Source organism: Salmo salar, chromosome ssa10 (assembly GCF_905237065.1).
Source record: "Salmo salar chromosome ssa10, Ssal_v3.1, whole genome shotgun sequence".
Lineage (NCBI taxonomy): Eukaryota > Metazoa > Chordata > Actinopteri > Salmoniformes > Salmonidae > Salmo > Salmo salar.
This window is the reverse complement of record NC_059451.1, coordinates 9,583,368-9,727,546: the sequence shown is the minus strand read 5'-3', so window position 1 is coordinate 9,727,546 and position 144,179 is coordinate 9,583,368. Positions and strand designations below refer to the sequence as shown.

General features: G+C 42.1%; 2 protein-coding genes and 1 long non-coding RNA gene across 4 annotated transcripts; 2 read left to right on the top strand and 1 right to left on the bottom strand.

The window, feature by feature from the left end:
* The first annotated feature begins 57,675 nt into the window (after positions 1–57,675).
* On the top strand, positions 57,676–126,828 carry LOC106613485 (TSC22 domain family protein 2). Of its 2 annotated transcripts, XM_014215765.2 has the most exons (3): positions 57,676–60,054; positions 122,383–122,434; positions 124,123–126,828. In XM_014215765.2, exons 1-3 carry the CDS (start codon positions 58,406–58,408, stop codon positions 124,408–124,410), a joined length of 1,989 nt encoding a protein of 662 aa, XP_014071240.1. In that variant the 5' UTR covers positions 57,676–58,405; the 3' UTR covers positions 124,411–126,828. The 2 variants fall into 2 exon arrangements, with proteins under 2 accessions (XP_014071240.1, XP_014071242.1); XM_014215767.2 differs by lacking the exons at positions 122,383–122,434; positions 124,123–126,828 and adding an exon at positions 63,231–63,949.
* LOC106613486 (uncharacterized) lies at positions 76,087–76,918 on the bottom strand. Its single transcript, XR_001330490.2, has 2 exons — positions 76,680–76,918; positions 76,087–76,584 (listed from the first exon to the last, which is right to left on the bottom strand). It is a non-coding gene; the product is annotated as an uncharacterized lncRNA (long non-coding RNA).
* A 4,021-nt stretch (positions 126,829–130,849) lies between the features above and the next one.
* On the top strand, positions 130,850–139,005 carry k0226 (K0226 protein). The gene is given in 4 exon segments (NM_001141377.1): positions 130,850–131,054; positions 134,751–134,904; positions 136,778–136,953; positions 138,366–139,005. Coding segments are annotated over 4 exon segments (426 nt in total). The 5' UTR covers positions 130,850–131,016; the 3' UTR covers positions 138,424–139,005.
* Positions 139,006–144,179: the final 5,174 nt, after the last annotated feature.

Below are 144,179 nucleotides of genomic sequence, written 5' to 3'. Positions count from 1 at the left end.
AAATCCGCGATGAGGCCTGGGTCCTGGATGTCCTTGGCGGGGACCCAGCACCTCTCCTCCGGGCCATCACCCCGTGGGCTGATACCCCAGGGAACACTCAAATGTTGCGGGCGTAATCCACCCACACCACCTGCTGGCTCCAGGCAGCAAAGGCTGGTGTCGAGGTCCTGGTTGGCTCGCACCGACTGGCTGTTAGACTGGGGGTGGAACCTGGAGGACAGGCTGGCCGATGACCCAATGAGGGCGCAGAACGCCTTCCAGAACCGGGACGAGAACTGAGGGCCGTGGTCGGAGACCATGTCCACGGGCAGTCCATGGATCCGGAAGACATGCTGCACCATAAGTTGGGCTGTCTCCTTGGCAGAGGGTAACTTGGAGAAAGGAATGAAGGGGTGGCCTTGGAAAAGTGATCCACCACGGTCAGGATGGCGGTGTTGCCATCAGACGGGGGGAGACCCGTGTCCAGGGAGATGTGAGACCAGGCGCAATGAGGGACGGGCAGAGGTTGGAGGCCAACCGGAGCTTGTCGAGGGGTCTTGTTCCGTACACAGACCGTGCAGGCGGCACAAAGGCACCGACGTCCGGAACCATAGCAGGCCACCAAAAGCATTGTCGCATGAAGGCCAGGGCCTGCTGGGAGCCCGGGTGACAGGCAAGCCTGGAGAAATGGGCCCACTCCAGGACCACATAGCGGACAGCGTCAGGCACAAACATCCGGTTATCTGGGCCCCCCCCGGGAATTGGCTGGGACCGCTGCGCCTTCCGGACCTGTTTCCTGATACCTCAGCTGAGTGCCGTCGCCAGGCATGAGGTGGGAAGGATGGTCTCGGGCTCCGGGGTGGTAGCCGTGGGGTTATAGCGGCAAGACAGGGCATCCGGCTTGACGGTTTTGGACCCCAGCTGGTAGGAGAGTGAAAAGTTGAACCGGGTAAACAGCAGGGCCCATCTCGCCTGCCTGGAGTTGAGGCACACGGCGGTGCGGAGATACTAAAGGTTTTTGTGGTCGGTCCACACAATGGATGTTCCTTCCCTTCAAGCCAATGCCTCCATTCCTCCAAAGCCATCTTCACCGTCTGAAGCTCCCGATTCCCCACATCGTAATTCCTCTCCGTGGCGGTGAGGTGGTGGGAGAAGAAGGAGCAGGGATGCAGCTTAAGGGCTAGGTGGCACCAAATCGTCCCACCTACGTAACAGCCAGTGCAATCCCGTGGCGCGTTATTCAAAAACCTTAGAAATGCAAAACCTTCAATTTTTCAAACATATGACTATTTTACACCATTTTAAAGATAAGACTCTCGTTAATCTAACCACACTGTCCGATTTCAAAAAGGCTTTACAACGAAAGCAAAACATTAGATTATGTCAGCAGAGTACCCAGGCAGAAATAATCAGACACCCATTTTTCAAGCTAGCATATAATGTCACATAAACCCAAACCACAGCTAAATGTAGCACTAACCTTTGATGATCTTCATCAGATGACAACCCTAGGACATTATGTTATACAATACATGCATGTTTTGTTCAATCAAGTTCATATTTATATCAAAAACCAGCTTTTTACATTAGCATGTGACTAGCATTCCCACCGAACACTGCCAGTGAATTTACTAAATTACTAACGATAAACGTTCACGAAAAGCATAACAATTATTTTAAGAATTATAGATACAGAACTCCTCTATGCACTCGATATGTCCGATTTTAAAATAGCTTTTCGGTGAAAGCACATTTTGCAATATTCTCAGTAGATAGCCCGGCATCACAGGGCTAGCTATTTAGACACCCAGCAAGTTTAGCACTCATCAAAGTCAGATTTACTATAAGAAAAATGTTATTACCTTTGCTGTCTTCGTCAGAATGCACTCCCAGGACTTCTACTTCAATAACAAATGTTGGTTTGGTCCAAAATAATCCATCGTTATATCCAAACAGGGGCGTTTTGTTCGTGCGTTCAAGAACTATCCGAAAGGGTAAATAAGGGTTACGAGCATGGCGCAATTCGTGACAAAAAAATGCTAAATATTCCATTACCGTACTTCGAAGCATGTCAACCGCTGTTTAAAATCCATTTTTATGCCATTTTTCTCGTAAAAAAGCGATAATATTCCGACCGGGAATCTGCATTTAGGTAAACAGACTAAAAAAAATAAAGCATTCGGTCGACTCGGGCACGCGCCTAAGCCCACAGTACTCTGAGCGGCCACTTGCCAAACGCGATAAAGTGTTTCAGCCAGAGCCTGCCTCGATATCATTCAGCTTTTTCCCGGGCTCTGAGAGCCTATGGGAGCTGTAGGAAGTGTCACGTTAGAGCAAAGATCCTAAATCTTCAATAAAAACAGCCTAGATGAAACACATCTTGTCAGACAGGCCACTTCCTGTAAGGAATCTTCTCAGGTTTTTGCCTGCCATATGAGTTCTGTTATACTAACAGACACCATTCAAACAGTTTTAGAAACTTTAGGGTGTTTTCTATCCAAAGCCAATAATTATATGCATATTCTAGTTACTGGGCAGGAGTAGTACCCAGATTAAATCGGGTACGTTTTTTATCCGGCTGTGTCAATACTGCCCCCTAGCCCTAACAGGTTAACCCTTTCAGACGTACCATCACACAGGTGTGATTATTCTATAGTGGTCCCTGAAGCGTACGATCACACCCGTGTGATTAGAATGCTTATTTAGAACGGCCTGTTTCGAATGACGCAACAATCAGCATTTGAGCTGGCCACACTTTTTTTCAGAAACAATTAACACAGTCCTTACAAAGTTATGTCCAGAATGTGAGCAGTTTATTTTTGGATGCAATGTTCAGATATTCACAGAAGTATCTATAGCATAACACAATCATCCTGACCGGAAAAATGTAGGCTACATTTTTCCTAGCACTAACTGAGGAAAGATTGACTCAACACAAGTGGTCATATTTTCCAACTCTCGGGTGACATAAACTACAATATGAATTAGCTAATAGCAATTACTATGTATAATTTATCACATCACGGGTGAGCTCACCGTTGATCAAAATAATTGAGTAAAACACTTTATAGAAATCGAAAGTAATCCGACAATGATTAGTTTCAGCGCGCAGCCATGCTTTTTTCCTCACAGAAACCAAAGATAAGAGAAGACAAAATGAGTTTGGTCTGTTTATAGTATGCACTCAGAAATCATTACATGTGCTTGCTGAAGGCAAAGCACAATTCTAGATTTCTCTAACGGTCTTATTAGGTATGCTTGCAAGGCAAAGCACAGCTCTAGATTTCTTACATAGTCTTATATTTATTCTGCCCGCTTTAGAGCTTAAATGATTCAAGCTATTAAAATCAAACCACCTTCCAAATGTCCCAACTGCCCCAATTTAGGAATATTGTTGTTGCAATTCAAAATGGTCCTGTTCCTTGGTCAATTAAGCTACAAGACCAACGTTAAAATGTTCACGGTATCCTAACTTCAAATTGTACAAAACTTTTATAAAGTATAACTATAATTTGAATAGATTAGCATAAGACAACTCACCAACAGTAATTCTTGAACCGCTGAATCTAGAGACACCTAACCAACTTTCACATGTTCAGTCTATTCTAACTTCAAATTCTTTCAAATCTTAATGAACTACAACTATGTAAATGCGCATACATTTGCATAAATTAACTCACCAACAGTAACTCTGGAACCATTCAAGATAGAGACACAAACAAACATTCACATGTTCAGGCGATCCTATCTTATCATATCAATCAACCAATCAACTTATGAATCAATAAATAAATCATTCAATCAATCTATAATATGAAACAAAGATCAATGATATAAAGATTTACAGTAAAAATCTTTGGAGCACTTTAAATTACATTTTGGGCAAAAAGGCCAACTCAGCTCCATCATTCATTGACTCAGATAGCTCATTCATCACAAAACCCACTGATACTACTTTAAGGATTTTTTAATTTGCAAGAAGATCAGCAAACTTAGGCATGACATCCCAGCGACAAACACTGACCCTACACATCCAAGTGTAACTGATCAAATTATGAAAGACATGCATTGTCATTTTGAATTCGATAAAGTGAGTGAGGAAGAGGTGAAAAATGATTGCCTATCAACAATGACCTGGGTCTGACAACTTGGATGGAAAATTACTGAGGATAATAGAGGACGATATTGCCACTCCTATTTTCTATATCTTCAGTCTAAGCCTACAATAAAGTAAACTCAGCAAAAAAAATCCCTTTTTCAGGACCCTGTCTTTAAAAAATTAGTCTTAAAAATCAAAATAACTTCACAGATCTTCATTGTAAAGGGTTTAAACACTGTTTCCCATGCTTGTTCAATGAACCATAAACAATTAATGAACATGCACCTGTGGAACGGTCATTAAGACACTAACAGCTTACAGATGGTAGGCAATTAAGGTCACAGTTATGAAAACTTAGGACACTAAAGAGGCCTTTCTACTGAATCTGAAAAACACCAAAAGAAAGATGCCCAGGGTCCCTGCTCATCTGCGTGAACGTGCCTTAGGCATGCTGCAAGGAGGCATTAGGACTGCAGAGCAATAAATTGCAATGTCCGTACTGTGAGACGCCTAAGACAGCGCTACAGGGAGACAGGACGGACAGCTGACCACGTGTAACAACACCTGCACAGGATCGGTACATCCGGACATCACACCTGCAGGACAGGTACAGGATGGCAGCAACAACTGCCCGAGTTACACCAGAAACACACAATCCCTCCATCAGTGCTCAGACTGTACGCAATTGGCTGAGAGAGGCTGGACTGAAGGCTTGTAGGCCTGTTGTAAGTCAGGTATGTTAGGGTTCTGCCATGGCCAGTGTAGAGCCCGGATCTCAATCCCATTGAGCACGTCTGGGACCTGTTGGATCGGAGGGTGAGGGCTAGGGCCATTCCCCACAGTCTGGGAACTTGCAGATGCCTTGGTGGAAGAGTGGGGTAACATCTTACAGCAAGAACTTGCAAATCTGGTGCAGTCCATGAGGAGAAGTTGCACTGCAGTACTTAATGCAGCTGTTGGCCACACCAGATACTGACTGTTACTTTTGATTTTGACCCTCCCTTTGTTCAGGGACACATTATTCCATTTCTGTTAGTCACATGTCTGTGGAACTTGTTCAGTTTATGTCACAGTTGTTGAATCTTCTTATGTTCATACAAATATGTACACATGTTAAGTTTTCTGAAAATAAACGCAGTTGACAGTGAGAGGACGTTTTTTTGTTGTTGCTGAGTTTATGTGCCCTCAGGCCTCGAGGGAAGCAAAAGTAATTTTGGGCGGCAGGTAGCCTAGTGGTTAGAGTGTTGGAGTAGTAACCAAAAGGTTGCAAGATCAAATCCCTGAGCTGATAAGGTAAAAATCTGATATTCTGCCCCTGAACAAGGCAGTTAACCCACTGTTCCTCAAAATAGGGCAGCACGGTTGGCCCTTAAATGCACACGGAGAGCTAACATTAATAATATGCATTTCAATCTCTCATAGTAGAGGAGAGATTGACTTCATCACCACTTGTTTTTGCAAGAAGTATTGACATGTTGAATGCACCAAGCTGCCTATTTAAACTACTAGCACACAGCTCGGACACCCATGCATACCCCACAAGAAATGCCACCAGAGGTTTCTTCACCATCCCCAAGTTCAGAACAGACTATGGGAGATGCACAGTACTACATAGACCCATGGCTACATGGACCTCTATTCCACATCAGGTAACTGATGTAAGCAGTAGAATCAGATAAAAAAAACAGATGAAAATACACCTTATGGAATAGTGGGGACTGTGAAGAGAGAGACATACACACAGGCACAGACACATGCGTACACATACATACACACACACATGCTAACACACACACTCTACATACACATACACATGGATTTTGTATTGTAGATATGTGGTAGTAGAGTAGTTGCCTTAGGACACACACTTAATGTGTTGTGAAAAGTGTTATGAAATGTCATGTCATGTAATATTATTAATTGTATATAACTACCTTAATGTTGCTAGACGCCAGTTAGAGTAGCTGCTGACTTTCCATCTACCTACTTTTTAAAATATAACCAGTCACTACTGCAGTCACTACCACTACTAGAACAACGGCGACGTTGTTTTGGGTCGGCCTCTGGGATTAGATCCAATGACCTGGGTGGAGGTCCGAACAAAGGATCCGATTCGGGAAAGTCATATTCCTGGTCGTAATGTTGGTAAGTTGATGTCGCTCTTATATCCAATAGTTATTCCCAGCTGTATGTAATAACACAATATTTTCTGGGCTAACAATATAAGAAATAATACATAAAAAAACTAAATACTGCATAGTTTCCTAAGGACTCAAAGCGAGGCGACCATCTCTGTTGGCACCATCTTGCTATTAGTACGGGGAGCTCATGACTGCAACGTTTGGGTATCACACAGGCACACACAGAGGCACACACACATGCATTCACGGCACGCATGCACGAACGACATGGCTGCTCCAAGGCCTTGGGACTCACTTGTAGCATGATGGGCTCAAACCATGTGTTCCTGCCAGAACAAAGCCAACCCTTCTCACCCCCACATCAGGCCAGGGCAAACCGAGGGGGGGGCTATGTGCTCTACCACTTCCGCTCATCTGCAGCCATAAACCAGTCCAGAGGATAGCTGCGGCCGACTGTGCCCCTAAGAGTCAGCCCCCCTCCCTTGGACCGTACTCACAGAATCCTCCTTTCACACCCTCTCCAGGGAGACCCTCCTCCTTCCAAGTTCCAGCCACCATGCAACTGATGTTCACTGTCTTTTAACCAGCGGCAAGCCACTAACAGACCATTAACTCATGCAGAACAACCATTCAGTTATAGATATCAGTCACCACATAACTTAGATGGAGATAGATAGATAGATAGATAGATAGATAGATAGATAGATAGATAGATAGATAGATAGATAGATAGATAGATAGATAGATAGATAGATAGATAGATAGATAGATAGATAGATAGATAGATAGATAGATAGATAGATAGATAGATAGATAGATAGATAGATAGATAGATAGATAGATAGATAGATAGATAGATAGATAGATAGATAGATAGATAGATAGATAGATAGATAGATAGATAGATACACTCATTGGCTTTGTAGAAGGATGGTATGAATTTATTACACACCATACTGATATACATAGTCTTTCTACATGGAACGATGGTCTTATAATGTACAGTCTGGTGTAATCTTCTACTGTTCTGTTGACTGAATGGAAGTGATTCATTTGAAGGAGAACTGGAGTCCTGTCCTTGGAAAGACGCATTTGCATTTGGAGTAATATATTCAGAACAGCCTTGGGCCTGGTGGGGATTGCGAAAGGAGGCTCTTGTAGATCCTCGTTATAGGTGGGGACCTGTAGAGATCTTCGTAGAGCTATAGAGGCCAGGGTAAACCCACTTATGGATATTCAGAGTTAATCTTTTAAAGGATTCCATCCTAACTAAACCAAGGAGTTTATCATTGGTTTCATTAGTGAATGATAGTCTTCTTATTGGATAGATCTCCAGCACCAGGATTGAGAGGGCAACCATGTTCTATATTTGTTTGTGTGAGTACAAGGTTGAAAGCTATGTTTTCGATTCACTCCAATGAAGCATCACTGAGTACATGATCTGTTAAGTCCGAGTTGTGTCACTACCTGGTACAACAACTACAACAGAGCAAAGGTTGTCCTTCCAAAAAAGCCACCAGTTGTTTGCAAGTCAAATGAACAATAAATAGTAACCTGTGCGCACGACTGTTCTACTCCACTCTGCTCCAGTCCACTGCAGCAAATAACCACATACAGCATATCAGCATAATAGAGGCCTTGTCTGGTGCAGAGAGAAAAAGAGAGGGGCATTCTGAGGTCAGAACCCAGCTAACACATTTGGTTCCTTGTAAGTTGTGGGAACGTACATTTTTGGTTTCCCATTAGTTCTAGGAACGAAGCCATATGTTTCCTGACAGGTAAAATTGAACTTTTTCTGAATATTCTATGAACGAAAGTGAACATTTCCCCTGTTCTGGATACGTTAATTGTTATGTTGCAGGGAGGTTCTGAGAACGTTTTACTATGGTTCTCTGAAGGTTTTCCTGGGACATTTTATTAACATTCTGAGAATGGAAATGATAGATTATTTGGAGGTTTTTGAATAACGTCCTTAAAACTTTCACTGCATGTTTCAATAAGACTTTTAAACAACACTGCTAGATTAGGTTAACTGTTTTGAACTCCAAGCACAGATAAGACACATGGAAATTAATTTGCTTAGGCACAAATCCTGTAAACAAATACATTTTTTTTAGTGTGATACATCAGTGAGATTCAAACCTATAATCTTCTGTTCTCTATCCATGTAATTTGTCCACTGCGCCACCAGAATGAAGCTGGTATGCCATGTTTTTTTTAAACTCATACAAAGCTGTTCATTTTAGTTTATTCAAACAGACCTTGTTTCAAAGGAAACAAGCACTCATTAAGATCAGGTGTCTTGCCATTTTGAGCCTGTAATCGAACCCACAAATGCTGATGCTCCAGATACTCAACTAGTCTAAAGAAGGCCAGTTTTATTGCTTCTTTAATGAGAACAGTTTTCAGCTGTGCTAACATAATTGCAAAAGGGTTTTCTAATTAGCCTTTTCAAGTGATAAACTTGGATTAGCTAACACAACGTGCCATTGGAACACAGGAGTGATGGTTGCTGATAATAAGCCTCTGTACACCTATGTAGATATTCCATAAAAAAATCTGCCATTTTCAGCTAGAATAGTCATTTACAACATAAACAATGTCTACACTGTATTTCTGATAAATTTGATGTTATTTTAATGGACAAAACGGTGCTTTTCTTTCAAAAACAAGGACAGTTCTAAGTGACCCCAAACTTTTGAACGGTAGTGTAAACATTAGGACAAGCAATGTCAGAGTGGCATTGACTAAAATACAGTAGAATAGAACAGTATATACATATAAAATGAGTAAAGCAGTATGTAAACATTATTAAAGTGACTAATGTTCCTCACTGAGTTCACTGAATTCCTATCGGATCTTGTAGTCATAGCAGATAATATTCTAATTTTTGGTGACTTTAACATTCACATGGAAAAGTCCACAGACCCACTCCAAAAGGCTTTCGGAGCCATCATCGACTCAGTGAGTTTTGTCCAACATGTCTCTGGACCTACTCACTGCCACAGTCATACTCTGGACCTAGTTTTGTCCCATGGAATAAATGTTGTGGATCTTAATGTTTTTCCTCATAATCCTGGATTATCGGACCACCATTTTATTGCGTTTGCAATCGCAACAAATAATCTGCTCAGACCCCAACCAAGGAGCATTAAAAGTCGTGCTATAAATTCTCAGACAACCCAAAGATTCCTTGATGCCCTTCCAGACTCCCTCTGCCTACCCAAGGACGTCAGAGGACAAAAATCAGTTAACCACCTAACCGAGGAACTCAATTTAACCTTGCGCAATACCCTAGATGCAGTTGCACCCCTAAAAATTAAAAACATCTGTCATAAGAAACTAGCTCCCTGGTATACAGAAAATACACGAGCTCTGAAGCAAGCTTCCAGAAAATTGGAACGGAAATGGCGCCACACCAAACTGGAAGTCTTCCGACTAGCTTGGAAAGACAGTACCGTGCAGTATCGAAGAGCCCTCACTGCTGCTCGATCATCCTATTTTTCCAACTTAATTGAGGAAAATAAGAACAATCCGAAATTTCTTTTTGATACTGTCGCAAAGCTAACTAAAAAGCAGCCTTCGCAAATGGAGGATGGCTTTCACTTCAGCAGTAATAAATTTATGAACTTCTTTGAGGAAAAGATCACGATCATTAGAAAGCAAATTACGGACTCCTCTTTAAATCTGGGTATTCCTCCAAAGCTCCATTGTCCTGAGTCTACACAACTCTGCCAGGACCTAGGATCAAGGGAGATACTAAAGTGTTTTAGTACTATATCTCTTGACACAATGATGAAAATAATCATGGTCTCCAAACCCTCAAGCTGCATACTGGACCCTATTCCAACTAAACTACTGAAAGAGCTGCTTCCTGTGCTTGCCCCTCCTATGTTGAACATAATAAACGGCTCTCTATCCACCGGATGTGTACCAAGCTCACTAAAAGTGGCAGTAATAAAGCCTCTCTTGAAAAAGCCAAATCTTGACCCAGAAATTATAAAAAACTATCGGCTTATATCGAATCTTCCATTCCTCTCAAACATTTTAGAAAAAGCTGTTGCACAGCAACTCACTGCCTTCCTGAAGACAAACAATGTATACGAAACGCTTCAGTCTGGTTTTAGACCCCATCATAGCACTGAGACTGCACTTGTGAAGGTGGTAAATGACCTTTTAATGACGTCAGACCGAGGCTCTCTATCTGTCCTCGTGCTCCTAGATCTTAGTGCCGCTTTTGATACCATCGATCACCACATTCTTTTGGAGAGATTGGAAACCCAAATTGGTCTACATGGACAAGTTCTGGCCTGGTTTAGATCTTATCTGTCGGAAAGATATCAGTTTGTCTCTGTGAATGGTTTGTCCTCTGACAAATCAATTGTAAATTTCGATGTTCCTCAAGGTTCCGTTCTAGGACCACTATTGTTTTCACTATATATTTTACCTCTTGGGGATGTCATTCGAAAACATAATGTTAAATTTCACTGCTATGTGGACGACACACAGCTGTACATTTCAATGAAACATGGTGAAGCCCCAAAATTGCCCTCGCTAGAAGCCTGTGTTTCAGACATAAAGAAGTGGATGGCTGCAAACTTTCTACTTTTAAACTCGGACAAAACAGAAATGCTTGTTCTAGGTCCCAAGGAACAAAGAGATCTTCTGTTGAATCTGACAATTAATCTGGATGGTTGTACAGTCGTCTCAAATAAAACTGTGAAGGACCTCGGCATTACTCTGGACCCTGATCTCTCTTTTGAAGAACATATCAAGACTGTTTCAAGGACAGCTTTTTTCCATCTACGTAACATTGCAAAAATCAGAAACTTTCTGTCCAAAAATGATGCAGAAAAATGAATCCATGCTTTTGTTACTTCTAGGCTGGACTACTGCAATGCTCTACTTTCCGGCTACCCGGATAAAGCACTAAACAAACTTCAGTTAGTGCTAAATACGGCTGCTAGAATCCTGACTAGAACCCAAAAATTTGATCATATTACTCCAGTGCTAGCCTCCCTACACTGGCTTCCTGTTAAGGCAAGGGCTGATTTCAAGGTTTTACTGCTAACCTACAAAGCATTACATGGGCTTGCTCCTACCTATCTTTCCTATTTGGTCCTGCCGTACATACCTACACGTACGCTACGGTCACAAGACGCAGGCCTCCTAATTGTCCCTAGAATTTCTAAGCAAACGGCTGGAGGTAGGGCTTTCTCCTATAGAGCTCCATTTTTATGGAATGGTCTGCCTACCAATGTGAGAGACGCAGACTCGGTCTCAACCTTTAAGTCTTTACTGAAGACTTATCTCTTCAGTAGGTCCTATGATTAAGTATAGTCTGGCCCAGGAGTGTGAAGGTGAACGGAAAGGCTGGAGCAACGAACCGCCCTTGCTGTCGCTGCCTTGCCGGTTCCCCTCTTTCCACTGGGATTCTCTGCCTCTAACCCTTTTACAGGGGCTGAGTCACTGGCTTACTGGTGTTCTTCCATACCGTCCATGGGAGGGGTGCGTCACTTGAGTGGGTTGAGTCACTGACGTGGTCTTCCTGTCTGGGTTGGCGCCCCCCCTTGGGTTGTGCCATGGCGGAGATCGTTGTGGGCTATACTCGGCCTTGTCTTAGGACGGTAAGTTGGTGGTTGGAGACATCCCTCTAGTGGTGTGGGGGCTGTGCTTTGGCAAAGTGGGTGGGGTTATGTCCTGCCTGTTTGGCCCTGGCCGGGGGTATCATCGGATGGGGCCACAGTGTCTTCTGATCCCTCCTGTCTCAGCCTCCAGTATTTATGCTGCAGTAGTTTATGTGCCGGGGGGCTAGGGTCAGTCTGTTACATCTGGAGTATTTCTCTTGTCTTATCCGGTGTCCTGTGTGAATTTAAATATGCTCTCTCTAATTCTCTCTTTCTCTCTTTCTGTCTTTCTCTCGGAGGACCTGAGCCCTAGGACCATGCCTCAGGACTACCTGGTGTCATGACGTTGGCCTGTGGGTAAGGTTTATGACCCCCCCCCCATAAATACCTTTCTCCCTTCCCCTCTCTGACCCTACTGAAGGACTGCTGTCCTGTTAAATATAGAGAGTCTGGGAACATCAAACAAATGGGAAAAGGAACCATATTTTGGTAATAAAACCAGTTGGAAATATGCTTGATAACGTAATGAGTATGTACGTCAGTTCGCTTGTCATCTGAGACATTATGACTGATGACAGGATGACATAAACGGTACCTGAGAAAGTATACACTCTGTAGTTATCAGAGTAACATGGAATTGTTATTCAATTGAAATGTTTGATATTGAAATTGTTTGTTAGGAGATTAAATGTAATTTTAGCTTCCAAATGAGAGAATTGGGTTTTCATAAGGAAAGTGCCCTGCTTGATCAGTGGCCCAACCCTGTGAAGAGACAGGGGTTATAAACGATGAAACACATCCACCCCCTCTCCACTATATAAGCCTTTGACGAAAAGATAACCAGGTGGTTCCAGTACGTGAGGTCTGCAGCCTCTACGTTAGAAGGACACACAGGTAAAGTACAGAACTAAGCCAACCTCGGCGTGAGCTTTGGTGGCGAATGGTATGAACTTTGAGCTTATTCACTACAGAAGTGATACTTCCTAGCCGTTGAGTTAGCAGCGGCCGCTGTAGACGTGGGCTAGGAAAGGACGGACGACGGATCCAGTCTAACAGACGGACGAAGATACCACCACGTATCCAATTTACCACCAGAGACATTCTTCCGAGGACAGGAGAATCTGTTGGCCAACACGGCCAGCATCTACGACCAACCTACCGAAGCGCAGCTCAGAGTAAATATTTATTGCATTTTCCTTTTCCAAATGGGCGGTAATTTAGTAATGCATAAGATAATGTATTTACGATAGCATAGCTGCTGTTTCTTTGTTCCTAAATCTTCCCGCTCTTTCATTCAAGCCCAACCCCCTTTCCTTTGTGTAACCAGCCATGATACAGGTTCCGTCCACCAGGACGTTTTTGTATGACATCATATGTATTCGGTGTATTTGTAATTCTGTGTGATAAGTTTAGGTATTTAGTAAATAAATAATTAAACCCAATTTTGTATTGCTGATTCAACTTGTTAGCCAGGGTTCGTGAAGATAGCCAAGAATTTACAACTTTCATTATGAGACTGAAAATAAGATAAGGGTTAATATTGACTGCTATCGATGTAAAATATTACTAAGTATTTTAAGAGTTTATTCGGAAGATAACGGCTCTATAAACGTTCTTCCGTGGTGCCCCGACTTTCTAGTTAATTACATTTACATGATTAGCTTAATCAGGTAATATTAATTAGAGAAAGAATTTTATAGGTTAGCATGTCATATCACTTAATCCGGCATAGCCAAAGACACGACACTGGTATGATGACTCCTTGCTGTCCACAGTCCACCTGGCCGTGCTGCTGCTCCAGTTTCAACTGTTCTGCCTGCGGCTATGGAACCCTGACCTGTTCACCGGACGTGCTTGTTGCACCCTCGACAACTACTATGATTATTATTATTTGACCATGCTGGTCATTTATGAACATTTTAACATCTTGACCATGTTCTGTTATAATATCCACCCTGCACAGCCAGAAGAGGACTGGCCACCCCTCATAGCCTGGTTCCTCTCTAGGTTTCTTCCTAGGTTTTTGGCCTTTCTAGGGAGTTTTTCCTAGGGAGTTTTTCCTAGCCACCGTGCTTCTTTCATATGCATTGCTTGCTGTTTGGGGTTTTAGGCTGGGTTTCTGTACAGCACTTTGAGATATCAGCTGATGTACGAAGGGCTATATAAATACATTTGATTTGATTTGATTAATGTTCCATTATTAAAGTGACCAGTGATTTCATGTCGATGTATATAGGGCAGCAGCTACTAAGGTGCAGGGTTGAGTAACTGGGTGGTAGCCGGCTGGCTAGTCATGGCTATTTAACAGTCTGAAGGTCTTGAGATTGAAACAATTGAAAAACATCTTCAAACGTTCTCTGACTATTTTGAGAACATGACTTTATATAGAATCATGAGGAAACCTGTGGAAAACGTTAGGCTGAAGTACAGAAATTCCCACAGAAGGACATTGTTTCTTAAAGTTCTCTGAATATTTTGAGAACATGACTTTAAATAGAACCATGAGGACCTGTAGCAAACGTGATGCTGAAGTACTGAAATTCCCACCTAAGAAACATATGGTTCTCAGAACGTTATGTGCAAGCTTTGTATCCTGCACCATTCCTAGAACATTATGGGAAGGTTGTATGCAAAATAACCACGGGACATCCACACTCTCACCAAGCTCTAAGAAGCATATGATTCTCAGGACATTATATGCTAGCTGGGAGGGAACTTGATGTGAACTGACAAGGTCATAGAGACCACCATGTGAATCGCATGACTATGAGCCAAGTGGCCATATTTAGACAAGATCCATTACACACAACTTGTATTTAGAGTGAAAGTTCAGATTCACCATTACAGCAGGGAAGGAGTGCAGGTACTTTCCAATCCAAACTATTACAGGTAGAGATGACAAAAATCATACTGGGTTTAATTAATTGAGCTTAATGTGAAGCTATGGAATCTGATTGACTGATAAAGATGAATGAATGTGATCTATATGTGCTTATGCCCATAAATCTATACTGAACAAAAATATAAATTTAACATGCAACAATTTCAATGATTTTACTGAGTTACAGTTCATATAACGAAATCAGTAATTTGACATAAATTAATTGGGCCCTAATCTATGGATTTCACATGACTGGGCAGGGGCCCACCCACTTGGGAGCCAGGCCCAACCAATCAGAATAAGTTTCTCCCCACAAAAGGACTTTATTACAAACATAAATACTCCTCAGTTTCATCAGCTGTCCTGGTGGCTTGTCTTAGACGGTCCCGCAGGTGAAGTAGCTAGATGTAGACTGAAGCTGTCTTGGGATGGCGTGGTTACACATGTTCTGCGGTTGTGATGCTTGTTGGACGTACTGCCAAATTCTCTAAAATGATGTTGGAGGTGGTTTATGGTAGAGAAATGAACAGTAAATTCTCTGGCAAAAGCTCTAGTGGATATTCCTGCATTCAGCATGCCAATTGCACATTATGACATAGTGTGACAAAACTGTGTGGCTTTTTATTGTCCCCAGCACAAGGTGCACCTGTGTAATGACCATGCTGTTTAATCAGCTTGTTGATATGCCACACCTGTCAGTTGCATGGATTATTTTGACAAAGAAGAAATGCTTACTTACAGGAATGTAAACACATTTCTGCACAACATTTGAGAGAAATAAGCTTTTGTGAGTCTGTGATGTTTCATTTCAGCTCATGAAACACGGGACCAATACTTTACATGTTGCGTTTATATTTATGTTCAGAATATTTTGTCAGCTTATAAGACTGATGAAAGCCTGGTGGCTAAAACCTGTCCTTATGACTGCTGCTCTAAAAAATTTAAAGAAATAACCTGTGATTTGATCACGTTTGATTACTTTATTTGCGTTTTCATATTGATTTATTACTTTATTTGCGTTATGAATACATTTGGTTACTCCTGGGCTACAACACCCAAAATATCGTTGTAAGAGTTGGGCCAGCCAAATGTTTCATTTGAAGCCTTGAAGCCACTGCCTTATGCTAACTTTATTTGCATTATTATGAAATTACCAGACTGATTTATATGTTTGTCAGTTTTGAATATGAATACACTTATCTTTGAAAACAGACGCTGTGACTAATACACATGGCGCAAAGCCAGTATTCAAATAATGGTAAGAATGAAAAGGTTTTAGATATAATCATTTTAGAATGAATCATTTGGCATGAGGCTAGACTTGGAAACTTTTTACATTCACATTTACATTTACGTCATTTAGCAGACGCTCTTATCCAGAGCGACTTGCAAATTGGTGCATTCACCTTATGATATCTAATATACTTACTTATATCCCCAGAATGAAGTTTGAATTTGAAACAAAGGGGATTGTTTTGCCAATAATAGCTGCCTTTGTTTACAATAATGCATTTTGTTCAAATTACACCAAAGTATTGATTTATATTTGGACACCTCTGCTTAGCCTGGTCCCAGATCTGTTTGTGCAATTGACATTGACCATAGGAAATGGCAAGACAGCACAAAAGCAGATCTGGGACCAGGCTTAAGAGTCTGCTAGCCCCATGCTCTTAAAAATAAAGGTGCAAGTTGGAACCAAATAAGGTTATTGAGGGCGATGCCATACGAGAAGCATACAGTGCATTCAGAAAGTATTCAGACCCTTTCCCCTTTTCCACATTTTGTTACGTTACAGCCTTATTCTAAAATGGATTAAATAAGAAATGTTGATCATCAATTTACACACAATACCCCCATAATGACAAAGCAAAAACTGTTTTTTAAGAATTTTAGCAAATTTATAAAACAAAACCAGAAATACCTTATTTACATAAGTATTTAGACCCTTTGCCATGAGACTTGAAATTGAGCTCAGGTGCATCCTGTTTCCATTGATCATCCTTGAGATGTTTCTACAACTTGATTGGAGTCCACCTGTTGTAAATTCAATTGATTGGACATGATTTGGAAAGGCACACAGTTGTCTATATAAGGATTCACGGTTCACAGTGCATGTCAGATCAAACAAGACAGAGACAGCGTCAGAACCGGGTATACAAAGACAAACTGACATTAATCCTGAAGCAGGGAACAGAGCTTGGGAACAGACAGATTTAGGGGAGGTAATGACACAAGTGAGTCCAATAATTGCTGATGCGCGTGATGGGAGTGGGAGCAGGCGTGACAGCATGTTTGTGTGCGTTCATGTGTGCGTGCTTTCTTGCATACGTTCGTGTGTAATACAGTTCAGCCCCTTAAAGGTACAATCTTTAGATTGTTATCGCTGCAGTTTGGCCCACCTGTTGCGACAAGTGGCTCTGTTTCTGAGAAACAGATTTGCATAGAGAGAGAAAACATCGCGAACCAAACCCACCTCATAACCTGCTAGTGACTTAAAGTGGTGTGTGTGTCTGTCTTTCTGTCTGTGTATTTCTGGTTTCTGTGTGCAGGTGTTTGTATGTGGTGCCAATGTATGTGTATTTGAGATAGTTTGTTTAGTTGGCTTTTTTTTGCACTTCTCACTTAATTAACTCTGAGGCCAAGTTATTGTAGCTATGAGGACAGCTGTCACATCTGTCGTCAGGAATGGACCAAGGCGCAGCGAGTTGCGTGCTCATCATTGTTATTTATTAGAGAACACGAAAAAAAAACTAAGAAACACGACAGTACAACAGTCTTGCAGGCTATACTAAAAGCAATGCAAAAACAACTACCCACAAAACCCAAACCAAACACACACCTAATTATAGGACTCTCAATCAGAGGCAACTAGAAACACCTGCCTCCAATTGAGAGTCCAACACCCAAACCTAAACATAGAAAAACTAAACTAGACAGAACATAGAAATACATACAAAAACACAAACCCTCTGCCACATCCTGACCAAAACTAATACAATTACTCCCTCTGCTGGTCACGATGTGTCAACAGCTACAATACCTCTAGTGACATTTTCCCTCAGACATCTTTGTATGAGCGATAGAACAGTAAAATAAGTCCTGCAATTTGTTTTATAATGCTACCCCGTTCATCAACAAAACAAAAATAATACAAAGGTGCTGGGGTGAACAATGGCACTGTGTACCCGAATACAGATTCCATATTTAAACAATCAATGGCTATTTAAAAGTTAAAAAAATGTATTTACCAATCCCGGATTGCCCCTTTAAAGGACAACTCCGCCACTTTTGCTTCTCTGTGAGGTTTTCAAGAACGATCCCTGAGATGACCTATACACACATTATGGTTGTCTTTGTCTAATAACATCTGTAAATATTTAAAATAGACACTCAAAAACCTATAGAATGATATTTATAGTCGGCTTACTCCAATATTTTTCTATTTGGCTCAAACTCCAATGATTCCATTCGGCAAAACCACTCCCACCATCACCGACCAAAGTTGCAACTCCAGCAGCCTTGGTGCCCTTTCCAAATAGCCTATGTTTTCGTATTGAATTACTTGTAAACGTCCTATTTTTTTATTAGTGTTGTTGGATGGTTGCTTGGATAGTCGCTGTGGCGATTTGTCTGTTATCGCTGAAAAAACTTCATTCAGATGCAGCAGGTTTAGTGTTACGTGAATCAAGTTATCAATGTTCTTAAACTGAACTTCAGTTAAACTACTCAGTCTGCCCCCCAGAGTGTGTAAGATTCTGGTTGAATGGAGAAGACGGATAGCCAGCCCATCCTTACAATGTACAAAGCCTTTTATATTAACACACACACACACACACACACACACACACACACACACACACACACACACACACACACACACACACACACACACACACACACACACACACACACACACCAGTAGAGAACTCCACCCAGCTTTAGGCGGCTGTATTTTTCCACAATACCCAGACCACCTGTCTCCTTATCTTTTGCCAGCCTAGCTGTTCCCAGGCCGTTGTTTCTCTCCCTAATTTAGGGAGACCTTTTCTCCTGTTCCTTTCCCAAGGTCGTCTTATCAACTCTGCCTTGCTCATTTTTTGAAGTGGTTACAGTGTCTTACTCACACACAGTGTTGGAATATAGTTTTGAACCCATTATTATAGCCTTATTTCGAATACATTTCAACAGGTTATAGGGTTTCTGAGTGAAATCATTTAGTCAAACCTTTAATCATATAATTTCCATTACATTTAGCTACTTAGCTAGCTAGCATTGCTAATGTTAGCACTAAAAATACAGGCTGAGAGATTAGGATTCCATACTGATTTGCCTATAAATTTGATAATAAATGTTATGTTGTTCTAACAGGCCTACATGTTGTTTGAACTATTGTGTAAGATGAAACTCGGCTGTTATTGTTGCAAACACTATGATTTTGAATGTAGCAGTCGAGATTGCTAGGAGATACAGACCCTACCTTTACGCTTGTTTACACTGAGTTGCACTGAAGTCGGAACGCAATCATGGTTACATTAATTAAGACAATCATGGTTACGTTAAGACACCGTGGAGCAGGCGCGAGATATGGATCGGAAAATGTACCTCAATTCAGGGATGGGATATGCCACTGTACTCCAAATTTGACATTTATCCACACTGCTCCATCGAGAAGATTGAAATACTGTTCGTTTTCCCGGAAAACTGGCCTTTTCGTCCTCATGCTAGCTATCGGTAGCCACTGCAGCCATTTTGGAATGGCAGTGTCAGCCAATCAGCTCCTTTGTTGTCCAATGCGACATTCCATTCCATAACAGCTGTTATGGCTACAGCTAGCTAGCATAAGGACAAAAAGGGCAGTTTTTCTTCTCGATGGAGCAGGGTGGATAAAGGTATGGAGCACAATGGCATATTCCATCTCTGCACTGAGGTATACTTTCCGACCCATATCCAGGGTTGCCATGTCTGTGGTTTTCCTGAAAATTGGGCAACTTTTAAAACAATTAAAATGTATAGGTTATTTTTTTAAATATGAATAATTTCACTGTGATCTGCTACTGCTGACTATCAGGCAATGAGGCAGGCTGTTGCTGAGTGAATGAGTCAGTGAGTGGTGGGGGAGGGCAGGAGGGGTGTGTGTGTGTGTGTGTGTGTGTGTGTGTGTGTGTGTGTGTGTGTGTGTGTGTGTGTGTGTGTGTGTGTGTGTTGAGCACAGTCATTGAGAGAGCACTGCAGCTGGCGGTCAATGACAAGTGATTTGAGAACAACAAACGAATTAACTAGCACTAGCTAGCTACGTACTTCTCCCTCATAATATTCTTTTGTCTTGTTTGTTGTATCCTGAATGCCCCCAGTCCTACAAATCATTAACCTACTAGAGCAAACACAGCAAAGGACGGAAACTGAAAAATAATCATCCAACAGTTTCAGAGAGAGGCAGAGAGGATCAAACAATGTGCTTTCTCTCTGGAAATGTATCCAGGGCTTGAAATTAAAAGCGTTTTGTCATCTCGGGAACGATATAAAAAAAAATGTCATACAACTACTATACATCCATAAAATGTAAAAGCAATGAGGCTAATGCAACAGATCAGAACGTTTAGCTTAAAATGTTGATAAACTATTATTTCTTCACATTATAAGCACAGCAATGCGCATGCAGCAGTAGTCTACGCGTGAATGTTCCAAAATGCAATTAGCGGTAACACACCATTCTAAAAAGCACACAGCACATGTGAGCGGTTTCATGTGACAGAAATGAAAATATCTGTTCGAAATGTAGAAAAGGGGGAGATCAAATGATGCAACAACATGCATGCATTGCTAATACAGTATTACTAGGATTGTGTCGTTGCCTGCAGGACAATGAAAGGAAGTTGACTTGAAAACCAATAGAACAATGGAAATAGGTTTCAATGGCATAACCGTGAGATTTTAAATAATTAAGTTCATGGTTAAATAGTTTCAAAATGCTGACTGCCTCCATTCAGATTGCAAGGTGGGTGATGTGTGCTGTACCCAACAGGCACTGGCCTTTCTCTCCACTCTTGTGACCATTTGATCTGAATGAACCCTGCCTCGAGGATGTCAGCAGAATCAAGCCTTAAGATGTTAATGTTAATTATCCTACATTATAACTGTCAAACATTACCGGTGTTTAGCCTATGGTGTGGACATAAGGGGCTGTAGTCAATATGCATATAACCTAGACTACACTTTTAAATGTAGGCTAAATATTTATGTACATTTATGCAAAATATTATTCAAATGTTGGCTGTTTTAGTGATAATTTTTTAAATGTGAATTTCTGGCTCAGTTGACAGCCCCATTTAACTATTTCAGTAGTAGGCTACTCTTATTAGCCTTTTAAATCAAAGTTTAATTTTCATTTCGGGACGATTCTGAGATGGTGAAGGAGAAGTTATTCTCGAAGAAATCCGCATCAAAATCCATAAATTTAAGCTAATAGATACACTATATATACAAAAGTATGTGGACACCCTTGAAATTAGTGGATTCAGCTATTTCAGCCACACCCGTTGCTGACAGGTGTATAAAATTGAGCACACCGCCATGCAATCTCCATAGACAAACATTGACAGTAGAATGGCTTTATTGAAGAGCTCAGTGACTTTCAACATGGCATTGTCATAGGATGCCAACTTTCCAACAAATTTCTGCCCGGCTAGAGCTGCCGCGGTCAACTGTAAGTGCTGTTATTGTGAAGTGGAAATGTCTAGGAGCAACAATGGCTCAGCCCCGAAGTGGTAGGCCACACAAGCTCACAGAATGGGACAGCCAAGTGCTGAAGTGCTTAGTGCGTAAAAAACGCCTGTCCTCATTTGCAACACTCACGACCAAGTTCATAACTGCCTCTGGAAGCAACGTCAGCACAACAACTGGTCGGGAGCTTCATGAAATGGGTTTCCATGGCCAAACAGCCGCACACAAGCCTAAGATCACCATCTGAAATGCCAAGCGTTGGCTGGAGTGGTGTAAAGCTCGCAGCCACTGGGCTCTGGAGCAGAGGAAATGCGTTCTCCGGAGTCACACTTCACCAAGTCTGATGGACGAATCTGGGTTTGTCAGATGCCAGGAGAACCGCTACCTGCCCCAATGCATAGTGCCAACTGTAAAGTTTGGTGGAGGAGGAATAATGGTCTGGGGCTGTTTTTCATGGTTTGGGCTAGGCCCCTTACTTCCAGTGAATGGAAATCTTAACGCTACACCATAAAATTACATTCTAGATGATTCTGTGCTTTCAACTTTGTGGCAACAGTTTTGGGAAAGCCTTATCCTGTTTCATAATGACAATGCCCCCGTGCACAAAGCGAGGTCCATACAGAAATGGTTTGTTGAGATCGGTGCAGAAGAACTTGACTGGACTACACAGAGCCCTGACCTCAACACTATCGAAAACCTTTGGGATGAATTGAAACGCCGACTGCGTGCCAGGCCTAATAGCCAAACATCAGTGCCGACCTCACTAATGCTCTTGTGCCTGAATGGAAGCAAGTCCCCGCAGCAATGTTCCGACATCTAGTGGAAAGCCTTTCCAGAAGAGTGGAGGCTGTTATAGCAGCAAAGGGGGTAGCAACTCCATATTAATGCCCATGATTTTGGAATGAGATGTTTGACAAGCAGGTGTCCACAAAGTTTTGGTCATGTAGTGTATCTGTTTTTTGCATGGGCTGTATATCAATCCGCAGCGTTCGCCTATGTCGGCTTTCCGCATCTGCGGTGGAAGGTAGCCGAGCTACAGCGGTTTGTCAGACCATGAGACATCACGAAAGTCAGTCTTCTCACGAAAACGTCTGTAGCATCCGAACGGTTTGGCCTACAAAACTAATATGACTCTCACGAACACGATGGCGCTCTCTGTTTTGCTCACGGGATTCATCTGAAGGTAACCCATCCAAATTAATGGAAGTATGGAGGTAGTTTTGTGGCAACGAAAATAAGGGGTTAAATGTGTCCAAAAACGAATGAATGCATTTCTATGGGCTATAGTAGTAAAGGCCAAATTCAAAAAACATTTGTGACAAAACCATCAGTTGGCCTAGAGTTGAAAATGTGATGAAACCCATTTCCCTTGTATTGAATTTCGCCTCAAAAGTTATTTTTAGACACCCTAAAGACACTGGTAAGTGCGCTAATTTAGTGTCACTTTGATTATGCATTCACATCATGGTTCACCAGCAGCCACAAACACCTAAAGAAAAAGCTACAGACTAGGGATGAATATTTCCCTGATATTTTACAAATGTTCCATCCCGAGAATAATCACTTTTCTCCCAGGTAACCCGGTATTTCCCGCCAAAACCAGTAGTGTCATTCTAAAGCGGCAGGTAGCCTAGTGGTTAGAGCGTTGGGCCAGTAACCAAAAGGTTGCTAGATCGAATCCCTGAGCTGATGAGGTAAAAATCTGTCATTCTGTGCAATGCAGTTGGTTTGCTGAGATCGGTGCAGAAGAACTTGACTGGCCTACACAGAGCCCTGACCTCAACACTGTTGAACACCTTTGGGATGAATTGAAATGCCGACTGCGTGCCAGGCCTAATAGCCAAACATCAGTGCCGACCTCACTAATGCTCTTGTGCCTGAATGGAAGCAAGTCCCCGCAGCAATGTTCCGACATCTAGTGGAAAGCCTTTCCAGAAGAGTGGAGGCTGTTATAGCAGCAAAGGGGGTAGCAACTCCATATTAATGCCCATGATTTTGGAATGAGATGTTTGACAAGCAGGTGTCCACAAAGTTTTGGTCATGTAGTGTATCTGTTTTTTTGTATGGGCTGCATATCAATCCGCAGTGTTCCTAGGCTGTCATTGTAAATAAGAATTTGTTCTTAACTAACTTGCCTAGTAAAATAAAATAAAAAATACATTACGCAACTTTACTTGTCATACAAATGTATGTTTTTGTTTTTAATGCATTCTAAGGCTGCATGATGCAACTCCAATGATGATTTGAAAAAAGTTGCATGAAAGGCATGAGATCTGCTTTGTTTTTTTTGCGCAGGCTGCACACACTTCATCAGTCTCTCATTCACAATTTGACAAGCACTTGACAATGCATAACATTTCCTGGTGGCATCCCCCTTGTGTGGCCATAATGCCCCCTAAAAAATCCATGTCTTTTGCGGCCAGTGGCCGTTGTGCCATTGGGCTGAATAAAATAATTATACTGTAATTCCCTTTTCCCGGCTGCGTGCTCCGAAGCACCTCCCACTCACATGGCTCTCTCAGATATCTCAATTATTAGCCAATGCCTGTCACTTCGGGCCCTTCTCACATCTCAACTCTGAAGTAGCTACAAGTGAAGACAGACACATCGAGGGACGCAACTGCATGAGTCCTTTTTATGGAATTCCGAGGAGCATATTGAAGATGTTGGAAGAACTTTCCACATGTACTTTTCGTCAAGCCAACAAAATTAGTAGGCCTAACGAACAGCAAAAGCACTAGCCTATGTTGAGCTATTCTATTGGTCAACTTGTCCTTCTGCGTGAGAAGAAAATATTCCAAACATAGTCTGTGACATTTGTGGGATGGGATAGATCAGAAAGTTTAGCTTAAAATGTTGCTAAACTATTAGGCTATTTCTTCCCATTATAAGTGCATTAATGCGCAGACGTCAGTAGAATATAAGCGCAAATTTTCCAAAATGCAATCAATTAGCGGGAAAAGACCATTCTCAAAAGTAACCGCAAATGCAATTATGCATGTAGGCCTAATGCTTTATCATAAAGCATAAAGCATCATAAAGCAATCTTCCCCAAACTTGAAACTCACATGCCGCCTATGTATGCTAGTTAGGCTTTACACCGGTCGTTAAGCGGATTAATGTGCTTAATTTTAAGACATTATTTGGCCACTTTAGTTGTAATACAAACATTATCAAAATGTATAGTCATATGAGCTAGGCTACATGTGGTGCGCGACTAAAATTTGAAAAAGTTGCAAAAAAAGGTATGCATTGTTTCTTGCCTTACTGCACATAAGCTAAGCATCATTCACAAGTGATAGGCTAATATTGTCACACATCAGACTATTCTTGATTTAATCTTGTCTTTACATATACTAAATAATATATGTGTGAAATTTGTTTTGATTTAGAATGGACCATTATCATGCACCTGTCTCGAAACAGGGGCAGGGGAATAAAATATGCGTAATCTATGCACTTAAATAGCGATTGGAGGACGCTTTTCCCGTGGTTCATTTTAATGCCAGCCAGGTAGGCTATACTCCTGTTGTAAGGAGAAGCAATGTGCTTAATATTAGGAAAGTTGACAAATAAATATAGTAGGCCATGAAAACTGATGGGATCCTCCTCTTTTTAATAGAGGCCATCAAAACTCTGTTTCCTAACTCAATTGAAATGTTGCACAACATGAGCTCATGGGCTCTCGTTAAGTGTTTGATTGAGTGTTTTCGATTACATTTCCATTGATGTCAGAATGATTAGAGGGACAATAGAATGCTGAGTACCAGGCAGTTAGCAAGTTTGGCAGGCTACTAATGACCATCAGCAGCATCAGAGCTTGGAGAAGTCTACTTACCGTGACAAAACTGACTTATGACCTGTGTGACGGTAATATGCTCAACGTAACAGCCCAATGCTGGACCAAATGGTGAGTGGGTTGAGTGCAGCCCTAGGACAGGTTGCATATTCCTGGGTTAGCGTAGACTGTCATGTGACTACTAGACACTCAAGGAAGATTTCAGGGCTATTTTACCATGGGAATATCCCTGATGCTGAAGATCTCTGAAGGAGTCTAGGGTTTGTTTTACCTAAAACCCTGGCACGTTTTAGCCTCATCATTAGCTTAACATTTGGCATCTAAGCGCACACAAATACACTCTCTACCCGAGGGAACCAACAACTCAAGAGACCCACTTTCACAGGTGTAAACGCCACAGAAGGACAAATTAGGGAAAACTCTCTTTGAGTTTAAAATTCCTAACTAGCCCTGGTACTTGGTGTCATTAAGGGCTTTATAAATAAATGTTATTGATTGATTACTGCTAATGGAGTGAGCCTATGGCCATATGCAGTGTTTGTTGGAACAGTAGTGGAGGTGTGAAAGGGTTGGAGTGTCAACAATACAATAGTATAATATCTCATTGCTGAAATATGGTAGTGGACGAAGATTCTATCCCCTGGGCACAGACTTCAGTTCAATTGGATTGGATTTAGGTTAGAAGTTGGGTGAAAAAAATAAATAAATAATCAAAATTCCTGTACATTGATGACATTTTGCAAATCCAATCAGTTTTCCACGTTGATTCAACATCATCACATTGAATTATGTTGAAATTATGTGTAAACAACTTAGATTCAACCAGTTTGTGCCCAGTGGGATATTACCCCAAAAACCACTGTAGAAGACTTGAGAACCTACTGTACATGTAACCGGTGTGAATTGGCTAGCTACAGTGTGGGAAAAAAAGTATTTGATCCCCTGCTGATTTTGTACGTTTGCCCACTGACAAAGAAATGATCAGTCTATAATTTTAATGGTAGGTTTATTTGAACAGTGAGAGACAGAATAACAACAAAAAAATCCAGAAAAACCCATGTCAAAAATGTTATATATTGATTTGCATTTTAATGAGGGAAATAAGTATTTGACTCCTCTGCAAAAAATGACTTACTACTTGGTCTGACTGGCTAGGCCACTGGCTAGGCCACTCCAGGAATTTAATGTGCTTCTTCTTGAGCCACTCCTTTGTTGCCTTGGCCGTGTGTTTTGGGTCATTGTCATGCTGGAATACCCATCCACGACCCATTTTCAATGCCCTGGCTGAGAAAAGGAGGTTCTCACCCAAGATTTGATGGTACATGGCCCCGTCCATCGTCCCTTTGATGCGGTGAAGTTGTCCTGTCCCCTTATCAGAAAAACACCCCCAAAGCATAATGTTTCCACCTCCATGTTTGACGGTGGGGATAGTGTTCTTGGGGTCATAGGCAGCATTCCTCCTCCTCCAAACACGGCGAGTTGAGTTGATGCCAAAGAGCTCCATTTTGGTCTCATCTGACCACAACACTTTCACCCAGTTGTCCTCTGAATCATTCAGATGTTCATTGGCAAACTTCAGACGGGCATGTATATGTGCTTTCTTGAGCAGGGGGACCTTGCGGGCGCTGCATTATTTCAGTCCTTCACGGCGTAGTGTGTTACCAATTGTTTTCTTGGTGACTATGGTCCCAGCTGCCTTGAGATCATTGACAAGATCCTCCCGTGTAGTTCTGGGCTGATTCCTCACCGTTCTCATGATCATTGCAACTCCACGAGGTGAGATCTTGCATGGAGCCCCAGGCCGAGGGAGATTGACAGTTCTTTTGTGTTTCTTCCATTTGCGAATAATCGCACCAACTGTTGTCACCTTGTCACCAAGCTGCTTGGCGATGGTCTTGTAGCCCATTCCAGCCTTGTGTAGGTCTACAATCTTGACCCTGACATCCTTGGAGAGCTCTTTGGTCTAGGCCATGGTGGAGAGTTTGGAATCTGATTGATTGCTTCTGTGGACAGGTGTCTTTTATACAGGTAACAAGCTGAGATTAGGAGCACTCCCTTTAAGAGTGTGCCCCTAATCTAGGTCAATTATATTTTCATATTTTTATTTGCCCAGCGTGTGCATGAATCATAACATTTAGTGGCAGACAATATAACTATCCTGACTGTACTGGACCCAATCTGTGTTTAGTTACCCACATTGTTACATTGTAATTAGCTCACAGGGATCATTTGATTCAAGTCAGTCACTATTTTTTTTGGGGCGCATATAATTGACCGCTCTCTAGAGTTCCTCCCAGAAATATGTGAAGTGACCAATTCATTCTCAAGCAGTCCTTGTGCTCCATCTATGTTGCATTCTGCTCATAACACCAAATAACTTTTCCTGAAAAGAAATTAAACTGCAGTAACAGGCTCTGGACACTGTGTGTCTTCATTGAGCAGAGACATGTTCAACAGAGAGGAGATACCTGCTCAAGATGACCGTGTTCGAGAGCATCAAAACTGCTATGTATCATGGTTAAGTTGGGACTGACTGACTTATAGACCATTTATATTTGTTTATAAGTAGTTATTTATGATGCAAGGTGATTTGTAGAGCAATGTCGAACGCCACCAATGTTTGGTTTAGTCCTAATAGATAGAAAGCATGATACTGTATATGCAAAGGTGAGAAATAAAAACTTTTTTGTTGAAGAGCATAATACTTCTATTATTTTAAATAGCACAAAAGTATATTTTTGTATTTGTTTCATTAGTTCATTGCTGATATAGTTCCAAAATCTTTTTCATGTCAGCAATCAAGTTTCCACAATATTTAACTTTCAAAATACAAAAATACAGCCTGTATGATGCATTTAGGATGTGATGCTGTGTTTTGCATCATACTGGAATGTTCATTTAATTTATACATTTTCAAAACTGTCAATAATATAAGCAATGAGTCTTAAAATGTAATATCAGTAGCAATATTGCACAGTTATTATATAATATGATAATAATGACATAATAAAGTGAATATAAGGTGACAGAACTGGGTTGACTTAAGGCTTTAGCAGACCAAGCACACCAAGACTTGTTACTTTTATTTCTTATTCTTATCTGTATTTTCTAAACTGCATTGTTGGTTAGGGGCTCGTAAGTAAGCATTTCACTGTAACGTTTACACCTGTTGTATTCGGCGCATGTGACTATTTTATTTTATTTGACTACATTTGATTATAAATAAAAGAAACAGTATGATATGTACAAAAGTGACAAAGGCATGCCTCAAACATGTAAGGGTAACTTCATAATAACATATTAAATATGTGTTCATAAATTACTTATTAACTATTAATAAAACATTTATTTCATTATTTACTATTTTAACCCCAAAGGTTTTTCTCAAGCTAGAGGTAATTTGTGCAGGCAGCTTTCCTTTCTCACAATAGCTATCCAAACACCCCATAATGCTCTTTCAGCTCATACTTACGGGTTAATCTGAAATCAATACTAGATTTTAAAAAGCAAATATTTTTCAGTTTTCTGGTCAAAAAATAATTTCTAATCAAAGCATCAGCCATGCGCAAAGACCACATGCGTATTATTTATTATTTACCTTTTTCAGATATGACCTGAACACAGAGAGCCTTTTTATTCTCTATTTTGGTTAGGTCGGGGTGTGATTGGGGGGGGGGGGTTTCTATCTAGGTGTTTTATTTCTATGTTGTCTCTGATTGGGGATCATATTAAGGCAGCCATTTTCCCACTGTGTTTTGTGGGATCTTGTTTTGAGTTAGTGCATGGAGCACTGCTGATGTTACGGTTAGTTGTTTGTTTCCTTTTGTTTTGTAAGTTTCACTAAATAAAATATGTGGAGCTCAGAGCACGCTGTGCCTTGGTCCGTCTCTCCACACAACTGTGACAACCTGGGATGACTCTTCGTACCCTTTTGGAGCCTACCATTTTAGAATGTGTGGGCCGAACATTTTAGAATGCGCTGAGTGATCTTTGGTCAATTATGTTTGTTTACTGTGCTCTCCCAGCCCACAGTGTGTGGCTAGAGGTCAGAGGTGACCATGGCCAGGACCGCTCTCCTGAAAAAGCTGGCCACACAATACCTGACTTGTTACCACTGGCGCACTCTGAAAGTGGGCCCAAACCGTAACACAGTTCTCAGTCACTGGCAAGAGTCAACCCTCAGACCAGCACAAATAAACATGACCAGCTATACAAACTGTTGGGCCTATTTGGAAGAGCCTACACACAAGTTCTTAGGGTCCGTTTCTAAGTAAAGTCCTATGGGAAAGTATATGTAAACGTGTAATATAATAGTCAGTCAAGCCAAAACTGATGTAAACAAACTTGGTTCTTTGCTCTTTAGCAGTCTATTAAAGGACACTCTAAATATTGGTGAAAACAACACTGATTTGATTGCCATCCCATAAAAATGTTGCTGTACATCACAAAAGAAATGCTTAATTCTTTAGAGTGTAAGACGTTTGGGGACGGGGGGTGCTAAGCTGACATATGGAATTGTATTAAGATGGTCATAGTATGGATCATGTAGGACCCCTTGAGGTATCAAATAAAAAATATATAAAAATTTGATAAAGATTTGATAAAATATTGCTGTAGGTATCCTGGAGGGCAGGTAGTTTGCCCCCAGTGATGCGTTGGGCAAACCGTACCACCCTCTGGAGAGCCCTGCGGTTGCGGGCGGTGCAGTTGCCATACGAGGCTGTGATACAGCCCGACAGGATGCTCTCAATTGTGCATCTGTAAAAGTTTGTGAGGGTTTTAGCTGCCAAGCGAAATTTCTTCAGCCACATGAGGTTGAAGAGGCGCTGTTTCGCCTTCTTCACCACACTGTCTGTGTGGGTGGACCATTTCAGTTTGTTGGTGATGTGTATGCCGAGGAGCTTTCCACCTTCTCCACTGCGGTCCTGTCGATGTGGATAAGGGGGTGCTCCCTCTGCTGTTTCCTGAAGTCCATGATCAGCTCCTTTGATTTGTTGATGTTGAGTGAGAGGTAATTTTCCTGGCACCACACTACCAGGGCCCTCATTCTCCCTGTAGGCTGTTTTTTCATTGTTGGTAATCAGGCCTACTACTGTTGTGTCGTCTGCGAACTTGATGACTGAGTTTGAGGAGTGTGTGGCCACGCAGTCATGGGTGAACAGGGAGGAAAGGAGGGGGCTGAGCACGCACCCTTGTGGGGACCCTGTGTGGAGGATCAGCAAAGTGGAGATGTTGTTTCCTACCTTCACCACCTGGGGGCGGCCCGTCAGGAATTTCAGGACCCAGTGGCACAGGGCGGGGTTCAGACCCAGGGCCCCAAGCTTAATGGTGAGCTTGGAGGGTACTATAGTGTTGAATGCTGAGCTAATATCAATTAACAGCATTCTTACATAGGTATTCCTCTTGTCCAGATGGGATAGGACAGTGTGCAGTGCGATGGCGATTGCATCGTCTGTGGATCTATAGGGGCGGCAAGCAATTTGAAGTGGGTCTAGGGTGTCAGGTAAGGTAGAGGCAATATGATACTTGACTAGTCTCTCAAAGCACTTCCTGTAGCTGACTGCTACAGGCCGATAGTCATTTAGTTCAGTTACCTTTGCTTTCTTGGGTACAGGAACAATGGTGGACATCTTGAAGCATGTGGGGATAGCAGACTGGGATACGGAGAGATTGAATAGGTCCGTAAACACTCCAGCCAGCTGGTCTGTGCATGCTCTGAGGATGCGGCTAGGGATGGCGTCTGGGCCGGCAGCCTTGCGAAGGTTAACACGCTTAAATGTCTTACTCACGTCAGCCACGGTGAAGGAGACCCCACAGTCCTTGGTAGCTGGCCATGTCAGTGGCACTGTGTTATCCTCAAAGCGGGTGAATAAGGTGTTTAACTTACCCAGAAGCAAGACGTTGCTGTCTGCGGCGTGGCTGGTTTCCCCTTTGCAGTCTGTGATTGTCTGTAGACCCTGACACATACGTCTCATGTCTGAGCCGTTGAACATTTCCTGAAAACTCAGTCACCATATCCCTGTATTTGTCGATGTTATTCTCAGAGGCTACCCGGAACATATCACAGTCCGCGTGATCAAAACAATCTTGAAGCATGGATTCCGATTGGTCAGACCAGCATTGAATAGTCCGTAGCACGGGTACTTCCTGTTTGAGTTTCTGCCTATAGGAAAGGAGGAGCAAAATGAAGTCGTGATCAGATTTGCAGAAGGGAGGGCGGGGGAGGGCCTTGTAGGCATTTCGAAAAGCTGAGTAGCAGAGGTACACTGTTTTTTAGAGCGAGTACTACAGCCAATTGTGCTGGTAGAACTTCAGTATCATTTTCCACTGTCACGACTGATTTGGACTGGTGTAAAGGCGGAATCAGATGCAGGAGACAGAGGTGCTGGAGGTGAGTGTCTTTTAATGAAATGACACACACAAAGGCCGTAAAGCACAGGGCGCTACACAAAGTTTGCCTGGGAAAAACACATTCCCACAAAACACAAAAAGGTATATATTCCACGGCACAAAAGGCAAGGAGCGCAGCCCGGTAGATCTTTTGACAAAACTGTCGGAAACACAACGTACAAAAATACGTCCCACCGTCCTGAGTGGACAATAAACAATCCCGCACAAAACCCCACTAATGACAGACACAAAACAGGTGCGGAACAGACAGACAAAACTAAAAGACACAGAAACAACGATCGGTGGCAGCTAATAGGCCGGTGACGACGACCGCCGAGCGCCGCCCGACCGAGGAGGGGCGCCACTTTCGTTGGATCCTGTGACATCCACAGATTAGCTTTGTTTATAAGGGCACAAGGCGAGACCCAAATGCAGACACAGGAGGCAGATGGTTGAGTTCCGATATTTATTATAACAAAGGGAGTTGGCAAAAGCAGGTCGGGGACAGGTGAGAGTTCATCAACCAGGTCAGAGTCCAAACAGTACCAGGCGATAGGCAGTCTCGAGGTCAGGCCAGGCAGGGGTCAGAAACCAGGAGGACTAGAAACAAACAGAGACTGGGAAAAATAGAAGCAAGGAAAAACGCTGGTTGACTTGGCAAACAAGACGAACTGGCACAGAGAGACAGGAAACACAGGGATAAATACATTGGGGATAATAAGCGACACCTGGAGGGGGTGGAGACAATCACAAGGATAGGTGAACCAGATCAGGGTGAGACATTATTAAAATCCCTGGCTAGAATAAATGAAGCCTGAGGATACATGGTTTCCAGTTTGCATAGTCCAGTGTAGTTCTTTGAGGGCCGTCGTGGTATCGGCTTGAGGAGGAAAATACACAGCTGTGACTATAACCGAAGAGAAATTGGTAGGTAACACAGTCGGCATTTGATTGTGAGGTATTCTAGGTCGCGTGAACAAAAGGACTTGTGTTCATGTATGTTATCACAATCACATCATGTGTAGTTAATCATGAAACATACACCCACTCCCTTCTTCTTCCCGGAGAGATCTTTATTCCTGTCTGTGCGATGAACTGAAAACCCAATTGGCTGTACGGACTCAGACAGTATTATCCGAGAGAGCCACGTTTCCGTGAAACAGAGTATATTACAATCCCTGATGTCACGACGCTCCAAAGATACGGTACGGTATTTTATTCGGTGTGGTGGAATTACAGTACCGTTTGAAATACAACAATTTTCCCACAATGCACCATCATTTACAGTATGCTGCAGTAAAACGTTTCAGAGTTTTTTTTTACTGATGATAATACCAAAAATACTGTAAACGTATACCATTTTCCATTACAGTGTGCTTGTGAAGAGCCATCAAATCAAATCAAATTGATTTATATAGCCCTTCTTAGATCAGCTGCTATCTCAAAGTGCTGTACAGAAACCCAGCCTAAAACTCCGAACAGCAAGCAATGCAGGTGTAGAAGCACGGTGGCTAGGAAAAACTCCCTAGAAAGGCCAAAACCTAGGAAGAAACCTAGAGAGGAACCAGGCTATGAAGGGTGGCCAGTCCTCTTCTGGCTGTGCCGGGTGGAAATTATAACAGAACATGGCCAAGATGTTCAAATGTTCATAAATGACCAGCATGGTCAAATAATAATAACAGTAGTTGTCGAGGGTGCAACAGGTCAGCACCTCAGGAGTAAATGTCAGCTGGCTTTTCATAGCCGATCATTCAGAGTATCTCTACCGCTCCTGCTGTCTCTAGAGAGTTTAAAACAGCAGGTCTGGGACAGGTAGCACGTCCGGTGAACAGGTCAGGGTTCCATAGCCACAGGCAGAACAGTTGAAACTGGAGCAGCAGCATGGCCAGGTGGACTGGGGACAGCAAGGAGTCTTCATGACAGGTAGTCCTGAGGCATGGTCCTAGGGCTCAGGTCCTCCGAGAGAGAGAAAGAACGAATGCGAGAAAGATAGAATTAGAGAGCATATTTCAATTCGCACAGGACACCAGATAAGACAGGAGAAATACTCCAGATATAACAGACTGACCCTAGCCCCCAACACATAAACTACTGCAGCCCGAAATACTGGAGGCTGAGACAGGAGGGTCAGGAGACACTGTGGCCCCATCCGATGATACCCCAGACAGGGCCAAACAGGCAGGATATAACCCACTCCACTTTGCCAAAGCACAGCCCCCACAACACTAGAGGTATATCTTCAACCATCAACTTACCATCCTGAGACAAGGCCGAGTATAGCCCACAAAGATCTCCTCGACGGCACAACCCAAGGGGGGGCGCCAACCCAGACAGGAAGACCACGTCAGTGACTCAACCCACTCAAGTGACACTCCTGGGCCAGACTACACTCAATCATAGGACCTACTGAAGAGATGAGTCTTCAATAAAGACTTAAAGGTTGAGACCGAGTCTGTGTCTCTCACATGAGTAGGCAGACCATTCCATAAAAATGGAGCTCTATAGCAGAAAGACCTGCCTCCAGCTGTTTACTTAGAAATTCTAGGGACAATTAGGAGGCCTGCGTCTTGTGACCGTAGCGTACGTGTAGGTCTGTACAGCAGGACCAAATTGGAAAGATAGGTAGGAGCAAGCCCATGTAATGCTCTGTAGGTTAGCAGTAAAACCTTGAAATCAGCCCTTGCCTTAACAGGAAGCCAGTGTAGGGAGGCTTGCACTGGAGTAATATGATCCAATTTTTGGTTCTAGTCAGAATTCTAGCAGCCGTATTTAGCACTAACTGAAGTTTATTTAGTGCTTTATCCGGTTAGCCGGAAAGTAGAGCATTGCAGTAGTCTAACCTAGAAGTAACAAAAGCAGGGATTAATTTTTCTGCATAATTTTTGGACAGAAAGTTTCTGATTTTTGCATTATTACGTAGATGGAAAAAAGCTGTCCTTGAAACAGTCTTGATATGTTCGTCAAAAGAGAGATCGGGGTCCAGAGTAACGCCGAGGTCCTTCACAGTTTTATTTCAGACGACTGTACAACCATCAAGATTAATTGTCAGATTCAACAGAATATCTCTTTGTTTCTTGGGACCTAGAACAAGCATCTCTGTTTTGTCCGAGTTTAAAAGTAGAAAGTTTGCAGCCATCCACTTCCTTATGTCTGAAACACAGGCTTCCAGCGAGGGCAATTTTGGGGCTTCACCATGTTTCATTGAAATGTACAGCTGTGTGTCATCCGCATAGCAGTGAAAGTTAACGTTATGTTTTTGAATGACATCCCCAAGAGGTAAAATATATAGTGAAAACAATAGTGGTCCTAAAACGGAACCTTGAGGAACACCGAAATTTACAGTTGATTTGTCAGAGGACAAACCATCCACAGAGACAAACTGATATCTTTCCGACAGATAAGATCTAAACCAGGCCAGAACTTGACCAATTTGGGTTTCCAATTTCTCCAAAAGAATGTGGTGATCGATGGTATCAAAAGCTGCACTAAGGTCTAGGAGCACGAGGACAGATGCAGAGTCTCGGTCTGACGCCATTTAAAGGTAATTTACCACCTTCACAAGTGCAGTCTCAGTGCTATGATGGGGTCTAAAACCAGACTGAAGCATTTCGTATACATTGGTTGTCTTCAGGAAGGCAGTAAGTTGCTGCGCAAACGCTTTTTCAAAAATATTTGAGAGGAATGGGAGATTCGATATAGGCCGATAGTTTTTTATATTTTCTGGGTCATGGTTTGGCTTTTTCAAGAGAGGCTTTATTACTGCCACTTTTAGTGAGTTTGGTACACATCCGGTGGATAGAGAGACATTTATTATGTTCAACATAGGAGGGCCAAGCACAGGAAGCAGCACTTTCAGTAGTTTAGTTGGAATAGGGTCCAGTATGCAGCTTGAAGGTTTAGAGGCCATGATTATTTTCATCATTGTGTCAAGAGATACAGTACTAAAACACTTGAGTGTCTCCCTTGATCCTAGGTCCTGGCAGAGTTGTGCAGACTCAGGACAACTGAGCTTTGGAGGAATACACAGATTTAAAGAGGAGTCCGTAATTTGATTTCTAATGATCATGATCTTTTCCTCAAAGAATTTCATAAATGTATTACTGCTGAAGTGAAAGCCATCCTCTCTTGGGGAATGCTGCTTTTTGTTAGCTTTGCGACAGCAGTGAGGGCTCTTCGATACTGCACGGTTCTTACTGTCTTTCCAAGCTAGTTGAAAGACTTCCAGTTTGGTGTGGTGCCATTTCCGTTCCAATTTTCTGGAAGCTTGCTTCAGAGCCTGGGTATTTTCTGTATACCAGGGGGCTAGTTTCTTATGACAAATGTTTTTAGTTTTTAGGGGTGCAACTGCATCGAGGGTATTGCACAACATTAAATTGAGTTCCTCAGTTAGGTGGTTAACTGATTTTTGTCCTCTGACGTCCTTGGGTAGGCAGAGGGAGTCTGGAAGGGCATCAAGGAATCTTTGGGTTGTCTGAGAATTTATAGCACGACTTTTGATGATCCTTGGTTGGGGTCTGAGCAGATTATTTGTTGCGATTGCAAATGTAATAAAATGGTGGTCCGATAGTCCAGGATTATGAGGAAAAACATTAAGATCCACAACATTTATTCCATGGGACAAAAATAGGTCCAGAGTATGACTGTGGCAGTGAGTAGGTCCGGAGACATGTTGGACAAAACCCACTGAGTCGATGATGGCTCCGAAAGCCTTTTGGAGTGGGTCTGTGGACTTTTCCATGTGAATATTAAAGTCACCAAAAATGTGAATATTATCGGTTATGACTACAAGGTCCGATAGGAATTCAGGGAACTCAGTGAGGAACGCTGTATATGGCCCAGGAGGCCTGTAAACAGTAGCTATAAAAAGTGATTGAGTAGGCTGCATAGATTTCATGACTAGAAGCTCAAAAGACGAAAACGTCGTTTTTTTTGTTGTACATTGAAATTTGCTATCGTAAATGTTAGCAACACCTCCGCCTTTGCGGGATGCGCGGGGGATATGGTCACTAGTGTAACCAGGAGCTGAGGCCTCATTTAACACAGTAAATTCATCAGGCTTAAGCCATGTTTCAGTCAGGCTAATCACATCAAGATTATGATCAGTGATTAGTTCATTGACTATAACTGCCTTGAAAGTGGGGGATCTAACATTAAGTAGCCCTATTTTGAGATGTGAGGTATCACAAACTCTTTCAATAATGGCAGGAATGGAGGAGGTCTTTATTCTAGTGAGATTGCCAAGGCGAACACGGCCATGTTTACTTTTGCCCAACCTAGGTCGAGGCACAGACACGGTCTCAATGGGGATAGCTGAGCTGACTACACTGACTGTGCTAGTGGCAGACTCCACTAATCTGGCAGGCTGGCTAACAGCCTGCTGCCTGGCCTGCACCCTATTTCATTGTGGAGCTAGGAGAGTTAGAGCCCTGTCTATGTTTGTAGATAAGATGAGAGCACCCCTCCATCCTGTTCTTTACCCCTCCACCATTCTATCCCTTTAAGCAATGAAATAAACTCAGCAAAAAAAAGAAACGTCCTCTCAATGTCAACTGTGTTTATTTTCAGCAAACTTAACGTGTAAATATTTGTATGAACATAACAAGATTCAACAACTGCGACATAAACTGAACAAGTTCCACAGACATGTGACTAACAGACATGGAATAATGTGTCCCTGAACAAAGGGGGAGTCAAAATCAAAAGTAACAGTCAGTATCTGGTGTGGCCACCAGCTGCATTAAGTACTGCAGTGCATCTCCTCCTCATGGACTGCACCAGATTTGCCAGTTCTTGCTGTAAGATGTTACCCCACTCTTCCACCAAGGCATCTGCAAGTTCCCAGACATTTCTGGGGGGAATGGCCCTAGCCCTCACCCTCCGATCCAACAGGTCCCAGACGTGCTCAATGGGATTGAGACCCGTACTCTTTGCTGGCATGGCAGAACACTGGCATTCCTGTCTTGCAGGAAATCACGCACAGAACGAGCAGTATGGCTGGTGGCATTGTCATGCTGGAGGGTCATGTCAGGATGAGCCTGCAGGAAGCGTACCACATGAGGGAGGTGGATGTCTACCCTGTAACGCAGCATTGAGATTGGCTCCAATGACAACAAGCTCAGTCTGATGATGCTATGACACACCACCTCAGACCATGACGGACCCTCCACCTCCAAATCGATCTCGCTCCAGAGTACAGGCCTCGGTGTAACGCTCATTCCTTTGACGATAAACGCGAATCCGACTATCACCCCTGGTGAGACAAAACCGCGACTCATCAGTGAAGAGCACTTTTTGCCAGTCCTGTCTGGTCCAGTGATGGTGGGTTTGTGCCCATAGGCGACGTTGTTGCCGGTGATGTCTGGTGAGGACCTGCCTTACAACAGGCCTACAAGCCCTCAGTCCAGCCTCTCTCAGCCTATTGCGGACAGTCTGAGCACTGATGGAGGGATTGTGCATTCCTGGTGTAACTCGGGCAGTTGTTGTTGCCATCCTGTACTTGTCCCGCAGGTGTGATGTTCGGATGTACCGATCCTGTGCAGGTGTTGTTACACGTGGTCAGCAAGGACGATCAGCTGTCTGTTCTGTCTCCCTGTAGCGCTGTCTTAGGCGTCCCACAGTACGGACATTGCAATTTATTGCCCTGGCCACATCTGCAGTCCTCATGCCTCCTTGCAGCATGCCTAAGGCACGTTCACGCAGATGAGCAGGGACTCTGGGCATCTTTCTTTTGGTGTTTTTCAGAGTCAGTAGAAAGGCCTCTTCAGTGTCCTAAGTTTTCTTAACTGTGACCTTAATTTCCTACCGTCTGTAAGCTGTTAGTGTCTTAACGACCGTTCCACAGGTGCATGTTCATTAATTGTTTATGGTTCATTGAACAAGCATGGGAAACAGTGTTTTAAACCCTTTACAATGAAGATCTGTGAAGTTATTTGGATTTTTACGAATTATCTTTGAAAGACAGGGTCCTGAAAAAGGGACGTTTCTTTTTTTGCTGAGTTTACTACACTGTTAAAAAGTTCCTGTAATTTTACAGTACACTACAGGCTACTAGTTGCAGTGAAAGTAATGTCAACAACAAGTATTACAGTGTTATAGCTGTAAAAGGACATCATGTTGCTGAATGCTGCTTGAGACAAAGATGGTGCCGTACGGTATGGCTGCTATTTTGCAAACGCCGACCCAACTTTGCGATTGTTTTGGCGTTTATCTTAACTTTATTTTCACAAAATATATTCAATATCATTTCTAATAACCGACAATAACTTTTGAACATTCAGATAGGCAGTTATTTATCTCAATTCCAGCTACAACTTCGACTCATCTGCCCTAGGCTTTTTCTGTATTTCCAACGCAATTTCCGGGTATCCAAGAGAAAATGTTGTCGTTACAGAGGCAAGAGAGTGGGAGTTCTGGCAGATTAAGGTGAAGGGAAAACCGGCCACCTCTTCCCTCCATTCTATTGGTCAATGTACAGTCACTTGAGGCCTCCTGAGTGGCGCAGTGGTCTAAGGCTGTGCCACTAGATATTCTGGACTCGAGTCTAGGCTCTGTCGCAGCCGGCCACGACCGGGAGACCCATGAGGCGTCCCACAATTGGCCCAGCGCCATCCTGGTTAGGGGAGGGTTTGGCCGGCAGGGATGCCCTTGTCCCATCGCACACTAGCAACTCCTGTGGCGGGCCGGCGCAGTGCACCCTGACACGGTCGCCAGGTGCACGGTGTTTCCACCGACACATTGATGCGGCCGGCTTCTGGGTTCAGTGTGTATTGTGTCAAGAAGCAGTACGGCTTGGTTGGGTTGTGTTTCGGAGGACGCACAGCTCTCGACCTTCGCCTCTCCCGAGTCTGTACGGGAGTTGCGGCGATGAGACAAGACTGTAACTACCAATTGGATACCACGAAATTGGGGAAAAAATACACAAAAAATAATAATGTACAGTCACATGATAATAAGATGGATGACTTCCAATAATGGATTTGCTACCAACGGGACTCTCGTAACTGTAATATTCTCTGCTTTTCTGAAACATGGCTTTCAGACAAGATACCCCCATGGCTATCCAACTCAATGGATTCTCCATTCATCGAGTGGACAGGACAGTGGAGTCAGGAAAATTGAGAGGGGGAAGGGTTTACCTCTTCATCAACAATAAATTGTGTGCTGACTCGAGCGCAGTGGAAGTCTCGACCCATTGTTCACCCGTCTTGGAATGATGGTCAAATGCCAACCCTTCGACCTCCTGAGGGAGTTATCTTGACTGTTGTATACATTACACCTCAGGACAATAAAAATAACAAGCTGGAAAACCTTCATTGTTGCCGGCGATTTAAATTAAGACATTTGATGCCCAACTTACATTAACACGTCTCCTTCGCCATTAGGGGCGATAAAATCCTGACCACTGTTACTCTGCCCACAAGCAAGCATACAAGGCCCTCCCTCGTCCCCCATTCGGCAAATCAGATCATGACTCCATACTCCTGCTTCCTGTTTAAAAGCAGAAGCTAATACAGGAAATACCTGTGACTCGCGCCGTTGAGAAATTGTAATCAGAGTATATGATACAGGACTGCTTTGCTAATGCTGATTGGAATATGTTCTGAGACTCCGCCGATAACTTTGAGGAGCTAACCACCTCCGTCAATGGCTTCATTAGGAAATGCATTGGCGACATTGTCCCCATAGTGATGGTTTGCTGCTTCCCCAATCAAAGCCCTGGATTAATACCGAAGTTTGTGATAAGATAAAGGACAGGGCTATTGCAAACAGGGCTATCACAGAAACCCTGAGGCTATGACTGAGGGCAGGAACAAGTACAAGATGTCCCGCTATGATCTCTGCATAGTCATCCAACGAGCAAAAGAACAATATAGGAATAAGGTGTAGTCATATTACACAACCTCTGATGCCTGATGCGTGAGGCATACAGTCCATGATGGATTACAAAGGAAGACCAAGCCATGATCTGCCCAAAGATGCCTTTCTACCAGACGAACTCAATGCATTTTATGCACACTCAGACAATAACAACACCATGTCGTGCATGAGGGCACCCAACGACCCAGAGGACCGGGTGATCATGCCCTCTGTGTCACGTCCTGACCAGTAAAGGGGTTATTTGTTATTATAGTTTGGTCAGGACGTGGCAGGGGGTATTTGTTTTATATGGTTCGGGGTGTGTGTGTATGTAGAGGGGTGTTTGATTTATGTATTCTGGGGTTTTGGTCAATGTTCTATGTTTGTATATTTCTATGTCTGTTCTAGGGTGTTTAGATCTGTGTTTAGGTATTGAGTTTGGGCCTTCAATTGGAGGCAGCTGTCTATCGTTGCCTCTGATTGAAGGTCCTATAATTAGGAATGTGTTTGTCATGGGAATTGTGGGAGGTTGTTCTTTGCATAGCTGTGTGTTGCCTGCAAGACTGTTTGTCGTCCGTTCATTGTTTTATTTTGTAAAATAAACATGAGCATTCACGTACCCGCTGCGCCTTGGTCCACTTACTACGACGGCCGTTACACTCTGAGGCTAGAGTGAGTAAGGTCTTTAATCAGGTCAACTTTGCATCAAGGCTGGATGGTATTCCAAGGTGCGTTCTCAGAGCATGTGCAGAACAGCTGGCAGGCATAATCACAGTCATTTTCAACCTCATGCCACAATGACTACAACCCTATAGCACTCACATCTGTAATCATGAAGTGCTTTGAAAGGCTGGTTATGGCACACAAAAACGCCATCATCCCAGACACCCTAGACCCACTCCAATTTGCAAACTGCCTCAACAGATCCATAGACGACGCAATCTCAATTGCACTCCGCACTGCCCTCACCCACCTAGCGTTAGAACACCAATATCCCCTCCAAGCTCATCACCAAGCTTGGGACCATGGGACTGAACACCTTTCTCTGCAACTGGATCCTGGACATTATGACGGGCCGACCGATCATCATCAAGTTTGCTGACGACATGACGGTGGTAAGCCTGATCACCGGTGACTATGAGATAGCCTACAGGGAGGAGGTCAGTGACTTGGCAGTGTGGTGCCGGGACAACAACCTCTCCCTCAACGTTAGTAAGACCAAGGAGCTGATTGTGGACTACAGGAAACAGGGGGGGCAAACACGCCCCCATCCACATCGACGGGACTGCAGTTGAGCAGGTTGAGAGCTTCAAGTTCTTCGGTATCCAAATAACTAAGGAGTTAAAATTGTCCATACCCACGCGGACAGTCGTGAAGAAGACGTGACAGTGCCTCTCCCCCTAAGGAGGTTGAAAAGGTTTGGATTGGGCCCTCAAATCCTCTAAAATGTATACAGCTGCACCATTGAGAGCATCTTGACTGGCTGCATCACTGCTTGGTATGGCAACAGCACCACCCTCGATTGCATGGCTCTACAGCACATCACTGGGACCGAGCTCCCCGCAATCCAGGACCTCTATATCAGGTGGTGTGAAAGGAAGGCATAGAAAATCTCCAGCCACCCAAGCCATAGATTATTCTCTCTACCGGTGCATGAAGTCTGACACCAACAGGGTCCTGAACAGCTTCTATCCCCAAGCCATAAGACTGCTAAATAGCTAACAAAACGGCTACACAGACTATCTGAGTTTATTTTGCAATTCACACTCACAGGACTTTACATAGTCACGTACACTGACACTCCAACACACACACACACACACACACGTAGGCTGCTGGCAGGCACTTCTGGTATCTAGCTAAAGCTACACCAATCATAGCATGTAGTGAAGCAAAACTTGAGTGGTCAAAACCATTCATCGTGGGGCGAAGGGGGGAGCGGTTTTGCAAAATGCTATCATATCATGCAATTATACAATTTATAAAATGTTCATATACAGTACCAGTCAAAAGTTTGGACACACCTACTCATTCAAGGGTTTTTCTTTATTTTTACTATTTCCTACATTGTAGAATAATAATGAAGGCATCAAACTATGAAATAACACATATGGAATAATGTAGTGACCAAAAAAAGTGTTTAACAAATATAAATATATTTTCTTTTCTTCAATGTAGCCACCATTGCCTTGATGCCAGTTTTGCACACTCTTGGCATTCTCTCAGCCAGCTTCACCTGGAATGCTTTTCCAACAGTCTTGAAGGAGTTCACACATATGCTGAGCACTTGTTAGCTGCTTTTCTTGACAGAATGCCAAGAGTGTGCAAAGCTGTCATCAAGGCTACTTTGAAGAATCTCAAATATAAAAGTAACCAAAAAACTGTTAAACAAATCAAAATATATTTTAGATTTGAGAATCTTCAAAGTAGCCACCCTTTGCCTTGATGTAAGCTTTACACACTCTTGGCATTCTCACAACCAGCTTCACCTGGAATGCTTTTCCAACAGTCTTGAAGGAGTTCCTACATATGCTGAGCACTTGTTGGCTGCTTTTCCTTCACTCTGCGGTCCAACTCATCCCGAACCATCTCAGTTGGATTGAGGTCAGGGGATTGTGGAGGCCAGGTCATCTGATGCAGCACTCCATCACTCTCCTTCTTGGTCAAATAGCATGCAATTGGCATGGTAACTATCAAGGAACAAGGCAAGACCCTGATGCAGACACAAGAGGCAGAAGGTTGGAGTCTTACAATGTTTAATAATCCAAAGGGGTAGGCAGGAGAATGGTCTTGGACAGGCAAAAGGTCAAAACCAGATCAGAGTCTGGGAGGTACAGAGTGGCAGACTGGCTCGTGGTCAAGGCAAGCATTATGGTCAGGCAGGCGGGTACAGAGTCCAGAAACAGGAAAGAGTAAAAACCAGGAGGACTAGAAAAAGGAGAATAGCAAAAGGAGTACGGGGGGAAAAAAGCTGGTTGACTTGACTAAAGATGAACTGGCACAGAGAGACAGGAAACACAGGGATAAATATACTGGGTGTCACAACTTCCGCCGAAGTCGGTCCCTCTTCTTGTTCGGGCGGCTTCGGCGGTCGACGTCACCGGCCTTCTAGCCATCGCCGATCCACTTTTCATTTTCCATTTGTTTTGTCTTTGTTTTACACACCTGGTTTCAATTCCCCAATTACATGTTCATTATTTAACCCTCTGTTTTCCCCATGGTTTTTGTGAGTGATTGTTTTATTGTAGTTCGGTCCGATGTTTGTGGGCTTGGTATTACTTCATGTATTTGGAAATTTTGAGTAAAGTTCATTGTGTTACTCATCTCTGCTGTCCTGTGCCTGACTCCTCTGCCCCAGCTACACCCAGAACCTTACAATGGGGAAAATAAGCAACACCTGGAGGGGGTGGAGACAATCACAGGAACAGGTGAAACAGATCAGGGCATGACAGGTAACTGCAGGAACATCCACCAGAGTTATTGCCAGAGAATTGCATGTTCTTTTCTCTAGCATAAGCTGCCTCCAACGTTGTTTTAGAGAATTTGGAGTACGTCCAACCGGCCTCACAACCGCAGACCAATGGAATCATGTCAGCCCAGGACCTCCGAATCCGGCTTTTTCACCTGTGGGATCGTCTGAGGGGGGCTGTAGAAATTTGGCTGGTCACCTAAAACACTCATATCACCGCCTGGTACGGCAACTGTATCGCCCACAACCACAGGGCTCTCCAGAAGGTAGTGCGGTCTGCCCAACGCATCACCGGGGGCAAACTACATTCCCTCCAGGGCTCCTACAGCACCCAATGTCACAGGACGGCCAAAAAGATCATCAAGGACAACCCACCCAAGCCACTGCCTGTTCACCTCGCTATCGTTCAGAAGGCGAAGTCAGTACAGGTGCATCAAAGCTGGGACCGAGAGCCAGCTTCTATCTCAAGGCCATCAGACTCTTAAATAGCCATCATAAGCACATTAGAGGCTGCTGCCCTATGTACATAGACTTGAAATCATCACTGGCTACTTTAATAATGGAACAATAGTCACTTTAATAATGTTTACATATTTTGCATTACTCATCTCATATGTATATACTGTATTCTATCCTATTCTACTGTATCTTAGTCTATGCCACTCTGACATTGCTCGCCCAAATATAAATACATTCTATTTATTTGTTGAAATTGTTAGATAATACTTGTTAGATATTACTGCACTGTTGGAGCTAGAAACACAAGCATTTCACTACACCCGTAATAACATCTGCTTTACATGTGTATGTGACAAATAAAATTCGCCAGAGTTTTTTTTCTGGTAAACAATTCTCTCGAGATTCTATTTTAATCTGTGGCAAGCCTGTGGCAACAATATTTATTGCCACTACGAGTGAACAGTTTACCAGAATTTGTTTATGGGGAACATATAACTTCCAAGACCAGTAACCAGGGGCGCAACTTTCACTAGGGACGAGGGGGACATGTCCCCCCCACATTCTGAATCTGCATTTTTGTCCCGCCCAGTTTTATCATTGGAATGTGATACAAAATGAGGCAATGGTGTAATTTAGGACCATGCGTATGCCTCCGAGAGGTCGGGTAGGCTGTTTGGAGTGTTTATCCGACTGGATAATAAAATGAATAAATAAATAATTATGCCCCTCCCCCACTTCTAAAACCAAAGTTGCGCCCCTGCCAGTAGTTGAGGGTAGCAGAAAAATCAGTTGCAAATGGAAACCAAGCAATCGACCTACCATAGTTGACTGGTAAGTGTGTACAGTAACTAATTGACTAATTAAACATCCTAATAAACTTTCAAATGTGTTAGCTAATTGATGCCTGGTTTGCAGTGTCATGTTTTATGGGATAGAGTGAAACACATTTTGTTGCTATATCAGTTTCAATCTGTCAGCACCACTGACAGGCTAGCTAGCTAGTTGGTGCTTAGCCAGCTAATGTTTACTATCATATTTTTTGTGATAGCTAGCTAACTAATGATTTGCCGGATATTTTAAACACTTATATTTTTAGGTGAAGACGTTGCTGACTTTTAAAACCTACAGTGCCTTCAAAAAGTATTTAGACCAATAGATTTTTTCCACATTTTGTTATGTTACAGCTTTATTCAAAATGTATAAAATATTTTTTTCTCAGCAATCTAAACACAATACCTCAATGTCCAAGCAAAACTGTTTTGGGGGAATTTTTTGCAAATGTATTAAAAATGTAAAACAAAAAATAGCTTATTTACATAAGTATTCAGACCCTTTGCTATGATACTCGAAACTGAGCTCAGGTGCATCCTGTTTTCATTGATCATCCTTGAGATGTTTCTACAACTTGATTGGAGTCCACCTGTGGTAAATTCAATTGATTGTACATGATTTGGAAAGGCACACACTATATACGACTATATAAGTTCCCATGGTTGACAGTGCATGTCAGAGCAAAAACCAAGCAATGATGTCAAAGAAATGTTGGTATTTTGGTATTTTATTAGGATCCCCATTAGCTGTTGCAAAAGCAGCAGCTACTCTTCCTGGGGTCCACACAAAACATGAAACATAATACAGAATTACATAATACAGAACATCAACAGACAAGAATAGCTCAAAGACAGAACTACATAAAAAAAATAAAGGCACACGTAGCCTACATATCAATGCATACACACCTACTATCTAGGTCAAATAGGGGAGAGGCGTTGTGCCGCGAGGTGTTGCTTTATCTGTTTTTTGAAACCAGGTTTGCTGTTTACTTAAGCAATATGAGATGGAAGGTTGTTCCCTGCAATTAGGCCTCTATATGCTGTATGCTTTCTTGAATTTGTTCTGGATTTGGGGACTGTGAAAAGACCTCTGGTGGCATGTCTGGTGGGATAAGTGTGTGTGTCAGAGCTGTGTGTAAGTTGACTATGCAAACAATTTGGGATTTTCAACACATTAATGTTTCTTATAAAAAGAAAAGTGATGCAGTCAGTCTCTCCTAAACTCTTAGACAAGAGAGACTGGCATGCATAGAATTTATGTCAGCCCTCAGATTACAATTAAGAGCAAAACGTGCCACTCTGTTCTGGGTCAGATGCAGCTTAACTAGGTCTTTCCTTGCAGCATTCTCCACAGAGGTTCGAGACCAGATTGTGTCGAGACAAAGATCTGGGGAAGTGTACCAAAAAATATCTGCAGCATTGAAGGTCCCCAAGAACACAGTGGGCTCCATCATTCTCTAGAAGAAGTTTGAAACCACCAAGACTCTTCCAAACTGAGCAATTGGGGGAGAATGGCCTTGGTCAGGGAGGAGACCAAGAACCCGATGGTCACTCTGACAGAGCTCCAGAGTTCCTCTGTGAACCTTCCAGAAGGACATCCATACCTGCAGCACTACACAAATCAGGCCTCTATGGTAGAGTGGCCAGACGGAAGCCACTCCTCAGTACAAGGCACATGACAGCCTGCTTGGAGTTTGCCAAAATGCACCTAAAGACTCTCAGACCATGAGAAACAAGATTCTCTGGTCTGATGAAACCTAGATTGAACTCTTTGGCCTGAATGCCAAGCTTCACGTCTGGAGGAAACCTGGCACCATCCTTACGGTGAAGAATGGTGGTGGCAGCATCATGCTGTGGGGATGTTTTTCAGATGCAGGGACTGGGAGACTAGTCAGGATCGAGGCAAAGATGAATGGAGCAAAGAACAGAGATCCTTGATGAAAACCTGCTCCAGAGCGCTCAGGACCTCAGACTGGGGGCGAAGGTTGACCCTAAGCACACAGCCATGACAATGCAGGAGTGGCTTCGGGACAAGTCTTTGAATGTGCTTGAGTGGCCCAGCCAGAGCCCGGACTTGAACCCAATCGGATATCTCTGGAGAGACATGAAAGTAGCTGTGCAGCAACGCTCACCTTCCAACCTAACAGAGCTTGAGATGGTCTGCAGAGAGGAATGGGATAAATTCCCCAAAGACAGGTGTCGAGCTTGTAGCGTCATACCTAAAAAGATTTCAGTCTGTAATCGTTGTCAAAGGTGCTTCAACAAAGTAAACTGAGTAAACGGTCTGAATACCTATGTAAATGTGATATTTCAGTTTTTAATTTTTAATACATTTGCAAAAATATGTAAACCTGATTTTGCTTTGTCATTATGGGGTATTGTGTGTACATTTTTGAGGGAAAAAAACTATTGAATACATTTTAGAATTTGGCTGTAATGTAACAAAAAGTTGAAAAAGTCAAGGAGTCTGAATACTTTCCGATTACACGGTATACGCATGTCAATATGATAGCGTCACTGTTCAGTATCATGTTAGCTACAGTGAGGGAAAAAAGTATTTGATCCCCTGCTGATTGTGTACGTTTGCCCACTGACAAAGAAATGATCAGTCTATAATTTTAATGTTAGGTTTATTTGAACAGTGAGAGACAGAATAACAACAAAAAAATCCAGAAAAACGCATGTGAAAAATGTTATAAATTGATTTGCATTTTAATGAGGGAAATAAGTATTAATAGAGATGAACGTACTTCGGTGCGAACAGTGCAAATCAATCACAGAACAACAGCAAAGGACCTTCTGAAGATGCAGGAGGAAACAGGTACAAAAGTATCTATATCCACAGTAAAACGAGTCCTATATCAACATAACCTGAATGGCCGCTCTGCAAGGAAGAAGCTACTGCTCCAAAACCGCCATTAAAAAAGCCAGACTACGGTTTGCAACTGCACATGGGGACAAAGATCGTACTTTTTGGTGAAATGTCCTCTGGTCATATGAAACAACAATTGAACTGTTTGGCGAAAATGACCATTGTTATGTTTGGAGGAAAAAGGGGGAGTCTTGCAAGCCGAAGAACACAATCCCAACCGTGAAGAACGGGGGTGGCAGCATCATGTTGTGGGGGTGCTTTGCTGTAGGAGGGACTGGTGTACTTCACAAAATAGATGGCATAAAATTATGTGGATATATTGAAGAAACATCTCAAGACATCTGTCAGGAAGTTAAAGCTTGGTCGCAAATGGATCTTCCAAATGGACAATGACCCCAAGCATACTTCCAAAGTTGTGGTAAAATGACTTAAGGACAACAAAGTCAAGGTTTTGGAGTGGCCATCACAAAGCCCTGACCTCAACCTATAGAAAATATGTGGGCAGAACTGAAAAAGCATGTGTGAGTACGGAGGCCTACAAACCTGACTCAGTTACACCAGCTCTGTCAGGAGAAATGGGCCAAAATTCACCCAACTTATTTTGGGAAGCTTGTGGAAGGCTACCCGAAATGTTTGACACAGGTTAAAGACTTTAATAGCAATGCTACCAAATACTAATTGAGTGTATGTAAACTTCTGAACCACTGGGAATGTGATGAAAGAAATAAAAGCTTAAATAAATCATTCTCTCTACTATTATTCTGACATTTCACATTCTTTAAACAAAGTGGTGATCCTAACTGACCTAAGACAGTGAATTTTTAATAGGATTAAATGTCAGGAATTGTGAAAAACTGAGTTTAAATGTATTTGGCAAAGGTGTATGTAAACTTCCGACTTCAACTATATATTTACGCATAGCTGTCCTTGATCGTCGTCTCTTTGTTGAACCACTTTCTAAAAAAGGGTTTGAGTTTCCCATCCCACTTTGGTGTGAGACTCGGCTGGTCTTGGAGTGTTCGTTGGAATAGATACTTCAGATGTACCAATGATATTTTGAGATGGGGATTCTTCCTTCCAACCTAGTGTCTTTAGTCAAAGTTCTAGGACCACTTACATGCACAGTTGCAGACTGTGAATGTTCTGGTCTAGTCTTCATCTTCTTCACTTGGGTTGAGAGTTTCACAGTTTCTAGCCATTTCAACATGTAGCCACCGCTCCACACTTTCTGGTCTGGTAGTTTCAAGAATTTGTAATGTCCAGCTCACCGTCCCTCTACTTAGTCTAATGTAAATATCGTTACCAAGGCTCAGGTAAAAAGGGGGCGTTCCATCACTCCGACACAATGACTGTGCTCAGTTGGGCGTGGTTACTGACTGGAAGAAATTGTCTAATTTAGAAGGCTAAAATCACATTGCTATCTTCACAAAAGTACTCTCATATTTAATCATATATTTTATACAACATCTCGATTTAAAGTTGATACATAGAATGCGTACACTTTACGGTTACTTTGTTATGCCATCCTTAATGACATCACAAAATAATAAACAATATGACAGGATTATTCTTTAGATCCCCACGACCATTCTTAACATTCCTATTTTAAGAATATTGTTCCAAAGTTCATTCTCTTGGAGAAAAAAGGTTTTGGTGGCAAAAGTCTCTGGACAAAGAGGTTTCAGTCTTCCCATACCTGACTGACGTGCCCAAAGTAAAGTGGCTGTTGCTCGGGCCCTGAAGCCAGGATATGCATATAAATGGTACCATTGGAAAGAAAACACTTTGAAGTTTGTAGAAATGTTAAAATAATGTAGGAGACAATAACACAATAGATATGGTAGGAGAAAATCCAAAGAAAAACCAACCGGAATTTTAATTCTTTTGAGAGCCCATGCTCTAACAATGGAAAGTATAGGGGCAAACTGAATTCTAGCTCCCAGGATGCAATTCCTATGGCTTCCACAGGGTGTCAGCAGTCTATGTTCAAGGTTTCAGGCTTGTAACTTCCAAAATGAATAAGAAATATGAGTTTCAGTACAAGGACACAGTGTTGGAAATTCGTGTTTGGGTGCACGATGACGACAAGACGCACCTGCTAAAATCGGTTTCCTATTGAACACACTTCTTTCAATAAGAAATGTTATAGTTTGATTACATTTTAGGGTATCTGAGGAGTCAATAGAAACATATTTTGACTTGTTGAAACAAAGTTTAGCGGTAGATCTTCGGATTCCTTTCTCTGCATGTTGAACGAGTGGATTACTTAAATCAATGGCTCCAACTAAACTTTTTGGGATATAAAGAAAGATTTTATGTAACAAATCGACACTACATGTTATAGCTGGGACCCTTTGGATGACAAATCAGAGGAAGATTTTCAAAAAGTATATGAATATTTCATCGCTATTTGTGAATTTATGAAGCCTGTGCCAGTGGAAAAATATTTTGATGTGGGGCGCCGTCCTCAAACAATCGCGTGGCATGCTTTCTCTGTAATGGCTACTGTAAATCAGACAGTGCAGTTAGATTAACAAGAATTTAAGCTTTCAACCGATATAAGACACTTATATGTACCTAAATGTTTAATATTCATAATTTGTATGATTATTTATTTGAATTGCGCGCCCTCCAGTTTCACCGGAAGTTGTCCCGCTAGCGGAACACCTAGCCCTATTAAGAGTAAAGATGGTGATTTGGCACCTTTGATCCTCACCAAGGAGAGAGAGTCATGACAACTAGTAGACACCTGTTTCTTAATGATGAAGTCCTCAGTCTAGATTCAAGATCATAGTTAGTTGATTCATTTAAATCAATTGTGTTGATGCTTGGCTTGAGAAAAATCTTGTTTACAATTTCAACTAACTGTAGAGGCTGGTGGGAGGAGCTATAAGAGGATGGGCTCATTGCTCAGTTATCACTTGGCTTACGTAAATTCTGTAGTTGCTCATTTAAACATAAGGTTAACGTCCCCATAGTGTTCACATTTCTCTCATGTAAGTGTTGTAGATACATAAAAAGATTAAATAAACAGTTTATCTGGGAAATATTTAGTCTTTGCTCTTGTCTTCATTAGCATTCTGATTTCAAGGTTAATATTGCGGCCCCTGGCATAATGTTTTCATTGTGAAATAGATAAGAAAGGTGTGTTGGGTTTATTTTTTGATCTGTTAAGACATTGAATACATGTTGCTTAGTATATTTTGTACATTTAGTATGTTTAATTTTCTCCGTGAGAAGCAAGTTCATTTAAAGTTATATGTGATTTGGTTTAATTAGAAGACATTTCAATGTTGTTATACACAAAGTAAGCAAAAACCTGATCTAATTTGCATATTCATAATGAGTTTTCAGCAAATTTGTAGCAAACAGTAGAATGTTTGCCGCGAGTTTCCCAGAGTTCACAAGTTGCCTCTAAGTTGCTGCAACAGTTTGTTACAAAACTCATTTGCATGTGAAAATATATGCTTGCCCCAAATTTACTCAAGATTTGCCACAAATGTTTGCCAGAAGCCAATTTTTTTCTGTAAGGGCGGGTGCTTTCACTAATCTTGGGCTAGGCAACACCCTGGACATATAATTTATTTAATCTTTCAATCAGTGATTAATTGATTGAATTAAAAATATAGAGGCATAATGTTCTTATTGGCAAGCTGAGAGACAGAAAGACCGTACTAGATGCAGACATACTGGTTATAGCTCTGATTCAGAGGGGTTGAGTTAAATGCGGAAGACACATTTCAGTTGAAGGCATTCAGTTGTATAACTGACTAGGTATCCCCCTTTCCCTTTCCCTTTCCCTTGCTGCATTGAGCTTTGGTAGAATTATCTGTCAGCAAATGGATCGTTCCATGAAATGAGTCCTTTTTGGGTAGTGTCACGAAGAGCATGTTTTATAATCTCAAGAGGTTAAATTAAAAAAATAGTATACTAAGTGCCTTTTAAAGGATTGGTTCACTATTTTTGAACCAAATCTCTATTTTTGATGTAAATGGCATGTTATAGAAGGGTCCAGACACTTTTTTAGCGATTTCACCTGGTTTTGAGAAACTTACCCCAACCGCAATAAACTTCTTCATTGTGCATTCTGCAGTATGTGGGCTATGGAAAAGGCTCCAAAAACATCAGAATATGTCATTTTAGAAACATTCATAATCATACACTACATGACCAAAAGTATGTGGACGGACACCTGCTCGTCAAACATCTCATTCCAAAATGATGGGCATTAATATGGAGTTGGTCCCCGTTTGCAGCTATAACAGCCTCCACTCTTCTGGGAAGGCTTTCCTCTAGACGTTAGAACATTGCTGTGGGTACTTGCTTCCATTCAGCCACAAGAGCATTAGTGAAGTTGGGAACTGATTTTGGGCGATTAGGTCTGGCTCGCAGTCGGCGTTCCAATTCATCCCAAAGGTGTCGGATGGGGTTGAGGTCAGGGTTCTGTTCAGTCTGCTTTCCACCAGACACTGGGAGAGGAATTCACCTTTCAGCAGGCCAAATCTACAATGGGGCTGTTTACCAAGACAGTGAATGTTCCTGAGTGGCCGAGTTACAGTTTTAACTTAAACCTGCTTGAAAATCTGTGGCAAGACCTGAAAATGGTTGTCTAGCAATGATCAGCAACCAATTTAACAGAGCTTGAAGAATTTAGAAAATAATTGTGTCGATTGTCGTAAGGAGTGGACCAAAGCGCAGCGTGGTAAGTGCTCATGATATTTCTTTATTTAACTCAGAACACTAAAACAAAACAATAAACAACGGAAAACGAATGTCACGTTCTGCAGGCTAACTGAGCTGTACAAAAACAAGATCCCACAACTGAAAGTGGGGAAAAAAGGGCTGCCTAAGTATGATTCCCAATCAGAGACAACGATAGACAGCTGTCTCTGATTGGAAACCATACTAGGCCAATAAAGAAAAAGACAACATCGAAATATAACACATAGACTTCACACCCTGACCTAACAAAATAGAGAAATAAAACATCCCAGGTGGCCTCTCCACTCAGACACAGCTAGGGGCCGGGTCCCGCGGGGCCTCCCTGGCCCCCCACTTGTCAATCACGAGGGCAGCTTGTCAATGACGAGGTAAGCGCCGGGGCTTCCTGTTTTAGCCCGAGTTCTGTGACACATCCTGGCAGGGGGCGGCTGGTGTCAGCTTGTCACCTGGAGGGGGGCTGTTGCAGCACACACACGCACAAACATATACATGCACACATACTCTCTCCCTTTCGGATGTCCTCTGCTCTCTAAGGCTGGTGACTCCGCAGCAGAGGCAGGGCCCTACCTACCTGCAGGCTGCCGTTAGTGCAGTCGGTGCTGCCGTCTCAGAGGTCGCATGAGCCACAATCCGACCTCATTAAGAGCCGGGGGAAAGAACATACAATTGCCTATCACCAGATAACTCACTGCTGAGTGTGAAGGTAGCCATTTTTCATACGCAGCCATATTTAAGACTCAAACGCACCCCTGTGACCTCAGGGTTTCAACAGCGATTCAAACTGGCTTTAGCGGCTTTTGTGTCACACCAGCTTGCGAGCAGGGCTCACGCTCCCTACTGTATCTCCCTATCCCACACTATGTCAACGGACATACGCATGCATCGCACACACACACACACACACACACACACACACACACACACACACACACACACACACACACACACACACACACACACACACACACACACACACACACACACACACACATCTACGCCCGTCTTCAAAGAAGAGGTCAGGCTGTGTGTGTATATTTGCTGTAGCTAAATGAACTAACTGTATCAAACAAACTGTAGCTAAATTAGATATCTCTAGCTAACAAACTGTAGCTAAATGAAGTAAAGAACTATTGCTAAATGAACCAACTGTAGCTAAATGAACTAACTGTAGTTAAGTTTTACTTTGAAAGGTAAAGTGTGAGCATGGGTGACAAGGAACATTCCAACAATTGTCTTGTCTCTGTCAGGCCCTGTCTATTGTAGATATGTCCTAAGAAATGATGAACGAACGCCACTGTAAGGTTATTTTCTATACTAAAACATCTAGCCGTAGGGACAACAACCAAAAACAGAAATCCGTTGAGGTGAAGTGCAGATAGTCACATTTCTCACCCTTAATTAAACCACTGTAGCGAGGGCCATTGTTTAACTCCAGAAATTGTCATTGTATTAAAAGTGTTGCTGTCTTTTGTTCTGGCGATGTATGCTGCTGTCAGTGGTCCTGTCGTTAATGTGCCATCACCACGCCTCCTATCCTCAATAGACACCGCCATTATTATTTCCTCTGTCTGTTTGTGTGTGTGTGTGTGTGTGTGTGTGTGTGTGTGTGTGTGTGTGTGTGTGTGTGTGTGTGTGTGTGTCTTCTCTCTCTCTCTCTGTCCTACATATCCCTTGGCAGGAGAGGAAGAGTGGAAGAGCAATATGGTGCGAGACAGTGATGTCATCCAACATCTGAGAGACCTGGGGCTCTGTCACACACACACACACACACACACACACACACACACACACACACACACACACACACACACACACACACACACACACACACACACACACACACACACACACACACACACGTTGTATACACATACAGGACAAACAATAATAGGACTATATTATATAATATTGTATCGCGTTACTACAGTTGGATTCCTACCTTTTTCTGTGAATGAGCAGTCTTTTTCCTTTTTGATTTGGGTGTGGCACTATACAGCATAGTGACTAACATGTCCTGGAGCCTACAATGCTTCAGTGAATGGGTGTTGGCCAGGCAGATAGTATGACAGACAGGAAAGGATCATCCAAGTGTCACCCACACAATTACCACTTAGTGTCCACAAGGTAGGAATATAGTGCCTTCAGAAAGCATTCACACCTCTTGAATGTTACAGCCTGAATTTTAAATGGATTGAATTGAGTTTTGCTTGTCCCTGGCCAACACACAATACCCTATAATGTCAAATTGGATTTATGTTTTTCAATATTCTTACAAATTAATAAAAAATGAAAAGCTGAACTGTCTTGAATCAATAAGTCTTCAACTGCTTTGTTATGGCAAGCCTAAATAAGTTCAGGACTACAAACTTGCTTGTCAAGTCACATAATAAGTTGCATGGACTGTTTAACATGACTATCTCATCTTTGTAACCCACACATACAATTATATGTAAGGTCCCTCGGTCGAGCAGTGTATTTCACACACAGATTCAACTACAAAGACCAGGAAAGTTTTCCAGTGCCTCGCAAAGAAGTGCACCGATTGGTAGATTGGTAAATAAAAAGCATACATTGAATATCCCTTTGAGCGTGGTGAAGTTAATAATTACACTTTGGATGGTGTATCAATACACCAACTCACTACAAAGATACAGGTGTCCTTCCTAACTCAGTTGCCGGAGAGGAAGGTACCTGCTGAGGGACTTCACCATAAGGCCAAAAAACTATACAACAGTTAGAGTTTAATGGCTGTAATAGGAGAAAACTGAGGATGGATCAACAACATTCTAGTTACGCCACAATACTAACCTAATTGACAGAATGAAAAGAAGGAAGCCTGTACATAATAGAAATATTCCAAAACATCCATCCTGTTTGCAATAAGGCACTAAAGTAAAACTGTAAAAAATGAGGCAAAGAAACGTACTTTATGTCCTGAATACAAAGTGTTAGGTCTGAGGCAAATCCAACACAACACATCACTGAGTACCACTCTTCATATTTTCAAGCATGGTGGTGGGTGCATCATGTTATGGGTATGCTTGTCATCGGCAAGGACTAGGTATTTTGGGGGGATAAATTAAACAGAATTTTTTACTTTTTTATTTCACCTTTATTTAAGCAGGTAGGCCAGGTGAGAAAAAGTTCTCATTTACAACTGCGACCTGGCCAAAATAAAGCAAAGCAGGGCGACAAAAACAACAACATAGAGTTACACATGAGATAAACAAACGTACAGTCAATAACACAATAGAAAAATCTATGTACAGTGTGTGCAAATGTAGTAAGATTAGGGAGGTAAGGCAATAAATAGGCCATAGAGGCGAAATAATTACAATTTATCATTAACACTGGAGTGATAGATGTGCAGATGATGATGTGCGAGTAGAGATACTGGGGTGCAAAAGAGCAAACATGTTTTATAAATAACAATATGGGGATGAGGTAGTTGGGTGTGCTTCTTACAGATGGGCTGTGTACACGTACAGTGATTGGTAAGCTGCTCTGACAGCTGATGGGAATGTAGCTGGATATATTATTTCTATGATAAACATTATAAATGATGGCCATGCATCGTTTTTGAAAAAAAATCCTTATTTTTCATTGTAAGCTCATTTCCTTGTGTGGCTGCCATCCAAATAGCATTGCATTTCTTTTGTCATCTGATAAAGATGAAGCTATTTTCTGCAGAATCTGTTGCACTAATATATTTTCTGTGAAGGAAAACAATGGTTGCAAGTCCCTGATCCCTCTGTTGAAGTAAAAAAACAAAACACTGTTGACTTTCAATATAAAACACAACCCCTGTCAATACACAGCTGGACTCACCAGCTCCTGCTTTCACCCATTGTGCTATTTTCAAACAAACCCTTGTCTGGCTCAACCATTCTCGGTAACTATGGTAAGCTCATAAAGTAAAATAATGTGACAGGTTAAATGAAGAACTTGATCTGGTTTATCTCCTAACGTATTTCACAAGTTGACTACAGGTATTTACTTAAAAAGTAGCCACAAATATACACATGTATTGATAAAACTTTCCAAATACCCCTGTATAAGGTATATACCGTATACCACCTAAGCATAAAACCAACACTTGCAAAGCATGCTGGTTATTATTCTAACGAGCTCCGCCCCCAAACAAGTACACAGTTGGTCTGTCAGGACCAGACCAAATCTGAACGAATCATAGACCTCTAGGCTGTTTCACAAGTTTGAACAGCACAGGACATTAGTTTTATTCAGTAGAGTACATTACAGTATAGTACAGTACGGTACAGTACAGAAGAGTTTAATTCAGTAGAGTACAGTTTAATTCAGTAGAGTACAGTACAGTTAAATTCAGCAGAACATATTAGAGTAAAGTAGGGTACAATATAGTACATTATACTGTGCTGTACTCTACTGTACTGAACTACACTTTACTCTACTGCGCTCTATTGTACTGTGCTGCACTGTCCAAACTTGTGAAACATAGATGTCAATGATTTGTTTAGATTTATTCCGGTAGGACCTATTATTTGTTCAGATAATCTAGACATTTTTGGGAGAAATTAAGGCCGTCTATGTGGACGTTGAAATCAAGGCTGATCTGTATCTGACCCAATATTAACCAAACACAGATGTCTATGTTGGCAGAAATTTCACACGTGTCTGGGGATATTTGGGGATATGAAATGTGTTTTAGATACCGTATTCTTTCAGAATATTAGCAAATCATCGTATCCCCTCCGAATTATTCAATTCTCAAATGATTTATGCACGCCAATCACAGACAGGACGCCAATGCGCAACTCTCCCAGAGTGCTGTGCGTTTTTTTTTGCCATCTTGTCGAGTGGTAGAGAATGAGCAGAGCCATACTTGAGCTAGCCTGCTAGTAAGTGAATTTCAGTCACAGTAGGAGTTCTAAAGAGTGAGAGAACCCGAGGACGGGGAAGCTGAACTTTCTTCAATTCAGGAATTTATGTCTACTGTAGGAGGATATAGATTCCATGTGACGAGTTGAAGAAGGATATGGACTTGTTTATATGATGTCGTGCAGGCTGGTTCCTGTGTAAGGAGAGAACTAACGATAGCTATTTGGCTAGCTAGCTAGTTCGCTTTTAGCTACATTAGCTGGCTGGCTAGCTAAAAGGGAGAGTGGTGAAAAACGAGGCCCGCCAGTCAGACTGAAGTATCGGTAGCTGCCGGTGAGCAGTAACTGCGACAGCGGCCTGCTTGCAACTCCGGGCCGTAAAAATACCTCACACGGGAGGCCAGGTCTGGAGGAGCCGGAGGAGAGGAGACGGTGGTATCGGGAGACTTGTCACTTTTAGTGCTGACGGAGACTAGCTTGCTAGTTACCTTGTCCGAGTTCAGAGGAAATTTGTTTGTTCGTTTTTATACTCAGACACACTCTGCAACAGGAGAGGGGAGCAAGGAAGATGTCGCATACTTGTCTCTCGTTATAAACTGTGAGTTCTTTAGATGGATAAGTTAGAAGACTACCTAACTAATTGAGCTCATACTTAACACTTTAATCTGTAAATAGAGAGCTGGAGTGACTAACATATTAAATATGTCAAAAATGCCAGCAAAGAAGAAGAGCTGTTTTCAAATCACAAGTGTGACACAGGCTCAGGTGGCGGCCAGTAGCATCACGGATGACACCGAGAGTCTGGACGACCCTGACGAATCCAGAACCGAGGATGTGTCATCAGAAATATTCGACTTGTCACGGGCCGATATTGACACGGGGGTATGTGACAGAAGTTCATCCGAGGAAACCTTAAACAACGTAGGGGAAGTGGAGGCTGCAACAGGTCATTTTAACGGGGGGCACGCTTTTAGAAGTACAGGCAGAAGTCATGTCAATCAAAACCTTTTAGGGGGTAGTGTGCCTGTACCAGCCGCGAGTAAGCCCTCCATTCCAACCTTGGCAACTCAGCAGCTGACAACAGTCAATGCTGTCCCTGCTGCGAATGTCTCCCCAACAAGTGTGGCTCAAACGCCCCCAGCTGCGCCTAGCACTACAACCACTGTAAGCTATAGTTCACGTTTCAGGGTCATTAAACTTGACCATGGTACAGGGGAGCCCTTCAGACGGGGCAGATGGACATGTACAGAGTTCTATGAGAGAGATTCTGAGGGCTCTGGCATGAGCAGGACTGTGGATAGCATAAAACACACTGTCACCCTTGACCACAATGCAGACAGGGACACTGGGCTTGGGGCCACAGGAGACTCTGTGGTTGCTTCTAGTACCCTGTCCACAGAGGCTCAAGAGTCCACAGGTGATAGTGGCTACTCCACTATCCATCATGGCCATCCTCCGGAGCCTCAGCAGCAAGGCTACGGCCTAGCGCCCCAAATAGGGAACGGGGGGAGTTCCTTCCAGCCCATGGGTTACTCAGCAGTGGTATCCCAGGCCCAGGTCAACGTCCAGCCCGCTGTCCCCCAAACACTTCACCCTACTGGCCTCAACGGGGCGCCCCAAGGCGGCATGCTGAAAAAATTTCCCCATATGCCTCTTGCCACGCAAGCCCAGCAGTTTGCCTACTCTGCTCATCCCTCTGGCACGCACCCCAGTCAGCTGGACTACTTACCCCCTCACCAGCCTCAGAGCTCCAGCACTCAAACCCTCCCTATGGCCTCCCTCACTGTGGGGCCTCCTGCGAGCCAGGGCCCCTCGCCTGTCATCACCCCAGCCGGCCCCAGTGCTCAGGTGCTGGGGTTGTTGGCTCAGGCCGGGGAGCTGACAGGGTCTCTGCACAGCGGTCCATTAGCCTCAGTCCCGGGGATGTTACTGCAGGTGGGCAGCGGTGCAGTGATGGCCCCTCTCCTGCCCGGGGGTGCCATACAGCACCCTGTGAGTCAGCCCCTGCCTTCAGGTGGAGTGGGCAGTGTCCTCGCACCTTCCACAGCCTCCGTTGTCCAGAACGTGCCTGCCACAGTGCCCAGCGCCACCAACACCCCCCCAGGCCCAGGAGGACTCTCCCAGGCCCAGGTAGTTTGCAGTGGGGCCACGTCGGGATCTGCTGGGCAGGGCCTTCCCGCAGCCAGCCAAGAGGATGACAGCCGCAGGAGGTCAGACAACCTTCCTCAGCCCAACGCCACCCTGGGAAAAGATTTCATGAGGCCTTTTATCCCAGAGAGCCTGCAGCTGGCCAATCCCACCGTCAACAGTCTGTTCGGGATAGCCATTCCCATGGATGGGGATGAGGATGGGTAAGAAAGATGACTGTTTCAATTTCATTTAAAATGCCAGTGGCCACTCCCTATCTCAATGTTCAACCTCATTGTATTCTTTAGTGTACACACAAGGTGTTTATACATTCACACTCAACAGGTGTCAATGGGCATCATGTTAAGATAAACAAAAAAAAACGTAATCATGTTTTACATCACATTCTGCAGCAATGCAGTCATACTCGACATTGTGTAGTGAACACCTCCCCTTGCCAAGGCTGGTGTGAGGTATGCTATTCCTGGAATTGTTTAGTTGTATGTAAAAACATGTCTTGCAGTTGTGTTCAGAGAGTAAATTTGGAGTTTGGCAGGCGGGAGTGCGGCTGGCAGGGAGGAGCATTGCGCCAGAGAGAACTATCGTAAAGTTTTGGTGTTTTTCTTTTGTGCCCACAAACAGGAGGCACAAAATACTTGAGGATAGCTGGTGGGGGGGTTGGATATATGACCCTGTTCGAGAATTGAATTTCTTAAAGACCTGAAACATATAATAATTTATGCTTAATTCTAATATAAAAATGTCCATTCTGCATATCTAAGCATACCTCTTGAGCCGTCTGTATCCTACTTGACTAGTGGTTCTATTTTTAAAGAAACTAAATATGCATCTCTTGCGAAAATCTGGGTAAAAGATTTAAAGGAGAGTCTTATGTGAGTTTTATTCTTTACATTTAGTTATTGCTTGGTTTTCTAAAGTCTACCAACCTTGCCAGCAGGCATGCCAGCTAAGATCGTTAGAGACACAGGTGGCGCGTGAGTTGTTTTAAGTTTGGGGAAGATCATTTTCACCATAACAATGCACCTTTATAATAAAGCATTCTGTGCATTATCGCATTTGCAGACTTTTATGTAAGATGGTATACTATTCCTAATGTCATGAGTAGATTGCATAGTCCTAATTTGGGCTAATAACATAACTCAATCTTTTTATAAACATATTTCATGCTAATCTACTACACTTTATATGACTGGAAGGTGGAGACATTAGCAGAATCTTTTATAATATGACAAAAATGACAGGGTAGCCTACTTTGCTGACACTGACAAACAGATCAATAAAAATTGTCTGATCCATCTCATAGTCCTACGAGAAGATTGATGAGGGGTACTTATGGTCGTTGTCCTGTTGGAAGGTGAACCTTCGCCCTCAGTCTGAGGTCCTGAGCGCTCTGGAGAAGGTTTTCATCAAGGATCTCTCTGTAATTTGCTCTGTTCATTCAGGCCAAAGAGTTCAATCTTGCTTTCATCAGACCAGAGAATCTCGTTTCTCGTGGTCAGAGTCCTTTAGGTGCCTTTTGGCAAGCTCCAAGCGGGCTGTCATGTGCCTTTTACTGAGGACTGGCTTCCGTCTGGCCACTAGACCATAAAGGCCTGATTGGTTGAGTGCTGTAGAGATGGTTGTCCTTCTGGAAGGTTCTCCCATCTCCACAGATGAACTCTGGAGCTCTGTCAGAGTGACCATCAGGTTCTAGGTCACATCCCTGACCAAGGCCCTTCTCCCCCGATTTCTCAGTTTGGCCGGGTAGCTAGCTCTAGGAAGGGTCTTGGTGGTTCCAAACTTCTTCCATTTAAGAATGATGGCGGCAACTGTGTTCTTTGGGACCTTCAATGCTGCAGCCATTTTTTGGTACCCTTCCCCCGATCTGAGCTCTACGTACAATTTCTTTCGACCTCATGGCTTGGTTTTTGCACTGACATGCACTGTCAACTGTGGGACCTTATATAGCCGTGTGTGTCTTTCCAAATCATGTCCAATTAATTGAATTTACCACAGGTGGACAAGTTATAGAAACATCTCAAGGATGGTTAATGGAACTAGGATGCACCTGAGCTCAACCTGTTTTTGCTTTGTCATTATGGAGTATAGTGTGTAGATTGATGAGGGGGGGAAACTATTTAATACATTTCAGAATAAGTCTAAGGTAACAAAATCTGGAAAACGTCAAGGGGTCTGAGTACTTTCCAAATGCACTGTATTTGTTATTTCTCAGCTCTCAGTTTTGAGCTCAATAGCAACTATTTTACAACTAAGATATTTAATATGGCTTTGATACAAATACAATTTGACATCCATCTAACCTGGAGGAGGAAATTGTCTAAAAACAAACTTTCAAGTGGCACTGACCCACCAATGATGGAGTGAGTATACGAACTCACCGGGAATATGATCGATACTCTCAACTGGTGCCAATAATATAGGCTATAATGTTAGCTCAATTAAGTTGAGAATTTCTTTGTCTTCTCTTTACAGCAATAGTCATTTGCTTTCCAAACTACGTTTTCCCGCGATTGTGTTTAGAAATATAGCGATATGCCTGGCTGGGCCTCTACTTTTCACTGACAGTCGCAACTCAATAATAATCTATTTGGTGTTTGCCGCTCATGCTGCCGAAATGGCATGCCCTTCCGACTGTAGACAATGCGATTTAAAACAATACATTTTTAAAGAAGCTAATGATCCTCTGTGGCTCAACCATACTTTCTGGTGTAGTAGCCTATTTTGAATGATTTAATTTATTTCTGTATTGATAGGAGTAGGCAAAATAATTTTGGTAATTTAATTCAGTTTATATTAGGGTAGGCTGAGTCTTATGGACGTCCCACCTATGGCTTGACAAGCTAGCTACTCTAACTTTATTGATAGCCTGAAATGGCTTCTTGGTAGCTAGCTATGAGGCTGGGAGATGGCTATCCCAGATTGGGAAACTAAAGCCGACTTGATAAAGTTGCTAGTAGTATACAGAGAAACAACAAAAACATTTTTACAGGACAAATCTGAGGGGGCACATGCCTGTGTGCCCCCTATAGGCATGATGCCTCCGCCCACAAAAACTGGATAATAACCCACTTCGTTATAGACAATCAGTACCCCTTATTTACCACCTCTCCTTTTTGAGTTGAGGGCTCTCAAATAAATTACACTAAAAGTAATTGTTTTGCAGCTGACACTTTAACTGAAATGAATACGCTCCTAGCATGTAGCTCTGTGTTTTGTTCTCAAAATGGTGTCGAATGTCTCCTTGCTCTCGTCCTAGCATGCCACCTCATCAATACCCACTTTTCAATTGTCTCTAGTATAGCGGGGTGTGTGTGAAATGAGGTCTGATTGTATTGTCCCGATGCTTTTTTTCCTGAAACTAATCATTGTTTGCCGACAGACTTTGTTCCAGGCCAGCATCACAGAGTTGTTGATGTGCATGATAGGGGAGAGAAGGAGGAATGGTGGTGGACAGAGCGAGTTGTTGCCAGTGTGATGTCATCGGGGAACAGCCGTGCCCATTTGCTAATCGTTCTCGTATGTCGGCCATGACATCAGGGGAGCCCTGTGTAACCGGCACTGCTTTTGACCAGAGCCCTACAGGGTGCCATTTGGGACGCAGCCCAGGACAGGCTGTGTCGGAGGTTGAGTGGACAGAGGGGACAGGTGGCGATGATAGCCAATGGATCTGGGGCCCAGTTAGCTATGAGATAACATGGCTCGATTGAGTCACCAGGCCTCGCCTCTGTCAACTGCCTCGATCGGTCCTGACCTGGGGTGGTTGATGTTGGGCTTTTTTCTGTCCTTAATCTATCATTGTTCAGGCTGACTCTTGTTGGCTTTTACTCTCACTGTTTATAGACTCTTGGGGGGGGATCTCCAGAGGGTTCCTATAGATGCGCACCAGAACACGTGTGTAGAATGTTCCTGTGCTGAAGTTTGGTTAACCTTGGAGTGTGTATGCTGGTAGGCTAGCCTATATTTGTTTATTTGGATCCCCATGAACTTTTGCAGAAGCAGCAGCTACTCTTCCTGGGGTCCACAAAAAAAGTTTCAAAACACTAATACACTGATGCCAAGAGTGTGCAAAGCTGTTATCAAGGCAAAGGGTGGCTATTTTGAAGAATCTAAAATATATTTTAACTCTATTTTATTGTATTATTATTTTTTGGTTACTACATGATTCCATATGTGTTATTTCATCGTTTTGATGTTTTCACTATTATTCTACAATGTAGAAAGTAGTAAAAATAAATAATCTCTTGTGGTACTGTATATACATTGCATTCGGAAAGTATTCCGAGCCCTTCCCTTTTTCCACATGTTATGTTACAGCCTTATTCTAAAATTGATTAAAATGTTTTTTTCTGTCTGTCTACACACAATACCCCATAATGACAAAGTAAAAACAGGTTTTTATACATTTTTGCTCATTTATAAAAAACTGACATTACATTTACAGAAATATTAAGACCTTTTACTAAGTACTTTGTTGACAGGGATTAGTCTCGAGTCTTCGGTATGACGCCACAAGCTTGGCACACATTTATTTGGGGAGTTTCTCTCATTCTTCTCCGCAGATCCTCTCAAGTGCGGTCTGGTTGGATGGGGAGCGTCGCTGCACAGCTATTTTCAAGTCTCTCCAGAGATGTTCGATCGGGTTCAAGTCCGAGCTCTGGCTGGGCCACTCAAGGACATTGAGACTTGTCCCTAAGCCACTCCTGTGTTGTCTTGGATGTGTACTGACGGTCGTTGTCCTGTTTGAAGGTGAACCTTCGCCCCCCAGTCTGAGGCCCTGAGCGCTCTGGAGCAGGTTTTCATCAAGGATCTCTCTGTACTTTGCTCTGTTCATTCAGGACAAAGAGTTCAATCTTGCTTTCATCAGACCAGAGAATCTCGTTTCTCGTGGTCAGAGTCCTTTAGGTGCCTTTTGGCAAGCTCCAAGCGGGCTGTCATGTGCCTTTTACTGAGGACTGGCTTCCGTCTGGCCACTCTACCATAAAGGCCTGATTGGTTGAGTGCTGCAGAGATGGTTGTCCTTCTGGAAGGTTCTCCCATCTCCACAGATGAACTCTGGAGCTCTGTCAGAGTGACCATCAGGTTCTAGGTCACCTCGCTGACCAAGGCCCTTCTCCCCCGATTTCTCAGTTTGGCCGGGTAGCTAGCTCTAGGAAGGGTCTTGGTGGTTCCAAACTTCTTCCATTTAAGAATGATGGAGGCCACTGTGTTCTTGGAAACCTTCAATGCTGCAGCCATTTTTTGGTACCCTTCCCCCGATCTGAGCTCTATGTACAATTTCTTTCGACCTCATGGCTTGGTTTTTGCACTGACATGCACTGTCAACTGTGGGACCTTATATAGCTGTGTGTGCCTTTCCAAATCATGTCCAATTAATTGAATTTACCACAGGTGGACAAGTTATAGAAACATCTCAAGGATGGTTAATGGAACTAGGATGCGCACTATACTCATTATGGAGTATAGTGTGTAGATTGATGAGGGGGGGATACTATTTAATACATTTCAGAATAAGTCTAAGGTAACAAAATCTGGAAAACGTCAAGGGGTCTGAATACTTTCCAAATCCACTGTATTTGTTATTTCTCAGCTCTCAGTTTTGAGCTCAATAGCAACTATTTTACAACTAAGATATTTAATATGGCTTTGATATGCAGTGCATGCGAAATACGCATTGGCCATTGCATTGGGCGCTAGGCTACAACTGCAACTTTTTTGGGGACATTAAACATATCTTAGATTAATACAAGGCTACTAGCAGTGGGTATTATATTTAGAGTTTGATCTAGCTAATATGTTTTTTCGTTTCCACTTACGTAGGTGGTGAGTTAGCCCCAAATAAATTAGCCTATGATATTAGTGCACTTAAAGATGCAGCCAAATTGAGAGAGAGAAAAAAAAAACCGAAACGTTCTGTAACCCTATTTTAACATTCAAATATAACAAATACAGTTCATTTAATTTTCATGCTTTATCTGATCAACTTTTTGTAGGAAATGACTTGACAGTCCATGTTCATGACAAACAACTGTAGATATGTTATCTTATAAAAACAACACTGAAAATAACTACAATAAAAATAGTGCTTCTTTGAAATTGTAACACTAACCCTGTTTTACAAAATGACCTCAAACGCTGTGTTTCCTAGAATAATGTTGATGACTATTTTAGAATGTGCTTTTAAATAGTGTGTGATCTGTGACTACTAAGCAGACATGGTAACCTTTTCACTTTGCAACTACACACTTGTATCTAACTTATTATAACGGCATCAGACATTTTTACTGTGGAATTTTAAGGTTATTGATACTGCAAATGGCCCCTTCAAAATGTTAAATTCATCCTCATGGAATGACCCCTGACCTCTGTGTAAAATAGGAAGACCTAATAGTAGACGTGCTTTGGATCTGGGAACTAGTCCCAAGTTCAAAATGTTCATTTTAAATGGCCGTTTTCCATATTATTAACCTTATAAAAATGTCTGACACTGTTAAGTTATGTAAATACAAGTGTGTATTTCAGCTTCCACAGACAAGGGTCCCTCCTCTAAGAAAAACAACTCTGAAACAAGAACATTGTTGTTTTGCCTTCAGAGTCCATACTAACCCAGTTTACATTTGGAATTGAATCAGCCCCATAGTGTGTCACAGGCAGTTCCCAGAATGTTGACCATGTACAAACAACTGTGCATGTTGGCCAGGCATCTCTCTTGCTGTCTCCCCCTGGCATTTTATCGCTCTCTTGCTTTCTCTCACTCTTCCTTACACACCATTTTTTTCATAGTGGTTACAGTATGTGAAGTATCTCTGGGCTTCATTTCAAAGGGAAGTCTCAAGACCAAAGAGAAATTGTCAAAACCTTATCGTTCTCGGCCCACTACCCAAGTAGACGACTGTTCTCCTGGTGATGACAATGACTAATGGACCCCTTCAGATTCTTAGAAATGTTCAATGAGTCCTTTGGGTGGGCTCTCTGACCTGTACTAGCCTATGTCCTGGGCTGCTTGTTTTTTTGTAGGTTACATCAGATGACTTGACCGAGTCTCATAAGTTCACCTACATATTTCAGAAATGTAACTTGTATTTCATTACATTGGTTACGATCATGGCTCGAGACTTAACTTTTTCCATCAGTCCCAGAATTTTCCCAAAATGCAATTTAAGCCATCCCAAACTGAACATGAACTGTCCCAAATTAAAAATATATACCTGCCAGCCTACCTGCCTACCGACCTACCGACCTACCTACATACACACTAACGTTCAAAAGTTTGGGGTCATTTAGAAATGTCATTGCTTTTGAAAGAAAAGCAAAAAAAAATGGTCCATTTAAAATAACATCAAATTGATCAGAATCATTGTTAATGTTGTAAATGACTATTGTAGCTGTAAACTGCAGATTTCTTTTGTGGAATATCTACATAGGTGTACAGAGGCCCATTATCAGCAGCCATCGCTCCTGTGTTCCAATGGCACATGTTGTGTTAGCTAATCCAAGTTTATCATTTTAAAGGCTAATTGATCATTAGAGAACCATTTTGCAATTGTTAGCACAGCTGAAAACTGTTGTGTTGATTAAAGAAACAATAAAACTGTCCTTCTTTAGACTAGTTGAGTATCTGGAGCATCAGCATTTGTGGGTTCGATTACAGGCTCAAAAGGGCCAGAAACAACTTTCTTCTGCAACTCGTCAGTCTAATCTTGTTCTGAGAAATGAAGGCTATTCCATGCGTGAACTTGCCATGAAACTGAAGATCTCGTACAACGCTGTGTACTACTCCCTTCACAGAACAGCGCAAACTGTCTCTAACAAGAATAGAAAGTGGGAGCCCCGGTGCACAACTGAGCAAGAGGACAAGTATATTAGTGTCTAGTTTGAGAAACAGACGCCTCACAAGTCCTCAACTGGCAGCTTCATTAAATAGTACCCGCAAAACACCAGTCTCAACGTCAACAGTGAAGAGGTGACTCCGGGATGCTGGCCTTCTAGGCAGAGTTCCTCTGTCCAGTGTCTGTTCTTTTGCCCATCTTAATCTTTTCTTCTTATTGGCCAGTTTGAGATATCTTTTTCCTTTTGCAAATCTGCCTAGAAGGCCAGCATCCCGGAGTTGCCTCTTCACCCTTCTCCCCCGATTGCTCAGTTTGGCCGGGCGGCCAGCTCTATGAAGAGTCTTTAGTTGTTCCATACTTTTTCCATTTAAGAATGTTTTCTTGGGTATCTTCAATGCTGCAGACCTTCAATGTTGCAGATCTGTGTCTCGACACAATCCTGTCTTGGAGCTCTAAGGGCAATTCCTTTGACCTCATGGTTTGGTTTTTGCTCTCACATGCACTGTTGACTGTGGGACATTTTTATATAGACAGGTGTGTGTGCTTTCCAAATCATGTCCAATCAATTGAATTTACCACAGGTGGACTCCAGTCAAGTTGTAGAAACATCTCAAGGATGATCAATGGAAACAGGATTCACCTGAGCTCAATTTCGAGTCTCATAGCAAAGGGTCTGAATACTTATGTAAATGAGGTATTTCTGTTTTATTTTTAATAAATGTACAAAAAGTTTTAAACTTGTTATTATGGGGTATTGTGTGTGTGTGTGTGTGTGTGTGTGTGTATTGATGAGGGAAAAATTAATACGTTTTAGAATAAGGCTGTAACTTAACAAAATGTGTAAAGTAGTCAAAAGGTCTGAATGCTTTCCGAATGCACTGTAAGTCCCAAATGGAAGGCAAACAAATTGTTTGTCACCTATAGCACTGTAGACTCCAATGATCAGCCAAAACAAGCTCAATATCACAGTGCATGCAACACAATCCCTTTTTAATATATATTCAGCTGTATTGTGAGTAGGCCTATGCCATCTTAATTTACCCAGTTTGTCAAGAGATTTACCAAAAAAATCGGTATTGGCCCTAAAAAAATACCATATTGGTCATTCGACACTTCCTACGTTCTTTGAGAACGGCAGCTTGTGAGTCACTCAGGGCCACTGATGGGACTCTCCTCCATGCAATTCCATGTCTCTGAGATTACTGATATGAAGAGCGGCCCTCTGAGATTATTTGGATGGTCTCGTATTTTACAGAGCGTCGCTCTGATCCGCCAATGTTCCACCTCCATGAGGTGTCTTCAATAGACTGGTTTAATGGTAGGCCTTGTTGTGTTAGGGCCCTCCATATGTTCTGAGGATCAGGGCTTGGATGTTGAGCCAGGTAGGCTGCTTCAGAGAGCTGCTGTGGTTGTCTGGATAATCTCTTCTATGGTGTTGAACGCTGAGCTGTAGTCAATGAATAACATTCTCACATAAGTGTTCCTTTTGTCCAGGTGGGAAAGGGCAGTGTGGAGTGCAATAGGGATTGCACCATCTGTGGATCTGTTTGGGCGGTATGCAAATTGGAGTGGGTCTAGGGTTCCTGGGATAATGGTGTTGATGTGAGCCATTACTAACCTTTCAAAGCACTTCATGGCTATGGACATGAATGCTACGGTCTGTAGTCATTTAGGCAGGTTGCCTTTGTGTTCTTGGGCACAGGGACTATGGTGGTCTGCTTGAAACATGTTGGTGTTACAGACTCAATCAGGGACATGTTGAAAATGTCAGTGAAGACACCTGCCAGTTGGTCAGCACATGCCCGGAGCACACATCCTGGTAATCCGTCTGGCCCTGCAGCCTTATGTATGTTGACCTGTTTAAAGGTCTTACTCACGTCGGCTACCGAGAGCGTGATCACACAGTCGTCCAGAACAGCTGATGCTCTAATGCATGCCTCAATGTTGCTTGCCTCGAAGCGAGCGTTGAAGTGATTTAGCTCGTCAGGTAGGCTCGTGTCACTGGGCAGCTCGCAGCTGTGCTTCCCTTTGTAGTCTGTAATAGTTTGCAAGCCCTGCCACATAAGACGAGCGTCGGAGCCGGTGTAGTATGATTCAGTCTTAGCCATGTATTGACGCTTTGCCTGTTTGATGGTTCGGTGCAGGGCATAGCAGGATTTCTTGCAAGCTTCCGGGTTAGAGTCCCACATCTTGAAAGCGGCAGCTCGACCCTTTAGCTCAGTGCGAATGTTGCCTGTAATCCATGGCTTCTGGTTGTGGTATGTACGTACAGTCACTGTGGGGACGACATCCTCGATGCACTTATTGATAAAGCCAGTGACTGATGTGTACTCCTCAATGCCATCGGAAGAATCCCGGAACATGTTCCAGTCTGTGATAACAAAACAGTCCTGTAGTATAGCATCTGCTTCATCTGACCACTTTTTTTATAGACCGAGTCACTGGTGCTTCCTGCTTTAATTTTTGCTTGTAAGCTGGAATCGGGAGGATAGAGTTGTGGTTGGATTTACCAAATGGAGGGCGAGGGAGAGCTTTGTACGCGTCTCTGTGTGGGGAGTACAGGTGATCTAGAATTTTTTTTTCTCGCACTAGTTGTACATTTAACATGTTGATAGAAATTTGGTAGAGCTGATTTAAGTTTCCCTGCATTAAAGTCTCCGGCCACTAGGGGCGCTGCCTCTGGGTAATTGCTTTCCTGTTTGCTTATTTCCTTATACAGCTGACAGTGCGGTCTTAGTGCCAGCATCTGTCTGTGGTGGTAAATTAACAGCCACGAAAAGTATAGCTGAAAATGCTCTCGGCAAGTAGTGTGGCCTGCAATTTATCACAATATACTCTACTTCAGGCGAGAAATCTAGAGACTTCCTTAGATTTCGTGCACTAGCTGTTGTTTACAAATATGCACAGACCACCCTCCCTCGTCTTACCGGAGTGTGCTGTTCTATCTTGCCGTTGCAGCGTATATCCCGCTTGCTGAATATCCATGTCGTCATTCAGCCACGATTTCATGAAACATAGGATGTTACAGTTTTTGATATCCCGTTGGTGGGATATTTGTGATCGTACCTCGTCTAATTTATTGTCCAATCATTGCACGTTGGCGAGTAGTATTGACGGTAACGGCCGTTTTCCCACTCGCCTTCTCCAGGTCCTGACCAGGCATCCGGCTCTTTGTCCTCTGTACCTGTGTCGCTTCCTCTTGCAAATAACAGGATGTCGGCCCTGTGGGGTGTTTGGAGGATGTCTTGTGCGTCCTCCTTGTTATAGAAAAGCTAGCTAGCTGCAATCCGAGTGGCTACTCCTGGCTAACGTGTCTGTCCCGAAGCAAGCACCAATTAGCCTGGAGCTAGGCCCATCTCCCGGCTAGCTGAAGAGGTCCATCAGCCACTGCTGGGCTACAATACCTATTTTGCCAACTGGCCTGGACCCCTTTTACTGCCGGTACGGAGCCCTACCGATCCTTCACGACTGGACTACCGACGTAATCTGCTCGAGGGGGGTTACTCAACTGGCTCCTATGTCGCGACGTCCCCTGAATGCCCATCTGCTAACCGTGGCCCGCTAGCTGTCTAGAGCATATTGGACTGTTAGCTGAATAGATCCATCGGCCACTTTCTTGGGCCACTATACCTACTTTGCCAATTGGACTGGACCCCTTTGCTACACGGAACCCTACTAATACATCATGACTGGTCTACCGAAGTAACCGCACAAGGAGGCTATAACAGACTTCCTCCGTCGCGACGTCCCTCTAGCACCGGCCTGCTAGCTGTCTGAATCGCTGTCTCTCCAGCCAACCTAATCTACTCACTGGACCCCTATGATCACTCGGCTACGCATGCCTCTCCCTAATGTCAATATGCCTTGTCCATTGCTGTTCTGGTTAGTGATTATCGTCTTATTTCACTGTAGAGCCTCTAGCCTTGCTCAATATGCCTTATCCAACCATTTTAGTTCCATCTCCCACACATGCGGTGACATCACCTGGTTTAAATGTGTCGAGAGACAATATCTCTCATCACTCAATGCCTTGGTTTACCTCCCCTGTACTCACATCCTACCATACCCTTGTCTGTACATTATGCCTTGAATCTATTCTATCGCGCCCAGAAACCTGCTCCTTTTACTCTCTGTTCTGAACGTACTAGACGACCAGTTCTTATAGCCTTAAGCCGTACCCTCATCATACTCCTCCTCTGTTCCTCTGGTGATGTAGAGGTTAATCCAGGACCTGCAGTGCCTAGCTCCACTCCTTTTCCCCAGGTGCTCTCATTTGTTGACTTCTGTCACGGTAAAAGCCTTTGGTTTCATGCATGTTAACATTAGAAGCATCCTCCCTAAGTTTGTTTTATCCACTGCTTTAGCACACTCTGCCAACCCAGATGTCTTAGCCGTGTCTGAATCCTGGCTTAGGAAGACCACCGAAAACCCTGACATTTCCATCCCTAACTATAACATTTTACAACCAGATAGAACTGCCAAAGGGGGCGGAGTTGCAATCTATTGCAGAGAGAGCCTGCAGAGTTCTGTCATACTATCCAGGTCTGTACCCAAACAATTCGAGCTTCTACTTTTAACCTCTCTAGGGTAGGTGGGACGAAATCGTCCCACCTACGTAACAGCCAGTGTAATCCCGTGGCGCGTTATTCAAAAACCTCAAAAATCCCAAAACTTCAATTTTTCAAACATATGACTATTTTTCACCATTTTAAAGACAAGACTCTCGTTAATCTAACCACACTGTCCGATTTCAAAAAGGCTTTACAACGAAAGCAAAACATTAGACTATGTCAGCAGAGTACCCAGCCAGAAATAATCAGACACCCATTTTTCAAGCTAGCATATAATGTCACATAAACCCAAACCACAGCTAAATGCAGCACTAACCTTTGATGATCTTCATAAGATGACAACCCTAGGACATTATGTTATACAATACATGCATGTTTTGTTCAATCAAGTTCATATTTATATCAAAAACCAGCTTTTTACATTAGCATGTGACGTTCAGAACTAGCATACCCCCCGCAAACTTCCGGGGAATTCGCTAACATTTTACTAAATTACTCACGATAAACGTTCACAAAAAGCATAACAATTATTTTAAGAATTATAGATACAGACCTCCTCTATGCACTCGATATGTCCGATTTTAAAATGGCTTTTTGGTGAAAGCACATTTTGCAATATTCTAAGTACATAGCCCAGGCATCACAGGCTAGCTATTTAGACACCCGGCAAGTTTAGCACTCACCATAATCATATTTACTATTATAAAAGTTTGATTACCTTTTGTTGTCTTCGTCAGAATGCACTCCCAGGACTGCTACTTCAATAACAAATGTTGGTTTGGTCCAAAATAATCCATCGTTATATCCGAATAGCGGCGTTTTGTTCGTGCGTTCCAGACACTATCCGAAATGGTAAAGAAGGGTTACGCGCATGGCGCAATTCGTGACAAAAAAATTCTAAATATTCCATTACCGTACTTCGAAGCATGTCAACCGCTGTTTAAAATCAATTTTTACGCCATTTTTCTCGTAGAAAAGCGATAATATTCCGACAGGGAATCTCCTTTTCGGCAAACAGAGGAAAAAATCACAAAGGCGGGGGCGGTCGGGTCACGCGCCTAAGCCCAGAGTCCCTTGATCGGCCACTTGAGAAAGGCGGTAATGTGTTTCAGCCTGGGGCTGGGATGACGACATTCAGGTTTTTCCCGGGCTCTGAGCGCACGACGTAGGAAGTGTCACGTTAGAGCAGAGATCCTTAGTAAAAGATAGAGATGGAAAAGAAGTTCAAGAAATGGTCAGACAGGCCACTTCCTGTAAAGGAATCTCTCAGGTTTTGACCTGCCATTTGAGTTCTGTTATACTCACAGACACCATTAAAACAGTTTTAGAAACTTTAGGGTGTTTTCTATCCATATGTAATAAGTATATGCATATTCTAGTTACTGGGTAGGAGTGGTAACCAGATTAAATCGGGTATGTTTTTTTTTATCCAGCCATGTCAATACTGCCCCCTAGCCCTAACAGGTTAAAATAGCTTTTCGGTGAAAGCACATTTTGCAATATTCTCAGTAGATAGCCCGGCATCACAGGGCTAGCTATTTAGACACCCAGCAAGTTTAGCACTCATCAAAGTCAGATTTACTATAAGAAAAATGTTATTACCTTTGCTGTCTTCGTCAGAATGCACTCCCAGGACTTCTACTTCAATAACAAATGTTGGTTTGGTTCAAGATAATCCATAGTTATGTCCAAACAGCGGCGTTTTGTTTGTGCGTTCAAGACACTATCCGAAAGGGTAAATAAGGGTGACGAGCATGGCGCAATTCGTGACCAAAAAATTCTAAATATTCCATTACCGTACTTCGAAGCATGTCAACCGCTGTTTAAAATCCATTTTTATGCCATTTTTCTCATAAAAAAGCGATAATATTCCGACCGGGAATCTGCGTTTAGGTAAACAGACGAAAGAAAATAAAGCATGGGTTCGACTCGGGCACGCGCCTAAGCCCATAGTACTCTGATCGGCCACTTGCCAAAAGCGATAATGTGTTTCAGCCAGAGGCTGCCTCGATATCGTTCAGCTTTTTCCCGGGCTCTGAGAGCCTATGGGAGCCGTAGGAAGTGTCACGTTAGAGCAAAGATCCTCAGTCTTCAATAAAAAGAGCCAAGATGAAACACTACTTGTCAGACAGGCCACTTCCTGCATGGAATCTTCTCAGGTTTTGGCCTGCCATTTGAGTTCTGTTATACACAGACACCATTCAAACAGTTTTAGAAACGTTTGGGTGTTTTCTATCCAAAGCCAATAATTATATGCATATTCTAGTTACTGGGCAGGAGTAGTAACCAGATTAAATCGGGTACGTTTTTTTATCCGGCCGTGTCAATACTGCCCCCTAGCCCTAACAGGTTAAAAATACACCTTTCTAGAAACAAGTCTCTCACTGTTGCCACTTGCTATAGACCACCCTCTGCCCCCAGTTGTGCCCTGGACTCCATATGTGAATTGATTGCCCCCCCATCTATCTTCAGAGCTCGTGCTGCTAGGTGACCTAAACTGGGACATGCTTAACCCCCCGGCCATCCTGCAATCTAAGCTAGATGCCCTCAATCTCACACAAATTATCAAGGAACCTACCAGGTACAACCCCAAATCCGTAAACACGGGCACCAGGTACAACTCCAAATCCGTAAACACTGTCAAACGCTCCCTAAAACACTTCAGCGAGCAGGCCTTTCTAATCGACCTGACCCGGGTATCCTGGAAGGATATTGACCTCATCCCGTCAGTAGAGGATGCCTGGTTATTCTTTAAAAGTACCTTCCTCATCATCATAAATAAGCATGACCCATTCAATTTTTTTTTATACCAGGAACAGATATAGCCCTTGGTTCAATCCAGACCTGACTGCCCTTGACCAGCACAAAAACATCCTGTGGCGTACTGCATTAGCATCGAATAGCCCCCGTGATATGCAACTTTTCAGGGAAGTTAGGAACCAATATACACAGGCAGTTAGTAAAACTAAGGCTAGCTTTTTCAACCAGAAATTTGCATCCTGTAGCACAAACTCAAAAAAGTGTTGGGACACTGTAAAGTCCATGGAGAATAAGAGCACTTCCTCCCAGCTGCCCACTGCACTGATGCTAGGAAACACTGTCACCACCGATAAATCCACTATAATTGAGAATTTCAAGAAGCATTTTTCTACGGCTGGCCATGCTTTCCACCTGGCTCTCCCTAACCCGGTCAACACTTTGCACTTCCAGAGCAACTCGCACAAGCCTCCCCCATTTCTCCTTCACCCAAATCCAGATAGCCGATGTTCTGAAAGAGCTACAAAATCTGGACCCCTACAAATCAGCCGGGCTGGACAATCTCTATCCTACCCTGCCTTTCTAAGGTCTTCGAAAGACAACTTAACAAACAGGTTACTAACAATTTCGAATACCACCGTACCTTCTCCGCTAGGCAATCTGGTTTCGGAGCTGGTCATGGGTGCACCTCAGCCACGCTCAAGGTCCTAAACGATATCATAACCGTCATCGATAAGAGGAAAGGGATTAGATAGAAAAACTACAACCCTCAGATTTCCCACTTCCTGGTTGGATGTTTCTCAGGTTTTTGCCTGCCATATGAGTTATGTTATACTCCCAGACATCATTCAAACAGTTTTAGAAACGTCGGAGTGTTTTCTATCCAAATCTACTAATAATATGCAAATATTTGACTCTGGCCCCGAGGAGCAGGCAGTGTACTCTGGGCACGCTTTTCATCCGAACGTGAAAATACTGCCCCCTATCCCTAACAGGTTTTAAATGTTTTTTGAAGCATGTTTGTAATTGTTTCCATAAAGTACTCCTTGCGTTTGCTTATAAATCACAATAAAAATGGACATAGATTCAAATGTAATATTTTAATGTTTTTGAATGAATTCTACACATTGCAGTGTTTTGAAATGTGGGCTTTTATTTTGAATACTAGTCAGAATAGTGTTTTTGAGAGCTAAAGAAAACCATTGTGATGGCCTTAAAATATACTATTTGGTTTGTTGTTGAACACAGCATCATTTGTCCTTGTCTTTAACTTGTCTCGAATTGTCCCTTATCCCGTCTTTCACATCCTTTACTAAAGAATCCCGAAGTCTTCCGGCTTTTCTCCCCATCTCCCCGACGTTTTTAGGCAGTCCCGAAGCCTCATGTTGTATCTGACGAACTGTTTTGAACTTCAGCAGTTTGGTTGTCGCATCTTTTCCGGCAATTCTTGCCTTCATCCAGGCATAAGCGGTGAGCTGTGCGGCCCGTCGTATAGGTCGCAACTCGGCCAGTTTTTCCACCACTTGCGCTTTGTTGAGCAGAGCGGATAGAAGACGACTCAACACCATGTTACAACGATCTGTTTGGGAACAATACAATAACCTGACTTTATAATGTATGCAATCGGTAGGTATAGAGGAATGTGAAATGAGGATACATGTAAATGCAAGCTACCTTAGCTGTCCCGTTCTGGACTCTGCATTGCTTCTTCTTCGATAGCCCATCTATATGGAATGTGAAAGGTTTTTTAGGTCCGTGTCGCCATCTTGTGTCACGGAGGTCCTGAAACATTTCTGAAAAACTCATAAGGATCGTTCCACTAATTCGGTGCCTTTTGGAGTTGTGGAGAAAAAAAAACACTTATTTCACCTAATTTTAACATTGCCAAAAAGAGCACACGTTCAACTTAAAAAAAAAAAAAACACACATCCCATCTCGAGGTTAAATAAAAAAGACCTATATTAAGTACCAAAAAAAGTATCAGGGTTGACGGTTTCATCTTAATTCAGACATAAACCCCCCTGTGACAGGGGAAATGGAAGCTCAGGTAACCGGGTAGAAGTGTTATGCTCGACCCACTCAGTTTTCCACCACAAAACACCAGAAAAGGCCCCAAAAGTGCAGAACCAGCTCACCTTCCTTTACACTATGATTTGACTATTACATAGATGGTCAATGTTTTCTTTTTGATATTTATTTTATTAAGGAATAGTTTCTCCATATTAAGACGAGAGTTCAGTTCACGTAACACGGTTGACCTTAACACAAGGGACAGATTTTTTTTCTTTACCTTTAAAATTAATCACTTTAATCAAATGAAATTAATAATCAGAAATGACTGTCAAAGCAACAAAATAACGAGGGTTTTTACAGTGATGGTGAGGGTTAAAGGTAAGAGGTCGATACAATCGGTCGTGTGTCCTCCTTAACACAATTTTTTTACACCCCCTCCCCAATTTTCCTTTAGTTGGTCACTGTCCAGTAACTTTGACATACTCACTGTGTCTGCTGATCTACAGTGAGGCTCAAAAAGTATTTGGACAGACACATTTTTTGTTGTTGTTTTGGCTGCAAAAAAATACTTTGTTGTAGCTGCACAATGTGAAGCAAAAAAAGACGTGGGTTAAGCCCGTCAGTGGTGACTCGACGAAAGCTTTCTGTACTTTATGCGTCGGGAATTCTCAATTGGCCATGGAGGGGAGAATGACCTAACTCAGCATGCATCCACAGAAATGCGCTAGGCCACGCGAGCTAAAGGTGCTAGTAATATCGGTGCATTCTTCTTGACGTATACTGCGGAAACACCTCTCCGTTTACCAGTTATTGAGCAGTGCCAACAATCGCATTTTGAAAGCTAATTGCCCAGCTCACATAGCTCATAATGCCTGCAAGCACGCCTGCTATCAGCTGTCAGTGGATATTGAGACAATTGTTTTACAGATCTACAGCCACTTATCAGTATCTGCTTCCCGAAGAGAGGAACTGCGTGCATTTTTTTGCCTTTGTTGACATTGAGTGGCGTGAAATTTTGTGACATGTTTGCACACGATGGCTCTGTCTTCATCCAGCTGTCGATCGTCTCCTGCAAAGCTGGCCAGCTCATACTTCAGGTCCCTTGGGGAGACCTGTCCCGTGAGTATATTTGAGTATGAAGAAAAAACAGAATCTGCCGAGATTTATCTGTGCTTTTTCCACAACGTGGGTGTGTTTTTGACCAACTCGTAAAAAGCTGGAGGAAACAACGCTCTGCATCACAGATGTTTACGAGGAAGTCCAAAAGTTCAAAATGAAGATGCTTCAGCTGAAACAGGACCGTTTTTTTTTGGTACCAGACCAAGCAGCTGATGGACAAACAATTGTCAGCACAAAGGTCCAAGCAGCAACAGGACTTTGAAGTTATATGACACTGTCATTACATACATTGACAGGTGGTTTTGATTTCTCACCAGAACATGTAATGGTGAAACTGATCAGCCTCTATGAGGAGCTCTCCTTCACTGACCTGGAGCAGGTGGTGGTTGCCCTCAAAATGACAGTCAGTATGGACCAACTCTATGAAGAGTTTTGTGCTAGCCTGGAGGAAATACAGAAAGCCAGACAGGAAAACAGTGAAAACAGAATATGGGTGGGAGGGGGAAACGGAAAGTTGTGAGGGCAGTCGGTAGATAAAGCTGCAGAAACAGACAGAGAAGAAGACAATGAGGAAGAAAAGAAAACCGTGTGAAGAGAATGACGACTGAGAATCGTGTTTTCACGACATACCCAACTCTGAGTGGTGTAAACACAATGGTTCTCTGACACTACATACCCCACGCAAGAACAACCAATAGACACCATTTTTGTTGTTAGCCAAATGGAAAATTAAACTGTTTTCAAATGTCTTGCACATTGGTCAGTCGGTGCATTACTAGTGTGCAATATGGATTAGTTGAGAAGCTCCCGTATAGTTTGAATAGCGTGCCTTCTTTTGGTTTTAGCTAGTAACAGTATGCCACACTCATGAAGAATGAATGTGGCTTTGGCCACATCACATCCAAGGCTAACGTAAGTCTATTCCGTTTTAGAAAACCCTCTTGTAGTTAAAGCAGAACTAGGAACCACGCTACTGTAGATGAACCCAATGAGGGCAGAGAAGAAGAGAATCATGTGACCAGAAAACAAATGAAAAGGAGGAACAGAAAACAAACGAAAAGGAGGAACAGAAAAGAAGTGGATTAAAAGCAATGGTTCTGAAACTAAACGAGGACAGTGAAACAGAATGTTGTTTTTAGAGCTTCTACCCAGTCCTATCTATCCAAGAGGACAGCGAAACAGAACGTTGTTTTTAGAGCTTCTACCCAGTCCTATCTATCCAAGAGGACAGTGAAACAGAACGTTGTTTTGAGAGCCTTCCCTGTGGCTCAGTTGGTAGAGCATGGTGTGTGCAACGCCAGGGTTGTGGGTTCGATTCCCACGGGGGGCCAGTACAAAAAAAAAGAAAAATGTATGCATTCACTACTGTAAGTCGCTCTGGATAAGAGCGTCTGCTAAATGACTAAAATGTAAATGTAAATGTAAGAGACAATTCTGTGCATCTGTTTTCATTGACCTGGCCAAGGCTTTCGACTCTGTCAATCACCACATTCTTATCGGCAGACTCAACAGCCTTGGTTTCTCAAATGACTGCCTCGCCTGGTTCACCAACTACTTCTCAGATAGAGTTCAGTGTGTCAAATCAGAGGGCCTGGCAGTCTCTATGGGGTGCCACAGGGTTCAATTCTCGGGCTGACTCTCTTCTCTGTATACATTAATGATGTCGCTCTTGCTGCTGGTGATTCTCTGATCCACCTCTATGCAGATGACACCATTCTGTATTCTTCTGGCCCTTCTTTGGACACTGTTAACTAACCTCTAGATGAGCTTCAATGCCATGCTACTCTCCTTCCGTGGCCTCCAACTGCTCTTAAATGCAAGTAAAACTAAATGCTCTTCAACCGATTGCTGCCTGTCCAGCATCACTACTGTGGACGGTTCTGACTTAGAATGTGTGGACAACTACAAATACCTAGGTGTCTGGTTAGACTGTAAACTCTTCTTCCAGTCTCACATTAAGCATCTCCAATCCAAAATTAAATCTAGAATCGGCTTTCTATTTCGCAACAAAGCCTCTTTCACTCATGCTGCCAAACATACCCTCGTAAAACTGACCATCCTTCGGATCCTCAACTTCGGCAATGTCATTTACAAAATAGCCTCCAACACTCTACTCAACAAATTGGATGCAGTCTATCACAGTGCCATCTGTTTTGTCACCTATGCCCCATATACTAACCAATACTGTGACCTATATGCTCTAATTTGCTGGCCCTCGCTTCATATTCGTCGCCAAACCCACTGGCTCCAGGTCATCTATAAGTCTTTGCTAGGTTAAGCCCCTCATTCTCAGCTCACTGGTCACCATAGAAGCACCCACCCGTAGCACGCGCTCCAGCAGGTATATCTCACTGGTCACCCCCAAAGCCAATTCCTTCTTTGGCCGCCTTTCCTTCCAGTTCTCTGCTGCCAATGACTGGAACGAACTGCAAAAATTACTGAAGCTGGAGACTCATATCTCCCTCACTAGCTTTAAGCACCAGCTGTCAGAGCAGCTTACAGATCACTGCACCTGTACATAGCCCATCTGTAAATAGCCCGTCCAACTACATTATCCCCTTACTGTATTTATTTATTTATCTTGCTCTTTTGCACCCCAGTATCTCCACTTGCACATCAATCACTCCAGTGTTGGTTTATTGTAATTACTTCGCCACCATGGCCTATTTATTGCCTTACCTCATTTGCACTCACTGTATATAGACTTTTCCTACTATATTATTGACTGTAGGTTTGTTTTACTCCATGTGTAACTCTGTTGTCGTATCAGTCGAACTGCTTTGCTTTATCTTGGCCAGGTCGCAATTGTAAATGAGAACTTGTTCTCAACTTGCCTACCTGGTTCAATAAAGGTGAAATAAATAAATAAAAATCGACAAAAATGTAGTGGAAATTCAATACTCAGAGATGTTAATTTCTCCAAACAATCATCTTCATTTAATATCGATTAATTTTTGCAATAATGAGGCTGGTCGACCCCCACCCTTGAGTGTTGGACCGAGTAACCTAAACTTTACTCAAATGCGGAGTACTATATATAGCTCACACTAACAATGGTCAGTCATGGTTGGTTCAACCCCCCTCATGCAGACCAAGGAGCATCATAAACCACACTGGGTTCATCCTGTCGTTATCTGTATGTGGGTGTTGTCTTAACCCCTCCCTGGCTTAGTTTCCCAGGTGCAAGGAGGATTTGGGAGACATTGAGGAATTTTTAGCTATCTCGTTTACACCCACCACATCTTGCCTATGTAATGCAGTCTTTAACTCATTTGTCAGCTCAAGCCATCTCTGGTGACCATACGCCCAGATTAGCTGCAGGGAACTGGAGTGGAGACTATTTAAAAACACTAACAGGACAGAAATATCCTCCTATTTGTTTAAATTGCTTCAATTGCTAACTATTAATATCACATTTCTCTATCACGTGTGTCTTTCAGAACCCCTCCTAAAACCCCACCTGTTTCGTTTTGGTTGTTGGTCAGTGACTCTCTTTTGTTAGTTCTCCCTTCTGTTTAAGTCACATTTTTGGGTTTTCTTGCTGGGGAACGTACGTTTTTATATATTTTATATCGTCTGACCTGATCGTTGCATGAGTTCACCTAGATTACATGTTGGCGCTGAATTCCTCCTGCCCCCCCGTACACGTTTAGAATTTTGCCCTAGCACCCGATTCAAAGCTTTGATAATTTGAATCAGCTGTGTCGTTACGGCAAAAAACTAAACGTGGACCCTTTGGGGTCCCGAGGACAGAGTTTGGGAAAAGCTGTGATGGGGAGAAGGTGAGTGTGGGGACAAGTAATATAATTAGATTCACTCTGTTGCAGAGAGATTTCTTATGTGAAAACTAATCTTGGAAACCCAGAACTAAAATCTTGCGTAATTGTTAGATTCAGTGATGGAAAACCAAAGCACAGGAACTACTGTTGCTCATTAGTCATTGCATCCAACAGTATTTTGACAGACATTACGATACCATTTGTTACATAGTCTGTCCACAAGAGATTAGGCCTATACAGTCAGCCAACATGCAATAAAATAAATGATGAAGCAAAAACTATTTAAAAAAATCTACCTGCCTCTATAAATGGCTCCCTCTTGTTTACTGCTTCAGATGTTGCAATGAATGCTAGGCGTGTTGCTGTGGCCTCACCCTGCCTTTCTGTCCATTCCCATTGACTCTGACATAAAAAGCTAGCCGATCTAGCCCCTTCAGAAACTATAGGGCTGTGTGTTGCAGCCAGTCGACTCACAGGGGGAGTGAGGCTTAACAAGGAGGTTTCTGTGCAAATGGTCTCCTCAGAGCTGGAATGAGACTGAATAGTGAGTAATGAGGATGTGTGGAAAGCATGGCAGACAGCTGGGTCTGAGTCATCAATCCGCTCTGTACTCTCTCTTTCTGGGTGTCGGTAAGGGATAAGGCTTTAATCTCTGTGTTAGGCCCGTCTCTCTGGGAGTGTATTTGTGTGAGAAAGTTGGAGAGAGAATGATCAGTTGGTTAATTTCCCTTACTGTGAGTGTTCGGCTGTTTAGGCTATGATATCAATCCTTCTCTGAACTGCTCTGGCTGTCTCTTTCCCTCACTCTGTGAGTGATATGGGCTGGGGGATTTACAAAACTCTGGAAGCCAGAAAATATACAGTGTGTCAAATCACTGTAGTGATGATGTGCAGCAGATTAAAAACCACACTATGTAACAGAAGAACAGTGAGGTTGCATCAGCCATGTAGGGGAGTCACCCTCTGATGCTTTTTAGGTTCACATTGAGTGGATATAGTGAGTGAAACATATAGATGCCATCTGATGTCTTTTCTCTGCAGTTGAAATCTGACAATGCAAATTCTTCTGGGTGCTTTTCTCCCCTCATCTCAGATCTGGCCTAAAAGATCCAATGCAGACATTTTTTTCTAAATATCAAATCATTTCTGGGTAACATTTTAGTACCTTACTGTGATTGTTTTCAATTCAAATGGTAAAAATAGTTTCTGAGCAAAGAGCAATTTCTCAAGTAAGAATTTTACTAGGACTGTCTGGGAGTGGTCTGTTGGAAGGGGAAAACTGAACTAGCTGTTTTTGGCAGAGAGGTTTGGAACTCTTTTATTGGTCTATTAATTAATTTACTGCCTGGTGATGTCACCAAGCAGGCCAAAACTCTATCCCACCAAAACAGGCTGAAATTTCAGGCAGTTTTTTTCAAACAGTTCTTACACTAAAAGGACATAGTCACTCTAACTCTTCCTATATGAACATATTACCTAAATTACCTCGACTAACCTGTACCCCCTGTATATAGACTTGCTACTGTTATTTTAATTATTTTTTACTTAAGGGCTTGTAAGTAAGCATTCACTGTAAGGTCTACACCTGTTATATTTGGCACGTGACAAATACAATTTGATTTATTATCTTTTTCACAATTTCAGTGTTATTCCGACCTCGTAGTGTGGAAATATACAGTGCATTCGGAAAGTATTCAGAAACCCTTGACTTTTTCCACATTTTGTTACTTTACAGACTTATTCTAAAATTGATTACACACTAACTCATAATGACAAAGCGAAAACTTTTTTTTTTTTTTTTTACAAATCTTTGCAAATGTATACAAAATAAAAGCCATAAATATCTTAGTATTCAGACCCTTTGCTATGAGACTTGAAATTGAGCTCAGGTGCATCCTGTTTCCATTGATCATCCTTGATGTTTCTACAACTTGATTGGAGTCCACCTGTGGTAAATTCAATTGATTGGACTTGATTTGGAAAGGCGCACACACCTGTCTATATAAGGTCCCACAGTTGACAGTACATGTCAGAGAAAAAAACCAAGCAATGTTGTCAAAGGAATTGTCCATAGAGCTCCAAGACGGGATGATGTCGGCACAGATCTAGGGAAGGGTACCAAAAAATGTCTGCAGCGTTGAAGGTCCCGAAGAACACAGTGGCCTTCATCATTAATAAATGGAAGAAGCACCAAGACTGTTCCTAGAGCTGGCTGCCCGGCCAAACTGAGCAATCAGGGGAGAAGGGCCTTGGTCAGAGAGGTGACCAAGAACCTGATGGTCACTCAGACAGAGCTCCAGAGTTCCTCTGTGGAGATGGGAGAACCTTCCAGAAGGACAACCATCCCTGCAGCACTCAGCCCTTTATGGTAGTGGCCAGACGGAAGCCACTCCTCAGTAAAAGGCACATGACAACCCGCTTGGAGCTTGCCAAAAGGCACCTAAAGGATCTGCAAAGAAGAATGTGAGAAGCTACCCAAAGACAGGCGTGCCAAGCTTGTAGCATCATACCCAAGAAGACTCAAGGCTGTAATCACTGCCAAAGGTGCTTCAACAAAGTACTGAGTCAAGGGTCTACTTATGTAAAACTGATATTCCAGTTTTAAAAAATGTATACATTTGCAAAACTTTCAACAAAACTGTTTTTGGTGTGCCATTGAGGAAAAAATATAATTTTATCAATTTCTAAAATAAGGCAGTAACGTAACAAGAACTGGAAAAGGTGAGGTGGTCTGAATACTTTTCCCGAATGCACTGTACAGTAGCAGGGCTGGACGACAATGCCTAAAAATCATATCTCGATTCATTATTTAAATAGATATAGATATAATGAATCGAGATAGGATTTTTAGGCATTGTCGCCCTGCTACTGTGCAGTGTATAGATAGATGAGATGTAAACATTTGTACATGTTTTCTCTAAGCTTTGTTGTACAATTTAGGGCTTGTGAAATTATACCTACGCCAAATATTTAATTTTTTTATTTAGCAATGAGCAATTACAATGACGGCCTACCCCGACCAAACCTGGACGATGCTGGGCCAATTGTGCACCGCCCTATGGGACTCCCAATCACGGCCGGATGTGATGCAGATTTTATTTATTTATATGTATTACACACTACCGTTCAAAAGTTTGGTCACTTAGAAATGTCCTTGTTTTTGAAAGAAAAGCAACAAAAAAAATGTCCCTTAAAATAACAACATATTGATCAAAAATACAGTGTAGACATTGTTAATGTTGTAAATGACTATTGTAGCTGGATTTGTATGTATGTATGTATGTATGCACATACGTACGCACGTACGTACATATAGCGGAAAGATTGTTGCTTCCATCAATGTAATTGTCTGCCTCATTTCCAATCCCCCATATCTTTTTTTGGTAGAATACATACATACATACATACATACATACATACAGTTGAAGTCGGAAGTTTACTTACACTCAGGTTGGAGTCATTAAAACTCGTTTTTCAACCACTCCCCAAGTTTTGGCAAGTCGGTTAGGACATCCACTTTGTGCATGACACAAGTAATTTTTCCAACAATTGTTTACACACAGATTATTTCACTTATAATTCACTGTATCACAATTCCAGTGGGTCAGAGGTTTACATACACTGAGTTGACTGTGCATTTAAACAGCTTGGGAAATTCCAGAAAATGATGTCATGGCTTTAGAAACTTCTGATAGGCTAATTGACATCATTTGAGTCAATTGGAGGTGTACCTGTGGATGTATTTCAAGGCCTACCTTCAAACTCAGTGCCAAAAGAAATCAGCCAAGACCTCAGGAAAAAAAACTAGACCTCCACAAGTCTGGTTCATCTTTGGGAGCAATTTCGGAAAGCCTGAAGGTACCACGTTCATCTGTACAAACAATAGTAAGCAAGTATAAACACCATGGGACCACGTTGCCGTCATATCGCTCAGGAAGGAGACGCGTTCTGTCTCCTAGAGATGAACGTACTTTGGTGCAAAAAGTGCAAATCAATCCCAGAACAACAGCAAAGGACCTTGTGAAGATGCTGGAGGAAACCGGTACAAAAGTATCTATACCCACAGTAAAACGAGTCCTATGTCGATATAACCTGAAAGGCCTCTCAGCAAGGAAGAAGCCACTGCTCCAAAACCGCAATAAAAAAGCCAGACTACGGTTTGCAACTGCACATGGGGACAAAGATCGTACTTTTTGGAGAAATGTCCTCTGGTCTAGTGAAACAGAAATAGAACTGTTTGGCCATAATGACCATCTTTATGTTTGGAGGAAAAAGGGGGAGTCTTGCAAGCCGAAGAACACCATCCCAACCGTGAAGCACGGGGGTGGCAGCATCATGTTGTGGGGGTGCTTTGCTGCAGGAGGGACTGGTGCACTTCACAAAATAGATGGCATCATGAGGAAGTAAAATTCTGTGGACATATTGAAGCAACATCTCAAGACATTAGTCAGGAAGTTAAAGCTTGGTCGCAAATGGGTTTTCCAAATGGACAATGACTCCAAGCATACTTCCAAAGTTGTGGAAAAATGGCTTAAGGACAACAAAGTTAAGGTATTGGAGTGGTCATCACAATGCCCTGACCTCAGTCCTATAGAAAATGTGTGGGCAGAACTGAAAAAGTGTGTGCGAGCAAGAAGACCTACAAACCTACTCAGTTACACCATCTCTCAAGAGGGCCAAATTTCACCCAACTTATTGTGGGAAGCTTGTGGAAGGCTACCTGAAATGTTTGACCCAAGTTAAACAATTTTAAAGGCAATGCTACCAAATACTAATTAAGTGAATGTAAACTTCTGACCAACTGGGAATATGATGAAATAAATAAAAGCTGAAATAAATCATTTTCTCTATTATTCTGACATTTCACATTCTTAAAATAAAGTGGTGATCCTAACTGACCTAAGATGGGGAATTTTTACTAGGATTTAAATGTCAGAAATTGTGGAAAACTGAGTTAAATGTATTTGGCTAAGGTGTATGTAAACTTCCAATTTCAACTGTATATAGTTTTTTTAGAATATATCCTTTATTTTTCCCCACAATCCCTACCACCCATACCCCAATTGGAGTAAACTAATAAACAATAACACTTAGGCTTCTACCTTGAGTTTATATACATCTTACAGACACAATCTATTTTACAATAGTTGTATTTTGTTTTTAGTCCTTCTATTTCTGATGTCCATCCATTTTGATTTCTGTTTGTAACTGTGCTATTTCACAATTCTTATCCTATATACATTTTACAGACCCCGTATATTTTACATTGGTTATCTTGTTATTAGCCCCACCCTTCAGCTCCATTCAACCCATCCATCTCTCTTAACACCATCCATTTTGGATTTCTATTTGCCGTATATTTTTCAACTGTGCTGTGATGCTTCACAAAAGTACAGAACCTTTCTATTCTCATAGCTTCTAGAGTTTAAATTAAAGAAACATTTTTTGTTAAAATAATTATTATATTGATTGATTGACCATGGCTTTTCAAATCACCCTGTATTGCTATCTGCAGCGTTAGTTCTAAGCAAATATTGCAATTCTTCAGCCATTCCTGGACCTGTGACCAAAAACAAGCTACATATGGACAGTACTAAAATAAATGACCTAATGACTCCGCCTCCTCACATCAAAATCTGCAGAGCTGGGAAGATTGTATCCCCCATATATATAACATTCTATTAGTTGCAAGAATTTTGTATAGTAATTTAAATTGAAAAATTCGAATTTTTGAATCCGGCGTTGTTTTGCTTGTCATTTCATAAACCATGTACCCATTCCATTGGCACATCGCAAGTTTCTTCCCAACTATTTTGCAATTTATATGGCACAGCTGTAATTTTTTTGGTCCTTAAATGAAATTGGTATGTTTTTATTTTCACATTCTTTAACCATTTATGTTCTTTAATGCAGGGCCGACAGAGAAGTTCCTTACTTTTTTCCCATTTACTTGCCTCTTCCATTTTTGTGGTAATGCTGCAATTAGTTGGATGTAATTTTGGGTAGAGCAGACATTTCCATATGTCTGTGTTAGCTGCATGTGTGACATAACTCCACCCATCCTATTTATGATATCATTCACTAAAATTATACCTCTTTTTAAACATTTCATCAAAAAAATATTTTTTAATCAATTATTACATTTGTTGTATTTGTTGTCTTTTCAGGTGGATTAAACTGAAATTTCCACCAACTTTCTAAGGCTTGTTTAAAAAAATAACGATATTTTGGAGATTATTTCCTTTTCAAACAACCGAAAGTGAGCAGTTGTAATCTGAATAATGGGGGAAAAGGACATTCTTGAACATGGGGTGAGACATTCCTACCAATTTACCAGAGAACCAGTTTGGATTTAAGTATAACTTTTGTATCACTGATGCCTTTAGTGAGAGGTCTAATGCTTTAATAATTTCTGCCCTCTGAATTCATATTCGTTATATAAATAGGCCCTTTTAATTTTATCTAGCTTCCCATTCCAAATACTATTGAATATTTTTTTGTTCATATAATTTAAAAAGTAGGTGTAGGCAAAACCATAAGCAAATAGGTCAACTGTGATATGACTAAAGAGTTAATCGGGGAGATTTTTCCACAAATAGACAGGTATTTTCCTTTCCATGGTAGCAAGATCTTATCTGTTTTTGCCAACTTTTTATAAAAAATTATTGGAGTGAGATCATTTCTTTCTTTTGGGATTTGTATACCGAGTATGTCCACATCCCCGTCAGACATTTTATTGGTAAACTACACGGTAATGTAAAATTAGCAGTTTTTTGTGATCCAATACGTAATATAGTACACTTATCATAATTTGGTTTTAATCCAGAGAGGTTAGCAAAAGTATCTAGATCCTCTGAGGCTGTGGAGGGATTCTAAATGTGGTTTTAAAAAGAAAACATGAATTATCAGTGTACAATGACACCTTTTGTTTTTAAGTCCTGTATTTCTAATCCCTTGATATTATTGTTTGATCTGATTTTAACAGCTAACATTTCGATGGCAATAATAAATATGCCGATAGTGGAAAACCTTGTTTTACTCCTCTAGACCGTTTTAAAACTTTCTGAGATGTAGCCATTATTTACTATTTTACACCTAACTTTAACACATTTAAGTAAAGATTCCCCAAAATTTAAATATTCTAGGCATTTATTTATATATAAACTCAGGTCGTACTTGATCAAAAGCCTTTTCAAAATCGGCTATGAAAACCAGGCCTGGTGTCCCCGATATTTCATAGTATTCTATTGTTTCCAGTGCTTGTCTTATCTCCAATGTATCATCCATGTAAAAAAACCTGTCTGATTTAAAAAAAAAAAAAAAAATAAAAAAAATATGCGCCAAGCATTATCTAGGATTTTTGCATCACAACACTGAAGTGTAAGAGGCCTCCAATTTTTTAAATGGACTGGATGTTAATACACTGCTCAAAAAAAATTAAGGGAACACGCAAACAACACATCCTAGATCTGAATGAAAGAAATAATCTTATTAAATACTTTTTTCTTTACATAGTTGAATGTGCTGACAACAAAATCACACAAAAATAATCAATGGAAATCCAATTTATCAACCCATGGAGGTCTGGATTTGGAGTCACACTCAAAATTAAAGTGGAAACCACACTACAGGCTGAGCCAACTTTGATGTAATGTCCTTAAAACAATTCAAAATGAGGCTCAGTAGTGTGTGTGGCCTCCACGTGCCTGTATGACCTCCCTACAACGCCTGGGCATGCTCCTGGTGAGGTGGCAGATGGTCTCCTGAGAGATCTCCTCCCAGACCTGGACTAAAGCATCCGCCAACTCCTGGACAGGCTGTGGTGCAACATGGCGTTGGTGGATGGAGCGAGACATGATGTCCCAGATGTGCTCAATTAGATTCAGGTCTGGGGAACGGGCGGGCCAGTCCATAGCATCAATGCCTTCCTCTTGCAGGAACTGCTGACACACTCCAGCCACATGAGGTCTAGCATTGTCTTACATTAGGAGGAACCCAGGGCCAACCGCACCAGCATATGGTCTCACAAGGGGTCTGAGGATCTCATCTCGGTACCTAATGGCAGTTAGGCTACCTCTGGCGAGCACATGGAGGGCTGTGCGGCCCCCCAAAGAAATGCCACCCCACAACCTGACTGACCCACCGCCAAACCGGTCATGCTGGAGGATGTTGCAGGCAGCAGAATGTTCTCCACGGCGTCTCCAGACTCTGTCACGTGCTCAGTGTGAACCTGCTTTCATCTGTGAAGAGCACAGGGTGCCAGTGGCGAATTTGCCAATCTTGGTGTTCTCTGGCAAATGCCAAACGTCCTGCACGGTGTTGGGCTGTAAGCACAACCCCCACCTGTGGACGTCGGGCCCTCATACCACCCTCATGGAGTCTGTTTCTGACCGTTTGAGCAGACACATGCACATTTGTGGCCTGCTGGAGGTCATTTTGCAGTGCTCTGGCAGTGCTCCTCCTGCTCCTCCTCGCACAAAGGCGGAGGTAGCGGTCCTGCTGCTGGGTTGTTGCCCTCCTACGGCCTCCTCCACGTCTCCTGATGTACTGGCCTGTCTCCTGGTAGCCCCTCCATGCTCTGGACACTATGCTGACAGACACAGCAAACCTTCTTGCCACAGCTCGCATTGATGTGCCATCCTGGATGAGCTGCACTACCTTGGCCACTTGTGTGGGTTGTAGACTCCGTCTCATGCTACCACTAGAGTGAAAGCACCGCCAGCATTCAAAAGTGACCAAAACATCAGCCAGGAAGCATAGGAACTGAGAAGTGGTCTGTGGTCCCCACCTGCAGAACCACTCCTTTATTGGGGGTGTCTTGCTTATTGCCTATAATTTCCACCTGTTGTCTATTCCATTTGCACAACAGCATGTGACATTTATTGTCAATCAGTGTTGCTTCCTAAGTGGACAGTTTGATTTCACAGAAGTGTGATTGACTTGGAGTTACATTGTGTGTTCCCTTTATTTTTTTGAGCAGTATATATACCACTTGGGTCCTGTTTCAGTAATAAGAATATCAGACCTTGTTGCGTGTCCGATAATCTAGCATTTTATATAGGAGTGGTTAAAACATGCTAATAATGGTCCTCTGAGTATATCAAAAACAGTTTGGTATACTTCCACTGGTATGCCATCCAGCCCTAGAGTTTTCCCAGCCTTAAAGGCTTTAATTGCATCAAGAAGTTCCTACTCTGTAATTTGGCCTTCACATGAGTCTTTCTGTACAGATGTTCATTTTACATTATTATTATTAGGAAAAAAATCCATACAATTGGCTTCGGTTAGTGGAGATGGAGGAGACTGAAACGAAAAGATATTATTAAAGTACTTTCTCTTTCAAAATATAATTTGGTGAATCATGCGTGACTCCATTTGTAACAAGTTTCAATACATTTTTTTTGGTAGCATTTCTATATTGAAGATTGAAAAAGAATTTGGTGCATTTTCCCCCATATTCCATCCAGTTTGCTTTATTTTTATAGTATATCACACTGGATCTTTCTTGAATAATTTCCTCCATTTCTTTTAGTTTTTCCTCTAACTTATTTTGTGCCTCTATGGTACAGTTTTTATTGCTATCTAACTGTACTGTTATTCCTTCAATTTCCTTTTATTGTGGGCTCTTTCATTCTTAATTGCTTTTGTTTTATAGATGTGTACTGAATTGCATGGCCTCTGAAGGTACATTTAAATGTGTCCCGTACAATATGGGGATCTGCTGTACCTAAGTTATGTCTGGAAAAAGTCTTATAAATTATTCTGTCCTAGTTATAAACAATTTATCATCTAGTAGGCTTTGATTAAATTTCCAATATCCTCACCCATGTGGAAGTCTGGAAGAGTAACGTATGTAATCCGACCGCATTCTGTCCCCTATCAACACTTTTTTAGCTTTTGATGCCAGAGAGAATGACAGTGTATATCTCACTAGGTCAGGGTATTTAAGCCTCCATATATCCACTAATTCCAATATATCCATGACATTCATGGTTTCCTTAAGTGCCTGAGGGTGATTTCCTTTACGGTCCATAGAGGTATTTAACACCGTATTAAAATCTCCCACCATAATAATAGAGTCTAGTGTTGCTTGTAGAGTTGATAAATTCTTATATTTTCAAAGAAGCTTGGATCATCATTATTTGGACCGAATAGGTTAATAAGCCATATCTGTTTATTGTCCAATAACATGTATAAAATAATCCATCTACCTTGATGATCTGTTTTGGACAATTTGCACAATGGCTGATTTGATTTTTATGGAATTTCTACATAGGCGTACAGAAGCCCCCCCCCCACACACACACACACACTACCGTTCCAGAGTTTGGGGTCACTTAGAAATGTCATTGTTTCTGAAAGAAAATCACTTCTTTTTTTTCTCCATTAAAATAACATCAATTTGATCAGAAACATTGTTTCGTTCAAATATTTTTTATTGAACACATACACAAGAATGGTGTATAGGTATAAAAGACAAGTTTACAGTTCTTATCTAAACATAAGAGAACAGACATTAACCAAAAGACCCAGAGTTCTGGGCACAAAACAAATATTACAAAACAAGACATACAAAACAAGGACAGGTAGAAAGAAAAAAGGGTCGATGTAACCCCCCCACTTATACCCCCCTTTATCCCCCCCTTATTCCACCCTATTCCCCTCCCAACTGCTCGGGTGGCGGGGCCAGCACATGCTGCCCAAAGGTAGATTACCATATGACAATTGAGTGCGTTTAAAAAGTGCAAATTTGCAGCGCCGCCTGTTCCAAGTAAGAGAGGAAAGGCTGCCAGATTTGATCAAATGTTGATAATTTATTGTTCAGAATATATCTAATTCTTTCTAAGTGTACAGTGTTTGCCAATTCGCTGAGCCATAATTTGGTAGAGGGTGCTTCCCTCTTTTTCCAAAACAACAAGATGAATTTTTTTGCCGAAATGAGACTAAGAGATGAGTTGTTTTTGGGAGTTGGTTAATCCGTTTAGGGAATCGGACACTCCCAGGATTATCAGAAGCGGGTCTGGGTCTATTGGAGTCTCCAGAACTTCAGAGAGGACCCCAAAAATTCCACACCAATACCCATACAAGTTAGAGCATAGGGCAAAGCAGTGGAGTTGTGTACCCTGCTCAGCCTGACATTTATCACACATAGGGGATGTACCAGGAAATATCCTATGCAGTTTGGTTTTGGAATAGTGTAATCTGTGTAATACCTTGAATTGTATGAGACGATGTCTGGAGTTAATGGAGCAGGTGTGGATATACTCCAAGCTGTCCTCCCAGTCTGCCACCGAAATATCAGTCCCTAGGTCTTCCTCCCATTTTGCCTTAATGGCATCAGTAGAGGGTGCACTAACAGATTGATAAGCGTCATATATACGAGATATCAGTTTGTCTGAGGTGGGGCATATTTTTATGCATCCGTCAAACATGGAAGGTTTAGCATTCCCAAATGTTGGGAGGTGTTTTCTAACATAGTCTCTAATCTGTAGGTATCTGAAAAAGTTACTTCTGGGAAGATTATAAGTTATCCTCAGCGATTCAAAGGAAGCAAATGTTCCCCCTATGTATAAATCCCCTATGGTACTTATCCCCAACTCTCCCCACCGCTCAAAGGTGTTATCAAGGTTAGAGGGGGCAAAGGAGGGATTCCTGGCAACAGGAAGCATGAATGATATTGGTCTAAGCTCAAAGTGGACTTTAATTTGATTCCAGATTCGGACTGTGCTATGTATAATAGGATTGTTACGGTAAAGTGACATCTCCAGATTGACAGGTGACAAAATCACAGCACCAATAGAGAAGGGGTGGCACTCCTCTCGCTCCATACTAAGCCAGCTGGGTGGCGGGTGTGCGTCATCCAGCAAAAACGTAACAGCGCGGAGGTTGGCGGCCCAGTAGTAAAATATAAAGTTTGGGAGAGACAATCCTCCTTCCATCTTGGATTTACAGAGGTGTTTTTTACCTGTGTGTTTTATAATCCCAGGTGAAAGGATTAATAATAGAGTCCAGTTGTTTATGAAAGGATTTAGGTATGAATATTGGGATGTTCTGGTATAGGTAGAGCAGTTGTGGGAGGAAGACCATTAATTCTTCCGAGCAGAGAAATTGGGAGAGTTCTCCAAAATTGTATGTTTGCCTTAAGTTTTTGCATCAGAGAGGGGAAATTCTCTTTTAAATAGTAAGGAGTATTCTTTGGTAACTACAATTCCAAGGTAGGTAAATTTATCTGAAGATGGCTTAACTGGAAGATGTTCTAGCCAGGAGGTGTTTTGCAACCAAATGGGCATTAATTCACTCTTGTTCCAATTTATTCTGTATCCCGAGAAGGTACCAAACAAATTAATCCCCTCCAGAATAGCTGGAATACTATCTTGGGGTTCTGTTACATAGAGGAGAATGTCATCTGCGTATAGGGAAATCTTATTTAGAGTATCTTTAGTATTATAGCTGTGTATTGCTGCATGAGATCTGATCGCTTGAGCGAGAGGTTCAATAATTAGGGCGAAGAGCATAGGCGACAGCGCACAACCCTGCCTTGTCCCTCTGTAAAGGTTAAATCGGGGCGACAATGATTGGTTAGTGAGTATTCTCGCACAGGGGTTCCTATATAAAAGCTGGATCCACTTTATGAACCCATCTCCAATATTACAGTTCGGTAGGACCTTGAATAGATAGGGCCACTCAACTTGGTCAAAGGCCTTTTCGGCGTCAAGAGATATAACGGCAAGGTCCACGTTAGGTAACCTCTAAGAATACATAATGTTGAATAGGCGCCTGAGATTGAAGAATGAGTTTCTGTTAGGGATAAAGCCGGTCTGGTCCAAATGGGCCAATTTGCCAATTAAAGTGCTAAGCCTAATAGCCAAAGTTTTTGCTAAAATCTTTTGGTCTGTATTAAGGAGGGATATTGTTCTGTATGACTCTACCTCTTCTGGATTCTTACCCTTCTTATGTATAACTGTAATAAACGCCTCATCCAAAGTGGATGGGAGCGCTCCATCCTCGTTGGCCTGAACCAACATTTTGTGTAGGTAGGGAGAGAGCATGTTGCTGAATGTTTTGTAGAATTCACCCGGGTATCCATCTGGGCCCGGGGTCTTACCACTCTTTAGAGATTTTATTGTTTCTCTAATTTCTTCAAGAGATATTTCCTTATTCAGGAAGTTAGTCTTCCTGGTTCAGGGCAGGAAGATTACAGTCCTCCAAAACGTTTTGCATAATTAAGGTGTTAGGATCCGCTTTAGATGTATATTAAGTCTCATAAAACTGACGGAATCTGTCATTTATGTCTTTGGGGAAGAGAGTAATTCCCCAGATGCAGATTTAACTTTGTGAATCATTCGGTCACTCACATTCCTACAAAGTTGTCTGGCGAGTAGTTTGTGTGGTTTGTCACCAAACTCAAAATATTTTTGCTTGGCATAGAGAAAAGATTTAGCAATTTTAGCAGAGAGGATCTGATTGTATTTAAATTTTAAAGACATCATTTTTTAATGTTTCTCCCTAGATGGGTGTCTAGCATTCTCCCTATCCAGTAAGTGAATTTGTCCCTCCAGTTCTACCAATTTTCTTCTGTTTTGCCTACTCCTGGCAGTCTGAAAGGAGATTTTTTTTTTTTTTACATTTTAGTCATTTAGCAGACGCTCTTATCCAGAGCGACTTACAGTAGTGAATGCATTTCATTTCATGCATTTTTTATTTATTTTTTGTACAGCCTCTCAAATAAGCCTTCAGCGTTTCCCACAGTAATGCTGGGGAAGTCTCTGTGTTGTCGTTGGTATCAAAGAAAAATGTAATTTGGTCTTTAAGATGTTCACAGAATGTTGGTTCTGTGAGGAGCTGAGGATTCAACCTCCAGACCCTCTCGTTTGGTACGATGTCACCCAATCTCAGGGAGAAGGTGAGTGGACTGTGGTCAGAGATTATAATATCATGATATCTCACATTACAGGTATAGGGGAGGAGTTTAGCATCAACCAAAAAGTAGTCAATTCGAGTATAAACATTGTGAACATGAGAGTAAAAGGAGTATTCCCTACCCGTAGGGTTAGAGATCCTCCATATATCAAATAAGTTAGAATTTTTTATGTAGGTATTCAAGAATTCACTTGAATAGGAGGTAGGGGTTCGCCGGGTAGAGGATCTATCCAAATATTGGTCTAGTACACAGTTGAGGTCCCCTCCAATGACCAGGTTAGTATGGGAGGTATCTGGAATCAGGGCAAGGACTCTTTTGAAAAAAGAGGGGTTATCAATGTTTGGCCCATAGATATTTAGTAGAGTTACAGAAGTAGAGTGGATCTCTCCTATTACGATCACATAACGACCCTCTTTGTCCACAAAAGTGGTTTTATGTTGAAAGGGAATTCCTTTCCGTACCAGAATCGCTGTGCCTCTCGTTTTGGCAGAGAAGTTAGTGATACACTTGCCCCACCCACTTACATTTAAGTCTGTTATAAGAATTGTTTTTCAGATGGGTTTCTTGCAAAAATATAATATCAGATGAGAGTGCTTTCAAGTGGGCTAGGACCTTGCCTCTCTTAATTGGTTCATTTAAACCCTTGACATTCCAGGAAGTGAATGTAAGCCCCGCCCTCCTCTCATTTGTAGTTCCTATGGTGGCCTGCATAGCATGTAAGTTACTAAAAAGGTAAGAAAGCGCACCAAACCATCACGATCAGCATATGTTGCACCTACACCCGAGCAGTATCCAACCCACCCCTCCCCCCCTGCAAGCACCTTTACTCTCCACCCTGTTCCCCTACTTTCCCCAACATGTACCCCTCTTATCAACCCACATTTAACAGGCATACACAAAAAGGAGAGAAAAAAACATGAAAATAAAAATAATAAACACATTGTCTGGCCGATGCCAAAAAAGCACGGCGCGACCTCGAACAAGAGGTAAAACCAAAATAAAATCCCAACTACACGTTCACCTCTCATTATCCTAGAACTTCTACTAACATCTGAACTGAGGAGGCTCCCGTGATTAAAGTGTTATGGACACACCCTTCTGTCCTTCTCCAGCTGTTTGAACAGCATGCTAGCCGGTCTAATTTGTTAGGCCATTTGATTTCAACATCTTATCTTATTTCTTAGAATGAGTTGCCAATTCCCTATATAATTGTGTTATATGCTTATTGCACATTTCTAAAACACAGACTAGATATCTACTATAAAGATCATTGGCAAAAATTCTGCTAGCGGTAGTGCGGCATGTCTGCTTTGCGTGTAATTTGAGGACATAAAACGGGTATTGTTAGAAAGGTTAACTTCTCCTCTAAATCCGAAATGCAAATAGCGAGTTGAAATCGCTTGTCAGGGAGGAAGTAGTGATCTCTCATCTTTGTTGTTGTGAGTGGCAGGCAAAGGAGCGTGTGTGTGTGTGTGTGTGTGTGTGTGTGTGTGTGTAAATAGGAAGGTGCACAGTCACAGCAGAAGGAGCAAAAGACGCGAGACAACATGAGAATAAGCGGACATAATTGCTCATTTTAAAAACAATATAAATAAAAAAAACTTGGTTCTTGCAATACAGGCATTTGGAATTTAATTTGATATATCGCCCAGCCCTATAGAGTAGCTGTTATCACACATGGATTGACTCATGGTGACAGTGCCAGTAAAGATGCCCAAATAATTTGAGTGGAATTAACACCCTTGGCATGTAGAGCTGTTTCAAATCTGTGTGACATCTTTGGTGCCTACCTTTCACTGATTTTTACATTTGGCCAGCTACTGGAGAGGTGCTTGGATCTTATTTTATCACTGCGAAGCCCAGGGTTGTGATCTTTCTGGTAGCGCCTTGTGCAGATACCTCTCCCATCTCCCCGTTCACACGCTGTGTTTGGATGTTTGGCGAGACGCCCGCCCACACCCTGCCGACTGTGACCCGCCTCATCCTCCTCCGTGTCCTGACTACTCCTAAGGACAGAGGCAGGGATGGGTGATGGTTAGCAGCACAGATGGTACTCTGCCTGAGTCAGTATGACTGTAAGGTTGGCCCCATACTGAGAGTCATGTCGCCCTCTCCCAGAGCGCAATCCATCAGCTCTTATGAGAGTAACTCTCCTACTGCAGCACACTCACTCACTATAGTTTGAGTCCCCATCCAGCTTACTTACTCTGCCTTCTGCATCCCGTCAGTCATCAGTCTCTGTGCACTGAGCTCACACTCCCTCTGTCATTAATGTCCGTGTATGTAGGGCTGGCCCAATTACCATATAACTGCAACCAACGGTTATGGAGGAAGACGTCATGAAAATAAAATAACCATCATAACTGTACATTAATTGTGTGTGGAACAAACATCTGACTGAAGACGGGACTGCCGGGCATTTGTGCGGTTGATTCGTTTCGGCCATAACAAGGACTCTTAACAACTTGACTTTGTTGCTCCTCGCTGAAACAATGCAGCAGCACACATAGAAATAGAATGAATAGAACGGGCTTGGAACCTCTAACCCTGGCAATTTGACTGGTAAACTCATGTGTACACTCACATCGCTGGCTGGTATTGTGATGCAATACTTTTCATGGTAATGTAGAATGTTCATTAAATGATAACTGATGTGGCTCATGCAATGGAATGTGTGTTTTTTTGTAATGGTAGATTGGTTGAATCAACAAATCCCAGCACATATTTTACTTCCTGTGTTGCGCCTATGGCTACACTCGCAATGGCCGCCAGTCCACCCATTATGCCATCATTGACTTGAATGGGGATGCCCGTTCTACTCACGCTATATCAATTCCAGCACGTCTTCCCTGCCTAAGCAAGTTCTGTCTGACTTTGGCATCATAATTGAGAAGAATGGGATAAGTGATTCTTTTTATCATAATTTTATCTCCACAGGCTTTTTATTTGATAGAAACGGTGGTCTAGTTGACCCTGGTCAGTCAAACGACCGCTTTTCCCTCTGCCAGCCTCTAGCTGATTTGACGGTTAACCCGTTAACGTCTAATGAAGCTTAGTCAATTGTTGAAAAGAAAATTGTCCCAGGTTTGACCGGAGTAGGCCGTCATTGTAAGTAAGAATTTGTTCTTAACTGACTTGCCTGGTTAAATAAAAAATCTACTGGAGCTGATATGCTTGATCCATTTTTGCTGCAGCTCTCTGCCTCACTGAATCATTAACCCATATTTTCAACCTCACAATTATATCTGGTACTATCCCCAGGGTTTGGAAGGTGGCCCCCTTCACAAAAGTGGTGACCCTTGTGATCTAAATAATAACTTTCTTGCCTAGCTAAAATATTAGAGTCCTCGATTAATTATCAGCTCAGATCTTTCTTATCTTTGAAATGTATTCTAAATGTTTATTAGTTGGGTTTTAGACCAGGTCATAGCACTATCTCTGCTGCATCCAAAGTTATAAATGTGGTTAAACTGTATGGATAAAAGGCAACATTGCGCTGCCCTCTTCATTGACCTCTCAAAGGCTTTCGATATTGTTGATCACTCACTGTTAATTCGGGGGCTTTTCTCAATTGGCTTGGACCAGGCTGCATGTATCTGGTTTAAAAATGTCTTGACAGATAGAACGCAATGTATATCTACTGATTGTGTTAAATCAGGTTTCATGGATATTACGAAATGTGTAGAGCAGGGGTGAATTCTGGGTCCTGTACTTTTTACTGTTTACATTAACAATAAACACATGTTTGTAAAAATGTGTAACCTGCACTTGTATCCAGATGAGACTGTTGTGTATGCTATTGCCCTCACGGTTGACCAGGGGGAACTACAGTCTGCCTTCATTGTATTACAATGTATTACAATGACGTGAAATTAGTATTGATTGCAGGTAAAACGAAGTAATATGTTCTCTAGAGCGCATAAAAAAATAAATCTGATTTAAGCAGATGTACTTTGGATGATGTCCATATTGATCGTGTCCGTGCTTACAAATATCTGGGCATCTAGATAGAGGAAAATGTGTCTTTTTAGAGAGCATATTGATGAGTTAGTTAAGAAGCTGAGAAGAAAAATGGGCGTCTTCTATAGAACTAGGTCCTGCTTCTCGCTAAATAGTAGAAAGCAGATTATTCAGTCGCCGTTCCTGTCGGTCCTACGCTATGGCGACATCCTCTATTACTGCAGCTGCCATTTTAATTAAAGCCGTTAGATGCAGTTTATCATAGCGCACTGCGCTTTATTATGGGCAACCATTTTAGTACTCATCACTGCGTTCTCTACCAGAAAGTTGGTTGGCCCTCTTTTTTTTCTTTTCTTTCTTTAACCTTTCTTTAACTAGGCAAGTCGGTTAAGAACAAATTCTTATTTACAATGACGGCCTACCGAGCAACCGTGGGTTAACTGCCTTGTTCAGGGGCAGAACGACAGATTTTTACCTTGTCAGCTCGGGGATTGAAGCCAGCAACCGTCCAACGCTCTAACTATTAGTCTACCTGCCGCCCCAAATATGCAGGAACCCGTCCACTGCTTTCTGCAAAGCCTTCTCGATTAGCAAGTTACTGGGGTCGAAGTGTGTGTGGGGACCAGCCGTGGCTGACGATCCCCAAGTTTGCATGGTTGAAAGCATGGCATTGTGGGAAGAGTTGGGGCAGGTTGGAGTTTCTCAAATCAAACTTTATTTGCCACATGCGCTGAATACAACAAGTGTAGACTTTACCGTGAAATGCTTACTTACAAGCTCTTAACCAACAGTACAGTTCACACACAATTCAGGCAACACTTTTGAGACATTTGTAGTGTGGCAATATACCAGTCACAAGGACCCAGTATTCAAGTGTCTTTTGCCCCATAGGTCTACAGAGTAGCACCATGGATTTAGCACTGCAAATAGAAAATCACATCAAGATATTACTTTGTATAATATCCCCTCTTACGATGCAACTTACGTAATATTTTGTAAGCTCTATGTTTGGGAGAGCTGAAGAGCAGATGATTGGTGAATACCTTCACCTCGTTTAACCCAGGCAAGGTATTTTTCGCTCGTCCCTTAGCCTTAGTGATTTGATGATTATCTAAAATATCACTCTTGCATAGAAAATGATTACGTACAAAACTGAAGATGAACACCCCAAAAAAAGTAAAATATTGAATTAGAAGATAAACCAGGCAGTAAAAGAGGACATATATATTTTCTATGTTGACGTGATTGATGGAACTCCCTTAATGAAGTATCAGTTCAGTCTCTTGTTTGGAGTTACTGGGGTCAGCTAATGATTAATCGATAACCAACTGTGAAGTGACCCAGTAACATGGTTTTGGCTTGTTTGACCACACCTAATTCCTATGGAGCATAAATCATTCACTTGCATTAAATTGACAAAATAACTATGTATCGAAGGTGAAGAGTAAACGTGTGCATTATTGAAACACTTGGAGAACTTGAATCGTGTGTGTTGTATTGTCTTAGTAACAAAACAGTAAGTGTCGATTTTCGCAAGTATAGGCAGACATTGTATCAAATCCTTCCCTTCTACCCACCTGAAACTGAATACAGTTGAAGTCGTAAGTTTACATACACCTTAGCCAAATACATTTAAACTCAGTTTTTAACCATTTCTGACATTTAATCCTAGTAAAAATTCCCTGTCTTAAGTCAGTTAGGATAACCACTTCATTTTAAGAATGTGAAATGTCAGAATAATAGAAGTGATTTATTTCAGCTTTTATTTCTTTCATCACATTCCCCGTGGGTCAGAAGTTTACATACACTCAATTAGTATTTGGTAGATTAAAACGTTTCGGGTAGCCTTCCACAAGCGTCCCACAATAAGTTGGGTGAATTTTGGCCCATTCCTCCTGACTGAGCTGGTTTAACTGAGTCAGATTTGTACGGCTCCTTGCTCGCACACGCTTTTTCAGTTCTGCCCACAAATGTTCTATAGGATGAGGTCAGGGCTTTGTGATGGCCACTAAAATACCTTGACTTTGTTGTCCTTAAGACATTTTGCCACAACTTTGGAAGTATGCATTTGGAAGACCCATTTGCGACCAAGCTTTAACTTCCTGACTGATGTCTTGAGATGTTGCTTCAATATATCCACATAATTGTCCTCCCCCATGATGCCATCTATTTTGTGAAGTGCACCAGTCCCTCCTGCAGCAAAGCACCCCCACAACATGACGCTGCCACCCCCGTGCTTCACAGTTGGGATGGTGTTCTTCGGCTTGCAAGCTTCTCCTTTTTCCTCCAAACATAACTATGGTCATTATGGCCAAACAGTTCTATTTCTGTTTCATTAGACCAGAGGACATTTCTCCAAAAAGTACTATCTTTGTCCCCATGTGCAATTGCAAACCGTAGTCTGGCTTTTTTTATGGTGGTTTTGAAGCAGTGGCTTCTTCCTTGCTGAGCGGCCTTTCAAGTTATGTCAAAATAAGACTCGTTTTACTGTGGATATAGATACTTTTGTACCTGCTTCCTCCAGCATCTTCACAAGGTCCTTTGCTGTTGTTCTGGGATTGATTTGCACTTTTGGCACCAAAGTACGTTCATCTCTAGGAGACAGAACGCGTCTCCTTCATGAGCGGTATGACGGCTGCGTGGTCCCATGGTGTTTATACTTGAGTAGTATTGTTCGTACAGATGAACGTGGTACCTTCAGGCATTTGGAAATTGTTCCCAAGGAAGAACCAGACTTGTGGAGGTCTCCAATTTTTTTCTGAGGTCTTGGCTGATTTCTTTTGATTTTCCCATGATGTCAAGCAAAGAGGCACTGAGTTTGAAGGTAGGCCTTGAAATACATCCACAGGTACACCTCCAATTGACTCAAATTATGTAAAGAAGCTTCTAAAGCCATGACATCATTTTCTGGAATTTTCCAAGCTTTTTAAAGGCACAGTCAACTTAGTGTATGTAAACTTCTGACCCACTGGAATTGTGATACAGTGAATTATAAGTGAAATAATCTGTCTGTAAAATTATTGTTGGAAAAATTACTTGTCATGGACAAAGTAGATGTCCTAACCGACTTGCCAAAACTATAGTTTGTTAACAAGAAATTTGTGCAGTGGTTGAAAAACTAGTTTTAATGACTCCAACCTAAGTGTATGTAAACTTCCGACTTCAACTGTATATGCGTATTGTAAATCAATAATTGAATCTCCTTTTGTAATGAATTGTGCTATTGGTAATACAAGTGACGATATTGGATCATATTGAGTTGAAGAGGAATCCAGGTGTTGTTTTGATGTGGTGGGAGAGGAGCATGCATTACTCATGTCCCTGTTTCGAAGATGAAAGACTTTCCCATGTGCTGTCTCATGCCTCTGCAGTGCCTTGACTCTCTGCCATGGACGTTATTGGCTGCGAGCTAGCACCTTTGTTTTATGGGTTAGTTGGCAGTACACATCTCATTCATGTCTGTTTGTTGAGACGTCGTAGCTAGGGCCCGTATACATAATATCTGAACTCATGGTTGATGTAATGAGTGGTCACCCATGAAGAATGTGCTTTTGTGGTACAGGGTCTGTGGTAGGTATACAAAGTGCACCAGTGGGTAGGCCTATGCTGAAGCTATCTCTAAGGAGGTGTTTCTCAATAGTTTCTCAATTGCCATATTCAATTTCATGCAAGGTCACTGCCATAGAAGTTTGCATGTAGGGTGGGGTATGTTTTCTATTGCTGTTTTGTCACACTTGGCAAGAGATGAGATTTTTCCACCTCTGTTTGTTTATTTACACACAAGTCAGCTAGGGCAGGGAATTGCAATGAACCTCACGATATCACAATACTTAGGTGCCGATACGTTATGTATTGCGAATCGATATTGCTCGCTATATGTCTGCTGCAGAGAGATGAGAGGGCATGAGAAAACAAGTTTTGATCAGTCGGGGAAATAAGTGCTGAAAACATGTTGGTTAGTAAAATGGAGAACAAGCTATCGTATGAAACACATCCAGAGTTTTGGCGCAGGTACAGCCGACTAGCGCTCGTTAACACAACCTTCAGTAACCAATATTTTTGGGGGGATGGGGGAGTCAAATATCTATATAATATTGCGATATGTAACTGTATATAACTAAAGTCAGCTGTCACAAAACGCAGGCTCCGTAACCTTTACCAATAGAGTTCAGTGCAATAGCCCTGTACGTCATGTATAAACAATAGGTATTTGTGTGATTGCCACGCTGAGCATGAATGGCGTGGTCCGTATGGCCGCGTTGTTCTTCAAAAGGGGAAGCAAGGAATCTGCTGTTGAAATGGGTTGTGTTGGGGTAAACAACAGTAGCCGGGTTGTGCAAGAGCCGTGGCTGTGTGCCGTGGGTACACCGCTTATGTGTTTGATCCCCATCCAACTGAAGTGCCTGTGGGCTGCTGTGATGAACAGTGAGTCTTTATTCCCAACTGTTTCAACAAACCACAGGTAAACCTGAGAGCTTCCTCCCAACCATCCTCCCTTTGAATGTAGTCAGTTAACTCTGCAAGGTCTGACTTGTTGGAAAGGGGAAAACATGCTCAAAAGCAATTTGAGGGCAAAGCACTGACTTTTTGACCAATGCCAAACCTTGTGGTAGGTGCAGGGCTGGGAATTGCCAGTGACCTCACGATACGATATTGTCACGATACTTAGCAATAAAATATGTATTACAATTGTCATGATTCTATATGTATTGCGATTTGATGTTCAAAACTTATTGTTCACCCATATGTCTGCTGCAAAGGGACAAGAGAAAGCCATGAGAATAACAGTTTTGATCAGTCATGGAAATAAAAGTGCTGAAAACAAATTGGTCCCCTATTTTAAAAGATGGAGAAGAAGCTATGAAGGAAAAATACTGGAGTTTTTGTGCAGGTACAGCCAATTAGCGCAAAAATATTGTGATATTGTCAAAACGATACAATACTATATATCGTCAAATGATATCCCGATATGTAACACTTTTCCCCCATCACGAGATGGGTGGGTCAGATCAGTCACTGTTTTGCGTCTCCATCGATGGCGTTTTCGTTGGCTTATCCCTAAGTTATATTATAATTGCCATTCGAACTTTATAGTGCAACCAGTGGTGTAAGCCAACACAGAAATTGCGTTGGTCTCGTGTGTTTCCTTTGGCTATTTTAAAACAGGGGTGTTGTGAGCAGAGTCACTTAAGTTCACATCTCTACCTGTTATGGGATACCTTTAAACAGCAAAAAGCAGAGCGATGACAAAATATTTTGTCGCCATAACGAAATTCGCAATCACACTCACTCTGTAAACATTCCAGGAAAGCTACTTGTTGGCATGCTAGATGGGATCATTTTAAAAGGTGGCAGCACCAATATGTACTTGTCCCCAAACTAAAGTAACAGAGGTCTTCTCTTTTTTACTACCCATATCCCTGAATAAAATACTTTATAGGCCATAAAAGTAGACAGATTTATATTCATAGTGCTATGACACTTGAAATTGAGCTCAGGTGCATCCTGTTTACATTGATCATCCTTGAGATGTTTCTACAACCTGATTGAAGTCCAACTGTGGTAAATAAAATTAATTAAACATGATTTGGAAAGGCACACACTTGTCTATAAGGGCCCACAGTTGGCAGTGGCATGTCAGAGCAAAAACCAAGCCACGAGGTTGAAGGAATTGTCCGTAGAGCTCCGAGACAGGATTGTGTCAGCACAGATCTGGGGAAGGGTACCAAAAAATGTCTGCAGCATTGAAGATCCCCAAGAACACAGTGGTCTCCATTTTTAAATGGAAGAAGTTTGGAACCACCAAGACTGTTCCTAGAGCTGGCCATCCGGCCAAACTGAGCAATCAGGGAAGAAGGGCCTTGGTCACAGAGGTGACCAAGAACCCGGTGGTCACTCTGACAGAGCTACAGAGTTCCTCTGTGGAGATGGGAAACCCTTCCAGAAGGACAAACATCTCTGCAGCACTATATGGTTTTTACGGTAGTGGCCAAACGGAAGCCACTCCTCAGTAAAAGACACATGACAGCCCGCTTGGAGTTTGCCAAAAGGCACCTAAAGAGTCTCAGACCGTGAGAAACAAGTTTCTCTGGTCTGATGAAATCAGGGTTGAACTCTTTGGCCTGAATTCCAAGCGTTATGTCTGGAGGAAACCTGGCACCATCCCTACGTTGAAGCATGGTGGTGGCAGCAGCATCATGCTGTGGGGATGTTTTTCAGCGGCAGGGACTGGGAGACGGGATCGAGGGAAAGATGAACAGAGCAAAGTACAGAGATCCTTAATGAATACCTGCTCCAGAGACTCAAGGCTGTAATCGCTGCAAAAGGTGGTTCAACAAAGTACTTAGTAAAGGGTCTGAATACTTATGTAATTGTGATTTTTCTGTATTTTTTAATATAAATTTGCAAAACTTTATAAAAACCTGTTTTTGCTTTATCGTTATGGGGTATTGTGTGTAGATTGAGGGGATACAAAAAAATATATTTTAGAATAAGGCTGTAACATAACAAAATGTGAAAAAAGTAAAGGGGTCTGAATATTTAATGACTGCATTGTATAGTGTATGTAGAATTGCAGGAAATAGCTTTAGAACTGCAAATTCTCTCTCAGCCCTATGGAAAAATATGTAGGATTGCAGGAAATTTGCTTAAAAATGAGGTTTTTTTCCTCACAGCCCCATGACAAAATGTGTAGAATTCCTGGAAACTTGCCTTAAAACTGTAAAAAAAAAATAATAATCATCTGCCCCAATGGCAAAATCTGTAGAATTATGCTAACTTTGCCACCGCTGCGTCGAAAAAATCATAGGGGAAACACTGCAGCTTATAAGCTCACAGTGCAGCATGCAAGGGACATCTGCAGACAGAGCAGCTGATTGTGTGTGTGTGTGCGTGCGTACATGCACCCGCCCAAGGATTATGCAACAGGACAGTGAACAAGCTTTTCAGTTTTTTATTAAGGCCTGTTTACAGGATAGGCATGGGAGGAACACTGCTCGTGACTCTGATTTCGCACTGGAAAAATACCACCAGTTGCCAGATGGTGTGCAGGCCAGGGGCGGTTGAGGCTGTCCACTCTTTCGTTCTCTGTATCGTTTCTATTGTGTCAACCAATCCCCATGTATAGTAGACGACATATCCTAACAATGCAGCCTCAGAAAAACCCTTGTTCAGATGAACCTGTTTATCCATTTCCCACATCCTTCAATTGTTGTCTTTCATGGAAAGATGGCATTATCCCTTCCAAAGGAATTGAGACCGCCAGATAGTCCTCTGCATTTTGTGTGTGTGTGTTCTGCTGCGTGTGTGTGTGTGTGTGTGCGCTGCTTCGTGTGTGTTTTCAATGTGTAGGCCTATAAATGTGTGTGGTTTTTGTGACATGTTTGTAAGGACAGTTTAACTAGATTTTAACTACGCACGCTTCATCCTGTAGCATTTTCCTTGCTGATCTCCACTAGCTACTTGTTCCTCAAAGAATTTACTATAAAATGTTCCTCGTCTACAAAGCCCTAAATGGACCTGCCTACCTGTCAGACCTACTCTCCCCCATGAACCTCCACCCACCCTACGTTCAAGCCACACCAAACTGCTCCATGCCCCCAGGACTAGGCTCCACACAATGGGGTACCCTGCCTTTTCCTCCCACACACCACGCCTATGGAACTCCCTGATAATTTCAGGGCTCCTCCGAAAACATCTGAAACTCTACCACTTCAAACAGTTTCCTAAATAATCCTCCTTCTCATGTCAGCAACCAGCACTTGACTGCCCCCCCCCCCACAATACCCCATAATGACAATGCTATTTTTTTGTGCAAATGTATAAAAAATACTAAACTGAAATATCACGTCTACATAAGTATTCAGACCCTTTACTCAGTACTTTGTTGAAGTACCTTTGTTAGCGATTACAGCCTTAAGTCTTGGGTGTGACGCTTGGCACACCTGTATTTGGGGAGTTTCTCCCATTGTTCTCTGCAGATCCTCTCAAGCTCTATCAAGTTGGATGGGGAGCGTCGCTGCACAGCTATTTTCAGGTCACTCCAGAGATGTTCGATCGGGTTCAAGTACGGGCCCTTGCTGGGCCATTTAGGGACATTCAGAGACTTGTCCCGAAGCCACTCCTGCATTGTGTTGTCTGTGTGCTTATGGTCGTTGTCCTGTTGGGATGTGAACCTTTGCCCCAGTCTGAGGTCCTGAGAGCTTTGGAGCATGTTTTCATCAAGGATCTCTCTGTTCTTTGTTCCGTTCATCTTTCCCTCCATCCTGACTAGTCCCCACAGCATGATGCTACTACCACCATGCTTCACTGTAAGTATGGTGCCAGGTTTCCTCCAGTCGTGACACTTGGCATTCAGGCCAAAGAGTTTAATCTTGGTTTCATCAGACCAGAGAATCTTGTTTCTCATGGTCTGAGAGCCCTTTCGATGCCTTTTGGCAAACTCCAAGTGTGCTGTCATTTGCCTTTTACTGAGGAGTGGCTTCTGTCTGGCCACTCTACTATAAAGGCCTGATTGGTGGAATGCTGCAGAGATGGTTGTCCTTCTGGAAGGTTTTCCCATCTCCACAGAGGAACTCTGGAGCTTTGTCAGAGTGACCATCAGCTTCTTGGCCACCTCCCTGATCAAGGCCCTTCTCCCTCAATTGCTCAGTTTGGCCGGAGGGCGGGCTCTAGGAAGAGTGTGGATGATTCCAAACTTCTTCCTTTTAAAAATGGGGTCTGAGTACTTTCCGAATGCACTGTAAATGTTCACTCTTCAGGCTTTAAGTCTCACCTCTATCGGCTGGGCTACCATTATGGCCTTCCTCCTAGACTTTGATTGTTGCTTTCGTGCTATGTTTTATATATAAACCAATATTTTAAACAATTTCTGTTATTTTATTTCATGCACTCATAATATTTAACCAGCTGCTCTTAGCGAAAAATGTGTTAGCCTATTAGCTAGAAAGGTCACTCCTATGATAGTTCACACTTCCTCTTCCAATTATAATGTGGGGAGGTCAAAAATAATGAAAAACTACAGTATCTACCAAATCTATTCATTCCTTACTTCTCCTTGCCATTCACCTGATAATAAGACAAATGTTTTTGCTAACGTATGATGGGTTTGCCTGGGAGGGGGTCCCAGGGCAAGATAAGGTTGAAGACCCCTGACTTAACATGGTCCACACACACCTGCATAGTTGTCAATGGGGCACGACATCGCCTCTTCCCCCTCAGGAGGCTGAAAAGATTTGGCATGGGTCCTCAGATCCTTAAAAAAGTTCTACAGCTGCACCATTGAGAGCATTGGTATGGCAACTGCACTCGACAGCAATGCACTACAGAGGATGGTGCGGACGTCCTAGTACATCACTGGGGCCGAGCTCCCTGTCATCCAACACCTCTATATCAGGCAGTGTCTGAGGAAGGCGTGAAAAATTGCCAAAGACTTCAGCCACCTAAGCCATAGACTGTTCTGCCTGCTACCGTCCGACAAGCGGTACCATAGCTTCGGGTCTCGGACCAACAGGCTCCAAGACAGCATCTATCCCCAAGCCATGAGACTGCTAAATAGTTAACCAAATGGTTACCCGGACTATCTGCAATGACCCTATTTTGCACTGACCTTATTCACATTCACAAGACTGTACCCACACACACTACACTACCAGTCCCTATATATAGCTTATTTCTTCTATATTTTTATTCCTTTTGTGTTCTTCATTTTATTATATATATTTTTTTACTATGTATCGTTGAGAAATGGCTCTTAAGTAAGCATTTCACGGTAAAGTCTACCCATGTTGTATTCGGCGCATGTGGCATACAATTTGATTAGATTTTTTTGGTATCTGACACATACCAATTCAAAAGACTCAAAAACAAGCTTGAACCTGGTTTGAATTGCACTGGTGTCCGTTGTTGCAAAACGCATCTACCTAAAACAGCATTTTTTTTTAAAGTATGGGTCGTGACCCAAAGTGTGTCGCGGACCTGTTAATGGTAGGTCGCGACGTAAATGTATAATTATTTCATTAATAACTGGAATTGATTTGGCCAAGTGCAACTGCGAACTCGGTTCAGTGTGCTCTCTGCTTAGCATCTGTCCCTGCTCAGTTTGGCAGCTGCGCGGAAGGGAGAGGTAGAGGGAGATGCCCGTGTGCTTGGCGGTTTATCTGATCTTTTTTCTGCAGTTTTCTTGAAGATCACTCCACGACCCACACACTGCAGCGATGTCGTTCAAGCCACTGACTTGTTATTCCCACTCGCCATCACTCACCGCTGCCATGAAATGGACTCATGCTAGCCACACGTTCTGACTGAGCTCAATCGTCATGAAACGCAAATACAGTGATGACTTTTTGTCTCTTTCTTACAAACTTTGAGAAATTATGAGGAGCGCCCACAATGTGTTTTGTGTGGGGAAGTGCTTAGTAATGAGTCTCTCAGAATGAACAAATTAATAAAACGACACATCCTGATGAAACATCCAGGCACAACATGACGGTAAACCCAGGGAGTTCTTTCAGAACAGGGCAGAATGCTTCAGGAAACAGTGCTTCGACAGTGGAAAAGTAAGTCAACTAGCAAGGCACAACTGTTGCTGTTACAAGTAATACTTTTTATTCGGAACTGGAATAAACTGATTGAAGCAAGATGCTTTTTGAGGCAAACACTCACACAGTTCTGGGTTGCTCATCTGCATCAGGAAGCGGTCTCCTGCCTGACTGAGAAAGCAGTAGATGTTCTGATCCAGTTTGGCACCACATACCTATGCAAGTCAGGGTTCTGAAGTACAGAAACGGTCTCAATGCTGAGCATGACCTCAATGTTGCACTGTCAAAAACAGCCCAGAATAGACATGCTTGTTGGAAACTTCAACCAGCCACACACCTTTCATTTGGACTGTGTGTATGTGTGTGTTTTCTGGTCTACATCTGTGTGATGTGATTAGTCAGTTTATTCCAATTCAGAATAAAAACATGTTTTTTAACAGCAACAGTTCCAACCTAGACTTTCTATCAACAAACATGTATACAGTAAGATGTACAGTAGGCCAGAATTTTTCATCTGTACTGTTACTTAGGGTTGCACGATCAAAAAGCATGTGTGTGTGTTCTGTTATACATCTGTGTGATGTGATCAATCCATTTATTCCAGTTCAGAATGAAATTATTAATTGTATTTTAACAGCAACAGTTCCAACCTACAGTTGTGGCCAAAAGTTTTGAGAATGACACATTAATTTTCACAAAGTCTGCTGCCTCAGTGTCTTTAGATATTTTTGTCAGATGTTACTATGGAATACTGAAGTATAATTTCAAGCATTTCATACGTGTCAAAGGCTTTTATTGACAATTACATGAAGTTGATGCAAAGCGTCAATATTTGCAATGTTGATCCTTCTTTTTCAAGACCTCTGCAATCTGCCCTGGCATGCTGTCAATTCACTTCTGGGCCACATCCTGACTGATGGCAGCCCATTCTTGCATAATCAATGCTTGGAGTTTGTCAGAATTTGTGGGTTTTTGTTTGTCCACCCGCCTCATGAGGATTGACCACAAGTTCTCAATGGGATTAAGGTCTGGGGAGTTTCCTGGCCATGGACCCAAAATATTGATGTTTTGTTCCCTGAGTCACTTAGTTATCACTTTTGCCTTATGGCAAGGTGCTCCATCATGCTGGAAAAGGCAAGGTTCGTCACCAAACTGCTCCTGGATGGTTGGGAGAAGTTGCCCCCCGGAGGATGTGTTGGTACCATTCTTTATTCAAGGCTGTGTTCTTAGACAAAATTGTGAGTGAGCCCACTCCCTTGGCTGAGAAGCAACCCCACACATAAATGGTCTCAGGATGCTTTACTGTTGGCATGACACAGGACTGATGGTAGCGCTCACCTTGTCTTCTCCGGACAAGATTTTTCCGGATGCCCCAAACCTTCGGGAAAGGGGACTCATCAGAGAAAATGACTTTACCCCAGTCCTCAGCAGTCCAATCCCTGTACCTTTTGCAGAATATCAGTCTGTCCCTGATGTTTTTCCTGGAGAGAAGTGGCTTCTTTGCTGCCCTTCTTGACACCAGGCCATCCTCCAAAAGTCTTCGCCTCACTGTGCGTGCAGATGCACTCACACCTGCCTGCTGCCGTTCCTGAGCAAGCTCTGTACTGGTGGTGCCCCAATCCCGCAGCTGAATCAACTTTAGGAGACGGTCCTAGCGCTTGCTGGACTTTCTTTGCCGCCCTGAAGCCTTCTTCACAACAATTGAACCGCTCTCCTTGAAGTTCTTGATGATCCGTTAAATGGTTGATTTAGGTGCAATCTTACTGGCAGCAATATCCTTGCCTGTGAAGCCCTTTTTGTGCAAAGCAATGATGACGGCACGCGTTTTCTTGCAGGTAACCATGGATGACAGAGGAAGAACAATGATTCCAAGCACCACCCTCCTTTTTGAAGCTCCCAGTCTGTTATTCAAACTCAATCAGCATGACAGAGTGATCTCCAGCCTTGTCCTCGTCAACACTCACACCTGTGTTAACGAGAGAATCACTGACATGTCAGCTGGTCCTTTTGTGGCAGGGTGGAAATGTTTTTGGGAGGATTCAGTTCATTTGCATGGCAAAGAGGGACTTTGCAATTAATTGCAATTCATCTGATCACTCTTCATAATATTCTAGAGTATATGCAAATTGCCATCATACAAACTGAGGCAGCGGGCTTTGTGAAAATTAATATTTGTGTCATTCTCAACTTTTTGGCCACGACTGTAGACAGTGTTTTTAATGGGGAAAAATAAGCATGAAAATATATTTATGGGTATTTAATTATTTGTTTTTGTCTATTACATTTTTTGGGGGGCATAAGGGCAATGAAATATATCGATATTCACGTATAGTTGCATATTTTCCTTAGCTTGGGTTCCAGGAAAACACAGAATTTCTCATTTGGGTCCCAATATTGACTTTGATCTCAGGCCCTTCTTATGAACAAATCTTTCTTTTATGAACAAGTCTTATAAATTGATATATTCTTGCTACAGCTTATTAGCGTACAACTAATATGTTCCCCCTGTTGATGATGCTCATTATACATTTAAGGTTGAACCAAAAGATTACATGTAACAAATATGAAATGAAATACGAAACAATTATGTGAAATTTAATAAAACAATAATGTATGTTGATGCTAATATGATGTACATTATTCAATTATGTTTCTATATGATAACAATAGCGTAATATATTTAATAATTATTTTTACGTTTCACAAATTTTAATTAACTTAATCGTTATGACACCCTCACTATTGTCATTGGTTGCACTAATTGCACTGTTTCTCTACATAACCTGGTTCAAGTATTCATGACATTTCCCTGAGGAAGGCACAGTGATGCCGGAACATTGGTAAATACCCATTATATTGCTGGGAGTTTATATATGGAGTGTGCGACTTTATTTTGATAGTTTACAGAAAATCGCATCTATAACAGCAGTGATTTCCAACCTTTTTTTTAACCTGTGCCCAGCTTGATGGTAAAAAAAATGTTGGGCATCCCTAAAATGTCCTTATTAATTCATTTAGTATATAGACCTCATCTGCTCCATACTGCAAATAATTTTTTTTTAATTGTGAAAAACGTTTTTTTTTATAGGTTTTATTTGAACTATTTTCATAATTCTGTACCCCTTTAAGTGCGTTTTGCGAATCTGTGCTAAAAAATATTTGTTTGTATAGCTCCGTTAAAATAAGTCTTCAGTTTTGAATGGTTTGTGCTAGAGACGAGCGGTGCAACAACGGACACAAAGCCATGCTCCGTTTGTTTCTATGGCAGAGGCTTTGGTACAGCAAAGCCTAAGCAGACTTGCCTCTGCTAATGGTTGTCACAGGCGACGTGAAATGAGACAACTGACATTGCTTGTGATGTGCACCCCTCAATTGATAAATGTAACAGCCTGAACGCACTGGACTTGAAACAATGATGGAGATGTAATCATGTACCATTCATATATTATCTGAGCGGCACTGGTGCTCCCAAATAAAAATGGCATGTGGATTTGACATACATCTAAGGGTTATATGTCAGTGTATCAAAAAATGATCAAGATTCAGAACGGTTTTGTGGCACACGAGAGTTCCTCAAGGCACACCAGTGGGAATCAGGGCACCCATGTAAGCAGTCAAAATATAACAGGAGTAAGAATAACATTGGTTTAGACTCATTGTTTTAGGGCATGCCCCAGAGTCCCTGTAAATGTTCCTCCTGGCTTCCTATTTGATTGAAAAGGTCATTATTAGCCCAATAGCATTCCTAGTCCCCTTAGGACCCTAGAGACCCACCTCCAGGCAAGTTTATACTGGGCTCCTTCCTTAAATAATGGGTACCATCAATTAAGGCAATGGGGGAGCAAAGCTGGTTTATAACAATGTTATTTGTCTTTCAGGACCATTGTCTCTTAAGTCTTCTTGACTTGGGTGAACATGGACAAAATATAAAAGTGTTTATTAAGATACCTTTATAACTAAGCTTCTTTTTTCTGTTTGACTTAGTTCATAATCAGCTGGAGTCGTTCCTCTTTTGATTTAGGTGAGGATAATGGCTAATAACTCAGACTCTGCTGACATCAACTGGTCTAGCGACTGTAGTGCAGCTTTTGAGGAGATTAGAGAGGCCCATATGCTGTTAACTCTGGGGATAAATAAGGTCTCTGCATATGAAAGAGCTTAGCAGCGTGTCGTCAGTCAATAAGATCTTCTCTTAGCACCCCCCCTCTCCGTAGTTTGAGATCCATTGGCCGAGGGGAGCGGCCATTGAAGTATGATTTGTACAGCTGCCTTCACCTAGTGTGGTGTTCGTATGGGTTTGCAGGGTGAAGTGTGCTTGTGCGTCTGTCCCTTAATGAAGAACACATTGGAATTTTTGTCTCCGAAAGCATGTGATCAGACGAGAGAAAAAAGGGGAGACCGTACTCTCTGCCCTCGCACATGTTCTCTGTGTTTTCGTCTCCCCGTTATCCGGTCAGCAACCCCAACCCTGAATGTGGGGTGTTTTGGTTCTGCCGGTGCCCCGTCGGGGGTGGGGTGACTTCGATGTGTGGTGTTGGGGTTTATGCCGCTGGGGTGACTGGAATGTGTTGGGGCTCTGGGGGCGACTGGAATGTGGGGTGTTGTGTTCCTAGGGTTGTTTGTTGTCTTGACACACACACACGTGTGCACTGTTGTGGTCAGCACAGGTCCTTGTTGTGGGTGACACACACAGCAAGCCATCTCTTATATAAACAGCCCATATGTCCCCTCCCGGAATAAAATGTACAGGCCGCCTTGTTTTCCTTAGATGCTGATTGCCAACAAATTAGATTTAGCTGCCAGTGCCTGCACTCCACTTCCTTTTAACCCCTCCCTGCCCATCATCCTTTCCCATCTCTCATTAGGCAGAGGCACAGCAGAACATTGCCGACTGCTGTCACTGTGTTTTGTTATGGTTGTTTCAGAGGAGGAAGAATGTATTATTCTCTCCTTGTTTATCAACCACTCAGATTGCAATCAAGGCGGGCCAAAGATGTGGAATGCGGGCAGTTCATTTTGCGGTTTTGCATGTTTTTGTGGACCTGTCAGCATAGCATAACATTCCCCTCTACCCGTATGTTGAAAGTAGGTCATCACAGCAGGAACAATAGCTCCTCAGTGGTCCACTTTTGAGTAGAGACACCGGAAAAGGTCAAATGGTATAATGATCCAGTTTTATTTTTCCATCTTTTGATATCTGCTTTTGATAGTTGGACATTTGCATTTTGAAACTCTGCTTCAGACTGGACAGAGGACATTGTTGACATGAGGAAAGTTGAGTTGGAAATTTGATTAGTTTAATTATTTGAGTAAATTCACTAACGGAACAAGTTTTTATCATGGGATTAGGCTAATATTAAAAACGATTAAATCACTGTAAAGAGTAAAATCATAAATCTTCTTATGACTAAAATCTGGACAACAATGTAATAGAGAAATATAGGTTCCCAGTTGATAGTGTTGTAGCAGTTTGCTTCATGTATGTGTAGTCAGCCACAAGCACTTAAAGAATAAATGCTGTGCTCTAAACATTAAGGGTTTTGCGCATTGGAGCTTTTAAATAGACTTAAGGCAAAGTAAATTAAAAGGCACACACAACCTGAAAATATTAACTAGCACCCTGAATATCCATATTCAATAATGTAGTTATTTAAACATGAGTGCCATAATTTGGTTTTAAGAGAAATCAAAACATCTAATGTGCAGATTTTTTAAAGATATTTATGAGTAAACTTCTTTAAGACTCATTTAGTAACAGTGTATATGGATATAATAAAGGTTGACACGTGGTGTGATTAAATTTGGCAGTGAATGTCAGTAAATGTGATCATATAAGCCTGTCGCATGAGAAGGCAAATGAGAATGTCAAGTGCACCAAACTCCTCCCCTAACATTCTCCCAAGCAAGTCAATGTGACATGTAAAAAGGCTTTTAAAGACTGGAGACACACAACTGTCAAAACACTGATACCTATGACAGAGTTGTGTTTATGGAACTTTTGGGCATCATGCGTTGCAAAATGAGCTACAGTCTTCCCTGCACACCAGGAACCTTACCTGCATATTCAGGACGTTTTGTTTCTTACAGAGCAAGATGCAGGTAATTAGCTTTTGAGTATTTGGATACATTTGTATTACCTCATCATTGTGTAGCTGTCTTTGCTATGCTATGAAAAAGACTAATCAATAATGCTTGATTTTTATCAATGTTTTTGAGTGGGATTTTATCAACTTGCTTGTGCTCTTGCTCTAGTTTTGTATCCATGATCAGTTACTAGAAGAACAACGTGTCCCATTTTTAGAATTGTTACTGTATTTTATCATTGGTCTGTTGTGCCACTGTATTACAATTTGTATTGACTTTGCAGGGATACAAGGGCTTTCTTTGGCTTCTTTCTTGTAGCATCAGTAACTTTTTAATGTGGTGTGACATTTGATGGGCGGTTGTCTCTCTGCAAGTCCAATCATAGCCTTGCTGTGCTGCTGCCAGTCACATACAGAGCCTAGGCATTACCATAGCATCGATGATTGACAGGTGCCTTGTTTACATTGCATGGAGGAGTCTATGGCATTTATGGAATACTCGGACCTGATTGAAAAGGATTGCATAGTTTTCTGCAATAGTTGAGATACCATGACACAGACACACACAAGTTTGATTTGTGCTGAGGAAACCTAAAACTTCCGCAGTCTTTGGAGCATAACAGCATGGGCCGTATAGTTTTACCTCACCCGTGAATATGGAGGAAGAATAACATTTCATGTATTCCGCTGGTTCAGTAAAATTTGAAATCACATTAATAGCAAACTTCTACAGACCTGCACAATATGTTATCTTGCCAGAGCACCTTCTAGTGGCGTGTTGCGCGCGAGCCCCTTTGTTCAGTCGTGCAGGGCGGTGTTGTACTGGAAAGGCAAGCGACTGCGCATTGGTCTTTGTAAAGTATCAAAAACGACAACCTTTGAGGATTAAATAGCGACATGTGAGATTTATTTAATGTGTCAACGAGACGGTGGGCCCTAAACGATGTGAGTATTGTGCATTTTCTTTAAGGATACGGCGTTTAACGGAGTGATAAACGAGAGGTATTGGGAACCATCATAAAAAGGGTACAATAAACGCGGTGTATTCGACTGTGTTGTCGATTAGACAACAAAAGATTGCAACAAATAGTATCCTCAAACCTGTCGAGATAAAACATGACAAAAAAAGTATAGTTTTATATTGTATTACATCTGAAAGGAGAAATATTTATTCAGAGGATGGTGTTTGAAAAATAAAATTCCCGAACAGTTTTCACTGCACACGGTGGTTGAGAGCACTTCACGCCTCCTTGTGCTTTTACATCAAAAAGAGATGCACGGTTGTGAGATTAGTCCATTTACGTATGATTTGATTTGCATTAGAAGCGAAAATAATACGTTTCACATCCAATAACAATGGTCCGTTCTGTTTTGCGTGGCATGTTATTGTTCTGCCTCTAGAATGCAGTGACCACCAGTTGCCCACCAAAATTGTTTATTTTCTTCACTACAACAATTTTATGGGAATTCGCTTATTCCCTAATCCTTGGGTTTTATATGCATTGTATTAGATATCATATTTGAGTATTTGCACAGGGTGCGCCGACGAGGCTCGCTGTGCCCGGTAGAGGTGTATGGTGCATTGTACATCTGAAGGGGCAGTCTGCAGTTGCATTGTCCATTTTTGGACTTATGAATTCATGACATGGACTCATTGATTCTTGAAGAATATAATTTATAAATGCCTAATGACCTTAGTTCAACTGTCGTACCCCATCAGAACCCAAACTATATACTTGTTTCACTCCAATGTGTGTATACAAAGTAAATGTAAACAAACCATATAGCCTCAAAACATGGTTAAAACTATAATTTTGATATGGATAGTGAGTCCCTGCATCCATAGCGGTCTATGAAGTTGAGTGGTTACATTTTCTCCCTTAGCTGTTTTACCTGAAACGGTGGGAGGATGCTTTATCCTCCCATGCTTATCCTCCCCCATCCTCCCATTAAAGCACTGCTGATCAGCGCATCAATGGTGCCTATTAAAAGTGCACAGTATCAAGAAAGATGACTTTCCAGTACAATGGAGCGCGCAATGAGGTGGTCGGTCGGCCGGCCGGCGGATTAGGCGGCCGCCTGGCGCGGCAGATTGACAAGGGCAGCATTTCCCGAGCTAAACTGACCAAGAATCACCAACAACACCTCACATAATTCTGCCCCAAAACAATGAAAACTTGTCTCACCCAGTGGTGGGCTATTAAGGTGAGCACTGATGATGCCCCATTATAAGCAGTGCCCACTGCCAAAGGCAGGGAAAATATGTATATTGGCCATACCACTGTCAAAGTCATCTAACATAAATCATGTAGCATATACAGTAGAGAGTATATAGCCTCTGTGGCCTTTTCTGTCTCCTACAGAATGTCATGGACACTTTTTACATCATGCGTGCTTCCGATCAAATAGCCTAAATGGCGCCGTATCAAAAAATGTTTGCTTCGATATGAATATAAAGTAACATGTTAACAAACATACCATATCCTAAAAACAGGACAGGTCAAAGTAAAATGGACAATAGCCTATGGATTGAAATTAGGCTACTCACAACTGCTGTCCGGGAGTTTCACTCAGTGGGCTATAGTGTCAGGGTAATTAGGGATTTTGAGTTTGTAGGCCTATTCGTCAATTTCTGAGCTAATCATGGCAAAGAAGAAAATATGAACTGCATTTTCCAAGAACGCGATGCCTGATAAACTTGGGTAGGACTATAGCTGACGTAGGCGGCGCGTGAGTTTCTGCATGACAGTTATGATCTTCACATTTTCATGGAACAGTTTCATTTCAATAATTATTTTGTTTCTCAAAACCATTTTCACGTGGTTAATTATGCAAATCTGAATTAAAATGATAAAAATCTAAAGGGAAAAATGTAACCAATGCGAGAGCACCAGCTTCTGCCATGTGGACACATTGATAGGCCGACACCGTGAACCATTGGTGGTTAAAGAAATGAGCACATGGAACTGAGAGAACCAATTCAGCATTGTCAACTAAGTAAAAATACACAGCTGACAAATAAAAACAGTAAGAATATCGTGATAAAAATTCTGTTTCTTTAAATCGCATTAATCTATTCCACCTGTATGTCCCTTTCTATCTGTCTTGAGAACATTTTTTACAATACATTTTTTATTAAAATGTAGGGGGTAGATCAGCTTTTGGCTTCCGTCAATGTAATTGATCCCATCCTTCAGCTCCACTCAATCCCTCCTGTCTATCTCTGAACACTATCCTGTTTAGATTAGAGGTCGACCGATTAATCGGAATGGCCGATTTAATTGGGGCCGATTTCAAGTTTTCATAACAATCGGTAATCGGTATTTTTGGCCGCCGATTTTGCCGATTTTATAATTTTTACATTTTTTTTTTTTTAATGTAAAAAAAAAAAGTGACTTTTTTTTATATTTTTTACACCTTTATTTAACTAGGCAAGTCAGATTAAGAACACATTCTTATTTTAAATGACTGCCTAGGAACGGGGGTTAACTGCCTTGTTCAGGGGGGGATTCGTTTTTGCAACCTTCCGGTTACTAATCCAATCCAACGCACGAGGAGCCTGCATGGCAGGCTGACTACCTGTTACGCGAGGGCAGCAAGAAGCCAAGGTAAGTTGCTAGCTAGCATTAAATTTATCTTATAAAAAACTATCAATCTTAACATAATCACTAGTTAACTACACATGGTTGATGATATTACTAATTTATCTAACGTGTCCTGCGTTGCATGTAATCGATGCGGTGCCTGTTAATTTATCATTGAATCACAGCCTATTTCGCCAAACGGGTGAAGATTTAACAAGCGCATTTGCGAAAAAAGCACTGTCGTTGCACCAGTGTACCTAACCATAAACATCAATGCCTTTCTTAAAAATCAATAAACAAGTATATATTTTTAAACCTGCATATTTAGTTAATATTGCCTGCTAACATGAAATTGTGTCACATCTCTAGCGTTCATTGCACGCAGAGTCAGGGTATATGCAACAGTTTGGGCCGCCTGGCTTGTTGCGAACTAATTTGTCCGAATTTTATGTAATTATGACATAACATTGACATAACATAACTCGTAAGCATTCATTCAGACAGCACTTTCGTGCGTTTTGCCAGCAGCTCTTCGCTGTGTTTCAAGCTGTTTATGACTTCAAACCGGGTGGGTATAATTTGTGGAACGTTCCAACAGGAATCTATTCCAAAAACTTTGTAAATAACAAGGTTGCCAAAAAACAACGCATACAAAGTTGTATAGCGGCAGAATAAGATACCGGGTAGTGAGTGGTCTATTTCATTGCGTTTTTCACTCATCACGTTTATTCCGAAAAATGTCTGTCCTCACTCTGGTTGCCTATATACAAACATTAAGAATAAGCTACGTGGTGAGTTGATGCCTATTCGGCAGCTAGTTAGCTAGGTTTGTATGCGTTGCTACTTTGTATGCGTTGTTGGTTGGCAACCTTTTACTTGACGTTTTTTGGAACAGATTCCTGTTGGAACGTTCCACAAATTATACCCACCCCTTCAAGCCTGTCAACTCCCAAGATTAGGCTGGTGTAACCGATGTGATATGGCTAGCTAGTTAGCGGGGTGCTCGCTAATAGCGTTTCAAACGTCACTCACTCTGAGACTTGGAGTAGTTGTTTCCCTTCCTCTACATGGGTAACGGTGCTTCGAGGGTGGCTGTTGTCGATGTGTTCCTGGTTCAAGCCCAGGTAGGAGCGAGGAGAGGGACGGAAGCTATACTGTTACACTGGCAATACTAAAGTGCCTATAAGAACATCCAATAGTCAAAGGTATATGAAATACAAATCGTATAGAGAGAAATAGTCCTATAATTCCTATAATAACTACAACCTAAAACTTACCTGGGAATATTGAAGACTCATGTTAAAAGGAACCACCAGCTTTCATATGTTCCCATGTTCTGAGCAAGGAACTTAAACCTTAGATTTTTTTACATGGCACATATTGCACTTTTACTTTCTTCTCCAACACTTTGTTTTGCATTATTTAAACCAAATTGGGTTTTGGGGTTTTTGGTCCTCCAATAATCGGAGGGCCAAAATCGGTATCGGCGTCAAAACCATAATCGGTCGACCTCTAGTTTAGATTTCTATTTGCCAACTGTGCTGTGATTTTTCAAAACATTTCTGAACCTTTCTATTCTCAGATTCTACATATTGTAAATTAAAGATAAGCCTTTTTGCTAAGAGTATTATTGATTGATTGACTGACTTTTTAAATCACCCAGCGGTGCTATTTGCAGAGTTAGCTCCAGGTAAAAGTTGCATTTCTTCAGCAATTCCTGAACCTGTGACCAAAAACATGCTACATTTGGAAAGTACCATATTTGACTTCAGCTAGTGAAGTGCAACATTGATTTGATACAATCAACTAGGTCTGTTGCCAGCAAACTTGCAACAATATATCAACTAGCCTATTCCGGCAAGGGAAAAGTGTTCGGCATTTTATGACGTTTCCACTGGATATATGGGATCATCAGAGCATGACATTTTGCTCTTTCACACTGAGACTTGGTGATTATCGAGGGGAAACTATTAGCCTCTCATTTGCAATGGATTAAAAAAAAAGAAGGTACGCTGTCCCCGCAGCAATGTTACAACATATAGTGGAAAGCCTTCCCAGAAGAGTGGAGGCTATTATAGCAGCAAAGGGGGGACCAATTCCATATTAATGCCCATGATTTTTGAATGAGATGTTCAACAAGCAGGTGTCCATGTTTTTGGTCAAGTAGTGTACCTTGGAAGGGCAGTTGTTCTGCTTTACTCCAAAGTAGAGGGGAAATCATATGTCATTTTTGACATGCGTAGGCTTGACTGGTGACCGACATAATTGAAAACAGAAACATACATTTGAATGTGTAATAGATGATTCTCTTCAAAGGAATAGGGTGGCCTCTCTTCCTCATTCCTTCGGTATTAACATAATTTTTCTCTTATCTCCACAGTGCTTCCGGAGCCAGTGTTGTTGCCATCGATAACAAGATAGAGCAAGCAATGGTGAGTGCGTCTCTCGTTTTACCTTTAACCTCTTACAGCTAGACGTTCCGCTAGCGGAACACCTGCTCCAATATCCAATGATAGGCGTGGCGCGAATTACAAATTCCTCAAAAATACAAAAACTTCAATTTTTCAAACATATGACTATTTCACAGCATTTTAAAGACAAGACTCTCCTTTGTCTAACCACACTGTCCGATTTCAAAAAGGCTTTACAGCGAAAGCAAAACATTAGATTATGTCAGCAGAGTACCAAGCCAGAAATAATCAGACACCCATTTTTCAAGCTAGCATATAATGTCACAAAAACCCAGAAGACAGCTAAATGCAGCACTAACCTTTGATGATCTTCATCAGATGACACACCTAGGACATTATGTTATACAATACATGCATGTTTTGTTCAATCAAGTTCATATTTATATCAAAAAACTGCTTTTTACATTAGCATGTGACGTTCAGAACTAGCATACCCCCCGCAAACTTCCGGGGAATTTGCTAACAATTTACTAAATTACTCACGATAAACATTCACAAAAAGCATAACAATTATTTTAAGAATTATAGATACAGAACTCCTCTATGCACTCGATATGTCCGATTTTAAAATAGCTTTTTGGTGAAAGCACATTTTGCAATATTCTAAGTACATAGCTAGCCAGTGATGGCTGGGCTATTTAGACACCTGGCAAGTTTAGCCTTCACCAAAATCAGATTTACTATTGTAAAAGTTTGATTACCTTTTGTTGTCTTCGTCAGAATGCACTCCCAGGACTGCTACTTCAATAACAAATGTTGGTTTGGTCCAAAATAATCCATCGTTATATCCGAATAGCGGCGTTTTGTTCAAGCGTCCCAGACACTATCCGAAATGGTAAATCAGGGTCGCGCGCATGGCGCAATTTGTGACAAAAAAATTCTAAATATTCCATTACCGTACTTCGAAGCATGTCAACCGCTGTTTAAAATCAATTTTTATGCAATTTATCTCGTAAAAAAGCGATAATATTCCGACCGGGAATCTCCTTTTCGGCAAACAGAGGAAAAATCACAAAGACGGGGGCGGCAGGGCACGCGCCTAAGCCCACAGTCCCTTGATCGGCCACTTGAGAAAGGCGATAATGTGTTTCAGCCTGGGGCTGGGATGACGACATTCAGGTTTTTCCCGGGCTCTGAGCGCCCATGGAAGACGTAGGAAGTGTCACGTTAGAGCAGAGATCCTTTGTAAAAGATAGAGATGGCAAAGAAGTTCAAGAAATGGTCAGACAGGCCACTTCCTGTAAAGGAATCTCTCAGGTTTTGACCTGCCATTTGAGTTCTGTTATACTCACAGACACCATTCAAACAGTTTTAGAAACTTTGGAGTGTTTTCTATCCAAAGCCAATAATTATATGCATATTCTAGTTACTGGGCAGGAGTAGTAACCAGATTAAATCGGGTACGTTTTTTTATCCAGCCGTGAAAATACTGCCCCCTAGCCATAACAGGTTATCTAGGCACTACTAACATATTGAAAAGTTAAAGTACATGATTTGTCCTGAAGTCAGTGGTAAAGCTTGTGAGTAATGTTTGACATGGTATTATATCTCTCTTGCTAGCCATCTGACAACCTCTCATCTCTATAGTGTGTGTGCATTGTTGTATGGTCCTAAATTGTTGTGCTAATGGCAGGCCTCTCTCTCCTCAGGATCTAGTGAAGAGCCACCTGATGTACGCAGTGCGGGAGGAGGTGGAGGTGCTGAAGGAGCAGATCAAGGAACTGTGCGAGAGGAACTCTCAGCTTGAGCAGGAGAACGCCGTGCTCAAGTCCCTGGCCAATATGGACCAGCTCACCCAGCTGTCGTCCACCCAAATCAGCCCTGCCGGCAGCACCTCCCCGTCTCAGCAGCTACCCTCCACCAATACCAACACCCCCCTGGAGGGTGAAACCCAGGCTTTCAGTCTGCCACAGCAGCCCAACGTCACCTCTGTGTGATCCCATGCCCCCGTAATACACCTCCCTGACATACGGGAGGAGGAGACCCCAACAAACAACCAACCCCTGCCTCTCCCGCTGCCTTGCAACATAAAAAAAGAGCTCAGAACTGCATTTGATGTTTTTTTAGAAGCAAAAAAAAACAAGCAAAATCAGCTTTTGTTTGCCAACCCTTGTCTTCGACTCGTGTGAAGAGCCATGCTTCATTTTGCGTGCTGCTGCTGTCGTCTGGCCTTCCCAGTATTAGACAATCATCATCATGTGATAGCATTCTTTTGGCCGGGTGTCCTGCGTTAAGTCTATGGGGAGCTGGCCAAGGGAGGAGTGCGGTGCAGGGCCACGGGGGGTAAGAGGCAATCCGGCGCATGGTGGCGGTAGTGGAGGTGGTCCAAGAGGCCGAAAAACGTGGGGGGGGTCCTACGTGTTGGGAGGCCCTTGACTGTTCTATCCCCCACTCCACACTGGGTTGTTGGTAGCAAGTGGAAAAGAACGGGGGAATGAGAATGACAAATAGAGACTGAGGTGGAGGAAAGGATTCCCCCCACCATAGGAAGAATGTGTCTCACGCCGTGAGAAGACCAAAACTAGTTTTCCCAGAGCCACCACACTGACACAAATCAAAAAATAACTTAATTAGTTCAGTTTTAATGTTTGCATTTATTTATTTCAGGGATACAATTTTCATAATGTAAATGAACAATGTCACGGAAGTACATGTTAAAGTATGTTAGATTATCGGTCAGGCAGTCAATTGGTAGTCTAATCAAAAAGTAGTTCCGTAAATGCAATAGGTTCTTTTAAAAAGGCAATTCCCACGGCATAGCACCGCTAACACTAAAAGGCAGTTAACTTAATTAAATTAATACAGGTTGAATGTACATTTTGTAAAGAGTAAAGTGTTAAAAGCATAGAGGGATTGTACAGGTGAATGCCAGTTATTGAGATATGAATCGTTGGTAGTTATATTTTGATAAACATTTGCTGTAGTTTCTTTGTCGCCAAAATTGGAAGACAATTGCCATACTTTCCCAACATTTAAAAAATTCTATTGCACATATTTACTGTCTGGGCTGGGGGTAAAAAAAGCTGTGAAATTGTTCAACCTACGTTGTAACCAAAGACTCAAAGCTGTGTAATAATTTAATTTTTAATGCACACGTTTCTTTTAGATTTTTTTTTTTACTTCCTTGTTTTTTTGTTTCTGTTTAGCATGTTCTGCATGATCTATAATTAAACCACTTTCTTACCTCATCTTTTTATTTAGCACTCTTATTGTAACGTAAAGTTAGTCTGCTCTGTCCTTTACCCATTGTTTACAAAGAGCTGCCAGTTAGAACGAGAGAGGAAGGAGAACGGAATGGAAAGAGAGGGGGAGAGAATGAGGGGATTAAGAGAAAGGGAGAGTCAGAAGCACACACTAGCAGAAAATGAAGTTTGAGCCATCTTTTTGTTTATGTAAAGTGTTTTGAATTTCATATGCAGACCAAAAAAGTTTTGTTAAATTGCAAATGTTACTGTATTTAAAGGCCCAGTGCAGTCAAAAACGTGACTTTATATTTCCACACTATGAGGTTGGAATAATACTGTGAAAATTGTAATGCCCTTTTAGTATAAGAGCTGTTTGAAAAGACCACCTGAAATGTCAGCCTGTTTTGGTGGGAGGGAGCTTTGGTTTTCCATGGTGACATTACCACACAGTAAATTAGTTAATAGACCAATAAGAAAGTTCCAAACCTCTCTGCCAATAACAGCTAATTTTCAGTTTTCCCCTCCCCACTCAAACCACTCCCAGACAGTCCTAGCAAAATTCTTGCTTGAGAAATTGCTCTTTGCTTAAGTAGCTCTTTTTTTTTTTATTAATTTTTTTGACCATTTTAATTGAAAACAATCACAGGAAGGTACTGAATTGTTACCAGGAAAGGATTTGATTTTGAGATTTAAAACAAATGGCTGCATTGGACCTTTAAGAAATGCAAACATTTAGATTCTGATTGTAGTGTACCAAAACATACTTCAATAAAAAAACTGCTAGACTATAATAACTTACAAACTTAATGGAAACTATTGTACACATTTCACAACTTCAGCTTGAATCTGGTAAACTATTGAATGAGCATATTATGGTATGTCCTGTCTGCGTTACATGTCTTTTGTGCTTCCTGTACCATTCTTTGTGGCTTAGAACCAAACCAAAATTATCATCTTTAGCAGGATGAACTTAGATTTCACCTTTGCAACTGGGTATTATTATTTCTTTTTTTGAAGGAGATGCCATGTACATGCCAGGTGTGTACTGTATGAACGTGATGATCACTGAGCCTTGGAGAAAATATCTTAATGATGCCCTTGTAATGTGCTGTTGTGGCAACAAAAAAAATGGTGTAAAAAAATAAATTACTGTTTTATTAAGAATGTCAATGTCTTGCCCAGTGCAAATTGTGTCTTGTTTGTGTGTCATCTTACAATGAATGACTAATAATCAACCTTATGGTTACTGATGACTGACTTAGTTGTTGTACAAGTATGAAACATGCTGTATCCAGGTTATAGAGATGCCAAAACATGTATCTCTCACCTCAATCTCTGCTTGCTGTACTTTGCTCTAGGATCAACAAGAACTGAATTGATGTACACTAGGCTATTTTATTTACTCATAGGTACGGTTTTGTGCTCCAAACGTATTGGGGAAGTGACATATTTTGTGTTTTGGCTCTGTACTCAAGCACTTATGATTTGAAATGATACAATGACTGAGGTTCAGGCTTTAATTGAAAGGTATTTCATCCATATCGGGTGAACCGTTTAGAAATTACAGCACTTTTTGTACATAGTCCATTTTAGAGAACCAAAGGTATTGGGAGGAATTCACTTATGTGTAAGAAAGCTAGACATATCATACCCCCACAAATGCTAACCTTCCCTGTTATTGTAATGGTGAGAGGTTAGCATGTCTTGGGGGTATGATATTGGTGCATCTGTAACTTCCTCACTCGTCATTATTCACAATTAATTCAGGACTATCCGTAATCATGGTAGCATCCACATTTAATGTAGAAGTGTTTAGAAACATATTCTTATTGACAATAAAAGTGACTCCTAAATGACACATTATTTACGATTAGTTTCTGTTCGGCACAAAATAATCTATAAAACAACCAAAACAAACAACAAATGCATCCAACAAGTTTGGAGAGTCACAAGCTTGATGTAATCATTGCATGCTTGGAATATGGGACCAAATACTAAACCTTTGACTACTTTAATGCACATAAGTTCATTTGTCCCAATACTTTTGGTCCCCTAAAATGGGGGGATCATGTACAAAAAAAGTGTGGTAATTTCTAAACGGTTCACCCAACGGATGAAAATACCCTAAAATTAAAGCTGACAGTCTGAACTTTAACCTCATAGTCCTTATATTATTTCAAATCCAAAGTGCTGGAATACAGAGCCAAAACAATACAAAAAAAATTGTCACTGTCCCAATAGTTTTGGCGCTCACTATAAATATTCTGAACCAGGATCCTGATAGAGAAACATAAATTAGATTGAACACAAGTTACCTCTCCGCAATGTAGGTGCTTTGAAACCTAGTGAAAAGTACAATATAATGCATGTTGGTATGAAAACAGATTATGAGCACTCACTACTCTGCTCAGTCAATGTCGCCTGAGATGTCACCAGCCACGGCTCCCATTTACCTCGACTGAATAGCTTTATTATACAGTAATTTAATAAACTGGTCTATGCAGAGACTTGTTACTGGGGAGGTTGAGGAAGCTTACTCGGGTATGTGCATGAGTGGAGCCTACACACAGTTATTTAAAGAATACAGGAAATGGCCCAACAATATTTGTGCATGTGCACAGGCGTTTTCAGAAATGGCGCACACAGAAATTTTGGCTGAAATCTACGCAACAGTTATAAATAACATCCTTCTTAATTCATCTGTCGGAGAGGAAGGACACCACTCATGGATTTCATCATGAGGCCAATGGTGATTTTAAAACAGTTCAATGGCTGTGATAGGAGAAAACTGAGGATGGATCAACAACATTGTAGTTACTCCACAATATTAACCTAAATAACAGAGTGAAAAGAAGGAAGCCTGTACAGAATAAAAATATTACAAAACATGCATCCTGTTTCCAATAAGGCACAAAAGTCATACTGCTAAATATTTTGCAAAGAAATGAACTTTTTGTACTGAATACAAAGCGTTATGTTTGGGACAAATCCAACATAACATTGAGTACCACTCTTCATATTTTCAAGCATGGTGGTGACTGCATCATGATAGGTTTGCTTGTCATCGGCAAGGTCTATGGAGTTTTTTAGGATAAAAATAAACATAATACAGTTAAGCACAGGCAAAATTCTAGAGGAAAAACTGGTTCAGTCTACTTTCCAACAGACACTTTCACCTTTCAGCAGGACAATAACCTGAAACACAAGGAGTTAATTACCAAGAAAACATTGAATGTTCCTGAGTGGCCAAGTTACAGTTTTGCCTTAAATCGGCTTGAAAATCAACAACCAACTTGACAGAGCTTGAAGAATTTTAAAAAGAATAATGGGCAAATATTGTACAACCCAGGTATGCAAAGCTCTTAGAGACTTACCCCAAAACACTCACAGCTGTAATCATTGCCAAATGTGATTCTAACATGTATTGAATCAGGGGGTTGAACACTTATCTAATCAAGATATATTAGTGTTTTATTTTTCATAAAACATTTTAATTGTAGAATTTTTCTTCCACTTTGACATTACAGAGTATTGTGTGTGGATCGTTTGCAAAAAAAGGACAATTAAATCAATTTTAATCCCACTTTGTAACATAACAAAATCTGTAAAAAGTCAAGGGATTTGAATACTTTCTGAAGGCCCTGCATACACAATCACACACACACACTACACAGATTCACATACACACACGCGCATACCGACAACACACTTTTACCCTCATCATACGCTGCTGCTGTACCTCTGTTCTTTATTTTACTCGTATTATTATCTATCCTGATGCTTAGTCACTTTGTCCTTGCCTTCATGTACATACTGTAGCTACCTCAAATACCTCGTACCCCTGCACGATGATCTGGTACTGGAACTCCCTGTATATAGCTCCATTCTTGTGTATTTTATTCCTCTTGTATTACTATTTTTCTTTTTATTATAATTTTTTAACTGCATTGTTGGGAAGGGCTCATAAACAAGCATTTCAAGGTTAAGTCTACACCGATTGCATGTGACAAATAAAAATGTCTTTGATTTACTTGGAGGAATTGCCCTGGAGGAATATGGTACATTGGACTAATAGCCCTTTCTTCTTCTTTTCACCAAAGTAGGACATGTCAGCAATTGAAAATACTACATACTGTTTTTTCCTCTCTGTCTTCTGTTTGCCAACATGACCAGCGATGAGAGATGCATGTCCCCTGTAGGTAAGGCTGTCAAATCCTCTCCTTATGCATGTGGTGCCTGGACATAATCTTTTGTCTGTGGTTTGTTTGTGTGTGTGGTTTGTTTTGTGTGTGTGTGTGTGTGTGTGTGTGTGTGTGTGTGTGCTTGAACAGCTTATTGAGCAGAGCATACAACAAGTGATTGGCACACAAGGCCAGGGGCCCGTATAGATTAGGAATTGCTATTCACACATGGTATAAAGATGTGGATGTGTTTAACTACTCTTGTAAGGGAACAGAAGTACCCACAAGAATAGTAAACAAACAAAAATGTTACCAACTGGGGTCCTGACAAATTCTATTTCTAGGGGGTTTAGGGTTAAGGTTAGAATTAGTGTTAGAATTACGTTAAGGGTTAGGGTTAGGAGCTAGGGTTAGTTTTAGGTTTAGGAGCTAGGGTTAGGTTTAGGGTTAAGGTTAGGTTTTTGGGTTAATGTTAGGGTAAGAGTACGGGTTAGGGAGAATAGGATTTTTAATGGGACTGAATTGTGTGTGTGTGTGTGTGTGAGAGAGAGAGAGAGAGAGAGAGAGAGAGAGAGAGAGAGAGAGCCCTTCACCACCAGCAGGTGCCATCATTGTCAAGCTATTAGCAGGTTTTGCATAAAAAGTGGGGTTCTAGGCTGTACTGGAATTTTCTAGAAAAGTAATTCATGCATTACCCACCAGTTACAAATAATAATGTGAAACTTTATATTGAATGTCACTGACTTGATTTAACAGAGAATGGAGGATAATTGAATAAGGTAGCAAATGTGCAGGCATCTTCATATGAATAACTCACAGTTATAAATTCAGCATAAGGGTATTTTGCAATAAATAGAAAATAAAATACATCTCAATCAAATAAATCTCAATCTATCACTTCAAAAACAACCTGTGTCAAGGAGTAGGAGTCTTTGAAACATCAACCCCGCCCACTACTGATGATAGCCAGGTCATGCGGTTTTGTGTTTCTGTTTAGGCCTCGGTTTGACACTGACAGCGCTCGTATTGGACCACACCAGTCACCACTCCTACTAGCCAAAGTGAATGCGACGAGATAATGTTGAGCCACTGACTGTAAGCGGCCGGTGACTTGTGCGTACTGGAAGTGGACTTGGGGGAAGCTGATACCGTATTCGGTTTCCCCCGGTTCGAGGAAATGGAGATTACGGCGGAGGCTGAAGCCGAGGAACGCAGGTGAGGGACTAGGTGGGGTATCGGCTAACCAAGCTAGCTGTTGTTTGCTAGCTAACTAGCTAGCTTAGCCGGCTAGCTCGTTGGGTAACTAACTAGCTACATTACGGTTGTTCACGAATGAAAACAAGTCTGAAATTGGCCAATGAACTTCAAATGTTGTCCTCAGTTACATGCCATATATAATACTGTCCATAACAATATGTATTTGCTAACTAGTAATGTGAACTAGGTAGCTAACGTTAACTAGTGTGTTGACTAAATTAGCTAACGTTCGCTAGCTAACTTGAGTTAGCATTATTAGCTAGATGTCGCTAAACTAACTTAACTTTATATGTAGTTATCTTGCAAACTGGAAGAAAGTGCAAATTCTCCATTACAGGTGCTGTACAAGAGGGGTATTTATCGAATTCGCCGGGAGTGAGCCAGGTGCCCCGCTCTGTCCGGCGTGAAATTGGCTCAAAACAAAAGTGGTGTAATTAAACAATTACGCTAATCAGTAGGATTCTGCGTTTTCCCATACAAAAGCGATTTCTTTTGATAAAAAAAACTCTCCTTCCCATTGAGAACTAGTTTGAAAATGCAAACATTTATAGAATCTCTAGTGTGTTTCTGGAGGATGCACTATGCTGTCTTGTTGACAACATGACCGAGAGGTGCAGATTACTGTTTGATATAAGGAGGGCACTCCTCTCCAGTTTAGGCCTGATGATGTGACGGGCCATAGCACGGTGTACCCCGGGCCATATTAATCTAACCCCCTCAGTGTTACAGTACTGTAGGTGTGTCAACATGACCTGGATGATGGGCACTTTGGGGTGGACCCACCGGTTTCAATCAATGAGAGAATATTTCAAATAGATACATTGGCGATGTACACATTGTTGGATTACTTCATAGAGTAAAAATTGATTAATTTTAATAACGGAGCATCTTCTAAATTCAAACGTACCACCTGCAACTGGACACAGACATTTTAGAAGAAGATTGGCCGAATCAAGAACTAATATATTATGGGCAAGTTTAAGGTTGGTAGAACAGGATCTCAATCTGTGCTACACCAAACAGTACCTAACCTGTAACTCTCATTAATGCATACCAAAAAACATTGGATAAATCACATTATCTGGTATAACAATCTGTGGCTAAATCACATTATCTGGTAAAACAATCTGTGGCTAGGATCACTCTATAATCACTGACAGACTCCTTCAGTAGTCATGAAACAGTGGCACACACTTCAGTAGGTTCATCCATAACCCCTTCTCCTCCAACTCTGTTACATGAATGAGCCCTGGATATTTTAAGCCTAATTTCTGTCATACTTTGCTGCAAATGAGTAATGTGAAGTTTTTAATGAGATACTTTTTACTAGAAAACCAGATCTTCCAAAAATCTCCCTTCTGGTATTGTTCTTCATTGTTCCTCATTACTCAAGACTATCCTCCCAAGTGTGTGTGGGAGAGTGTCAGTTTTTGTGTCAGCAGTGAGTTCCAGCTAGCTGCTGACTTAAGGAAAAATGAGTAAGTCCTGGGTATGAGCTTGCGCTTTGCCTGTTGGTCAAAGGGATTTTGTGCTCAGCCTGTTTTTTTGTGTTTTTTTTTCCCCCCTCAACATCAAGTAGGCTACTTTAAGGCATAGATTCACTTTTGATTTTGCTGCTCTCTCAATGCAAGCGGAAAGTGAAACACACTTCTATTCACTCACCCAGAACAACAATATGTTAACTCTTTGTACTCAATACTGTTGTTTTAAGGAGTTTTCCATTAACCTATGTCCATTGGAGGTTGTAGCCCACATCACCTTTGCCTAGGCTATATAGGCTAGGCCTAGTGTCTTACCTACAGTGCATTCGGGAAGTATTCAGACCCCTTGACTTATTACATTTTATTTTCGTTACAGCCTATTTCTAAAATGTATTACATTGATGAACAAAAACAATCTACACACTATACCCCATAATGACAAAGCAAAAGCAGGTTTTCCTGAAATAAGTATTCAGACCCTTTACTCAGTACTTTGTTGAAGCACCTTTGACAGCGATTACAGCCTCGAGTCTTCTTGGGTATGACGCTACAAGCTTGGCACACCTGTATTTGGGGAGTTTCTCCCATTCTCTGCAGATCCTCTCAAGCTCTGTCAGGTTGGATGGGGAGCATCACTGCACAGCTATTTTCAGGTCTCTCCAGAGATGTTCGATCGGGCTCTGGCTGGGCCACTCGCGGCCATTCCGAGACACCCCTGCGTTCTCCTGTTGGAAGGTGAACTTTCGCCTCGATCTGAGGTCCTGAGCAGGTTATCATCAAGGAACGCTGTACTTTTCTCCGTTCATCTTTGCCTCGATCATAACTAGTTTCCCAGTCCCTGCCACAGGAAAACATCCCCACAGCATGATGCTGCCACCACCGTGCTTCACTGTAGGGATGGTGCCAGGTTTCCTCCAGATGTGACGCTTGGCATTCAGGCCAAAGAGTTAAATCTTGGTTTCATTAGGTCAGAGAATCTTGTTTCTCATGGTGTGAGACTCTTTAGGTGCCTTTTGGCAAACTCCAAGTGGCCTGTCATGTGCCTTTTACTGAGGAGTGGCTTCGGTCTGGCCACTCTACCACAAAGGCCTGATTGGTGGAGTGCTGCAGAGATGGGAGAACCTTCCAGAAGGACAACCATCTCCACAGAGGAACTACAGAGCTCTGTCAGTGACCATCAGGTTTTTAGTCACCTCTCTGACCAAGACCCTTCTACCCCGATTGCTCAGTTTGGCTGGGCGGCCAGCTCTAGGAAGAGTCTTGGTGGTTCCAAACTTCTTCCATTTAAGAATGATTGAGGCCACTGTGTTCTTGGGGACCTTCAATTCTTCAGAAATATTTTGGTACCCTTCCCCCGATCTGTGCCTGGACACAATCGTGTCTCAGAGCTCTACGGACAATTCCTTCGACCTCATGGCTTGGTTTTTGCTCTGACATGCACTATCGACTGTGGGACCTTATATAGACAGGTGTGTCCCTTTCCAAATCACGTCCAATCAATTGAATTTACCACAGGTGGACTCCAATCAAGTTGTAGAAACATCTCAAGGAGGATCAATGGAAACAGGATGCACCTGAGCTCAGTTCCTAGTCTCATAGCGAAGGGTCTGAATACTTATCTAAATAAGGTATTTATGTTTTGTTGTTTTTAATAAATGTGTTAACATTTCTAAAAACCTGTTTTCTCTTTGTCATTATGGGATATTGTGTGTAGATTTCTGAAAATATATTTAATCCATTTTGGGATAAGGCTGTATGTCTATGGTCTCAGTATATGTCTATGGTCTCAGTATATGTCTATGGTCTCAGTATATGTCTATGGTCTCAGTATATGTCTATGGTCTCAGTATATGTCTATGGTCTCAGTATACTTTAGGATACTTAGCCTATATCTACTTAGCCTAGTACAGTGCATTTCATTGGGCGCTGTATATGCAGTGCACAGCCAGTAGTTTTTAGTCACAATGGTTCATTCGGGGTCATTGCACAGTAGTTTGTTTGTTTGTTTGTTATGGCAGATTCTTACTGTGTGATTTCTTCTCAGTCAGTCAATGTTGGTTTTACTTTTTCTGCTCAGCTGTCTACTCTAGAATGTTTGGGTGAGGCTCAAGTTCAGTCAAGCCTATACCACTCTCTTCCTCCGTTCTCTTCCTCACCTCCTCCCTCTTTCCAGGAGGGAACACTGGAAGCTGCTCTCCAGTCTGAAGACCACGGTGGAGGGCCTGGTGTCCACCAACAACCCTAATGTGTGGTCTCGCTATGGGGGTCTGCAGCGGCTGCACAAGGACATGAACCACATCCTCAGCCATGGCCTCAAGCATGAGCAGGTTAGGCCTCATGAACAACTACTCCTTTACTTACTCTTAAAACCTCTTACATCTAGACCTTCCGCTAGCGGAACACCTACTCCAATATCCAATGATAGGCGTGGCGCGAATTACAAATTCCTCAAAAATCCCAAAACTTCAATTTTTCAAACATATGACTATTTTACACCATTTTAAAGACAAGACTCTCCTTTATCTAACCACACTGTCCGATTTCAAAAAGGCTTTACAGCGAAAGCAAAACATTAGATTATGTCAGCAGAGTACCCAGCCAGAAATAATCAGACACCCATTTTTCAAGCTAGCATATAATGTCACAAAAAACAAAACCACAGCTAAATGCAGCACTAACCTTTGATGATCTTCATCAGATGACACGCCTAGGACATTATGTTATACAATACATGCATGTTTTGTTCAATCAAGTTCATATTTATATCAAAAACCAGCTTTTTACATTAGCATGTGACGTTCAGAACTAGCATTCCCACCGAACACTTCCGGTGAATTTACTAAATTACTCACGATAAACGTTCACAAAATACATAACAATTATTTTAAGAATTATAGATACAGAACTCCTTTATGCAATCGAGGTGTGATTTTAAAATAGCTTTTCGGTGAAAGCACATTTTGCAATATTCTGAGTAGATAGCTCGCCATCACAGGCTAGCTATTTTGACACCCACCAAGTTTGGTACTCACCAAACTCAGATTTACTATAAGAAAAATTGGATTACCTTTGCTGTTCTTCGTCAGAATGTACTCCCGGGACTTCTACTTCAATAACAAATGTTGGTTTGGTTCCAAATAATCCATACTTATATCCAAATAGCGGCGTTTTGTTCGTGCGTTCAAGACACTATCCGAAGGGTGACGAAGGGTTACGCGCCCGACGCGTTTCGTGACAAAAAAATTCTAAATATTCCATTACCGTACTTCGAAGCATGTCAACCGCTGTTTAAAATCAATTTTTATGCAATTTTTCTCGTAAAAAAGCGATATTCCGACCGGGAGTCGTTGTTTTCGTTCAAAGACGAAAGAATAAAAACATGGTGTCCCCTCGTGCATGCGCCTCCAGTCTCTGTTCTCTGATCGACCACTATCCAAATGCGCTACTGTTTTTCAGCCAGGGCCTGCAAAGACATCATTCAGCGTTTTGCTGCCTTCTGAGAGCCTATGGGAGCCGTAGGAAGTGTCACGTTACGGCAGAGATCCTCAGTTTTCAATAAAGAGAGTATAGAAAGCCAAGAAATGGTCAGAGGGCACTTCCTGTAAGGAATCTTCTCAGGTTTTGGCCTGCCAAATGAGTTCTGTTATACTCACAGACACCATTCACAGTTTTAGAAACTTTGGAGTGTTTTCTATCCAAAGCTAATAATTATATGCATATTCTAGTTTCTGGGCAGGAGTAATAATCAGATAAAATCGGGTACGTTTTTTTATCCGGCCGTGAAAATACTGCCCCCTATCCATAACAGGTTAACTCTTTTACACTATCATTTGTACTTTTGAAAAAGGTAATAATAAGACCTTATTATTTGGCTGTTTTTCAGCCTCTTTATTTAAATGCACTTATATTATTGTCCTGGGTAAGAGCCTCTGCTAAGTGGGTGTTCAGCGTTTGTTCCCTGCATTTTCTTTGAGGCAGGGTGCAAAAGAGCTGCTGAGAATTAACATTTCATAATTCTACTGCTTTTTCTCTGAATCTGTTTTCTGATGTTCTGTTTTTATCCTGTCCTGGTAACCCAAATGTATGATGGATAGGGAAGAACTGGTGGAAACGTGGTCATAACAGCACATTGTGGCCTTTCATCGGCCATAAGTAGGACAATGCCATTGTACTGTAGTTAATGCCGGTTTTGTGTTGCAGGTGTACTACAAGCAGAAAGACTACTGGCCCTTTGTGTGTTGTGTCCGCTACATCAGCCCTCACCTGGCCTCACATGTAGAACAGGTATTGTACTCTAGCAATCTCTTTACAGTGATTAATCATCCCATGTATATGCTGGTGGAGCTAGTACAGTTTGTTGTGACCACAGACATTGTTGCATCCCAAATGGCACCCTATTCCCTACATAGTGGACTACTTTTGACCAGAACCTAGTGCTGAGCAATTAGTGCTTTTTAAAGTCGGTTTGTCTCGGTTATTAAAAAATAATTGTGGGTATCGTATTCGCAAAAAAATGTAAACATCAAATGCATTATAAAATAATGACAAATTCTTTTGGAGCTTTTTCATGGAAATCCCAAAGCCCAAAATAGTGAACATTCAATTGCTGAAACATTGAAAATATCCTATTCTCTCCATCAGGTCCACATTGGCTAGACCTCATTAGGAAATTACTATGAAATAAAATATTTACATAGTTTTTATTTCATTACTTTATTATTTTTAATTCCTTGAAGGTGCACTATGCTGAAATTGCTCTGCCATTTCCTGGTTGCTAAAATTCTAATAGTTCCCCTAATTTCTTTGTGACAAAATAGCAAGTATAGAGAATCATTGAAATATGTTTTCCATAACCAAAGATATTGTATTTTCAGCTGTTTGAAGCTGGTGTACAAAACCGAAAGTAAAAGGCACATAGTAGCTGCCTAAGTATTCTGCAGAGCTGTCATACGAAATCATTTGACTAGTTCTTCAAAGTACATAAGGCATACTTTCAAGACTGCTTATTACCAACTACAACTATCAATCAGAGCTACCTCATGAACTGTCTCTATCCCTCATCTTTGTGTTTACATTCCTCTCTCATGCGGTCTGTGTCGAGCCGGGAAGAACAGGCGCAATGAATTATGGTCATTGTAGTTGATTACCACATTTCTTTGCTGAACTAGGGGGAATATTTGCCTAATGAAAACTACAACTCCCTTCAGCCCAGCATCCCACAAAGAAAGTTCTTGATTTAATTTCTCTCTTTAATTTCTTTCTAGAGAAACAGCGCATTGAGCTCACAAAAAAATGAACTAATGGAATTAAAGCAATTGAACTGATGTTTTTTATATTTTATAAAGCCCCTTTTACGTCTACAGTTATCACAAAGTGCTTATACAGAAACCCATCCTAAAACCCCAAACAGCAAGCAATGCAAATGTAGAAGCACGGTGGCTAGGAAAAACTCCCTAGAAAGGCAGGAAACTAGGAAGAAACCTAAAGAGGAACCAGGCTCTGAGGGGTGGCCAGTCCTCTTCTGGCTGTGCTGGGTAGAGATTTTAAGAGTACATGGCTAGATTGTTCTTCAAGATGTTCAAAAATTCATAGATGACCAGCAGGGTCAAATAATAATCAGGTCAGCACCTCAGGAGTACATTTTAGTTGGCTTTTCATAGCCAAGCATTCAGAGGTCGAGACAGCAGGTGCGGAGCAGCAGCACGACCAGGTGGACTGGGAACAGCCAGGAGTCATCATGCCAGGTAGTCCTGAGGCATGGTCCTAGGGCTCCGGTCCTCCGGATGGGTGCATACTTACATTTACACAGGACACCAGAAAAGACAGGAGAATTACACCAGCTATAACAAATCTAGCCCCCCGGCACATAGACTATTGCTCTCTGAGCTCTAGTCAAAAGTAGGACACTGAGGGGTTGCGTTAACGCAGAATTCTGCATTTTTTCACACAGATTTCTTTTAAATAAATGCATTAAAAATATCTTGCTGCGTTTTGTAAATGCAGATCTAAAATGTTATTGTAATTTCTGCTTTTCATCAGTCAAATTTTTGTGCTTCAGTTGCCCTTCTCCACTCAGATGAGAGAAACAGCATTCTATCAGCAAACAGCACTCGGACTGATGTGTAGCTATTTTTCTCCGGTACTTTTCTCAGTGTAGCCAGCTAGCTTTTCTCTGGTATAATGCAAGATTAACTTGAAGCAAAACATTAGGAAATGTAGCTGGCTACATTCTTTCTATGATAAACATTAGAAAATATGATGGCCATGCATCATTTAGTAAAAAATACCTCGTCTTTTCATTGTAAGCTCATTTGGCTGCTAGCCAAATAGTGTTGAAAATGAAGCTATTTTCTGCCCAATGTGTATTTGTGCCTAATGTATTTTCTGTGAAAGAAAACGATAGTTGTACACCCCTGATCACTATTGAGAAGAAAAAAAAAAAAAAGATTGACTTTCAGTATAAAACGTAGGTGAGGTCTGTGTTATGAAAATGCAGATTTATGAACACTAACGCGACCCCTTACTATATAGGGAATAGGGTGCCATTTGGGACACAGACATTGTTGTATCTATGTAGTTGTGACAACAATACAGTGATTAGCCATTGTGTAACCTAATGAGTGGTTCAAAGTTGATGCGAAACCTGATCTTAATGCTAGGCTGGCCCACAGTTGACAATGAGTTGAAAAGAGGCAAGGATAAGCTTTAGTGAATGAATAAATACAACTTTTGCACTCTTACCAGGGTAATGCTTCAACACCCTTCTCACATGCCTCTGTTGTGAAACCCAAATGCCCTTTAAACTTTTAGCCCCTGACCTCTTTCCCGTCTTGTTGATGTGCTAATGTTTTTTGTGCAATCTGCTGTATCTTCAGAAAACTCTTGATGATCTCAGCTACCCCCTGTTACATTATCACAGAAGGTACAAACAGATCTGGGTGGGTCCAGCCAGCCAGCCAGCTAGTCAGCCACAGGTTCACCAGTTATATAGTAGTCATCTCTCTCACCATCTCTTTTCTCTTTCTGTATTTTTCCTCACCCTTGCCCTCTCCCCCTCACTCTCTCACCCATACACTCCTATTTCAATCTCCCCCCCCCTCCACTCTCTCTTTCTCTCCTTCTACCCTCACTTCTCTCCCTCCCCTTTCTGGGCCCTGTAGTTCAGTACGCTGGAGCCCGTGCTAAACAGGGGTATACAGAGTGTTGGGGAAGCCTACAAGGCCGAGCGCTGGTTATTGCACAGCCTTCAGGTCCACCTGCTCTCCGCCCAGCTCAGACCCCTGCTCAAACACCAGGGACACACCCGCAAGTACTACAATGGTAAGGCTGCGTGTGAGTGTGTGCCCCGGCCAAACCAAGACAACTGTAGTTAAGTTTGTGGACTTGATGAAGGAATTAGGGCTGGCACGGTAATTGTAGGATCATGTAACCGTCAATTCTGGATGACAATTGGACTGTGTCTGTGGTATTGACTTGTCCTATTGACCTTATCTTGACTTTCTCCCTTTCTCAATCAGTTGCTCTCTCTGTCTCACGCCTCTCCCCCTTCCCTTCTCTCTCTCCCTCTCTCTTTCTCTGTCTTTCAGAGGAGGCCTTTCTCCTTAAAGAGCCCCATGTGACGGCCATGTTTCAGTATCTGGAGGCCGTGGAGCAGAACAACCCCCGTTTGCTGGCACTTGTTGACACTGTCAAGGTGGGCACCTCTCACACGCAAGCGCACACACCAATCATAATCTCTCTCTGTCTGTACATCTTGGTGTCTTAAGTTCCTGTCCCTGATATCCACTTAAGCATTAGTGGAGGATATCTCTCCCTCCATCTCTCTATTTGTCTTCTCTTTTCTGATACAGCTCAACCATGCCTTACACATAAATTGTCTTTTGCCATGTTCCCCCCCCCTCTTGTTTTTACTATACCTAATTGTCTGTGCCTGTATTGATCTATTACCATCTATCTTACTGTACCTCTCTTTCACACTTTAATTTGTCTCTAATCCTCCCCCTCTGTTTTTCTCCTTCTTTCTCAGCTGTCCACTCTGAAGGGCCCTCTGTGTGTGGGGGGCCTGTTGAAGAGCCAGAGTCTGTGTGAGCTGCCTGGGGCCGGAGGAGGCTGGAGGGACGGGCTGGGCAAGGGCCAGGGGCCCCCCAGGGAAGAGCTCAACCGCAGGCTCACCACCTCCCAGTGCTCCCTCCCCCACCGAGACAGAGGACACACACTGAACAGCATAAACACAGGGGTCATCTCAGAGAGGAACTCAGGTGAGGAGCGAGGGGTGGAAGGAGGATAGGAGAGAGAGAGACAGGCTCCCACTGAGACAAAGGACACACAGCCAGCAATAACACAGGGGCCATCTCAGAGGGTAACTCTGCTCAGGTGAGGAAATGGGGAGCTGAGGGAGGTTAGCGAATGGAGGAATGTAAGGTGAGGGATGGGAATGAGGTTGTGAGAGTGGGAAAGAGGGAAAGAGAAAGTGGTACCTGACACCACTACGGTCTGCCACATTAGAGAGCAACACAGGTGAGGATTGAGGGATAGGAGGGAGAGATGGAGGGGTAGGGAGTGAGAACATGGGAGGAAGAGCAACACCAACACAGATCAGGAGATATGGAGGAAAGCAGAGGGATTGAGTGTAAGGAAGGTAGACGGGAAAGAAAGGGGAGGAGTAATAAATTAAACACAGATTAAAGCAGGGAATGATGTAGAGGATGGATGAACTGTACAGTAGGGTAGAATTTCAGAGGGAGGATAGAGGGATGGAGCGGTAGATTCTGAGAAGGAGAGGAACAGCATTGTGAATGGAGGTTAGGCAGGACATGTGCCTCCTGTTATCGCATTATCATTTCAGAAGGTCAAGGTCCACAATAAGTCACACTAGCTGAATTCACTACAGTGCTTGTGATCGCCGTGAGCCCACACAGACCTGATTTGTAAATGGAGATATGGTTTATTGGCGATTGTAAGGAGAGGGATTCACTAAAACTCCTATCTGCCTCATCTCTCATTTGGTGTGTCTGATAGATATGGGAAGTATAGAAGTGACACTAAGAATTATGTCTGCTCTGTTATTTTACAGTTCTAGCTGAAAGTCTCAGAAAATGTCAACCACCTTATATAAGCTGCTTCCCTTGATGCCTAAATTCCCTAGTATCTTCTTTTGAGGTCACTGAGTCTACACCGACCTGATTGTGTAAGGAGATGCGATTTGAATAAAGCATTGATGAACTTTCTTCAAAACAGTAGTCTGACTGAAACTCTCTTCTTGTTCCCCCTCTACAGACTCTATTCCATCAGCCAGCACCCCGGGAGCCCCTTGGGGGTGCGTGTCAGGGTCCGGGGGGGAGGGCGAGAGGGGTGTGACTCCTCCTCCCCGCCCCTCGGCAGCTGTCCCCCACATCGCCCTGACCGAGCCCGCCCCCCCAGGCCCTGCCCACTCAGACACCCTAGACTCTGGCGAGGGCGACGACGGCCCAGAATACCTGGCCATTGGTAACCTGGTGCAACGCTGCAATCGCCGTGACTCCCAGAGCTCCACCCCCAGCAGCGAGCCCAGCAGCAAGCCCGGCGGGGGTGGCGAATCAGGTGGCGAGATTCCGGTCCAGCCGCCTAGGCGGAGCTCCCTGACTGTGGTCCCGCCTCCCGCTCCGCGAAGGTCATCCTTCTCGGAGGGACAGAGGGGGCAGGGTCGCGGGGGCAGCAGGGGGCACGTCCGCTCGATGTCTGACATGGGGATCAACCACAAACATAGACATGGTGAGTGTGTGTTTGTTTGCGTGTGTGTAGCAGGTGAGAGGGTAGGGTATGTTTGCTGAGCGTGAGTGCAAACCAATACGTGTATGCTTCTTTGTGAATTTTTATTTCAAGTAAGTAATTGAAGGTTAATGGCTGCAAGACTAGTGTTTGTATAAGAGTGTGTGTATGCAGCAGGTTAGCGCCTGGGTGAGAGAGTGTGTGGGGTGTGTAGGTGCAGTGCTATGCGGTGTGGACCACTTCCTGCACATTTGTCTTTCTCGGTTGCCATTTGCCACAGTGCTTTTTCCTTTTCCTCTGTTTTCTCACTGCTAACCTCCTCTCTCTGTCTCTGTCTGCGTGAAGGAGGGGGCCACAGGAAAATCACCATTATAATAGAGGACCCTGTAGCAGGTTGGCAGTGCAGTTCTTCTGTGCTCCGTCTCTTCCTCTCTCATTCCCCTTTCCCTGCATGATAATTCCCTACTTCCCCCTTCTCTTATCTCTGGCCTTGCTTTTGGTTCCTCATTTGTGCTGTTCTGTTTTTGGTGGTTGTTTTGGTTGATTTTTAGGTCGAACCAAGGTCACTCAAGACCCTAGGTCTTTGATTAATGTTTGGCTGGTTTTAGGTGAAACCAAAATCAAGACCGTAGGCCAAAACAGCTTGCCATGTTCATTCATTGTGTTGGATAAGGTTTGAATACACGCTACTTTCATTACATTGTGACGTTTTAATGTTTTTTTTTTTTTGGTCTTTCATTGATTTTTACTATTCATTTTATTAAATTTTTTCGAATGTTACCTTTTTTTATCAGTTTTCTTTTCTAAGGTCAGTATTACTTAAGTTTATTAGTTGCTTATGTGGTCAGAATCACTGTCGGCATCATAAGCGTATCGTCACAGTATTCACCTTGGATTTGCAGTGGAAAGGAGACCGTTTAGTACTTCATATCTGATCTCATTTTATAATTTTTTTACCCTGATGTCATTTACTTAGCTGATAACAAAACATTGATGTGTTCATTGATACATTTACTTTCGATACATCCTTTGTGGGTGTCTGACTGAGCATATCTCAAAATGGGTATTATAGTTGACATTTCAAACCACTACGACACTGTTCAGTTAAGTTTTTTTTCTGCTTTCGCACAAATGTTGAATACAGAAAACATTTGGGAACCACGCTAGTTGGCCCTTGATGATATGACACTGATCTTCCTTCATTTTTGTGGTCAATCTAACATCAGCTGTGTGTTCTGTTTGTCAGAATCGTTGGTTGGAGTGGACTGCTGTGTCAAGGCCTACAGCCCCTTCTCCCCTGTCATCAGTGATGCCAGCACACCCAGCTCCCTCTATATGGAGTCAAGTGAGTACACTGGTTCAAACATGACTACCTAGCTGGCAAAATAAATGTAATTGTCAATGTCCATCACCTTACCTGAGGTATTGAAAATGTGTGGGTGTGTGTCTCTGCATGTGTGTATTGTCTCTCTGCAGATGGCTCCCAGTACAGCAGTGTTCCAGACGGCATGTTCCGGAAGCCGTCAGAGGGCCAGAGCCTCATCAGCTACCTATCGGAGCAGGACTTCGGCAGCTGTGCTGACCTGGAGAAGGTGAGTCTGGGGAGGGTTCATAATCCCACATCATCTGAGCTTTGAGTGATTTAGAATCGGAACGTCTAAACGTTCCAATTTTCCCGAAGTCTGCACCCTTTGCACTTTTCCCCACACATTTTAAAGCATTGTATTTGTGTACCATCATTTCTTACCCCAGAACTTGCCTTTTAAAGGAAATGTATGAGTGCACACTAAGGACAGAAAGGTAGAGAATAAGGAGAGTTATGACCTGATTGGTATCATTTAGGAGACCCTTACAC

Bases quoted from the DNA above. Each gene is read 5' to 3' on its own strand.
- LOC106613485 (XM_014215765.2), top strand. From the start codon at position 58,406: ATGTCAAAAATGCCAGCAAAGAAGAAGAGCTGTTTTCAAATCACAAGT. The intron at 60,055-122,382 runs GTAAGAAAGATG...TTATCTCCACAG, and splicing joins ATGGATGGGGATGAGGATGG to TGCTTCCGGAGCCAGTGTTG. The intron at 122,435-124,122 runs GTGAGTGCGTCT...CTCTCTCCTCAG, and splicing joins ACAAGATAGAGCAAGCAATG to GATCTAGTGAAGAGCCACCT.